This window comes from Melopsittacus undulatus, chromosome Z, assembly GCF_012275295.1.
Source record: "Melopsittacus undulatus isolate bMelUnd1 chromosome Z, bMelUnd1.mat.Z, whole genome shotgun sequence".
In the NCBI taxonomy this organism is placed as follows: Eukaryota; Metazoa; Chordata; class Aves; order Psittaciformes; family Psittaculidae; genus Melopsittacus; species Melopsittacus undulatus.
In genome coordinates this window covers 10413115-10535010 of record NC_047557.1, presented here as the reverse complement: position 1 = coordinate 10535010, position 121896 = coordinate 10413115, and the positions used below count along the sequence as shown (strand labels likewise).

Here is a 121896-nt window from a genome sequence, read left to right as displayed (position 1 = left end):
TCCCTGTGATACCTGCATGGGGCTGCACATCTCCCCTGCAGAAACTCTTCTTGTTGAGCATCCTCAGCCTGCCAGGCTGCAACCAGCAGCCCTCACCCCTCATTGCATTGACTGCCAGCAGCTCCAGGATGGAGCTCTTGAGTGCTGCCCACAGCCAAGCCTCACATGCATCTCAGAAACAAAGGAGCCATGAAATGTGGTGGATACAGCACTGGATTAAAGACTTGCATCCAGCCGCACAGCCTGCACAGTCCCTTTGCTCCTTGGAACCTAAGTCCCTCCATGTCCCATGGAGGTCATGCCACCACCCTCCTCTGCAAGAAGCTGGGAGATGGGAAGGAGGCAACACTGGAGCTCTGAGGATTGTGTGGGGAAGAGTGGAGGAAAAGAGCAGTCAGCCTGACCCTACCACCACTCATTAAAGCAGGATCAGATCCATTGTTCCTCGGCAGCGCTGTCACCAATCCCTATCAGCACTTTGAATCCCAGCAGATGCCGCCAGTCTAGGACAAAGCATCAGTGGGCACCAGGGCTCAGCTGGATCATCACAGTGACTTCAGCTGCGTTGTGATCCCAAGACATGCAGGATTCCTGCAGTGCCAGAAGGGAACGCCACCCGTTCCCCACAGCCCTTCTGCGGAGGGCTCCTCCAGCAGGAAACTCTACCAGTGTGATTCATATCTCCAGGTTTACAGCCGTTTCGGTCAAACAGGTAAACCGAGCACCTTGTGGAAACAGGTTCCAGTGGGGGAAAGGTGCTGCAGCACCAGCTCACGCTCCCTCGGGTGTATCGCCTGCCTCCAGCGCAGCACCATGGAACACCGGGATGCATCCCCTCCTTGCCACTGCCACGGGGAAAGAGAAGCAGGTTTTGGCCTGTCTCTCCTCTCCTTGGTAAACAGGAGGAGGACGGAAGCATGAAACCCCCAGAGGCAGCACTGCAGGAGCCTCTGCAGGCTGCGAGAGACAGATAAAACAGCCTTTCTGCAGCAGCCTGATGAAGAGATGCCTGCACCGCACGCTATTAAGAGGGGAAGTGACACCCAACGCTCCTCTCGCACACCTGCCCCTTGGGCTTTCTCCACCTCCTTTGCCAGATGAGGCTATGAGTCACTGCAGGGTGCCCGGTTCAGCCCTGCTGCTGATCCACACCTCACAAGCCTGGCACAGCTCACCAGGGACCCCCCATCAATCTGACAGCCAATTCCCACCAGCTTCCTCCAAGGGCCTTTCAAAATCCCCTGCAATCTTTCCCTGGCAGGGCTCCAGATCTTCCCAGCCTTGCTTCTGCACACAGATCCTTTATTGCTTTACCTACACGGACTTGGATTGGGCGTGCATAGCGTGGGCCAGCCTGCTGGTGCAGGCAGCATGCGGGTGATGCATGCTTGGCATCACCCTTATGGAGGCACATCTTGCCCCATCATCTCTGGGAGATGATGCGTGTGCTTTTTGAGGGCGCTTGTGCTATTGCAAAACCCACCCACACCAACAAAAGGCGCGTGGGGACGTCACCCTTCCGTGATGAAAGCTACTGGATTCAATTAAAACTGCAGCAGGAACCTTGCTGGTGTCAGCTCCTCAGCCTCCTGGAGCTCTCCATTGGGAGCAGCCAAGCTGGCAAACAGGCCAAGCAGGGATGGAGCTAACCCAGCGATGAACTCACCGGCACCCAGTCACCTCAGCAGTGCACCCTTCAAAGGGAAGCCCGGCAGGCAGCAGAGCTCATCATGGAAGGACGTCATTCCACCACCCGGGACACCTCATCTTCCTGGGAAAACACCCTGCTCCCAAGCGCTCCAGGCGGGACAGCCTCTGGAAGGTGTCCAGCCGTGGTGCAGAGCCCTGTTTAACGTGGTTAAACCCATGTGTTTGCCTCCACCAACACTTGTGGAGTCTTTCGTATGACTCCATCATGTGCAGGGAGTGGATGAAGCCCACTCCTTGCAAGCCCTATGTGGGCTGTCCCTCTGTATGGCTTCAGCAGTAACTTTCCCCCCATCCCCTCCAAGCCTCAGGAGGTTTTCCAGGTACTCTCTAACCCACCACCATCTTCCACCTCCATCACTGTTCCCTATCAAATTGCCATGCTTGAGGTTCTGCACCCTCACCCTACCCAGACTGTTAAAAGGAGCTTTTACATCCTGCTCCTTAATCCTGTTTCTGGAACGAGAATGTGTTTTAAAAACCAAGGGGAGGTTGCTAAGGGACAGTGAGCTCAGCAGGGACATCACTCGCAAACCCGCGGTGCTCAAAAGCGGGAGGTAAATAACTTGGGATATTATTAATCCTTCGCTGCCCACACAATAAACAGAAATTTATTGTTCTTGTCGAGGACAAAGGAGCCCATATTTCCCTTTAGCCGAGGAGCTGAACCAGCAAATCTTTTGGATTCAGCCCCACAGCGGGTTCAGCTGCGACTGAAGTTGTTCCAGTTCAATTCCCGTTCAGGCCAATAATGGTTCATTAACTGTTTGTTAACCCTGAGCTCATTTAAGACAGCTTAACCTGGAAAACGCAGCCCGCAGAAGCAGCCATGCGATGGGGACTGAGCCGTTTTCATCCCATCTGTGGTTTCCAGGGCCTCTGCTCCCATCCCGGTTGGACATCAGAGCCTCTCACAAGCTTGGCAGAGCTGACACATGGGGCCAAAGGGCAGAAAAGCTCAATATTGGCCTGGGAGCACATACTGTGCTGTGAGGGAGGAGCTGGGTCACTGGCAAACTGACCTGCTGGGTCTCTTCCCCCCTGAAACCAGCACCTGCATACGTGGGGTCAAGGCATCAGCTCCTAAACCACCAAGTTCACTGACAGATTACACGTTCCCATCATCACACTTAGAAATCAAAACACTTCATGCATTAAATACCCTTTAATGGCCCAAACCCTGAATCTGGGGACAACCAGTGGCTATTTAGCAAGGAATCTCCCCCAGCAACAGGCTGAGGTCCTGGAAGGCAGCAAGGTCCTGTGTCAGCACCCCCTGCATGGCCACATAGCAGCACCATTTACTCCCTGCAGAAAGGCCCGTGTACGGCTGGGGTGTCGAGGGACTGGATGCCCCAGCCTGGATATCCCCCTGCTATTCCCAGAGAGCATCCAGTGCGGCTTTACCCATGATGGTGCCTCCAGAAACAACCCCCCCCAGGACGGCAGCAGGGCGAGAGGGGCTCAGCCTGTTCGCACGCGGCTCGCCGCACGCCAGCACACATCTCGGTTTATATTTATCACCCGGCGGTCCCGGCTATATTTAGAGCGCTGCTGCAGCTGCGGTGAGTCAGCCGGGGGGAGCTTCACCCCGAAATACCCAACTCAGGGTGACCCGAGCGGCCCGGGGAGCCCCGCGGTGCTGCCCTCGGGGCGCTGGCACAGCCCCGAGCCCCGTTGCTGATGGGGGTATCTCAGCACCCATTGGTGTACCCACACCGGCACCGGGGGTGCCGTGTCCGGGGGTTCCGTGCCCGAGGGGCCGTGCCCAGGCCCAGCACCCCCAGTTCAACCGGACTGGGGTCAGGGCGATGTCACCCCACCCTGCCCCTGCGCTGAGCCACGCCACGCCCCCTCCACCGGCGGCCAATGAGGAGCCGCTTATCTTGGCCACGCCCCCTTCCTCGCTGTCATCACACACCCGCACGTGGAGGGGGCGGAGAGAAGGTGCTCGGCGTCACCGCCTCTTCGCCCGCCCATTGGCTGCGCGGCCCCACTTTCGCCCCGCCCCGCGCCCTGCCCCGCCCAGAACACCAATCAGCGCGGGGCAGGCGGGCACAGGGGGCGTGTCCACGCCGGCACCCGGAAGGAGCGGACGGAGCCGCGCAGCAGTCGGGGCCGCGGCGGCGGCGGCAGCGGCAGCGGAGGGGGCGCTGGTGGGTCCGGTGGGGCCGCGACGGGCAGGGCCGGGGGACACGGAGCGGGGCCGGGCAGCGGCGGGGCCGGGCCCCCTGTGGGGAGCGGGGTGCGCCCCGTCCGCGCTAACTGCCCCCAGGGTACTGGAGCTTGGGGGGGGCCGTGGTCGGTGGCGATCGTCACCGCGTAGTACCGGGGACGTCGTGATGGGCTGGGAGGATGTGAGCTGGGGAGGGGGGGGGGCGGTCCGGGACCAGCATGGGAGCCTGTGAGCTTGTGGGGGCAGTGACAGGGATGTGGGGCCGTGAGCGGGGGGGTCCGTGACAGGGACTGGGGGGCTTTGAGTTGGGGGGAGGCAATGACGGGAATGGGGGTTGTGAGCCTGGGGGGGGGACGGTGGCCGAGATGGTGTCTGTGATGTGGGGGGGCACGGGGGGGCTGTGCCCGGCAGTGCGATGTACCGAGCAGCGGAGGGGGTGTACCCGGGGGGGCACGGAGCGCGTTTGGGCAGTGGGGGGGTGTGGGGAGTCGTGCCCCCCCCATCCCATTCCCGTCTGGGGTCGGTGCTGGAGAGGGGGGGTTGTATCGGGACAGAGGCAGAGGGCTGGGGGAACCGGGGGGTGCTGCACTGCGGAGGGTGTCTGTGTCTGTGCCCCCCCCCGATCCTGGCTCCCAGCCGCCACCGAGCTCCCCGGCCACGTCCCCTCCGCAGTGCCACGGTCTGCCTGCGGGATGGGGCCTCCCTCCGCCCTGCTCCTCCTCCGCGGCTGGGACTCGGTGGCTGCTTTGGTCCGCCGGGACCATTCGGGGCCGGGGGGGGTCCGTGTCGGTGGGGCCATGCCGGAGACCAGGGGGGATGCGGGGAGCGGGCGGCGCGGCTCCCCCCGCGCTGCGGGGCCGGCACCTGCCCACCCGGTGGGTGAACCGCAGGCTCGGAGCGGGGCTGCGAAAACAGCGTTGGAGCGGATGTGAGCGGCGGAGAGGGCTGCTGCCCTCTGGTGACAGCCGCCACGGGCGGAAGGGACCGGGGGGGGGCATTCACCCACCCGACATCTGCAGTTACAGACCCGGGGGGGGGGTTGAAGCTCTCCGCTGCGGGCGAGGCAGCCGGTTTGTACCTGAACCAGGCCGTGTGCGCTGGGCAGTGCCAATGTTGTGTGATGGGAGATGGGGGTGGGGGGCTGCATTACAGCCCACCTAGGAACGGGGTCCGGCAGGTGATGGGGGGGGGGGGGGACAGAGTTATCACTGGGTTTGCAGGCTCCCTTATTATCTGATGGAAGGAGTGTGCTGTGGAGCTGCTGTGTAAAAGCCTATGGCAGAAGAATGCTGTGCTGTTGTCTTCGGGTATTTTAAAAGTCACTTTCCCCTCGGTGCTGCTTTAAAAAGCATCAGACAAAGCAAGGATCTGGTGACGGACGTGTCCTCTGCCTGGATTGTGTCTGTGAGCCTTAGCAAAGAGGAATCTGGGACTTTGTGGAGAGCTCAGCGGACTTGAACCTGACACAAAGGAGAGCTTGGGCAAACTTGGTCACACACGCAGGAGGTGAACAGGGTCTGGCAGGTGAAACAGGGGAAAACTCCCAGCGTCATAGCACTGGAGTCACTTTTGCCTGGGCTGTTCTTTAGCCAGAGGCTGAGGATGAGGAGGATTCAGTCATCCTGTAACAGCCTTGTCACCGCCTTGTTGCACAGCAGCGATTCCCGATCCCCATCCTGCGGGTCTCGGCGTGAGCGAGCGGTGGGGCCCTGGCAGGGACTACACGTCCCGGCATGCAGCTCCTGCACAGGCAGACAGCAGGCTGGGAGCTGCAGCCTCCTGGCAGCTCCGCATGTGCTGAGGGCAGCAGGGCTCCTGCAGGGTTTGGGTTGGAAAGGGATGAATGCAGAGGAGACAGCACCTGCCTTCGCCTCCTCTGTTCCCATAGGGTTCTGATAGGCTCCTGCTGACGCTCGTGGGGTCCAAACGCATCCCTCCCCATGGACCCTGGGGTGGGCAGGGTGTGTGGGGACAGCAGAGCCCTCCTTGGGGAGCTTGTGGACTGAGGTCTGGCCTGCAAGAGGGGCAGGGCTGGGGCTGTGCCAGCTCTGCCGTTCACCACCTTGTTTGTGCTCCCTGTATGGGAGGTTTCTTACTCACTGCCAGAAGGAAAGCTGGGGATGGTTCTGCACTGACGTTAGGAACCCTGCCTGTTGCAGCACTCAGTGCTCTGCTCTTCACATCTGCCCTCTCCAGGAATGGATAACAAATCATTTTAGCTTTACTGATAGTGTTGTTCTTTCACTCCTCATTGCTTCCTCCAAGGCAGGTTGAGCCCCCCCGTCCATACATCCTGTCCTGTGGTGCTGAGCTTTCCCAGCCTCTGTTCCTCCTGCAGTTTTGGGTCTTCTGAGCAGTCAGAGCAGGAGGAAAAGAAGCTGCTTCCCTGTGTTCAAGGGACTTCTAGAGCAGAGAAGCACATCTGAATCCCTGGTCTTCTTACCAGCTGCTTGCCTTGGTGTGTTTCTGTATGGCCATGCTGAGTAGCAGAGGCCAGAGATACCCAAACCTTCCTCACTGCTTCTGAGTCTGAGGGTGGTTCAAGGGGATACTTATTGATCTGACTCTTTCAAGTCAATGGCTCTCCCCTCCTCCCAAGTCCTTTACCTGCCCTTCTTACTGCTCTGGGTCTGCCCACACTTGTCCCCTGATAGATTTGGTAGGCTCCATAAGTGTTCTGTGTGGAAATACACTGTGTTCAGGGGCCAGGTCGTTTCTTGGATGCAGAACAAGAAAACTGTTGGTTTTAGGTATGTGAAAGGGACAAGTGCAGCCATTTGTGTCCTCAGCACACGGTCAATGGAGCTGTCATCAATTTTCAGAGGCTTCCATGGCTGGAGGAGTTAATGAGTCAGGTTTGAAGCAGGACAAGGCAAGGTGGGAGAAATCACAAAGGGACACATTTGTGTGTTAACAGTGGCTTGTGGAGGGTGTAGTTGCATGTTCCTTGGCAGTGAGTAGTGAGTTTCTATAGGAGGGTTTTTGCCTTATCCCTCCCCACCTCGCATCACTTCCAGGGACCGCTTCCTCTATGGAGTTGTGTGGTCCCTGCATCCTGCTAGCACCATTGCATGTCCCTGATGCTTCCTTCAGTCTGCAGTGCCGTCTGTCTCCCGACCACCTCTCTTCCTTTGTTTTCCCATTCTGCTTTCTCTTGTGAGCAAGTGACCCAGGTAAAGGTACCCTATAGAGAGCTTCGTCCCACAGAGTTTGAGGTTTGCTTTAAAAATAGGTTTCTGTGGCTTTTTCTTTCTTTGTGCTTTGCAGACCTTTATTCTCCCTTTGGCTTTGCTCCTCTCTTCCACAGTCTCCCTTGCTTGGCCTCCTGAGTTCCCAGCTGCCAATTAACATGTTTTCCCCCTGTTTGTCCCAGTGTCTCCAGCTGGTTGTGAATCCTGGATGAAGGGCAGCTGAGCTCCCATGCTCTGCATGGCAGAGAGCTTCTTCAGGACTGGCCAGCAGTTTGCAGTCACACTCACCTGTGCTGTGGCCTGCACACCCCCCAGCTAAGCAGCATGGTGGTAGAACGATACTTGGATGGGAAGCCTTCAGAGGAGTCCTGTGTGAGCCAGTGATTCAGCTGGAAGGGCTTTCTACTAATGAATCCATGTCCCAGGCCAGGACTGATGTCAACCTTGTGATCCTTCCCTTTGGAAGTGGACAAAGATGCAAAGCCCTTTATGCAAGAGTCTAGGTGATAGTCCAGATCCCCTGGCCTCAGTCCATCTGGGGTAATTGCATTCTTCCTGCATAGTGTTTTCAACCCATTCCTGTTGGATACATGGCTGTTGTGTCCTGAGATGCAGCAGCGTGTGTGTGGCAGTACTTCAGCCATGTCCACAGCAATTCTTGTCACTGTTCAGCCTTTTGAGCCTTCTCTGGAAGATACTGCAGTAGAGCAGGGAAGTGGTGGAAGGTTTTATGTGTCTATGTTTACACATACACATGCAACACTTAATGTTTAGGCTCTCCAAAAACATATCCCTGGTGACTAGCTGGTACAGATCGCAGGTGGGATCTCTCATGGACACTGGTGCAGGTTGACCTGCTAGCTGTGTAGGTGCAGGTGACATGGAGCACAGACTTCCTGGGTGTCTCTGTGACTGTTAAGGGCTGGTGCACCAGTAACCTGTTGTCGCAGTGCTTCTCTGCATTCATCGTGTAGATGCTGTGCTCTGCTCACTGGTGCTGTGGCTCTGGTCAGAGCTGGGTGTTGTGGTATAAACCCAGCTGGTAACTCAGAACCATCCTTACTTCTCCCTCTCTTCTTCCCCCTGGCTCCTGGTGGGATGGGGAGGAGAATGGAAAGAATGTAAATCCCATGGGTTGAGATAAGAGCAGTCCAGTAACTAAGGTACAACACAAACCCACTACTATTAACTACTAATAATAATGATAAGGGAAATAACAAGGCGAGAGAATATGGAACCAAAAAGGGAAGGAAAATAAACAAGCAATAAACAGCAGTGATTCAGAATACAATTGCTCACCACCCACTGACCAGTACCCAGAACAACCCTAGCAGATCTGGCCCTTCCGGGTGACTCCCCCCAATTTCTTTACTGGGCATGATGTGCTGTGGTATGGAATACCCCTTTGGATAGTTGGGATCAGGTGTCCTGTCTTCTTGCCACCATCCAAGCCCCTCCTCTCTGGCAGAGCATCAGAGACTGAAAAGTCCTTCATCAGGGTAAACATCACTGAGCAGCAACTCAAAACATCCATGTGTTACCAGCATTGTTGTCAGACTAAAGGCATAAACACAGCCCTGCACTAGACACTAGGAGGAAGAAACAGCTGTTACAGCTGGGGTATGCTGCCGGTGGTACCATGGGGTGGTTGCCCCTACAGGAGGGCAGGCTGGGGAGCCAGGTCTGCCCCTAAGCAGCTTTATCTCATCGTGCCTGCAGCCAGGGGAACATCGGACCTGGTTTGGGGAGGCTGATCCCATCTTGGTTTTCAGGACCTCCTGGGCACGAGGACCTAACCCCACAGTGCAGTCTGCAGTAGTCTGTAATTACAGCATTGTGAGCCTGTGGAGGAGGCTGAAACACCATCTTTGTGACGGTGTTGGCAGGCCCCTCGGAGATTTCTATTAAGCAGTTGTCGTTTTCCCCCTGTTGTTGTAGCCTGGGAAACGCTGCAGTGCTGGATTTGGCTTGGTCTGTTTCGGCTGTTGGGAATGGGGTCTTTCCAGCAGTGATGCTGGCCCTCCCTGCCCTGGCTCTGTGTCTCTGTGAGGTGGTTTAATGGGTGGCTTGTGAGGACCACAGCTTGGTTTTGGTACCCACTCGAGTACCAGCAAAGCCTGTGTGGTGGAGTAATGTACAGTGGGTGGAGAATAAAGCAAACATGGAAAGGCCTCTGCTTCCCATTGGAATCTGGGGAAGGGAGATGGTTTACATGACCATAACACCCCTCCCTGGATGCCAACCCAGCATCCACACAGGGTCACACAGGGAACTGGGATGATGACTGGGACCCTGGGAAGGAGTCAGGGCTGCAGCTGGATGGGTGGCCTCAGCACTGGTAGAAGATGTAGTGGGACATTAAAGGTGCTGCTGTGCTCAGGGTCTGTCTCTTCTGTGTGCAGGCCTCTAACTCATGCAGTTGGATGAGCAGTTACTGCCCACCTGGTGTTTGGAAAGCCTTAATTGTGCAGACAGGGCATTCCCAGCCAAGATGAATGTGTATCCCTGCACTTGTCTTTCCAGGTGACTCAAGCAGCCAGAGCAAGCAACCCCAACACCACGCTGCAGGTGCTGACATCTGAGAGCTGCCTTCCCCTCTGCTCCAGCCCTACACCAAGGTTAGCACCCGTTCCATCATCCCTGGTTTCTCTTCCTCCACCAGAGCTGTATGAAGGAGCAGGGGAGCCCCATGTTCTCCTCTCTGTGGCCCATAGGGAAAGCTCTGCAGGGTACATGTCACCCAGGTGAGCCCAGTGGGTGCTGCTGCCTCCCACCTGGCTGGCAGTGTGTGAAGGGAGCCAGGATGTGTGCAGTCAGTGTGAACCCTCCACACAGCTGTTGGGAGCTCAAGAACAGTGAGTTTGAGCCCCTGGGAACTTGCAGACTGTACTGGTTTGCTGCACTCATGCTTCTGTGTACTGACTGTGTGGAATGGGAGCGTATCCCAGCTGTTGGTCTCTGCTGGTTGCTGTCCTTCACCTGGGCAAACAGAGCTAAGGCTTCACCCAGAGCTCTCAGCAGACATGATCTTGCTCTTCATCACAGAGTCATAAAATGGTTTGGGTATGAAGGGACCTTAAAGCTCATCCAGTTCCAACCCCTGCCATGAACAGGGACCCCTTCCACTGGCCCAGGTTGCTCCAAGCCCCTGTGTCCAACCTGGCCTTGAACACTGCCAGGGATGGGGCAGCCACAGCTTCTCTGGGCACCCTGTGCCAGCGCCTCAGCACCCTCACAGGGAAGAGCTTCTGCCTAAGAGCTCATCTCAGTCTCCCCTCTGTCAGGTTAAAGCCATTCCCCTTGTCCTGTCCCTACAGGCCCTTGTCCCAAGCCCCTCTCCAGGTTTCCTGCAGCCCCTTTAGGCACTGGAGCTGCTCTCAGGTCTCCTCTTCAGGAGCCTTCTCTTCTCCAGACTGACCCATCCCAGCTCTCTCAGCCTGCACTCTCTCAGTCTCCATAGCAGAGCTGCTCCAGCCCCTGCATCATCTCTGTGGCCTCCTCTGGGCTCACTCCAACAGGTCCACATCCCTCTTGTGCTGGGGTCCCCAGTGCTGAACACAGTATTCCAGGTGAGGTCTCACTAATCACCAGTACCTGCTCAGTGGTCTCTTAGGGATGGTAAAGAGACATGTTATGTTGCTACGAACAGATAAAAGGATTGCTTTCTATTCTGATGGAGCTGCTTGCAGATCCCAGTCCACCAAGCTCACAGCACCCACTTAGGGCTCCACTGCCTCTTGACAAGAGGCATTTTAGAATCATGGGATCATAGAACAGTTAGGGTTGGAAAGGACCTTGAAATAATCCAGTTCCAACCCCCCGTCCGTGGGCAGGGACACCTCACCCTAAACCATATCACTCAAGGCTCTGTCCAACCTGGCCTTGAACACAAGGCTCACCATGTTGGATCCACTTTCCTTCCCCCACCCTGCCCTGCTGAGCAAACAGCTTGGTATTGGACAACAGATCTCCTATATATGTGTAATGCAGCAGCTTCTCTCATTACTTGTTCTTGGCATGGACCTCTTCTCTGGTTTGGATATCGTCTAACCCAGGTGGTATTAGTGAACTTGTATTTGCACTGAATTGATGATGTTAGTTCAGTTTAGTGCAGCTGGCAGTAGTTTGGAAGCTGGTACAACTTGCACACCCTTGGACAGACCTGCAGTGCCTGTCTGGAATAGGATGGAATACTTCACTGGCAGACTCAAAGACTGGGCACAGTGGAGGTTGTATCTCCAATAGAAAATGGTCAACCTAACATCCTTCAGCCTGTGTGGGCTGTGTGGGCTTCCATCACTCCTTGGTCCAACCAGCTCATCTAAGACTAAGTCTATTTCCCATTGGAAACCCCAAGAAAATGCTGCCCTCCCCTTCAGAGATGGGCTCCTCTGTCCCCTGTGAGTATTGGCACTGGAATTATGTGAGGAATCCCCTCTGTGCCCTACCATCTCTGCTGCAAGTAGGTCGGGCATTCGAAGACCCTGTTCATGGGAGTGTTGGGACAGCTGGATCCTTGTTCGGTTCTCGCTGCTCCCAAGAATGGAGCAGAGGATCATCTGCTGAGGCTAATTTTAGGTCTTCGAACATTGCCGGTGTCCCTCTGAGCTCCTATTTGTGTGTGATCCCACAGCTCCCTGCTAACAGCTATATGAGAATCCCATACCCTTGCGTGTGAAGGTTCTGCTGGAGCATAGTGTCCCAGGGGTTAGGAAGAACTTTGGATTCCTCACTTACCTAAAGAGTCTAAGCCATATCAGATGTATGTGTGACCCCTTTTTTCAGCCTTAGCACCGTGCACACTGTGGACCTTGCTTTGTGGGTGCCCACACAGTGTGGTGGGAAGCAGGCTGCAGCTTTCCAGCCTTTTACTGCTAAAGACGCAGCATTCAGTTCCTGTTGTCTCACACGGGTGCAGTGGAACCTCTGGGCATGGAAATACCCCAAAGCCCACAGCCAGGAGTGATGGGAGCCCAACTCCAGCCCTCTCTGTACTGCTGAGTGCCTGCTGCACATCTGCCACCTCTATCCCCCATCCCAGCACAGGGTGAATGAAGCCTCTTGGCCTCTATCTTGTTTGTAGACCCAAGACTTTTGGCCTCTGCACTTTCTGTGTTCCACTCACTCAAGTGGAGCTCTATTAAGCGCTGAGGTTTGCTGAGTTTTACGTCAAGCCAAGATGTGGCTCTGCAGTTTTGGCCTGTCTTTATTTTTAGCCCACATAAGACATGGTTGATGATATCAGAAAGAAGTTGCACAGTCTCCTGAGCTCTGTGACTCATGCTGGATCAAGACCGAGGCTTCGGTAGCCTCTGCTATAGACCTCAAGTGATGTAACTGGATGTGATGGGCCCTGTTAGATCTGGGGAAGCACAGAAGGGAGAGGGAAGCAGAGCTTTAGAAGGTTTGGGGTTTTTAAGCCATTCTGTTAAGTCATTGGATTAATTAATTGAAAGATATCATGTATCATACATGAGTGTGGTTCAGGAGGGTTCTTTTTCCTCTCCTTGTATCTTGTACCCGTATGGGAGAGGTGAAAGGGAGAGGAACTCTGCTTACGTGCCAGGTTAGGTAACTGTTTATCAGCACATAGCAACGGTAGACAGCAGCTTTTAGGGCAGGAAGCAGAGCAGGATCCTGTCCCTGGTTCAAGCCACAGAGAGGTCTGGTGCAGCAGAACAGACCAGCCTGAAGTGGGGATGGGCTGGGACTGGAGAGCAGGCACTCATGAGATGCCTGCCAGGCTGCAGCAACAAGAGTCTGGGACCCCCATTTCCATCAAAACCTGGTGCTGAGACAAGGTGGGAAGAGCTCCCGACCTGCAGGCAGATGTGTTGTGCTGGGCTGAGCAGGGGCTGTGAGTCACCACCATGGAGAAGGCAGCATGGGACAGTCAATGATGCTCAAGCATCCCTGCCTGCCATAGCACAATGGGGGTTGCAGCTAGAAAGGCCTCTACACCTCAAGCCTGGCTGCTGTGTCCTGTGTTAGGACCAGACACTGTGGGGTGTGAGGCACCAGGTACAGAGTAGGCACCTTACCCAAGGAGCATGTGGGGATGATGGCTTGGGGAGTGTGCTTCCACCTCAGCTCCCTTCCTTCCTCAGGGTGATGAACAGCATTTGGATGAGGCATTTCATGTTGTGCAGCAGGTTTTACATGCAGGGGAGCGGGGAGGGGACAGCAAGGTTGGGGGAGCAGAGACAAAGGAGGGAGGCAGGAGCATGCTTGGGGGGATTGCTATGGCAACTTGCCACTGCCAGCATCGCTGCTCTGTGCTTTCTGCAGTGCACCGTGAAGGAGCAGCCAGGGCAGATCTACAACCTGCCACAGCCCTTGGTGCAGCCCCATCCTGGCCACACCATGGGCTCAGCACCCCTGGGTGTCTAGCATCCAGAGCCATTCTCCTCCATCAGCAGTGTTTTGTCCACCTCCTCCCCTCTTTCACCCCTCACTGGGGAAGGGTCAGGCAGCTCCTGTTTGCAGACCTGTTGTGTTTGAAGGCTTGAGTTGCAGAGCAGGCTAAACCAGAAAGGAAACCAGTCTCCTGAGCCCTCTCACTGCACCACCGAGGAAAGCAAGTCATTCTGCTGCCCTTGCTTATCCTCAGTTAATCAATGTAAGTGGCTCCAGTCATGCATGTGTCTTCCCAGGATGCCTGGCCCTCTACAGAACCATCCACCTCTCACAGCCAGTTTGCCTTGCTCTGGGGTATCTGTACTGTGAGGGAGAGCAGAAGCCCTTGTGAGCCCTCTGATATGGCCTGAGACCATCCTCTGGGGCAGGTAAAGGAGAGGTTAGGCGTTTCTGAAGCTGCCTTTGGGCAGACCCATTGCCACGTGCTGGTGGAAAGCTGGCTCCTGTTGCTGAAGGAAGCAGGGAACATCATGATACCTGCTGTGCAGAGGGAATAGGTCAGGAACCAGCTGCAGCCTGGCCATGTTGTGTGACTGTGACCTGACCTGGTGTCCACGATGTGCCTAAAGCCCTGCATGTGGGCCAGGGGAAGGGACAGGCTGGCAGCAAGCACAGTTTGCCCATCTTAGTGTGGATGACGTGTGATCTGCAAAGCTCTCTCATTACACCTCCCAAAGGTCGTGCTCACAGAGCTGCACCCAGCACAGAGGGGAAGGAGCCTGCCCCACCACTTACACCTTTGGAGGATGCTCTGAGCTCACGTGTGTGGGGTTGCCATGGGTTGCTGCTGTGTGTCTGTGATCAGTTTGTCTGGGGCTGGGATGTGCAGGCAGAACTGGGGAGGAAAGGATGCCTGTGGTGCTCACAGGTGTCACAGCCTGAGCTGTTACTTCTCCATCCAGCCCTGAACAAGGGGCAAAGCCTCAGAAACTCCCCTGAAAACTATTTCACCATTCCCAATCTGCCATCGTGTCCCTCTCCTATTTAGGGTCATTATAAGATCTGTACAGACTGTGCAATGCTGCAGTTCCAGATCACCCATTCGGTACTTAAAAGGGACCTATAAGAAAGATGGGGGAAGACTTTTCAGCAGGGTCTGTTGCAATAGGAGGAGTGATGGTTTTAAACTAAAAGAGGGAGATGGATGTGAGGAAGGAATTCTTTACAAAGAAGGTGTAAAACACTGGCACAGGTTGCCCAAAGGGGTGTTTGATGCCCCATCCCAGGAGACATTCAGGGCCAGGATGGATGGCTCTGGGCAACCTGATCTCATTGAAGACCTGCTCATTGCAGGGGAATGGACTAAATGAGCTTTGTGGGTCCCTTCCAACCTAAACCGTTCTGTGATTAGAACTCCTGAACGGGCTGGATGTGTTTGTAAAGTGTCCCCTGGCCTCCGGACGGTGGTGTTCACAAGTGAGAACACCTCCTTATTGAGGAGGTGGAAGCTGGAACATGGAGCCTCTGGGAAGACTGTCTGCAGCAGAGAGCAGTGTGCTTCCTCCCTCCCTCCCACTTCCTGCAGGTTCCTTCCCTTTTCAGAAGGGAACAGCTTGATTCCCATGGAGGATGCTGGGATGCTGGTACCTGACCCTGAAGGCAATTCCAGGGCAGCAGCTTGAGCACTGCTCTTCATGTATGTGACCATCAGCACCTGGTATGAGAATTGGTGTTTATAATATAATGATGGGTGTGGATGATGGTGGAGAGTGGTCAGAATCCAAACTGTACTTCCCTCTTACCCCTCTTACACAGCCTGTTGTTTCTGATCTGCCCTGCAGACCATGGCCTCAAGATGTGCTATGAACCATACCATGAAGTGGATGCAGAGCCCATCAGAGAGGGCTCTGGGTTATGGATGTGTGCTGGGGTGTGAATGTCGGTTTCTAGGGCAGATGATGCTCTCTCCCTTCCCGTTTCTACACCACCCTGCCTGAGCCTCAACCCCTGGGTGCTGTGACCTGATGGGGTATAACTGTGTCATCTCTGAAGTGCTGTTCCCTTTTACTGCCTTGCCTGTTCATGCTGCAAGCACAAAGCATCAGAAGAGCCCGAAGGTGGTGGGGTCACATACTCTTCTCCCAGTCTGGGGAGTATTTAAGACAGGCAGTGCTGGAATAAGCATTTAGGGAGAGGCAGCCAAGAGAGATTTCCTCCTGGCTGAGCTGTGGTGTTGAAGTTTGGAAGGTCCTATGTGGGTTACGTGCTGCTGCACTTCACTGCTGCCATTGCCTTAGGCAAGTTGTGGACGTGCAAACCTGCTAATAGTCACTGGGGACACCGTGCTGAGCAAATGGCCAGTGTCCTTTTGGGCATCGGGAGCAATCTGAATGGTGCTGCTGTGGAAAGAGAGCTGGGGATTACAGCAGAGAGATGATGGATCATTGGAGCCAAGAGGAAGCTGTGACTCGGTGGATGTTTCTATCTGTGTTCCCTATAGCCTGTGAGATGATAGCTAAGCCCAGCAGTGCTGTATGGATTGCCCTGTCCAGAAGATGCATAACAAATAGCTTGCAAGAGCCAACTCTTTGCTCAGCTTGGAAGTGGAGAAGATGCCTGGACTCTGTGCAATGGGGGTTTCTTGCTGGCAGTCAGCAGAGCTGTAGCGGTGCAGAGAGCACAGCACAGGCAGGTTAGCACTCAGTCCTTTCTACACCAGTGTTTGCCCTGCTGGTGAGGTTAACATAGCTGGGCCGGTGGTGTAGGGAAGGTAAGCTCAAAGTCCTCACTGTGTGGTGTCTGGCAAAACAAAGCCACTGTGGCATCAGGTCTGGGCTTTGCTTTCAATTCATCTTCTGGGAGCAGCAGCAGCTGAAAGTAAAGCAGTTTTTGAGGAACTAGAATGTTCTCAGGCTTTTTGTCTGTGTCTGCTCTGCTGACATCCTCCCTGCACTGACAGGCTGAGATCTTAAGGTGTTTGCAATGGTCTGGCCTGGTCCTGTGGTGAATCTGGACAGAGAGGACACAGAAACCAGCGGCATCAACCTGGCCCCCTGAAGGTGATGCTGCTGCTGCTGCGCCTGTTCCTTGTAACCGAAGGGCTGTTTCATGGCTGAGGAGACAGAGCTCTTGTCTCTCTCCTGTGCAGTGATCTCCCTGGCAGCTCAGGGGGAATGGTTTATTATAGATCACAGCTCTGTTTAATTCTGTTTCCCTTCAATATCATAGTGTTAGAGCAGCGGAGCAAAAGGCACTAGTGCTTCCGGAGGAAGGCTGCTATCAGAGGCCACCTCTGTAGCAAAGGCTGGAAGCAAGGAGGAACAGTTTGCCAGGAAATGCCTGTATTCATGTGCTGGTCGCTTTTGGGAAGGAAAAGGCATCTCCCACTTGAAAGCTTCCTCAATACACAACCCCAGGCCTTGGTGGTGGAGCTGCACCAGTGTGAGCAGCACGGAGGACACTCAGTTCTGCCCTCCAGAGCCTGGCAAAGGTCTGACCGAAGCTGTGGTCTGAAAGAAAAGTCAAATTCTGTCCTTAATCAAACCTTAAAGTGGGAGTTTTGGAGTGGTTTTTGGTTTGGGTTTGGTTTTGGTTGTTGTTGTTTTTTATGGTGGTGTTTTGATTTGGTTTGGACTTTTCTTTAACCACCAAAAAGACATTACTTGCACAAATCCTTGTAAGGAAAGAGCAGGGAATTTCCTTTGGAATGAGCCTGCCTGACACTCGATACGTCTCAGATGTGTGTTAACAGAGAAATGAAAAGATTGCGCCATAAAGTGATAGGGGATAATGAGTTTAATCTCTGTTTTGCTGTCCTGGGAGACAGAGCTGGGGCAAGGGTATTGGCACTAGCGTTATGGTTGTATGGCAACCACAGAACATACCACCTTAACGTGTTTCTCTGGGGAAGGGACTGTTTTCAGGGTCACCAGGAAGGTGGAATAAAGGAACCAAAAGACCTGAGCCTGGGTAAAGAAAGATGCCAGGAGATTTTCAGATGAGAAGTGTATAATACTTGTGTATTTTCTGCAGCTTGATCTCTGCTTTCCCATTCAGTGGCCCAGAAGGGCTCTTAACCTCACTGTGATCTTGAGAAATGCAGTAAAAAACCCCTTAACTTTAATAACGTTAGTGACACGTCTAACCCAGAGCCTGAATGAGCAAATCTTTAGCTTCTCTGCTGACAAGGCGGATAAATGGGTGGTGATTTGCTACTGCACCAGACATAGGGATTTTAAAGGATGCTGGAGTGGGTGAGCACTCTTGTGGAAACCTTAACTGGGAAGCAGACCCTCAGAAGGGTTTCTGGACGTGTGGGATGGAAGCAGAGAGGCTGACATCAGTACCTGGAAACTCATCAGCTCTAGAGCTGGACCAGAATATCCAAGAGGTCACTCAAACACATTAATCTTTTCAAGTCAAGAATGCAACCATTTGCTGTCAAGGAGCATCCAGTCCCCTACCAGCCTTTTGGGATCCAGGACACTCTTCTGGTTTACAATGCTCTATTTGGGTCTTTCATTTGTTTGGGGCTTTTTGTTCCTATATGCCATACCTTGCTCTTCTGGGCTATGCTAAGTTACACACGGTGGTGCAGAGCCCTGCATGTCCCCATTCTCTCTGGTGCCAGGGAGTATGTGGGTCAGTCCATGGACCAGCTGTAGCCCAGTAGAGCTGGGTGCAGTCTGAATGGCCAGCAGCAGAGTGGGGCCAACTTCTGCTTCAAGAGAGGTGGGGACAGAGGAGGCTTGTAATTCAGATAGCTGATTAATGTGAGGCATGTGGGTATCCTTATCTCTCCCCATCACTGGGGTTTTCAGAGGTGTCAGTACCATCCTTGCCCTACTCCCCATGCTGTGCTGGGTGCTGCCTCCCTGCTCTCTGTCCTTTCACTGTGACTCAGTTTCCCTGTAGCCTGGGGTGGAGCAGGACCGGAAAGGGGCATAGGGGAAGTTACAGCAGCTGGTAGGAGATGGCATTTTGGGGTGCTGCAAAGCAGCCCTACCCATCCTGTCTGCAGAGGTGGTGTTTTGGGGTGCAGCAGTGCGAGCCTGCTCTCTGTGCTGTGGAGCTGTGTTTCGGGGTGCTGCAGGGCAGCTCTGTTCCATCATTTTGGGGTGCCACAGAACAGTCTTTGCTGCATGCTGCCTTCTGTGCCAGGGATCATGCTAGGGGAAGGAGGGCTGGCTGCACCTTCCATCCCCTCCGCATTCCCATGTGCAGGGCATATGATCATGATAGTCCATGGCAATGCTTCCTCCCTCTTGTGATTTATGGGCTGCTGCTCAGGATATGGGCCTGGGCTTGTCTCAGACAAAGCAAGAATCCAGATTGCTGTCACCACACTTACCTATGTGCAGGCTGTGGAGGTAGCAGCATGGCATCCCTCGCTGTCCCTGCTTTGGGCATGAAGCAATGGCTGTAACTGGGGGCAGGAGCAGAGGAGTTTCTGATCCTATCTGCTTCTTTCCTCAATCCCATTCCCTCCTTGCAGCCCCAAATCTGCCTGCATGGAGCCTGTTTTGCAATAAACCTGCTGAACTGAAGGCAGGCAGAGTAAAACCAGGAGGCTATAAAACATTGTGAGCTCAACCCATGTGTCTGCAGCAGTGTGGGGCACACGGTCCCCACGTGCACATGTTGGTACTAGTTTGTACTGATGATGAGTGTCGTGGTTTAAACCAAGTCCACACACAGCTCGTTCACTCACTCCCCCCCCTTGCTCCCCCAACTCCCAGAGAGTTAGGAAGGAGAATCCAAAGAATGTAGCCTCCACGGGTTGAGATAAGCACAGTTTAATAGCTAAGGTATAACACAAATCACTGCTGCTACTACTACAAATAATAATGATAAAGCCAATAACAAGTGAAGAGAATACAACACCTCACCAGCCACCGACCCATAACTCACCCCACGCTGCCCGACCGAGCACCGACCGATACCTCCTCCATCCCCCCAGAGCTCCAGCCCTTCTGAGTAACTCCTGATTACATCCTGGGTATGACGTGCTATGGTATGGAATAGCTCTTTGGCTAGCCTGGGTCAGGTGTCCTGTCTCTCCTTCCTCCTGGCCTCCCCTCCTCCCCGGCAGAGCATGAGCTCAGAAAAGGCCTTGGACAAACCAAACACCCGAGCAGTAACTACAAACATAGGTGCTGTCAGCGACCGTTCTCAGCTCGAAAGTCAAAACACAGCACTGCACCAGCTACCAAGGAGAGAAATGACTGCTACTGCTCAAACCAGGACAATGAGGATGGTCAGAGCATCACCCCGTGCTGCCCACTGTGTGTATCCGGTGTGTCCTGCAAGCCACCAGCAGACTGTCAGCACAGCTCTTTTGTAGGTCCAGCTTCCCGTGGAGGCTGCAACCCGCCTTGCTTCTGTGAAGCAGTCTTTATCTGAGGCAGTGCCCTAAGGGTTAAGCCACAGTTGTGGGGTAGGGTTTGTAGCAGGAACAAAGAGGGCTTTTAAGGTCTGTGTTGGGCTGGGAATAGAGGGAATGGATTGAGCCTTTCCCAGTGTGTTGAATTACAAAGGTCATGGAGACCCTTTTGCTGAGAGGCAGCAGTGGTTGAGGTCGCTGCTGGAAGAGAGAGAAAAGAGATTGTGAAACTCAGTGAGAACAACTTCATGGGGAGCTTTAAGAGCAGAGTGAAAACTGGAATTGTATCCTGAGATGAATGAGTGGTGAGCACAAGGCTGGGAGGCAGGAGGCCAGGACTGCAGGCTTTGTGCAGGCCTTCTGCCCTGGGATGCTGGGGTGGGTTGGTTTTTTTCTCCCCCTCCATATAGCATTTGCAGCTGCCCTCACGCATGGCATGTGAATTCACAGCATCACTCCTGTAGCCAGCTCCTGTGCCTCTCCAACCGGCTCTGAACCGGAGGCTGCAGAGGGTAAAAGGCAATGCCTGGAAGGGAGGCAGACAGAGGAGACAGCTCTGGGTGCCTGCAGGCACATTTTGCCTGGACAGAAGAGGGAAGTTGACTTTTCAATGCCTGCCCAAGCTAAAACTGGATTTCTCACAAGTACTCAAGGAGTAAAGTCCAATTATAGCCCCTGTGCTTCATGTCATCTATTCAGGGTGCCGTGCGAGGGCCCAGCAATAGAAGCCAGGGAAGGGATGGATGGCAGAAACATCTGTTTCCTTTCCCACAGCAAGGTGGGAAGAGGACATGGCCCATTTCCATCTCCAGCTTCAGATGGCATGAGCCAGCCGGCCGGCCCACCCAGGATGTGTATGGAGGGCTGCAGGATGTGCTGAGTCAACAAGAGCATCCCCTTGTTGAGGGTGGGGAGCTGATCAGATCTGTGGAACAATAAGGGCTTCCAGCCTGCAGGAAGGATGAGTGCCAGCTGGGAAGCACACGGTGGGCTTTCCAGTTTTAGCCAACTTGGATTTGTGCTACCAACCAGAAAAGGCAGTTTAGTCCTTGAAACTTGGCACTTGGCCTTTCAGCTCCATTCCCTGGCACAGGATGATGGAGCTGCCCCATTTCAAGTAAAGAAATTCCACATCTGGTCTTTATGTTGGATCAAATGACCTTGGATGTGAGTTTTCGAGCAAAAGGCTGATGCTTCAGTGGGCTCTGTCTAGGAGGTTAGAGCTGATCCCAGGGAATACTCCATGAGGGCCACTGCATCCACCACCTGACTTAGCAGCCTGCTCTGCTTTCCAAGCACCAAGGGGAGCTGTAGGAGCACAGAGCTGTTGTGAGGAGAACCCAGAAATGGAAGGCTTCAGGGCTCTCAGAGACCATAACATCTCCTGCTCACCTCAGTAGATGGCCTGTTCTCAGATGTGTCCTCTATGTGCCTGTTTTTGTAACCAGGAACCATTTCAGCACAAGTGTTGACTTTGTGTACTTCTTGCTGCTTAGCATTGACATTGAGAAAGCCTGAACTTCTCCATCTGCTGTTGCCCAAAATCCTCTCTTTCAACCCCATTTTCTGGCATCACCTGTGCTGCAGAAGCATGCCCCTAATGTGCAGGTGGGTGAGTAAACGCCTCTCTGCTGACAGGTCCCAGCTTGCTGACCCGAAACCTGCTGTTTGAAGGCAGCAAGGTCTTGTCACTGTACTTTGGAGGGATGCTCTGCCACTCCTTAGCCCCCTGGGCTGCAGAAGGGGAACCAAAGGCGGATATGAGGTATTCCCTAAGTGTGAGAGAGGTGTCAGAGGCAAGAGCAGCTTGACTGTCTCTTCTCTGCTCTTCTGGGTGTTGCAGAATTGGTGTTACCTCTGTGTTAGTCACAAATGGGGGGCTGGAAGGAAATCATTATGGTCTGCCTCAAATTGGTCTGTCTCATAAGGTAAGCACTATGGAACCCCCATTCTCCAACCTCCTTAGAAGGACCCCAGGGACCGAGGTATCCCAAGAGAGGAGGGGTGGTGTGCAGGGGAACTGTTGTTTTCTTTGCCCCAGGAAGGGAGAAGGGCTCTGTTTGTACATGGTTGGGGTCAGGAATGTAAAAATCCATTGAGAATCAGCAGTTCTGACATATAGTCCTCAGCTATGGCAGAAAATTGGGGTTTGTCCCTTTTAATGCATGATAGCCCAGCCCAAAACATTGTTCCTTCTCCCTGGCTAAAGGACAGTGTAGTCTGGCTTTAATTCCTGGATGTCAGGGCCTCCTGTGACCCTGCTGGAGATGGGATGGTTGAGTGACTTGTCCTATTGCAGCACCAGCAAGCTTTGTGTGAGCAGTTCCATGTGTAGGCAAAAGGCTGCAGCTGGTCAAGTGCTCCCGGTTGGAAGGGATTGGAAGGGACCATAACCACCCTTTGTCAGCGTGACTCTGACACACGGGATGTGGAGAGGAAAGGGTGAGAAAAGAGCCAGTGTTTGATCCCAGTGATTTCCTCCTGTAGTCAATGGGAAACGGATCCTCCAGCTACAACAGGCAGAGGCACAGGTCCGTGACTGGTGTCTTCTGTGTGCGCCAGTGCTCTCGTGTGTTCCATGACACAGATGGATGTGCTGTGGTCCACAGAGCTGCTCGCCGGCTGGGAGGTGTGTGCTGCAGCTCCCAATGGGCTCCAGCATGGCTGCACTGTGCTGTCTGCCTCTAGTCACCTCTGCTGATGGGGTCCTGTGATGCTGGGGGAGAGGTGAAGGGAAAGGATGTGGGATGAAGCCTGTCTGGGCTTCAGCTCCTAGAATTAGGGGCACTGCTATCAGGAAGCAGCCTGCAGAGGATGTGTGTACATGGCATCGTGTGTGTGGCTTGTACAAGCCAGATCCAGCAACTGGACTGTAGAAGCCTGTGGGCCCTTGTCATGGCTTAAGCCCAGCTGGTAACCTAGAACCATGCAGACACTCACTTATCCTCCCTTCTTCTCCCCCTGATCCAGGTGGGATGGGGAGGAGCATGGAAAGAATGTAAATCCTATGGGTTGTGATAAGAACAGTCCAGTAACTGAGGTGTAATGTAAAACTTCTACTGGTAATAATAATAAGGGAAATCACAAGTGGAGAAAATAGGAAACTAAAAAGGGAAGGATAAAAAAGCAATAAACAGCAGTGATTCACAATACAATTACTCACCACACACTGACCAGTACCCAGCCAGATCCGAGCAGTGATCTGGCCCTTTTGGATGACTCTCCCCCGTTTCTATACTGGACATGATGTGCTGTGGTATGGAATATCCCTTTGGCTACTTTGGGTCAGGGGTCCTGTCTCTGCTCCCTCCCAGCTTCTTGTGTCACTGGCAGAGCATCAGAGCCTGAAAAGTCCTTGTTCAGAGTGAATATCACTGAGCAACAACTGAAACATCTGTGTGTTATCAGTGTTGTTCCCAGGCTGAAACCAAAACACAGCCCTGCACCAGATACTGGAAGGAGAATAATAGCAGTTACAGCTGAACACAAGACAGCCCTGTATGTGCAGGGGCACCAGCTGATACCCACCATAGCCATGCTTAGAGGAGACCCCTTCCTGTCCTCCAAGAAGCTGTCAGTCAAACTGGGAAGCAGCACAGCCCCATGGGTCATGTTTGGCTGTACCCAAAGGCAGGTTAGTGGTGTGGATCCAGGCTGTGACAGCACCAGTAGCCCTCCCACAGCCGGCAGTGCAGGGCTGATAAAGCACACGGGCTTGCCTGGAAGTCAGCCTCGGAGGAAGCCCTCTCCAGCATCACTCCTTATCTGGGCAGCGCTGGCACAGGGCAGTGCTCCCAGCCTAACCCGGCTCCCGCAGCAGACCTGAGCCAGCATGGCTCTATGTGTGTGTGTGATGCAGGAGGCACTGAGCCTCTGGCACGGGCTCCCTGCTCTGTTTGCTGCCCTGCAGAGCATATGGCACAGCCAGAGAGCTGTGTATGGCCTGGCACACGTGTGTGCACAGAGCTGTGGCAGCGAGGGGTGAGTCTGGAGGGTGTGAACCATGAGTCAGCTGGAAGCAGAAGGTACATACTCACACAGGGATGGGCTGCAAGGGAGCCCAAGGGGGCTGGAAGAGCACTGGGTGTGCAAGGGATGGGGTAAGGGATGGAGGAGAGCTGGGGGAGCCAGAGGATGCAGTGTATTGAAGTAGCCATATCCCATGGCTTGGGAATGGGCTGGGGTCTGACTCAGCCGTGTGCCAAACATGTGCCTTGCCCACCTGGAATCAACCAGGTTGGAAAAGACTGTCAAGATCATTGAGTCCAACTCTTTCCCTGGGACTGCTAAGACTAAACCATGTCACTGAGGGCCTCATCTACACCATTTGTGAGCACCTCCAGGGATGGTGACTCCACCACTGCCCTGGGCAGCCTGTTCCAATGCCTGAGCACCCTCTTGGTGAAGAAGTCGTTCCTAATATCCCATTTAAACCTCTCCTGGCTCAGCTTTAGGCCATTACATTTTGTCCTATCACCTATTACATGGGAGAAGAGACATCTCCAGCCATGGGTACATTGCTGTCCCAGGGTGGGCTGGAGCATCCTCAATGCTGAGGCCTTCGCAGGAGGGACCAAAGATGAGCACAAGGGAGCAGTGCAGTGACCAGGTATCCCAGCCACCGATGCATGGGGAGGATCTTTGTCCTAGGGCTGTTCAGTTTCTATTTAGCTCAGTTGGCCTCTTCAGAGTTGCTGCTTATCACTCCTGAGGACAGGTCATTCGTGGGCATGATGGAGATACCACAGCACTGAAGCCAAAGCTCTCTGTATTTAGGACCCAACTTCTCAAAGCAGGTATTTGGGATATCCCAGCTCAGGATAACCTATGTTTGTTGCAGGTTTGGTATTGCTAATAACCAGGGTCATATACTAGAAAACCAGCCCCCACTGCTCTCAGTGTTGAGGTGAGTCTTTATATCCAACATCCCCAAGGTGTGCAGTGTCTGCTGCATGCAGGTACCTCCTGTTTGCCCTGCTGGCACCCTTGGCTGGGCAGGATGGAGACTTACAGGCTCCAGCAGCCCCCAGAGATGCTCTGCCATGGGGCTGCAGTGGGCAGAGCCTGAGAGCAGTGGGTTCAAGCAGCCTGGGAAAGGGAAGGCAGCGAAGGGGACTCACTGCTGCCAGAGGCTGTGGGTTTGGAGAGAAGCCGGAGCTGGGCTCTCCTGGGAATGGCCCAGGCACAGGAAGAGCATTAACGGCACAGAAGGGAAATTGCAATTAGGTATTAGGACAAACATTTCCCCAAAGGGCAGCTGGGCTCTGGAGCAGAGCCCAGAGAAAGGAGGCAGCGTCCACACTTGGAGACAGCCCTTGGCAGAGGCAGATCCTAAGCAACCTGCTTGAGCTTGGCCCTGGGACCAAACCCCCAATGTCCCTTCCCACCATTGTTATTCCCAAGTTCTGCAGTTGTTGGGGTGCTTGGTGATATAACTTCTTGTGCTGGGCTCACCAATCCCTTCTCCTCACTTGGTTCATCTCATCCATGTGCTATTAGCAGTGCTGGGAGATGAAGGCACTGACTTAACAGCACTGCACAGCTCTTTGATTGAGAGAGAAAGTTTAGATGTCCTATGAGCCTATTCAGGCAAGCATCGAGTAGGATGGAAATCAAATATCACCTGAAAGAAGGCAAGCTTTATGTTAAATTGCTAAATAAAATCTGCACAATGAAAGCAAGGAATGAGAAATGTTCCAGTTATATAAAGCACAGGTAGGGCTCCTCTTCTAGGGACCAGAGCCTCTGGATCCCTTTGTAGTAGATGCCCCTTTTCTTTGACTCTTCCTTTAGTTAAACTAATAAGCTCCCAAATCAAAGAGAGCTGCAGCACCCATCTCTCCATCATTCCCACCCTGTGTGAGCACAAAGAGCCAGTTGGCAGTGAAGCTCGGGGTGTAAACCACTTGTCCTGCTCTGCTGGCAGTGCAGAGCTGTGATCAGTACCGGGATGCTGGTGCTGTTGGGATGCTGGGGAGGGCTCTGGTCCAGGTTTATCTTCCCCTTGTCTGTCCCAGAGACAGTGGTGATTGCAGGGGCAGTCACTAGTAGCCCTTATAAAGGCTCCAGCTGCCTGACCATCCTGAGCACATGGAGGTTGAGATGCGCCCAAAAAGCTGTCTGGAAAGAGTTATTTGCTCACAGTATTTTCTGTTTCTTTGCCAGCCTTTTATTCTCATGGCTGCTCTTTTCCTGATCCCGTCCTGCAAGGCTGGCTGCTGGCAGCCTTATTGGCCTTGTCTTCAGGAAAGATCTCTGGTCAGCAGTTTATTGTGTCTCCGAGCTTTGACCCTGCTGCCTGATGTTGCAGAAGCCTGTGTCTGGTGTGTGAGTGCTCAAAAGGGGTTTAGTGTTCGCCCCATCCCGTGTGTGAGAGTAATAAACCAGAGCACAAGGGGCTGTGTGTAGCCATGGTGCCTGGGTAGAGCTGACCTGCAGCAGTAGCTACGCCTGTCTCCCCATCTGTCAGAGGCTGGGACAATGTCCAGGCTCCCCAGATGCTTTTATGTGGGTTTTCAAGGTCTAGGACATTCCCATGGGCCTGTGTTAGTCTCCAGATCCCTTCCAGAGTTGTTCCTCTCAGCCTTTCCTTTGGTTTTCATTGGTGCTGGGCTGCTGTCTCACTCCAAGTCCTATGTGTTCTCCCTTCCTCGACAGTCCAGTCATCACCCCATGATGCGCTTGGCAGTCTTGTGTCACTTGGGTATCCCTCTTGCCTCTTGCAGGGACCAACATGGGGACTCATGTCCAGTGCATGGGGGTTGTCTGGGGATGCATCTGCCTCTGGATCCTGTCCCTGTCCACTATGGCTTCTGTGAAGACCCAGGATGCTGATATGTCAGTGCCCTGGTGCTGTGTATTCCCTCTAGGCTGCACACACCAGATAGCCCTGAGAACACGTCCTCTCCAGCCTTCTCTTGACTTGAGCCTTCGCTTCATCTGTATCCATGAAGCATACAGGTGCCAAGCAGGTTCCCCCTTCCCTCTGGAGGACATCTCTAGCTGTGTGCATTGCTCATTGGCAGCCCTGATGGATGCACAGGGCTCTGCTGTTGGTGGGAACACTGCAGGTGGTTCAGGGTGTGTGGACCGGGAGTTTTGCCAGTTTCATGGGATGAAATAGGAGCCAAACTATGTCTCATAGTGCCCTGTGTATGGATATGCTTACAGTCAGACATGACAGTCCCTTCTACCCCCTTGTTTCCTTTCAGAGGGGCTTGTGTGCTTGTATATTTGCCTCCATTATGGGTAACAGTATGCTTAGATGACAGCTGTGACATTCTTTTGCTAATACCAGTAGGATGTTCCTCTCTCACCTTCAGTCCCATGGAAAGGAGAGACTTCCCATTTCCAAGACAAGGCACAGGGACTGAATTCATGGTGGAAATCCCCCTTCCCAGCAGCATCCCACAGCTCTGCACACTCAAAGATGGACAAAGCCTCATCCTTATGGCCCGAATCCCTGCCCAGCCCATGTCACCATTCTGGCCTGTGCTTGAGCCTCTCTAAACTGCTGCTGGGCAAGGAAGAGTTGTGTGGGTGAGCATGGCTCTGTGTGTGTGTGTGTGGTATCTCCTCCCTCTGTGACACACAGATGTCTACCACGGGGAGTGGAAAAGATGCTGAATGTCCCCACAGCTGCAGCCTTATCTGCAGGCTGCAGCTTGGTGACACCAAGCCCGAGGCCTGATGCCTGTGGCCAAGCACCTCCCTCGGAGGGCTTTTATGGTAAAGGGAAGCATATCGCAAGAGGGGTTGTGGTGGGGACAGGCAGTTCCCACGGGGCAGATGCTGCAAGCACAATCCTTGCTGCCCTCCCTACTGCAGGCACTTCACCTGATCCTTCTTCCCATCCATGGCTTTGGAGGCTGTGCCCGGAGGTGACTGGGGAATGAAGCATCCTTGGGACCTTCTCCACTGCTCTGCAGTGCCCTGGTGACCATTTTTGGGAGGTATAGAAAGGTGACACTGCTGTGGGCTCTTCCAGATTGGCACCAGGGACTTATTAGTGTGGTGTGTGCAAGGAGGATTGGGCTGGCAGAGCTGTGCGAGGATAGGATGGGAACAAATAGGACCATGCAAAGCCCAGCTGTCCTGTGAAGGATGTACGGAAGGTGAAGTGTTGTGCATGTGGGATTGGGCAGTGTGGATAGCTACAGGGTCAGGGTACAGAAATAGTTGTCTTGGTAAGGAGGAAAGCTGGGGCTGTGGATGGCTGTGGTTGTATGTGGTGGTGACTGGAGAGGAGACAGCAGAGGTGGGAGCAAAAGGTGTCCCATCACTTGCTGATTGCTGTGCTGTCTTCTCTCGGCCTGCACAGCATCACCTTGCTGCTGGAGTTCCCTGTCAGAGGCTGGTGGGTCTGTAACTGGCTCATAATGATGGAGCTGTTCACACTTCCCATATAGTACAGCCTGGCACAGGGAGCTGATGGGATGGGAGTTACCAGCAGGTGATTGCCTCTCCATTGGTGTTCAGTTAAACCAGTTGGGGTAGGGTTCAGACACCAACCCCAGGGCATCACTCCTCTGGGACATCAGATAAAAGGGACTGTTAACCCTACATCACTCAGTGTGGTGGGGGTCCAGTCCTACTGAGACCTGGAGCATGGCTCCCTCAGACAGATGTCCATATTGAACTCAGAAGATGAGGTGTGTGGGTGCTGTGGTTGTGGCCAGAGACCCAGGCATTGTGCAGGCACAGAGCAGAAGTGGTCCCTGCCCCTCTGCCAGGACCTGTTTGCCTTCTCATGGCCACCCTGTGACTGACTGCACAGGCACACGGCTGTAATCACCAGTGGTGGAAAACTTTCCATGGGTGCCAGTTGCCACCAAGGTCTGGAGCAGAGCAGCCGGTCTGTGCCCTCACTCAGTGCCCAAGGTCCGTGTCCTTCAGGACACTGCCCCTGGGGAGGGACTGGAGGATGGGAATGGAGCTGTCTGACACATCCCTGTCCTTGGGTGGCTGGGAGCTTATTTCACTCTGTGTATGTTCTTTGTTGCTCTGGGGTGATGCTGAGGCCACAGAACCACTGCAAGGACCACGCCACTGGTGTCCATAGCTTTCCCTGATGGAAAAGCCTTGCGGGCTCAGTGCTCCTTCCCCTGGGAGCAGTGGTGTCAGCAGCAGATACCCCGAGGTGCAAACACACAGCCTTCCATGAAGCAGAGCCAGCCTGGAGGAATGTGTGGCCAGCTGTTGTCCTGGGCCTGGCTTGTGTCCTCCAGCACTTCCCACCCGGCTCTACCCAGGGGAGGGAAGCGGGGCTGGCCCATCCTCCGGGCGCAGGGCAAGCGGGTACCACGTCGGGCTGTACCGGCACAGAGGAGCCCAGCATCATCCTGCTGCCTCCGCAGGGATCCTCTTGGGCAGCGGAGCTTTCCCCACCCCCAGCTCTGCCGCTGCCTCTTTGTTTTCTGGCAGAAGCCTCTGTGCCTTTTCATTGCCGTGGAGGCGGCAGCAGGAGCCTCTCCATGCGCCGGGAGCGTGGTGCGGGCTGGCAGTCCTGCCGGGACCGGGGTCTGCCTCGCAGGGCTCAGAGCCCACTCGGCACCTTCAGGGTCTCCTTTCCAGGGGCTGTTCCTGCGGTCGAGGTCACCGGTTTGCTCCTCACAACCCCTCTTGCGCTGGCAGCGCCTCTGCACCTTGCCACAAGTGGAGTAAGTTGGGTGGGAAGGGGCCGGTGCCCAGCTCGGCTCTGCTGCGGTCCTTGCTCCCTGCTGAGGAGGTACCTGAGAGCAGAGGCAGGGGCTGCGGAGCCGGCGGTGGCTGAGGATTGCTGTGCTGCGCCTGCCTCTCGGTGTATTTGATCTCTCGACTTCCAGCGGGGACTGAATTCCTGTGCTGGATTCTGGGCTCGGCTCTTGTGAAAGGATCCAATTATTTCAGGGCTTTGAGCATCTCCATTTGTTGCCCATATTTGCGGCGCCCGGGTCTGTGCTGGCTGGAATTCCAAGTGATTAACGTGGGCTGTGACATCCCTCCTAGGGGTGTTATCTTTGCTCGCTGTCCCCCACCGCCCCTCTCTTCCTCCTCCAGCAGCCAGCGAGCGAGACAGGCAGGCAGAGACAAAGGTCTGTCCTCAACCTGGGCTATCCTCTCCGTGAGCGGCTGCTGAATGGGATTTCCCTGCCCTGCCTGCTGCAGGTTTCCTGGGCTCGAAGGCTGGAGCTGGGCAGCCGAGGGCTGTATCGCTTGAGGTTTGATCCTGCTCTGGTGCTGGGTGGGCAGGGGGATGCTGCCTGCTTTGGAGAGCTGCCCGATTGTCATGCTGGATTTTAAGCTGTTTTTCGTTCTTTGATTGTGCTTTCCTGGGAAGAGGGGCAGCGGTGCATGGAGGGGGAGCTCGGCTGGTGCGGAGGGTGGGTTGGACGTGGGGGAAAGCCATACACAGGTGGCTGTTGCGTAGCAGGATCTGCCTGCAGACCCTGCGAGCCCCCGTTCCCAGCAACGGGCTATTGTCAGCATCGCCACCGGCACGTGGGGCACCGGGGCAAGGTGTGCGGAGCTGATCCATGCCGAGACGTGAGGCATCCGATGGGAGCTGCGCTCCTGCTCCCCGGGCTCCCGGTTTCATTGTGTTATCCTGGCTCAGCCAAGCGGAAGGGCTCAGTCCCTGCGGCACCTGAGCGTGGGGCTGGGAGGCATCAGCATTGCTGGGCAGAGCTCAGCCCCTCAGGAGCCTGCGGCAGCCTGGAGACCCACCGAGGTACCCTGCGGAGAGGACCCCCAGGGGCTTCTGCACCCCATGGGTGTCCCCTCCCATGGGATGGGAGGACGGGCAGAAGCAGCACCTAGCGATATGGACATGGGTGCGAAAGGGCAGAGGGAGGTGTTGGGTCTGTCTCTGGTGGTTTATAGGAGCTCGCACTCCTGACATGGGCACTGCTCTTGCCCCATCTCGCTCTTCCTCTCCATTGTCAGCACAGGGGCCAGCATGAGCGAGGTTTTGTGGCTGCATAAATCTGGCACTGCAGGGGGCCTCGTGAGGACCCCAAAGAGCAGCGTTTGCCCTTGAGTGGGGCAGGGATGCTCCTTCCCTCTTCATCCTCCCTCACTCCCTCCCTCTGTCAATCCCAGCAAGTGTGAGCTTCTTCCTCTCCAACCTGCATCACAGACGTTGCCAGAGCCACGTCCATGTGGGTCACCTTTCCCTTCAGGCACAGTTTGCTCCTCGAGCATCTCTCTAACCAGCTTCTCTGCAGGATTACCACCTCTTCTAGGCATGGTGCTGGAGGTAGTCCCCAGTCTCTTGTCTCTCCTCATGTTGGTATACCTGGTCTCTCATGCTGTGGTGAAACCCTTCTCTGGTGGCAGCATTGCTGCTAGTGCTGCCGTGCTTCAAGGTTGTGATGGAAACTTTCTGCCTGCTGGCTCTTCTCAAGCTCTGCTCTTAGGCTGTGCCAGGGACCTTCTGGGTTTGCACTTGCACTGGTTAGATTTCCTTCCTTCTCCTTGGGTTCACATAGAACCAACAGAGATGCAATTTATCCTCTAGGCAGTCTGTTTCCAGCAGCTTCTATTGCCTCTTCTCTTGCCTTGTGCTCTGCTTGCACCAAGGGTGATTATTTGCCCTCTTGTAATGACTGCCCCTCTCCTTCTCAGCTGTGTGGTTCCTGCTGGGCTGGCATGGTATGGTGCAGCCCCTTGTGCTAGGTGAGCACACTGCTGCCTAGTGCTAGCATCACCTGGTAATAGGTGTTGAGGTCTCAGCTGGGATGGATTTATAGTGCCCCAGCTCCTCCTCATGGACCCATGCTCCTGAAAGGCAGCTGCTGCTCGGGAGCAAAGGTCTGTGGTTGCAGAGGGACATGGGAGGGACAAAGAAAGAACGTAGGTGAAACTGCTTACTTGTCCCAGCACAGACACGCACAGGAAGGATGTGGCTTTGTCCTGCTGCACTCTGCTGACTCTTGGTGCTGATGTTGCTTCCCAGTGGTTGACTGTGCCATGCAAGTGCAGTACTGGTCTGCCCCAGGGATAGAAGAGGGAAGCAGGAGCCTTCCAGGCAGGCAGAGCACAGGCTGTTACTACCTTGGTGTCTGCCCATTGAGGCACTCAATTGCTTTTCTACCTGCCTTGGTGCAGGCCCCATGTAGGGTGCCACAAGGAGCTGACCTTTCACAAAGGGTTTTTGCTGAGGGCTTGGACCAGAGGTTTACGGTGTTGGTTTCCCCTGCTGCAAGTGCTCCTCAGGAGCTGTGTATTGTGTTTCTGTTGTGGCTGGTCACCAGCAGTGCTTTCCCATCTGTCCTGTGTTCAGCTGTAACTGCTGTTATTCTCCTTCCAGTATCTGGTGCAGGGCTGTGTTTTGGTTTCAGCCTGGGAACAACACTGATAACACACAGATGTTTCAGTTGTTGCTCAGTAATGTTCACTCTGAACAAGGACTTTTCAGCCTCTGATGCTCTGCCAGGGAGGAGGGGAAGCTGGGAGGGAGCAGAGACAGGACACCTGACCCAAGCTAACCAAAGGGGAATTCCATACCATAGCACATCATGCCCAGTATAGAAACAGGGGGGAGTCACCTGGAAGGCCCAGATCACTGCTCGGCTTGGGCTGAGTATCTGTCAGTGGATGGTGAGCAATTGTATTGAGCATCACTGCTGTTCAGTGGGTTTTATCCTTTTCCCATTTAGTTTTATATTGTCTCCCCTTGTTATTTCCCTTATCGTTATTAGTATTAGTCATTTTACATTATACTTTAGTTACTGGACTGTTCTTATCTCAACCCTTTGGATTTACATTCTTTCAATTCTCCTCACCATCCTACCCAAAGTGGGAGGGAGGAAAGAGGAGGATGCATAGTTCTGAGTTACCAGCTGTGTTTAAACCACAACACCAGCAGTGTTGGTGATACCTTTTGGGCTGGCTGACTTTGAGCATGCCTGTCTGATAATTACAAATCCTATTGGAAATGTAATGAAAGAACAGCCCATTTCCTGGGGCAGGTGAGGTCAGGCAGTGAGCACCTTACTGAAGCTGTCTTCACACCTGCAGGATGATGGGATGCAGAACTGGAGCATGGTACCAGAAAGGGGCTGCACTTGGGTGATCGGTGCCTTTGAGCATCCCTTCAGGGTTTTTGATCATCTTCCTGGCCCTGCTGCTTCCAGCTTTGAGCAGTGCTTGGTGCTGGGGTGGGATGCTCAGTGGGACAGATGGTGGCTTGGCTCTGGATGGCTGCTACAGTGAGCCCCACACTGACAATGCATGGGAAAGGAGGGCACAGTCCCCAGGATGGGCAGCATTTCCTCTTTCACATGGAGGTTATTGGGCCATTAAAGCTCATGGGGTGCCCCTGCCACAGAGGGCCTGAGGGCTCCTGCCCACCCTGAGGGTGCTGCAGCACAACCTGCTGCCCCAGCTGACTCTCCTCCTTGCCTTCTTCCAGGCATCAAAGCTGCGGTGCTGTGGGATTATGACTGCAGGGGGGCTGTGTTGAATCTGCAAACCTCTGTTGTGCATCAAGGACACATGTGAGCAGGTGAGTGCTGTGCACATGAAAGGACTTCTGTCGTTGTGCTGGGGGAAGCCGGTGGGGGGCCGTCGTGGCTCAGGGCTGTCAGGCTCCTGCTTTCTGCCTTCCCTACCAGGCATCTCAAACTGGAAGAAAACATTTGCAAAGCTCTTCTTGTTTGTAGGGCCAGAAAGTGCCCTTTGATGTTGTGGGTGCAAGAGGCAGGAGGTGGACATGAGACTAGCTGCAGGCCCAGAGGTTGCTGGTGATATGCAGTGTCTTGGGAAGCAAGGCATGAAGTGGTTGCTGGAGCAGGGATCTGTTCATATGCACAGTGTTTCATATAGGAAGGCATGCAAAAGGGATGTAAAACATGAGCCAGGTATGAGAGTTCACAGCTTAGCTCAAAGTATTTGTGGTTTAAATAGAAATCAAGGTGTTAGCACTGCCTGAGATGGCCAAGATGTATGTGGCCTTTGGGTTTGGGATGTTGGGAGAGACTGAGCCTCAATGCTGCCTTCTTTGTGTGACCCTGCAAACAGGCATCACCTCCTGCCCTTCAGAAAGCATCTGAACCCCCAGCCCTGCATCTCCTGCTTTCCTTCCCTCTGAGCCGCTGTGGAAGCCGAAGAGCTGGAGAGGACAGTGTGGCAGTTGAGAGGCACACCGTGATGGTGGGAGCCATTCCACGGCAGCCACGCCGCTTCTGGGGGGTGCCCGGCTGGCTGGTGTCTTCAGCTAACTGTGCCAACAGCCACCCCCTGCGGGACAGGGACGTTCATCCGGAACAACCTGGGGTTCTGCTGCAGAGAGGTGAGTGTGGGGCAGCCAGGACAGGCTGCACTGTGGGGTGCCATGGAGGGGATATCTGGAGGTGATCTGGTCCAAGATCTTGCTTAAGCAAGCCCACTCAGAGCCATTGCCCAGGACCATGTCCAGACAGCTTTTGAATGTCTCATAGAATCACAGACTGGTTTGTGTGGGAAGGGACCTTAAAGCTCATCCAGCTCCAACCCCTGCCGTGGGCAGGGACACCTTCCACTGGAACAGCTGCTCCAAGCCCCTGTGTCCAACCTGGCCTTGAACACTGCCAGGGATGGGGCAGCCACAGCTTCTCTGGGCACCCTGTGCCAGCGCCTCAGCACCCTCACAGGGAAGAGCTTCTGCCTAAGAGCTCATCTCAGTCTCCCCTCTGTCAGGTTCAAGCCATTCCCCCTGTCCTGTCCCTACAGGCCCTTGTCCCAAGCCCCTCTCCATGTTTCCTGCAGCTCCTTTAGGCACTGGAGCTGCTCTGAGGTCTCCCCTTCAGGAGCCTTCTCTTGTCCAGGCTGCCCCAGCCCAGCTCTCAGCCTGGCTCCAGAGCAGAGCTGCTCCAGCCCTCACAGCAGCTCCGTGACCACCTCTGGACTCACTCCAACAGCTCCACATCCCTCTTGTGTTGTGAACCTAGAGCTGGAGTCTCCCAGGATGAAGATTCCACAGTCTCTCTAGGTAGCCTGTGGAGTGTTTGGTCACCATCACAATAAAAAGAATGTTTCCTGACGTTCAGACAGAACCTCTGTGTTCCAGTGCCTTCTGCCTCTGGTCCCATCACTGGGCATGACTAGAAAAAAACTGGCTCCATCTTTGCACCCTCCCTTAAAGTATTTATCTGCAGCCTGGCCTGCTACTGTCCCGTCCCATCGAGGTGGAGCCAAAATACCATTCACAGCCTGAACCAGATAGCCTTGACCCACTCAGAGAGCTGATTTCCCTGTTGCTCACCTGCCCCTAAGCCTTTGCTCCGCCAGAGCAAGCGAAGCTGAGTGGACAAAGGGCAGAGCTGCCACGGGCAGTTTGTCAGGCTCTGGAGCTCCTTGGTCTGCAGTGACTTGTGCTGCATCTCCTCAGCTCCTGCAGCCATTTCAGTACTTATCATGTCAGAAAAACTCGTGGTCAGGATCCTCACAGCTCCCAAACTGGGCTGAAAATCAGAAGTGAGGGGCTATGCCTGAGATGGGGAGGTCAGGTTCTGCAGCCCCAGATGCTGACTGAGGTGGTGGAGGTCCCTGCTCCAAGGTGGCAGAGATAACTGTGATGTTATGCCAGGTTCCTGCCCTCTGTGTAGGGGGTACAGCCCTGCCTAGTTTAGCTCATGTGGCCAGGACGGGTCTTCTTGGCGAGCACAGGGAGATCTTGTTGCTGTTGCCCAAGGGGGTGATTAGAGGCCGGAGCCCCTGGGACTGGTCTGACTTGCCTGACTCCTGCTCTCTGGAACACTGCAAGCACGTCCCTGGCAGAAGGCAAGCTTCCTTCTCCCCACTTGTCCAGGCTTGTCCCCCATAGTCTCCAGCCTCCTGTGTGCCCAGGCTGGGGAGGAAGTGCTGATCCTGCAGATGGGTGATGCTGCAGGGCTCCCTGCAGAGCCACAGCAGCTTCCTCTTCCCTTCCTGGGACAGGGAGGTCTGAGTGGGGCTGTATAAGGACCTGTCTGTGCCACAGGAGGTCCCTCATGACCAAAAGCCCAGATGAGCACAATATCCAAGGCTGACTCCCATCCTCCTGCTCTCTTTCCAGATGCTGTGCTGCAGTGTATCCCATCGTAGAGGGCTCACCCAGGCATCCTGAGTGAGGGGAGGTCCAGCTCCCACCGCCTGTCCTCACACCCTGACCTGTGGCACTTTACAGTCTCCCTTCTGCTACTGCATGGGCTGTTGTGACTCCGGCTCCGCTCGGAGTCCAGGCAAGTGAGGCTCCATGCGGCACATCCACACGGAGACGTCCCTGCCCCCGGAGCGCAGCGCAGACCCCAGCCTGTCCCAGCCCAGTGGAGAGGCACCCTTGGAGGCTTCCTCGCAGCACTGCACCCACCGCAGCATCCTCATGGGCTACAACGAGACAGAGATCAAGCGCCAGAAGGTTTATCAGGTCTCCATCTTCTCGCACCTCTCCAGCTCCTCGGGAAGCGCAGAGCAGCGGGCAGGCAGCCGGACGGCTGTCAAAAGGGGATATCCCGAGCAGCGAACTACAGAGGGAGGGCGAGACCCCAAGCGAACTCAATGGGGTGTCGGAGGGGTGGATGGCAAATGTGACATGGACCCTGGGCAGGCTTCCCTGGATGATGATGATACCTTTGAGGATGGTCTGCTGGTGGAGGAGCTCTCCCTGTGCGGCTCTGCACAGCACTTCTCCCACAGCGGGCTGCGGGTAGTGGAGCACCGGTGTGAGAGCAGCCCTATCCACAGCCCCAAGGCCAGCAGAGAGGACAAGCTGCAGGATGTCTCCTCTTCCTCCTGGCCACAGCACATTGCCTGCAGTACTTTGCACAAGAGAGATGGTTGCCCTGTCTCTTCTGGGGATCAGCCCATAGACTATGGGCAGAATGGAGAGCGGGCAAGTGGCCACAGCTTGCTTCACCTTGATTTGCACAATATTGCACACACAGCCCAGCTGGACTCTGGTGGGAAGGAAGAGGGGCTGGGGAGCAGCCTGGCACACAGCAGCAAGGCTAGTGGAGAAGAGGGATGGTCAGCAGTGCCCAATGGGTGCAAGGAGCCCGCAGCTCCACAGACAGCACTCAGCCCTGAGCCCAGCAACCTGGGCTCCCTGGACAAGACACCCTGTGGGAGCAGCCAGTTCAGTGCCAGCAGCTGCCCAGCCAAGAGGAAGCTGCTGCCTGCTGGTGAGGTTGTGGCTGACTCCTGCTCCGAGGATGAGAGCCTGTCCCCACCAGTGAGGAAGAAGAGGGTCCTGCCGTGCCATCCTGTGCCCACAGCCTGCCGCAGCACTGATGCCAAGGGGGCTCCTTTCTGGAATCACCTGCTGCCCACAGCCAAGGTGAGCACTGCTCATGGGTGGGATGCAGGGAATGACCTGAGGACACTCAGAGCTTAGTGCACATGGCAGTGTGGGACACTGTGGCACCATGGCCTGTCTGTCCCAGTGCTGCAGCATTGGTGTGAGCAGGGCAGCTCACTCATAGTCTGTAGGTTATCATCACCTTCTGATGCCTTGGAGTTGCTGCATCCTCTGCTTGCAACCAGCTCTTGAGGCAAGAGCCTTGCTCGGATAGGACATGGACCCCCTGTGACACATGGACACATGGCATGGGGCCACACAGTATTGACAGCTGTGTGTTAAGCTAGGCTTACCAGAAGGCTTGGGAAGAGTGGCTGGCTGAGGCTGCAGCAGGCTTACACCAGAGCTGGCACGATCCTCTTTCCCTGGGGCATCCCACAGTGCTGGCAACCCCTGGAGGGCCCAACAGCAGAGCTTCCCTGGCTTGGAGCTGGGATACACGATCCATGGGACACAGCTCCATCCCTGCCCATGTGCCCTTTGTGGTGCCCGTCCCCCAGACCTGCTGCCCTCCAGCAGCTTCCCTCGGTATTCCCGCCTGGTCATGCCAGCCAGCGCCATCATCCCTTTGTGTTCTGCTGCCCTTTGTATGGCTTCCAGAAGGGAAAACTCCTGAAAAGGGGATGTCTTTAAAAGGAGGCTGCAGTGTGGCTCTGGCTTTAACCCCTAAAGCCTAAAGCTGTAGGAGTCTGGGGTGGGCAGCACGACCCTCTGCCTGGTGGGACTACTTTGCATGAATCTCCAGGGGACAGGACTGTTCCTGGGCTGGTCACGGAGCTTCATTGTATGTATGGTACAAGGGGTGTCACTGCATGGCTCTTATGGGGGTGTCTGTCGCTGGGGCTGGTACCAAGATCTGCTTTGTGAGGTGGGAATTGTGTGATGCGCTCTCAGCTTGGGTACCAACACGTTCATCCCCAGCAGAGCCACTCTGGGGTTTGGGCAGCCCCATGTCCCCCCCAGACACCCCACTCCTGCAGAGGCCAGTGACAGCTCCCCATGGATGACAGCCTGTCCCATCCTCCTGGAGCTGTGAGGCAAGGCAAGGGTTGATGGAACCTCCCAGGGTCAGGCCCTGGTTGCTGCCCTAACATGGTTCTCACTTCTGTGCCCCCTCCAGAGCTCTGTGGACTGTACTGCAGTGGGGAGGAGGCTGAAGAGCGAGCTGCGCCTCAAATCGTGAGTGTCCTGGCAACCCTGTGGGGTGCACACAGGGGCTCGGGATGCCCGGACACCCCAGCACCCTGCAGCCCCATGGGAGGTTCAGGCTATGGGGTGGTGGGGAGTTTCCTCTGCCCCGAGGGGTAGGAAGGTGCGTTCAACCTCCACCAAAGAAAGGGACTAGGGATGTGGAGAAGGATCCCCAGGGATGTGGGCAGCTCTCCAGTCCAACACAAATGTTCTCTCCTGTTTCAAAGGCGACATCTCCGGAGCAGCCTCCGGAGGGGCACCAGGTCCTCCTCAGCACCCTGGGCCACCACCACCATCAGCCATGCTCTGCTTGGCAACTTTGAGGTAACAGCACCCACCCAGGGGCTCCAGGCTGGGCTGGTGATGGGCATGAGAGGCTGAACCTGACCAGAGCCCAGGTGTGGGGCTGGGCTGTATCCCCAAAGCCTTGTTGTGTTTTAAGCCCCATGGCAACTGAGCACAATGCAGCTGCTTGCTCACTTCTCACCCCCCTCTCCCTCGCAGGGTGGGATGGGGAGGAGGATCATAGGAAGGTAAAACCTCTGAGTTCAGATAAGAACAGTCTGATAGTTGAAATAAAGCAAAATAAAGGGTACATGGACCCTGCTGAGATAGCTGCTGCTCTTCCTGCTTCTCTGTGTGAGATGGATGGCTTTGTGTCAGAGCGAGCAGCCAGGGCCCTTTGCGAGTAGTGTGTGGACACGAGAGCAAGCAGAGTTGTGGATGCAGCAGGGATGTGGGTTATCTCACCTGCAGCTTTGAGGCGAGGGGCAGGGCTGGTGTTTGAAGGTCCCTAACACCCCTTCCTCTCTCAGGAGTCCATCCTGAAAGGGCGCTTTGCACCGTCGGGGAGGATCGAGGGGTTCACAGCAGAGATCGGTGCCAGCGGCTCCTACTGCCCCCAGCACGTCACGCTGCCCGTTGATGTCACCTACTTCGATGTCTCTGAACACAGCGCACCCTCACCTTTCCTGGTATGCAGAGGAGGGAGGGCTGGGACCATGGGGGAGGTGAGTGAGGGCTGTACCCAGGCACCCTGCATCCTGAGGATGTGCCTCTCTGCATAGCATGGATCAAGCAACCGCCTGCCTGAGAAGACCACTGCTGTGCTGGGAGCACAGAGGGAAAGAAGAGGGAACCCTCTGCAGTGTCGTGGTTTAAACACAGATGGTAACTCAGAGCCATGCAGCCACTCACTTGCTCCCCCTTCTTCCGTCCCACCTATAGGTGGAATGGGGAGGGGAATTGAAAGAATGTAAACCCCACGGGTTGAGATAAGAACAGTCCAGTAACTAAGGTATAATGTAAAACTACTGGTACTACTGATGATGATGATGATGATAATAATGATAACAATAATAATAATAATAGAAGAAAATAACTAAGGGAGAGAATATAAAACTAAAAGGAGAAAGGAAAACTATAAAACCAAGTGATGCCAATACAATTGCTCACCATCCACTGAACGATACCCAGCCCAACCCGAGCAGCGATCTGCCCTTTGGGTGACTCCCCCCAGTTTCTATACTGGGCATGACAAGCTGTGGTATGGAACATCCCTTTGTCTACTTTGGGTGAGGTGTCTGTCTCTGCTCCCTCCTGGCTGCTTACTGGCAGTGCATGAGAGACTGAAAAGTCCCCAACCAGAATAAACTGTACTTGGCAACAACCAAAACATCCGTGTGTTATCAGTGTTGCTGTTCTCAGACTGAAGCCAAAACACAGCCCTGCACCAGGCACTGGAAGGATAAAACCCTGTTACAGCTAAAACCAGGACATGCAGGCACAGTAACAGGCAGGCTGCTGCCCAGCTGTGTCATAGCTGTTGCTTCTCCATAACCTCTGTATTGCTGCTTGTTCATCCCCTGGTTTGAAGAGGGGCTGAGATGGGTGTCCTTGCTGCCTTGTGCCAGGCGTTCCCAGCAAGGGGAGCTCCTAGCCCCATGCTGGGCTCCCAGTGAGGTTTCTCCCTCTCTCACACACTGTTTGTTTTGCCCCAGGGAGTGATTGACTTGGAGGCCTTGGGAAAGAAGGGTTACAGTGTCCCCAAAGCTGGAACCATCCAAGTGGTGAGTCCTTCCCTGGCCTCCTCCATCCCCTCTCCTTTCTTCTCTCTCCTCTCTCTTGTCCCCTCTCCCCTCCCCTCTCCCTTCCCCTCTCTTCTTTCCTCTTCTCTCTCCTCTCTCCCCTCTCCTCTCCTCTCCGTGGCAGTGTGGAGAGTGATGGTCGGGCTCTGCTTGTCCCCCCAGGTGGATATACTCCATCACATTGTTTGGCAGGGCAGCAGTCAGAAAGCTTGTGCAGAGGTGGTAATCTGCCTACAGGAAATCTGGAGAGGGACGTTTTAGAGAGGAATGTTCTAGTAATAGCACAAGGAGGAATGGCTTTAAACTGACACAGGAGATTTAGGTGGGATATAAGGAAGAAGCTGTTCCCTGTGAGGATGCTGAGGCACTGGGTGCCCAGAGGAGCTGTGGCTGCCCCATCCCTGGCAGTGTTCAAGGCCAAGTTGGACACAGGGGCTTGGAGCAGCTGCTCCAGTGGAAGGTGTCCCTGCCCATGGCAGGGGTTGGAACTGGATGAGCTTTAAGACCCTTCCAATCTGAACCATTCTGTGATTCTATGATATGTGGTCACCTAGACAGTACAACAGAGGTGAGCATGGGGTCCCTGGGGTGCTGGCAGGGAGACAAGGTGATGGGAGATGCAGGAAAGGGGGAGGATGGTGAGGAGGGACAGGATCTTGTGCAGTGGGGATGAAATGTGATGGGATCACAGGAGTGGAGGTGGGTGGAAAGGACTGGCCTGTGGCTTCAGGCTATGCCCTCTGGGGCTGGTGCGGGGCTTTCTGGACCTTTGGTGCTGGCTCCAGATACCCCAGCCCTGCCCTATGGATCCAACCCTATATCCTTCCCCATCTCACTCCCTACCCTTTGCCCCCAGACCTTATTTAACCCCAACAAGACTGTGGTGAAGATGTTCTTGGTGACATACGACTTCCAGGACATGCCTGCCAACCACATGACCTTCCTTCGCCACCGCATCTTCCTGGTGCCCGTGGGGGAGGAAGAAGGGGCCAGCACGGCCCACAGGGACCCATCAGGCCCCAGCCCACCACGCAGGGTCCTGTGCTACCTGATGCACCTAAGGTAGGTGCACAGAGGGATGTGTGCCTGCCCCACGCTCACCCCATGGCTCCTCACCTGCATGGGGATGGCAGCTGAGACCTGCCCCATGGTCTCTGTCCCTCTGAACACAACTGGAGCATGGTCACCTTGACCTCCCACCGAAGCTCTCCTGCTTGGTGTCCCCACATCCCTGTTCTTGTCTCCATGCAGGTTTCACAGCTCCAAGTCGGGGAAGATCTACCTTCACAATGACATCCGGCTGCTCTTCTCCCGCAAGTCCATCGAGGTTGACTCGGGCATCCCCTATGAACTGAAATCCTTCACGGAGATGCCGAGGAATCCCTGCTACTCACCCCGGGCCTGACCTGCACCCTCCAGGAGCCTCCAGCGCGGCAGGGATGAGTGAAGGGCCAGCATCGAGCACTGCCTTGAAGCATCACCTGCCCCAAGTGCTTCCAAGCAGTGTGGACACTGTGCCCTGCAGCATTCCAGGGACATGTCCTTATGGCAGCGCTGGACACTTGGCTATGGCTGTGGGGGGGGGAGTGAAGGGTTGTGCTGGGGGCTGCGGGTGAGGCTGCCCTCGCTGTTCCCGGGATTGGGAGCAGGAAGTGTGGAAGAGTTTGTATTTATTAGTATTTATTGTTGCTGGGAGCTCAGAGCAGGCTTGTGCTGAGGCTCGGAGGTGCTGTGCTGCTCTGCTCCCCCTCCTGTCGGTGATGGATGAGGCCCCGGCAGCGCAGGGATCATGAGGATCATGGGGACGGGGAGGGTGAATGGGGATGTGGATGCTGTGGAAGAGAGGGTGACCGGGCAGCAGCCGGGAGCAGCTCCTGCACTGGAGCTGTGTTAAACCCCTCCGAGAGGATGAGATCTGCTGGGCACGGGGGGCCGGAGCCCAGAGGGGCTGTGGCTGACAGGGATGTGCCCATTGCCATGGTCCTTGGGAAAGAGACATGGATGGGGTCTGGGATGAGGTGATTGCCAAGGATCCTCTGCCTGACGCGTGGAAGGGACGTGGAGCGGCGCTGAGGGCGGTCAGGAGCCCTGCGGAGAGGGGGCATCAGCCATGGCCGTACCTGAGGGGTTCTGGGGATACACGGAGCACGGGGAGCTCCCGAGGTCGGGTCTAACTTAATAAACACCACTTGGAACCGCAATCCGCTCCCGGCTCTTCCCGACCGCGGCCTGCACGGAAGGGGAGGTGGCTCCGGAGGCCTTCCGGGGCAGCGGGGCGGAGGGGAAGGAGGGCGGGCGGCCGGAGCCATGCTGGCGAGGGCCGCGGGCCGGGCCGGGGCAGGCCTCGGGCTGCTGCAGGTGAGGGGAGCGGTGGGATGGGATGGGACGGGATGGGGTGGGATGGGATAAGGGGTTAAATGGGGAGAGCTGAGGGAGCGCCCGGGGGAAGCGGGTCCTGGAGGAGGGCGGGAGGTGGGCAGGGACAGGGGAAGTGGGGTGGGAAGATGGGTCTGAGCTGGGCATGGCAGCCCTCGGGTGTCTGAGGGGGCTCTTGGTCAGGGACTGGCAGTGAGAGGACAAGGGGTGGTGGGTTCGAACGGGAGGTTTAGGTTGGATATAAGGAAGAAGCCTTTTAGAAGACTTCAGAGAGGAATGTTCTAGTAATAGTGCAAGGAGGAATGGCTTTAAACTGACACAGGAGGTTTAGGTTAGATAAAAGGTACAAGCTCTTCCCTGTGAGGGTGCTGAGGCGCTGGCACAGGGTGCCCAGAGAAGCTGTGGCTGCCCCATCCCTGGCAGTGCTCAAGGCCAGGTTGGACACAGGGGCTTGGAGCAGCTGCTCCAGTGGAAGGTGTCCCTGCCTGTGACAGGGTTTAGAACTGGATGAGCTTTAAGTTCCCTTCAACCCAAACCATTCTGGGATTCTAAGGTGTAGGGCTGAGTGGGGCAGAAGAGACCCACACACACCCTGGCTGTGTCAGGGAGGCGTTATTCCTCCTCCAGAGTGGGGATGTGAGGCAAGGGGGGACATGGAGATACGGGACATGGAGACATGGGACATGGAGAAAGCTCCATGCCCCCAGGGATACTCACACTGTCTCTGGGTCCCACATCTGAACCCTATGGGGGCAGCCTGTGTCCCTCACACAGCACAGGCAGGCTTGCTGGGGACATCAGAGCTACCCTGGTGTATTAGGGCTATAAGCAGTGATCCCTGATGGGAAAGCAGGGTTGGTGCAGGGCTCTGAGGTGCAGCCGGTCTCAATCCCATCCTTTCTCCTTCCTGCAGCGCTCCCATCAGCTGAAGCGTGCAGCATGGCTGGCCCCAGCTCCGCACCGCTGGAACTCCAGCCTGCCTATGAATATTGGGGTTCTGTTTGTGCCGCAGCAAGAGGCTTGGGTGGTGGAGAGGATGGGCAAGTTCCACCGAATCCTCGAGCCTGTAAGGAGACGCTTTTCTCCTCTTCTGGATTCTGCAGGTTCCTAAAGCTGTGCGAGGATTTGGGGGTTCCAAGCTTATTCTTCCGGATCTATCTGTAGCCTAATTTCCCTCGGTGGGATATTGAAAGCACTGAGAAACCTGAGTTTTCCCCATGTGTAAAGCATGTTTTGCCTGCAGTATCTGCAGCTTGTAGCGTACTTCCTTTGCACAGCTTTATTTGGGGGGAAAGAGAACAGATTGGAGGTCTCAGCCATCTAATCCCACCCTTTTCCCAGGGTTTGAACTTCCTCATCCCTCTGCTGGATCGGATTCGTTATGTGCAGAGCCTCAAAGAAATCGTCATTAACGTCCCAGAGCAGTCAGCTGTCACCCTGGGTAAGGAACAGCTTCTGTGTCCTGCCCCTTTCCTGCTGCTGCGTCTGGGGCAGGCAGAGGACTTTTTAGGGACAAGTGGAAATGGCCCAGGCTCCTGCACTCAGCCCTGTCCCTGGGTTCTCTATGCTGCTGGTGCTGAGCAGTATAGACAGCTGCAGTATAGCAGGACCCATCAGGTCCTGACTGTCCTCTTGGGGCTGCAGCTGCCTCTTTGTGCTGGGTTGAATGTACTAAGGTAGCAAGCTGGTTTTTAGATGTTTTCCTGTTGTGCACCACAAAAACCCCTCTCTGTTTCTGATAAAAAGATTTCAAGTTAATGGGCAGCTCTGTTAAATTCTAGTGTTATGGTTTTGTTGTGTCTTGGTTTTTTTCTGTTTCTATCTTTATGAAGGTAACAAGGGCATGAAACGTTTTGCTCTGGAAACCTGAGACTTCTTGTTTATTAGTGCAGTCAATATACAGTGCTTTCTGAGGCACGTCCTTTTATAAAGCCTCTTAGACAAGAAGATCTGTTTTCAGCCTGTCCCTCTTCCGTGCCTTGCTCCTTACACCAGGAAGGAAAGGGATGACCCTGCTCAGCTCTGCTGATTCTGTTGAGGGAGAGGGACTTGCCATGTCTGTCTTTGCTGCTGCAGTAAACAGGATGTGTTTTTCTCTCCTGCCAGATAACGTCACCCTCCAGATCGATGGTGTTCTCTATTTGCGGGTTATGGACCCCTACAAGGTATTGCCAAACTTGCAGCCTCTGAGCTATGCCCCACATGGTTTGTGTGTGATGTGCTGCTCAACTGGCTCCCTTCTTCCCTCAGCACATGCCTCACCCTCTGCCTGGCTTGATGTGCCCTGTGAGGCGGGTGGGCTGAGCACCCAAATCCCTCCCGTGGCTCCAGACTCTGCTTCTCTTTGGCAGGAGTGTCTGTGGCAGGTTTCTTGTTTTCCTATCCTGCCTTGTTCAGGGGGTTCCTTCTCAGCACTGCCATTTGACTCTGTTGTTTGCTCCTGCTTTCCAGGCCAGCTATGGGGTGGAAGATCCTGAGTACGCAGTGACCCAGCTGGCCCAGACCACCATGAGATCTGAACTTGGCAAACTCTCCCTCGACAGAGTCTTCAGGGTGAGCTGGGGAGGTAGATCATGAAGCAGCCTCTCCCTCAGCCACAGGGAAGGCTGATGGCCTTAACAGCAAAATGTCCTTTGCTTAGAGGGATTCTGGCTTCTGTTTCCAGTTGACCTGTTAGTGAATCCTTTGAGATGGGTCCTGTTTCGGTTATTTTTTCTAACAGGAGCTATTTTTTACCCTGCCCTGGGTTAGTTGGAAAGGCTGATGGGGTGGCATGTGCCCAGACCCAGCTGGTCCAGCTGCGTTTCTCTTGAGGCAGTGACACTTTGCTCAAGCCCAGAATTAATGACCTGACTGACTTGGGTCATGGGGGCTGCAACCCTCATGCTGTGTTTGCTGAGCAGGAACAGGAGCTGTTGGCATTCCTGCAGTGTTTGTATCCAGATGTACACCAGGTGTTTGTATCCCAGCAATTTCAGTCTGGGACACTGCCATCCTTAGGAAATGGAGACCTCTTCAAGAGATACGGGAAGCATGTGACACTGCTTTATGCCTGTGGAGATGGGTTTTTCTGGCTGGCTGTGGCCTGTGAGAGATGGTGTCTATTTCCACCTTGATCACTGTTTCATCCTAAGTACCTCTTCTTTGCTTTCTGCCATTCCCTTTGTGCCTCGCAGGAGCGTGAGTCCCTCAATGCCAACATTGTGGATGCCATCAACCAGGCTTCAGACTGCTGGGGCATCCGTTGCCTGCGCTACGAGATCAAGGACATCCATGTACCCCCACGTGTGAAAGAATCTATGCAGATGCAGGTTTGACTCCCTAGGAGGGTGGTCTGGAACAAGAGGGAAAAGTTTCTTGTCTTGCCCCATGGGTGGGATTTCTCCAGCATGGCCGTGGTGTCCAACCTGTGTTTGCAGGTGGAGGCAGAGCGACGGAAGCGGGCGACAGTGCTGGAGTCGGAGGGGACGAGGGAATCGGCTATCAACGTGGCTGAGGGGCAGAAGCAGGCCCAGATCCTGGCATCAGAAGCTGAGAAAGCTGAACAGATCAACAAAGCTGCTGGTAGTGCACCTAGGCTAGGATTTGGGGGTCCACAGCCCTCTGCACTGAGGGATGATGCCCCTGGGAAGAGATCACATCACTCTTTGTGTGCCAGGCTTCCTCAGCCACGCTGATCCTTCCCTCCTGGGGCCTTCAAGCTGTGTGTGTGGCTGTCCCACAGCCTGGGGCAGCAGGAGGTGTGTGGCAGGAACACAGCCACGCTGCTGTTGGGGAAGAGGAGGTTTTGCATGCATGAAATTGCCTTGATTTTCTCCTTGCAAGTACTTTGTGGCAGTTCTGATGTGTGTTCTGCTGTGGTTCATTGCAGGAGAAGCCAATGCCATGCTGGTCAAGGCCAGGGCAAAAGCAGAGGCTATTCAACTACTGGCAGCTGCTCTGGCACAGCAGGTGAGTGATGGCTCCTTGGGACAGCAACTGCTTTGGTGCTGGACAGGTAGAACCACGGCTGGTACCTGGCTCTCTCTTGGGCACTTCAAAAGCAGCAAGTGAGGGGTTTGCTGTCCTGGGGACCATGACGAGCCAGGGGTGGGGCTCTGGGTGATGCCTTGGTGGTACATGACCCAGTCCTGAACCCTGTCCCTCTGTCCACAGCATGGCAGTGCTGCCGCCTCTCTCTCAGTGGCAGAGCAATATGTGAATGCCTTCTCCAATCTTGCAAAAGACTCCAACACCCTCCTGCTGCCCTCCAACACTGGCGATGTCACCAACATGGTTGCACAGGTTAGTGTGATTGGAGGGACCCTGTTTCTTACCTGATGAGGTGTGAAAGGGGCAGCCCATTGGGATCAGGTCCCCTCCTCTGTTCATCTCCTCCATGGTGCTCTCACTCCCTCCAGGCCCTGGCCATCTACACCACGTTGACCAAGCAACAGACTGTGAAGACCCAGGATGAGGCACCTCCAGCCTGTGAAGAACCCCAGCCTCCCACCACTGAGGTGCTCAAGGCAGAGCAGGCTGGCTCCAGCTAGCAGGGCCAGCAGCATCGCTCATCCTCGCTCGGGACCTGCTGGGATACGGCAGTCCTCTTCGGCTGTCTTCCCTGGTCAGGTGTTCTCTTTCCCTCAGTCCTTATTTTGTATTTGGATTTCAATCATGGAATAAATGGTACCAGTGCTGCTGCAGTGGGTCCCTGGGAGCCTGACCCCACTATCTGCCATTGAAGAGGGGCTGTCGCTCCTAAACAGGCTCCTAACAGGAGTTTGCACAGACACGATGATATACAGGAGGAGCTGGGCAGCCCTTTCCCAAGGCAGAGAGGCCTGATCCAGAATGGGCTGGATTGGAAAGGACCTTAAAGCTCATCCAGCTCCAACCCCTGCCATGGGCAGGGACACCTTCCACTGGACCAGGTTACTCCAAGCCCCTGTGTCCAACCTGGCCTTGAGCACTGCCAGGGATGGGGCAGCTACAGCTTCTCTGGGCACCCTGTGCCAGCGCCTCAGCACCCTCACAGGGAAGAGCTTCTGCCTAAGAGCTCATCTCAGTCTCCCCTGTCAGGTTAAAGCCATTCCCCTTGTCCTGTCCCTACAGGCCCTTGTCCCAAGCCCCTCTCCAGCTTTCCTGCAGCCCCTTTAGGCACTGGAGCTGCTCTCAGGTCTCCCCTTCAGGAGCCTTCTCTTGTCCAGGCTGCCCCAGCCCAGCTCTCTCAGCCTGGCTCCAGAGCAGAGCTGCTCCAGTTCCCCCTGGTGATCCTCATTGTCCCCTTCTTCTCCCGTTAGCTGCCCTGCCAGACCGCGGCTCCTCCATAGAGTGCAAGGAGGGGGACACCCCTCGCAATCAATCAACTAATTAACTAATGAAGAGGGACACCGCTGTGGAGCTGGGAGAGCTCGGGGATGCCGTAACCCTGGGGGCGCTCAGCGGCTCCAACCCGCCAGGGGGCGCTGCCGTTCCCACAGCCGCCGCTCTAGGGCAGCCGGTGCTCCACGCGGGGCTTCCGGGGGGAGGCGGCGGGGCCGAGGCGGCCGCAGGTGGGACGGGATGGGACGGAGACGGGAAGGGTTCGGAGGGCCCTGAGGGGAGGTTGGGGTTTGGGGTGCAGGGGCTTGGCTGTGAGGTGATGTCCCGATAACTCGGGGTGCACCGGGGCCTGTGGTGTGAGGTGAAGCCGGGGTGTCGGGTTGGGAAGTGTCGGGGTGGTGCCAGGCCCAAGCCTGCCCGTCTGTTCCCTCAGGATGCAGCGGTGGCCGGTGCTGCTGTTCCTGGCCTGGGTCTGCCTGCTTTTCTTTGCTGGCATCGGGCTCTTCATGAGCGGCTTCCTGCTCACCCGCATCGAGCTCGCCAGCAGCAGCTCCTGCTCGGACCCGCTCCTGCCGCCACCCTGGCAGGGACAGAGCCTCCCGCCGGGTTCCTGCTGGGCACCCCAGCGCTTCTCCAAGGCCGTGCTTGTCATCATTGACGCCCTCCGCTTCGAGTTCGCCCGCTTCAACCCAGCCAAAGCCAGCCCGCTGCCCTACGAGAACAAGCTGAGTTTCCTGCACCACCTCACCACCTCCCAGCCCCGCCATGCCCGTCTCTACCGCTTCCGAGCTGATCCCCCCACTGCCACCATGCAGCGCATCAAGGGCCTCACCACCGGCTCACTTCCCACGTTCATCGATGTGGGAAGCAACTTTGCCACCTATGCAATCCAGGAGGACAATCTGCTGGCACAGCTGGTGCAGAACGGTAGGTGGGCAGGAGCAAATCACTGGCCAGTGCTCACACAAGACCTTTATTCCCCTCTCCTTTGAAGGGAGCTGCTTGCAACACCTCCACCCTATCAGCTAACTCTCTAGCCCTGCTCAGATGACAGTTGTCATGTAGTCAGGGTTTCCCCATCCTGTACTGGGAGTAGGAAGGAGCTAAGACCATGGCTTCATCATCTTCAAAGATTACAAGAAACCAGGTGAAAGTGGTTGTGGTGATGGCGACTGCCACAAGGTCACCTCCAGGAATGGCTGCACTAAGCCAAGGGCAGTCGGTCATGTCATGTTTGCATTCAGGTGAGCTGTGCTACGAGGGAGGAGCTGGTGCCTACTAGGAGGAGTGTGCTGTATGGCATTCGTTCAGGCACAAGCCTGCCTGGCTGGCTGCAGCTGTTGGGCAGCAACCTCATTGCACTTTCTATGGTGTTTGGTGCTTAGTGGAGCTGTGAAAGGCTTGTTAAGTTAGGACAATGGAATAGAGAGAAGGGAATGGGACACAGTCAGTATTATCCACAGAGATTTCCTTCCAGGGCTCAGAGTGACGCAAATACTAGTGCTTGGGATGAAGTAACATGGCTGGGTTGTCCTTGTATGCAAGCAAGGAGGCCAAACTGAACAAATCATTCAAGGCAAAAAACAGAGATAGACCTTATAGTGCAAGAGCAGTGACCTTGCAGGAAATAGTTCTGCTCCCAGGCCAGAGAGTCTGTGTGGAAATGTGTAGGGTTTGGTGGTGGCAGGCAGAGCAAGCAGAGCGAGGTCAGTGGGAAGGACCAGTGCTTTTACCTTCTCTTTTTCTGTGTAGGAAAACACACCATAGTAGTATTACAAACTGGAGGCAGGGCTCATGGCTACAGCGATTATCTACTGTCCTGTATTGTACACAGGGGCCTTGAGCAAGGGTCTGTGTGCTTCATGCTGAACCTTCCTAAGTGCTGTGTTAGTGTAAGCAGGTACTGTACTAACAGGCCCGCTTCCTGATCTGTTCAACCCACTGGTCTTTCTGCTGGGGTGCTGTGTCATAGGTGGGTTTGGTGCAAGTGGACATGATGTGGAGGGCCCTTGTAGGCTCAGAAACAGGGTTGGTTGCTGCCTGTATTCAAACTCATTTATCATCAGCCAGATGGTCATTTTAATTTTAGGTCACTTCTGAGTGTGGGTTGAAGAGGAGCCAGTGCTCCAGGCCCTGACCTGGATCTGCCCAGGCTCTCTGTGCTAGGTTGGATAACAGCATGACTTGGGTAAGCTCCCTGGTCTCATTAATTCCTTTCTTACTAACTCAGGCAGAAGAGTGGTCTTCATGGGTGATGACACTTGGGAAGGACTCTTCCCAAAGAAGTTTTTCCGCTCGTATTTCTTCCCTTCTTTTAACGTGAAGGATCTTCACACTGTGGACGATGGGATCCTGCAGCATCTGTATCCAACTGGTAAGCAGCTCTTTCCCCAAGTCCTGGTTAAGTGCTGTACCTGGGTCAGGGCAATCCCAAGCACAAATACAGGCTGGGTGGAGACTGGGTTGAGAGCAGCCCTGAGGAGAAGCACTTAGGGTGTTGGTTAACAAGAAGCTCACTATGGCCTGGCAATGTGTGCTGCTAAGACAATCACAGGCCTGGAGCACCTCTTCCATGAATAAAGGCTGAGAGTGTTGGGGTTGCTCATTCCGGAGAAGAGAAGGCTTCAGGGAGACCTTGTGACAGTCTTCTAGTATCTAAAAGAGGGTGACAAGAAATCTGGAGAGGGGCTTTTGACAAGGGCACGTAGTAACAAGACAAGGGGAAATGGCTTTAGCCTGACAGAGGGGAGATTGAGGTGAAGTGTTAGGGAGAAGTTCTTACCTGTGAGGGTGGTGATGCCCTGGCACAGTGTCTTGGGTTAATTTCTCTCTTTCTTAGTAGCTGGTGCAGTGCTGTGGTTTTGACTTTCAGGCTGGAAACAGCGCTGATACCGATGTTTTTACTTGCTGCCCAGTAGTGTTTACTCTGATCAAGGACTTTTCAGTCTCTCAAGCTCTGCCAGGGAAGAGGGCCACTGGAAGCTGGGGGGGAGCAGAGACAGGACCGCTGATCCAGACTAGCTGAAGGGGTATTCCATACCACAGCATGTCATGCCCAGTATAGAAACTGGGGGCAGTTACCCGGAAGGACCAGATCACTGCTTGGGTCTGGCTGGGTATTGGTCAGTGTGTGGTGAGCGGTTGTATTCTCTCTCCTTGTTATTTCCCTTATCATTATTATTACTGGTGACAGCAGCAGTGGTTTTGTGTTATACCTTAGTTACTGGACTGCTCTTAACCTGTGGGAGTTACGTCCTTTTGATTCTCCTCCCCATCCCTCCAGGAGCAGGGGGAGGAAGAAGGGAAGGGGTGAGCGAACAGCTGCATGGTCCTGAGTTACCAGCTGGGCTTAAACCACGACACACAGGTTACCCAGAGAAACTGTGGCTGCCCCATCCCTGGCCCTTTTCAAGGCCAGGTTGGACAGGGCTTGGAGCAGTCTGGTCCAGTGAAAGATATCCCTGCTCATGGCAGGGGGTGGAACTGGATGAGCTTTAATGTGCCTTCCAACCCAAATCATTTTATGGTAATTTTTTAATTTATATGGGGGTCCTGCTGCAAGTTTGGGGTAGGGCTGATGAGTTTTTCCTATTGCAAAGTGGCACCAGACAGTCACACACTGCTGCCTGGGGATTATAGTGCTGTAGCTGATAAGCCAGCTTTTGGGGCCTGTAAACTGATCCTGTAAATACCTTTCTTCCATTTGGGAGAGGATGCAGCTTGATGGGATGAGGTTAGGCATCTGCATCTGTCCTAGATACACACTGCCAAGATGGAGCAGGAGGAGCAGCTTAGCTTGACATGTGGCTGCCCAGGCAGGTGCACAGTGCTCTGGGACATGCAGCCGGGATGCTAGGGCACAGCACTGCTGTGAGCGCAGTGTGGATAGTGCTGAGTCCTGGGAGAAAGGTGACATGTGAGATTGGTTTGTGAATTTTAGGTGATTTCAGACTCCTCTCTGAGATTCTGGGACCAAGGGGAATGCTCTTTGCCTTCTCTGTGTATGAATCTAAGTGAATCAAGGGTGCAGTGGCCTTTCACAGAGGTGTCCTTGTGCCTGTGGTTCTGCAGTTTATTGTTTAACTCCAGATATGTTGGTTTTCATGTGTCACAGCCCTGAAGCAAGGGGGAGAGGCTGGAGTAACTTTCTAGCTATGAAGGGCATTGATTGGTATTCTGCATCCATATCCTGACTGGGATGCAGAGGCGCGTGTTGATGAGTCCAACTTGAAATATCTCCAGGGGAGGACTGGTGTTCTGGGTTCTCCTTTTTCTGAACATCCCTTTGGTTTAGCACAGTTTGTGGCTGTTCTTGTTAAGGGTGTTTCAATGTGACTTGGGCCATTCTGCTACTGCAGGATGGTGAATAAAACCCATGGATACTGGGGCAGTGCTGGGCATTGAACTCCCTGTGATATTGCTTGGCATCTGCAGACCAAGAGCTTGCCTCTTAAAACCTGCATCCATCTGCTTGACAGCTGGGAGTGACAATGGCAGGGGGGGAAGAAACAGCAGTTTCCAGAGGCAACCGGAAAGCTCTGGTGGGAGGATCCATGCATAGAGCCTGTCCTGAACCCAAGGCTAGCATGTGATAAGGGTGCTCTTGTTCTGCAGTGGACAGTGGTGAATGGGACATGCTGATTGCTCACTTCCTTGGTGTGGACCACTGTGGACATAAACATGGGCCTGACCATCCTGAAATGGCAAAGAAGCTCACCCAGATGAACGAGATGCTCAGGTGATTGGTGCAGGGTTGCAAGCTGGCCTCTTCCTTCAGGCAAGCTGGTGGGGTCTTCCCCGGGTATTTATGGATGCAGAGGACAACAGGGAATGCTTACTGTGCCTCTTACAAGGAGAATGGCTTTGGCCAGTGGCAGCTGAAACCCCAGCTGTGGTGCAGTCATCGTTGTGTAGACACGTGTTCATAAGAGGTTTGGTTTCAGAGGTAAGGCTGTCTTCAGGCCTTGGAGGTTTGGTTCCCAACTAAACCATCAGGTGCTGGTGCAGCTGCAGTATGGCTGAGCCTCACTCCTTCGATCTCTGAAATGGAGACTTTCACATTGGGGTTGGCTAGTGTTTGAGAGTCAGCTGGAGAACCCTGGCTAGGGAATGCTGCATTTACTGCACAGGCCCATGATCTGCACCTCTGTGGTCAGAGGTCAGAAATCCTGATCATACAGCCATGCCTCAGCTCAAAATGCTGCAGCTTTCAAGTCTCAGGACTGCTTTACTTGTTGTTGTTACAAGGAGCAGGTAACTTGCCCTGCTGCACCTGAGAGTGCATACTTACAGCATACCTGGGGGACAAATCCCCCCTTTTTCCTTAAGAGATTGCTCACACAACATGAAGCGATATATAGGACCCAAATAGAAGCAGACTAAAATTCATTCCTATTGGGAATCCTTCTTTTGAATTGTGTTTTGTCAGAATCCCTGAAGGCACTGAGGAACCAGCCGCCATTCACTGGGGCCAATGCAAGATCAGTCCATGTTGGCTCAGGGCTCTGCATTTCCAGTTTGGTTTTAAAGTATCCATTGCCCTTGCACCTGGCTCAGTTACAGCTCTGCATCAGCAGCTGGTTTTGCCCATATCTTTTTGTGGACTTCACCTCTGTGGTGCAGCCAGATTTGGTGGGCTTATGTCCTCTCTTACTTGGGCTCTTTGGGCCTGTGCCCAGGTAGGAGCTGACCTTCCTTATACTGATGACAGGTCCTTGGTGGATCACCTGGGGAATGACACCCTTCTTCTGGTGGCTGGGGACCACGGCATGACAGAGACTGGAGACCATGGTGGCGAGAGCGAGAAGGAAGTGAATGCAGCGCTGTTTGTGTACAGCAGAACACCCCTATTTGGCACTGGTCCTCCAGAGGTGAGAAGAATCTATCCTTAGCTGTCACTGCCTGAGGTGGCATCTGGGGTGAATGCTGCATCCTGGGGGTACAGAGCGTAATGGTTCTAGTGGGATTGTTTAGGCTGAGGGGAGTCTGTCACCTTACCTAGGAGAACAGTGAAAAAGCTAACAAAGGATGCAGGTGGGTGAAGGGTTTGGGACCTGTGTTCAGACTCTGAGGGGTTTTGAGGTGAGGTCAGGTAAGGTGTTAGCCAGGGCCATAGCTGGGGACCTCCCCTCCACAGGACCTTTGGGAATTGCAGAACTTCTGCCTGTCTCTGTGTTTTCCCACTCCTGGCTTCCCCAGATTCCTCTCTGAAGAGGGGATTATCTTCCCTATCACCCTCCAGCCCAAGTAAAAAGCTGTGTTGCTGTGTGCTTCCTGAATTTCTGATTCCTCCCCTGTCTCTCCAGGAGCCCGAGGCCATTCCCCAGGTGAACTTGGTGCCCACTGTGGCCCTGCTGCTGGGTGTGCCCATCCCCTACAGTAACATAGGGGAGGTGATGGCTGAGCTGTTCTCCGGGGACAGCGACACCGTGTCTGCAGCCTTGCAGCAGCTCTCAGTCTATCACATCAACGCCAAGCAGGTACACCCTACAGTAGGCCTCCCATTGAGCCAGAGAGGAGAAGGAATGGTTGTTTAAGGACAAACCTCTTCTATTTGGTGGGGGTGGGGCAGTGACATGGTGTTACCTTTGTGGAGAACTTATTTTGAAGAGTTACCTTTTTGCAGTGTTTGCTTCAGTAACAGGTGGCACCATTTTCCAAACAGAGAAATGAGATACCTGTTTAGTACACCTGTTGAGATACACCCTTTTAGTGCTTGGTGTTGAGTTCAGTGGTGTGGAAAATACTGCCAGGGAAAGTGGCATTCACTTCAGGATGAGGGTTGGTCTCCAGTGGTCAGAGGTGGATTTGGTAACTGGGGAGGCTGGTGAAGAGGCTGGTTCCTCAAGACTGAAGATGACTAGGGGCAAGTCTCATTAATGGGGATTCAGGAGCATAAATGGGTGTTTTGATGCTGCTTCAGTTCTGGAGGAGAAATGGGGTTAGCTATTCTAGATCAGTGGCAAAAGAACAGTAATGAAGGACTAAATAAACACCATGTAACACGTGACAGTAAAGCAGGATAGGGAAAGAACAGTTAACACCAAGCACAACAAAATACAGCCCCAAAAGCTGAATGACAAAAACTGGGAGTGACTATACCAGGTGTAAAAGAAGTCCAGGCAATGAAGCAGGCCACGTGCCAGGGAAAGCCAGAGCCTCCATGGAGGACGTGAGGGCTGTCTTGTGGCTTTCAGCATGCCTCAGAACCAGATTTGTTGCAGGGCATGTGTCACCAAAGTGCCAGTGTGGCTTTGAAGGACTCCTGGATTGCAAGGAGCACAAGAATAACTCCTCCAGCCAGCTCCTCAGTGTGCCAGGTGTACACCACTGGTGCAAGTCAGTGAGGAGAGGATATGGCTGTTGATGGGAAGAAAGAAATGTTCAGCCTCTCTTCTGTGTATTTATAGATCAGCACAGTGCTTTGTCATTTGGAGGTGATAGTTTATGTTACTGAGGATATTTATTATCATCAGCTAGAAATTGTTACCCAGTCTGCCTGCTTAAATACTTGCACTCATTTGAGAAGGTTTCTGGCTCAATCGTGTTGAAGATTTTGCATACCAGGGAGGTTGTGCAGGCCTGCAAGAGAGCTGGTGCATACATTTGCCATTCATGGACAGGAGCAGACTGATTGTGTCCGTGCTCGGAGGCAGCTGTAAGGCATGTGAAGTCCTGGGTGTGTTTTTGGGCTTGAGCAGATCTACTGTTGAGCAGCTGGATGTTTGTAAGGGCATCCTGCCCTGGTAATGCCTTTGTGAGACTTTTTTTATGACTTTGGGGTCATAGTTGCCTCTACTGCTGTTTTATTGAAAGGAGAAGAAAACAGAACAAACTCTCCTTAGACTATAGTACAGTGTGTTAATGTGGCTATATTGAAGAAGGGGGAACAGTTTGATTTGATCCACTATAAGCTCTTTAATTTAATATCTGTCCTCAGGAAACAAAGTAAGAACAACACTGAGTGCAGATTAATAGCTTGTAACAACTCAAAGTTTTGCAGGACCTATACAAAGACTGTGTAAAAGCCCTTAGTGATGCACAAGGAGCCAGTTTGGCTGTCGGTGTGGATACTTCACTTGAGAGGGATGTCACTTTGGCAAAGGGATTGTGCTCCTGTCAGTCACATCCTGGATATGGGTGACCACCCCTGGGTGATGCCGCTGGAGCTAGGTTTGTTCTTGCAGGGGTAGCATACTGGGCCTGTTTCCATTCTGAAGGGACCTGTGTAAGGCAGTGAATCTCATTCCCAGTGTTCTGTCTAAACCTGTGTCCTCTCCCACAGGTGGACCGCTTCCTGCAGTCCTACTCGCTGGTGGCTCAGGACCTGCCAGCAGAGCAGCTCCAGCGCCTGCAGGAGCTCTTCTCCGGCGCTGTGGAGGAGCACACTCAGCTCTTGGACCAGGTGCAGGGGGCAACATTGGTGCCTCCGGAGCTGGAGTCCAGGCTGGGAAGTCTCATCAGTCGCTTCCAGGTCTACCTGCGGGAGGCACGGGCTGTGTGCACCCAGTCCTGGGCCCGCTTCAACTCCCTGCGTATGGTGGGGGGCTGCACCCTTATTGCTGCTTCCTGCTTGCTCTGCTACATGGCTGCAGAGCTGGCTGCATCGTCAGACTCCTTCTACCGCAGCTGCCTCCTGTACCCACTGCTCTGGGGCCTTGTGGTGGCTGTTCTGCTTGGGCTGGCCCATGTGTTCACCCAGGAGGGGCTGGATCTCCTCCTGGTGTCCTCATGCACAGCCGCTGCTTCTCAGCTGGGATTTTTCTGGCACTGGTGGGGCCGGTATCCCAAGCGAGCCCTTTTGGTGGGCAGTCAGCCACCTTTGGCCAGCACTGGTCTAAGGCAGAGACTGCGAGCCTGGCTGGGGCTGGCATTCCCCATGGGCATTCTGCTCTTCCGCTGTGGAGCCATGTTCTCCGATAGCTTTGTTGTGGCCGAGGCCCGGGTGGCCCCATTCCTGCTGGCCTCGCTGGTGATGCTGCTAGTGGGGAAGCTCCACTGGGATGGCCGCCTGACTGTACCAGAAGGCCCCAAGCAGCAGGTCCTTGGCTTTAGTTCTTACCGGAGAGAGATGTGGTACCTGCTGTGCCTTGTGGCCACGCTCCTGGTCTGCGTGCGCCTCTCTGGTTTCTTCCACCAGTGCCGTGAAGAAATTCCTCAGTGCCGGCCTTCTCTTTTCCTCTCCCCGCTTGCCAGCCTGAGAAATACACGGGCCAAGAACCTCTTCTACCTCCTGTGCGTGGCCTTGCTGGCCGGGCTGGTCTATGCAGTGCGGAGCTGGCTGCGACACTATGGCAACCTCAACAGCTCAGACCCCCTCGTGCTCTTTGTGCGCTGGGGTTTCCCACTGCTGGTCCTCTGCATCGCCTGCTACTGGGCAGTTGTCTCCAGCGCTGATGACTCTCTAGGTAAGCTGCAGGAGCTGGTGCAAGTGGCAATTGTTGCCTTTCCGTGGGCTGTCTATGGACTAGCATCCATGGGGCTGCTGCTCCTGTTGTGCAACCCGCTGACAGTGTTTGCAAAGGACACGTGGGAGTCGGCAGGATCCATCGTCACTCCATACCTGGGGGCTCCTAGCTCTGAAGTGGACTTCCTCCACGTCATCCCTCAGATCTACAAGAGGATGCAGGAGTCTCAGAAGAACCGCCTGGAGCGGGGCAGCTGCAGGGCCACTATTGCAGCATATGGGTTGGGCAGTGTGTATTCAGCAGCCCTGGTCATAGCACTCACCCTACTGGGCTTCCTCTTGATGCTTCTGCACAGTGAGCGGCTGAGTCTTGCCTTCCTGCTCCTCTTCCTGGAGGCCTTTGTGCTGCTGCACATCCACACGCGTGCCAGAGGCCTTGCTGGAGATGCTGGTGAGTCAGGGCTCAGTAGAGCATCCTCTGGGTGTGAGAGCCGGGGCCTTATCTGCTGTGACTGTCTTATTTCCAGCAGGAGCAGCAGGATCCTGTCTGCTCTCGGGGGGTGGTGTTACACTGATCCTCAGGGATCCTCCTAGCTGTATTGGAGCTGCTTCAATCCTCTAGTAGAGATACATGCAGCAGGGACATAATGCAGGAAGAGGAGTTGTCCCTTGTGTCAGGGAAGGGGGTTCTATACCTATCCCTTCTCCCCAGAGTGCAAGCAGGCATCAAACCCCGCTGTTGCTGACTGGGTCCAGCAGAGGGAAGCAGAGGCATGCCTGGCTCTTCGCTGTATCTGTGGTGGGAGCCTTACTGGTTTCTATCTTCAAAGCAGACAGCATGGAAAAGGAATCTAGAAGAAAAGTCAATAGCTGTTTTTTGCTATGGATCTGTCTTGTTCCTCAGTGTTGATCTTTCTTCCCCTTCCCTTTTTATTTTTTTGTGTCTCTCAGAGCCTTTTTCTGTGCCCTGGTATGCAGTCATCTCCTGGCTCCTTGCTGCTTCCCAGTTCTTCTATTCCACAGGCCACCAGCCCATCTTCCCAGCCATCCATTGGAATGCAGCTTTTGTGGGCTTCCACCTTGACCACAGCACCAACCTCCTGCCTGCTGTCCTGGTGGGCGCCAACACCTTTGCCTCCCATATCCTCTTTGCAGGTAAATCACTTTCTTCCTGGGCTGTTGAGCCTGAGCAGACACGGTTCACTGCTTTGCCTTGTCTGGAGGCCTGCAGGCTGAGCACGAGGCGATGAAGGCTCCAGCACCAGCTGAACAGCAGCATCTTCACTGTCCCCTTCTGGGGCCACAGAGATGCCCGTGGCCTGCAGCCTCCATGCAGTTATGCCTGAACAGCAAACTGGAGCTGGGGTACACGCTTCCTGCACATCCAGGCATGATGGCAGAGCCTAGACTGCTCTTCACCTCCTGGGCTTGAGTAACTTCATGTGCCTTTGTCCTTGAGGTAGTTGGCTGCCCTCTGCTCCTGCTTTGGCCCTTTCTGTGTGAGATGCCCAGCTCGCAGAAGAAGAAGCCCAAGAAGGAACCCCGAGAGGAACTGCAGGAGGTGGAGGAGCACATGATGGAGATGAGGCTGCGGGAGTCCCCAGAGAAGTTCTCCACTGCTTTGCTGCAGCTGGGGCTGAAGTACCTCTTTGTCCTTGGGGCACAGGTATGGACAGAGGTGGGAAGGCTGCCGAGAAGGCTGTCTAACAGGAAATTGGTGTGCTCTGGGAATCATGGGGCACTCTGATGAGGGAAAGGGGTCAGGCAGGGCACAGACAGGCCTATGGGTGACATGTCTGGTGGAAGGGCAGCTGCACAAGTCCTCTTTTCAACCGTGCCATTTGCTCTGTGCTTTGAGAAGGGCTCCAGCACAGAAGCCACAGTGCAGATTAAGCTGCTTTTCAACCATGCCATTTGCTCTGTGCTTTGAGAAGGGCTCCAGCACAGAAGCCGCAGTGCAGATTAAGCTGCTTTTCATACCTGTCTGCTCAGAGGGGGAATGTCTGTTCAGAAACTGCAGGGTTGTAATCCTACTCCCCCTCTTCCCCACCATGCCTATCTATTTTGTACCAGCTCTGGTTTTCATCTGATCCTGTGCTGTGGTGATATGGGGAGCTAAACACCAGAAATTTAATCCCATGAAAGAAGCCAATAGCTTTCTGGGATTTAGCTCTTCAAATCATTTTCCTGTGTGTCCACACCAGACACAGTGCAAGGGAGGGCTCAGGCCCTGTAGCAGAGAGCAGGAGTGTTCCTCTCAGTGAAATACCAGGTCAGGTTAGCCACAGTGTGAGTCCTCCTCTGTACTGTCCCAGTCTGGCCTCAGGAGGGCCTGCGTGTGCCTCAAACTGCTTCTGTTTCCTGATCTGAGGACACAGTGGAAGGGAATTCTCTTTGGGATGCTTATTTCTGGTGTGCACAGCTTAGTAGAACCTTCAGATGTGAACACAGTGCCCAGGAGTTCTCTCCAGGGTAATCTGTAACCTGTTTTTCATGATCTCCCCTGCAGCTTCTGGCCTGTGTTTGTGCAGCTATGATTCTCAGGAGGCATCTCATGGTCTGGAAGGTCTTTGCCCCCAAGTAAGTCCCAGGAGTTGCTCTAATGCTGGGTTAGGGCTCCTGTCCCTGATGTCTTGACTAGAGTTCATAGACAGTAATGCTGGAAGAGACCCTGTGATCGATCTTCTGACTCTTCCTGCCTAGCAGAGGCTACAGGACTGTCCTTAACTAATTCCTGCTTTAAATTCAGAAGCTGGACTTGAACTAGAGCCTGGAAATTTCTCACCTTATCTTGATTTCCAAAGACATACAGAACCCACCTGGAAGCTAAGAATATTCAGGGCAGAGAGCCAAAGGCAGGGATACCAGACCAAAAATGGTAAACCCAGAAATGCTAAACTAGCAAACCTAATAGATTTGTGTTGGTTGGCCTTAACTTCTGAGGGATTAAGAAGCCCACCTGGGTGTTGTCCTCAATGGCCTCTAAACTAGAGGCATGCTTGGTTTATAGCTTGCAAGCAGCAATTGCTGGGGAGTGAATGTAACTCGTGTTCTAGGGTCTGGGATTCTACCAGCCTCTCAGGATAACCAGCCTGCTGGGGGTGAGGGTAGCAGCCTGTCTTTGCAGGCACATCAGCTGCCATACCCTTACTGCATCTGTTGTTACCTGCAGGTTCCTCTTTGAGTCACTGGGCTTTGTGGTGAGCAGCATCTGCCTCTTGCTGGGGATCTCCCTGGTGATGCGTGTGGACTGTGCTGTCAGCACCTGGTTCAGGCAGCTTCAGCTCAGGTAGCACTGGAGATGTGGGGAACCCAACCTGCTCATCGGCCGAGGCTGTGGTTGTCTCCTTTCCTCGCTGGGGCTGGGAAGGATCCATGAGCCAGCAGCTACGAGTGCCTGCCGACAGCAGACAGGGTTTATCCCCAGCTCCTGCCTCAGCACCGCACAAAAGGACTGGAGCCAACTGTTGCCCGCTCGTCGTGATGGTGTTTCTCAGCAGTGGAGGTCAGAGCTCTCTATGGGTGTTCGTTGACAGCAGGAGGACTCTGCTGCAGGAGCCCAAGAAGTGCTCCTCTGGAGAAACACCAGCAGGGTGGGGGGTGGTTCTTGCTGCTACTTTCCTGACAACTGTACCCATTGTGCAACTTCAGTGGTCAGCAGGGTGTCACCATGCCTGTGCAGACATTCATGGGAAAGGGGCCTGCTGACAAGGGGAGAGGAGGTTGGGAGGAGAAGGAAGGTTCTGCAGCCACCACTTCTCTTCACATGCTCAGTTTTCATGCTGGAAGTGAAGCACACATGGTTACACATGCACATAGTTCCTGGGGTCTCACTGGCAGCTGCTACTCTTTAAAGTGAGTTGGTTGCTCTGTAGTGAGGCCCCTCCTGCCCTACACTCACTCCCATTTTCCTTCCTCAGCCACAGGGAGGACACTAGGGAGTGCTCTGGGCTACCTCATACAGCCTGAAGCAGGCTCAGCTTGTTAGGGAGTGGTAGCAGGGAGAACTCTGTCCATGACCAAGGAGCTCTGCACCTGTGGTCTCGGCATGTTGGTGTCCCCATGGGCTAGGCTGTAGCAGCCAGGGCTTCTGATGTGTTTCTGAGCTTGTGCTGCTGAATGGCAGTTGCTGATTGTGAACAATTAAGATGCAGTGACAGAACATTGGCTCATCTCATATTGGATCTGATCAGAAGGAAAGGGGAGTCTGGAGTAGTTGTCCCAATGGCAGGAGTGGCCTTGGCATGAGCTCCAGTGTCTGGTGCTTATCTCGCTCTTGACCTCAGTGTTCTACATGGGACTCCATGCCACAAGTGAGCTACCCCAAACCCACCCTTACCTGATCAGTGTATTGCTTTCTTCATGAGCAAAGGCTGAGGACAGTGACCATGGTTTTTGGACACATCCCAACCAAGTTCTCCCTGCAGCTTTGATGGGGGCTGGAAATCCTTACTGCCCTGAACCACTGTGTGACATCAATTGGTGCTATGAAACCTTTGGTCTCTTTTTCCTCTGGAAAGAGTTGAGAATGGCTTGCCTGGGATTCCTGTGCTGACTTTTGTTCCGATCCCATTTGGTTTTTAACTCTTGCACAGTCACTGCCCCTGTCTGAGTTCCTCACTGCAGACTGATAGCACAACTCCAGGCTCTTCCTGGAGTTACAGATTCCTACATTGTCCTGGGGAAGGTGTCTCAGCACCTCTCTCATCATTTCAGCTCTTGCTGTTACACCCAGGTGCTCAGTCACTGCAGAAAATGGCTTTTGAGGACAGACAGCCCTTGTATTTTAACCCCTGCAAGATGCTTGCTCAGGCTTTAGGGTGACATTCCAGGGAGGCTTAAACTGTTCTAACTTTGGGCTTCCATTTCCACTGCCTGGTCTCCTGATCGGCTGTGCTGTTGCACCTCAGCCTCACATCTCCCCTTCATCATTTCACCCAACACAACCAGGGACTGTCTTGTAGCTGGCATGACTACCTGGGCTTACACAGTGGGGAAGCTGGAGAGGACAGGAACAAATCAGCCACAAACAACAGAGGCTTAGAGTCCCACCCTTAAAACTAGGTGGTTTGCTGTATACTGTGACTTCTTGGTGCCTGTATGGTTCTTGGTGCTGAGGGGCCATGCTGGTGGGTGAGGGGTGCATTGGTGTGGAGAGGACGAAGGGGATGGAGCTAGTGGCTACCCAGTTTTAGATTTCCATCTAGTGTGAGGTTAGCCTAGATAATACACATTGCTAAACCAAAAGGCTGGATCCCAAATAGGTCTTGTAATGTCATAACCTGGTCATGAGCTTGCTGCCTTGGATGCATTTGTGCTGGCAGAAAACCTTATGGTCATTAATGCTGTAGAATTGGCCTCTGATGTCCCCACAGCTGTTACCAAGGCCCCTGGGCTTTCCTTTGGGACATTTCTGGGACCAGTTCCTCTTCCAGTGGTCAGCATAATGGTGCTGAGCCGTCCCATCCTCATTGTTTGTGGTCACAGCACTCAGCAGGTGCTTGGGAATCCTCTCCTTATCTCTCCATAATTCTCCTCTCCCTCCCTGTGGGGATATATGGCCATGGGATGGAACAGTGGGGACAACAGAAAACACGCACATTCATCTCAACAGAGAGTCCAAGCAAAGCAGCCCAGAAAGCAACCGTATCCTGAGCTGCATCCAAAGGAGTGTGACCAGCAGGTCAGAGGAGGTGATCCTGCCCCTCTACTCTGCTCTCGGGAGACCTCACTTGGAGTATTATGTGCAGTTCTGGTGTCCTCAACATAAAAAGGACATGGAACTGTTGGAACAAGTCCAGAGGAGGCCACGAGGATGATCAGGGACTGAAGCACCTCCTGTATGAAGACAGGCTGAGAAAGTTGGGTCTGTTCAGCCTGGAGAAGAGAAGGCTGCATGGAGACCTCATAGCAGCCTTCCAGTATCTGAAGGGGGCCTACAGGGATGCTGGTGAGGGACTATTCATTAGGGACTGTAGAGACAGGACAAGGGGTAATGGGTTAAAACTTAAACAGAGGAAGTTTAGATTGGGTATAAGGAAGAAATTCTTTACTGTTAGGGTGGTGAGGCACTGGAATGGGTTGCCCAGGGAAGTTGTGAATGCTCCATCCCTGGCAGTGTTCAAGGCCAGGTTGGACGAAGCCTTGGGTGATATGGTTTAGTGTGAGGTGTCCCTGCCCATGGCAGGGGGTTGGAACTGGATGATCTTAAGGTCCTTTCCAACCCAAACCCTTCTATCTTTCTATGAGTCTACATTGTCACTGCAGAGAAGCCAAGGAGTGCTGGCTGCTTGTCCAGGGCAGACTGGCTACAACACCAAAGAATTCAGATTCAAGACAAGTTTTCCAAGGGCTGGAGATGCTCTTACTTTCTTTCATTGACTGTTCTAGTCACTGAACCCTGCTGGGTCTCTCCTGGAGCAGCTCTTCCAAATGGTTTGTTCTGGTCCCTGTGTCCCTTGCCTGGGTGTGCAGGGTATGTGTCATCCTCATGCTCAGCAGCAGTGTTTCCATTGTACACTCCACAAACCTGCTGCACTTTGGGATTTTGCAGGTGTTGTGTGTGTGCTCCTTTGCCGGACAGGGAGAGCTCCATTGGGATGGTGTGTCCCATTGTCTTGGCATGGGGCTGGGATCAGTTGTGTCTCATTTATGCCACATGGAAAATGGCAACCAAAAGCTATGCAAAAAGGTTGTGGCTGTTGGGAGCATCTCCTGCTCCAATCCATAGGGATGCTTTGGGGAAGTCAGGGCTTCATGGATCTCCATTCCCACACCTGTTTCTCCATCCCATCTCTCTGTTATTCCCTCAGCGCTTCAGGCTGTTTACTGATGCCAAGGCATGATCTAGACATGCATGTTTCCCTTTCCCTCGGGAAGCAGCAGTGCCTGCATGCAGGAGCAGGACTGGGAATGCTGCCTTCCCTTGAGGTCTGACTGGACTCACACATGGTTTGGAGCAAGATGGTTGTTTTCATTATTTTTCATTATTAACCTCTCTGTGCCTCAGTACCCTACTTGGGAAAATACTTAAGGGGATAGACCCAGGTTTGGGAAGCAATTTGGGAGCTCTGCATGCAGCGCAGTGCTACATTTTCCTGGGGATCTTTGCATATATTTGGCTGTTAGCGCTTTTATTTCCATTCAGCAGCTACACCTGGATGGTGGAAGGGAATTCTGGACTCTCTGCTGGGAAGCAGAGCCTTTTTTCCTTCAAAACAACCCTAAAACAGGCAAGTTGGCAGCGCTCATTCACCGACAGCTTCACCTCCAGGCTGGGCCGTGGCGGCTGGTGCCCCGCTGGCTCCCACTTGCCAGGCTGGGTGACCACTGACCTACCTCGCCGTGCAGGAGGCTGTGGGGAGCAGGCGCTTTGTTATTAAACGACTAATTAATTACTTAATCGGGTGGTGTGGGGAAGATCTGCTGCAAAGCTGATGTCTGTGAATAAAGCCGTGAGATCCAAGCGGGCCGTGCTCGTCTCCTCCTTCAAGCCCGTCTATAGCAGGGTGAAGGATGCTCCACGTGTGAGCCGAACGGCGGCTTCGCTCATCACCGAGGTTTGTCCCTCCGCGGCCACCGTGGCGACCGCCGCCTCCGCCGTACCCCGCTGTCCAATCGGGAGCAGCGCGGGCGCCATGAAGCGGCGGCGAGGGCCGGCCGCGGAGCTGGGCTGTCTGCAGGCCTGGGCCGCCGAGAACCGGGCCCTGGCCGAGCGCTGCCGGCTGCGGTCCGACCCTGCGGGCCGCGGGGGCTGCCCCAGGCCGGGTGAGACACGGAGAGACCTCCCGGGGGCGGTGAAGGGGCGGCAGCTGCGGGGCGGCTTCGGGGAGCTGCTGCTGAGAATGCGCGGTGAGTGCTGGACACGGGCGGAGCCTTCGGTTGTCCTTCCCGCTGTCACCGAGCGCCGGGAATGAGCGGTTGAACCGGAGTGGGTTGGGTTGGAAGAGACCTGAAGATCATCCAGTTCCAACCCCTGCCATGGGCAGGGACACCTCACACTAAACCATATCACCCAAGGCTTCATCCAACCTGGCCTTGAACACTGTCAGGGATGGAGCATTCACAAACTCCCTGGGCAACCCATTCCAGTACCTCACCACCCTAACAGTAAAGAACTTCCTCCTTATATCCAATCTAAACTTCCCCTGTTTTAAGTTTTAACCCGTTACCCCTTGTCCTATCACTACAGTCCCTAATGAAGAGTCCCTCCCCAGCATGCTTGTAGGCCCCCTTCAGATACTGGAAGGCTGCTATGAGGTCTCCACGCAGCCTTCTCTTCTCCAGGCTGAACAGCCCCAGCTTTCTCAGCCTGTCTTCATACGGGAGGTGCTCCAGTCCCTGATCATCCTCGTGGCCCTCCTTTGGACTTGCTCAAACAGTTCCATGTCCTTCTTATGCTGGAGAAGGCTGAGGTTCTCAATGCAAGTTCTCTGCCACACCACTCAAGTCTTAGAAGGCAAATGCAGGGACCATGAGAAAAAAGACCTTAGGCCTGCTGCATGAGAGGATCAGGCTTGAGACCATCTTAAGAACCTGAACGTACACAAGTCCATGGGCCCAGGTGGAATCCATCCACGGGTCCTGAAGGAGCTGGCGAATGAACTTACAAAGCCACTGGCCATCATATTTGAAAAATCATGGCAGTCAGGTGAAGTTCCCGACGACTGGAAAATGGGGAATATAACCTCCATTTTGAAGAAGGGGAAAATGGATGACCTGGGGAATTACAGACCAGTCAGTCTCACCTCTGTGCCTGGCAAAATCTGGGAGCAGATTCTCCTGGAAGGCATGCTGGGGCACATGAAAAACAACAAGGTGCTTGGTGACAGCCAGCAGGGCTGCATTATGGTACTGGGTGCATAGAGGTTTGCTCTGCTTACCACACACATCAAGAAGAGACAGATTGAGCTTATATGCCTTTATTTTAGACATACTCTTCATAATTCTGTGAAATGCCCACCCAATTCCTGGTACTTGTTCCATATGGTAATTAGGCAAGGCTGTGGCGCAGGCACTGTGGATTTGAGGAGCATTGTCTGGGGGTCGTGGTGGTCGTTTGGGGCTGTCATAGGATCACAGAATCAACCAGGTTGGAAAAGACTATAAAGATCACCAAGTCCAACCATTACCCCAGGACTGCCAAGTTCACCACTAACCCATGTCACTGAGGGCCTCATCTGCATTGTCTGTGAACACTTCCAGGTATGGTGACTCCACCACTGCCCTGGGCAGCCTGTTCCAATGTCTGAGCACCCTTCTGGGGAAAGAATTCTTCCTAATCTTTAATCTACACCTCCCCTGGTGCAACTTGAAGCTGTTACCTCCTGTCATAGATAGCCCCACTCATTTTACCCTTTTACGGCAATCCGTTGGTGAAGGACACTGGAATGCATGTTTAGTCTCACAGTTAACTGCATGTTCTTGTTTGGGTTAATTTATGACCCTAAGAGGCTCACTGAGCTGTTTTCTTTGCAGTTATTTAGCTGTTTCTTAGGCACTATCTAAAGGAGGACTGAACACATTGATTGGAGGGAATGCATCTGCTCCTCTTGTTGCAGCCTTCCTTTTCTTGAGACTCCTTTTCTTGCGACTCCCTTGTCCATGTCTAAATCTCTACACACAAATGAAATATTTATTTAAGTAAGCATCACAGAATCAGTTAGGTTGGAAAAGTTGCTGCCCTCCCAGACCAATGGGTATGTGCCAGGCTGCAGTTCCTGGTATCCTGGTGCTAAAGGGAGAGGAAAGAAACATTCCCTGCTGCCCTAACCTGAACTTGACCTGTGTTCCTAACCTTGCTGGGGGGATCTGGGGAGAGCTTTGGGGTTTCTGGAAATAAATGAAGCAAACTTTGTCCTGGGAAGCTGGGGAAAGGGGCCCATGACATAACCGTGGTACAGAGGAAGCCTGCAAGAGGGAGAGAGACACTGTGGAAAACTGTTCAAAAGGGTGTATTTGCTCTGGAAGAAGATAGACTATTGATGCTCTTCTGGGAGAGATGAAAGGTCTCAGTCTTTGAGGGCTGCAGTTCCTGGATAGCTGGGAATGGTGTTGGCACCTGGAGAGGTGATGCCTGATGCATCTCTAGCTACTGCAGTTCCCAAGCTGTTAAATCTCACCAGCACAACAGCAACAAACAAGAAAGGATGGTTCTGTTGCCCCACCAGCGCTGGGTGATGATACCTTAGCATGGATGGATGTTTGGTTGTTTCCTAGCCAGCTCATTTGGTTGTTGGGTTATCTGTGATCACAGGGCTGCCGGCCACCCTCCCCACCCTGCCTCTGGAGCTTACTGTCCTTTACAACTCCCTGCTTTTTAGAATGGGAGCATCTGACTCTGCCATGGAAGGACAAGAAGGAATACGCCAGGGGCTCCTCAGGGGTAAGGAGGTCGTCCTCTGCACAGGGTGAGGTGGTATTCTCTGTGCTTTGGAGATGTGTGGTGACTGACTGGAGGGTGTCAGCAGGGAAGCTTTGCTCTGTTGGGAAGGGTGGGAAGTGGTGTGGTTTGCAGCCAGGGGTGTTGTACAGCTGTCTGTCTGCCTGCTGCTGCCTGCAGGGGTGGGCCAGAGGGTTTAAAGACAATGGGTGTTTTTAAGGTGTAAGGTGCCAAGTCTCTAGCAAAGTTCTAATGACAGTAGTAAATGAGTGCTTTCTTTAATTATGGTGTGCCAGCTTCAAAGAAAACTTGCTGAAATAGGCTGCAGGTCAAAGGGGGATCTTCAGTGTTGCCACAGGTTTGCCTGATGGCAGGTGTCCTCAGCCAGAACCCAGCAGAGCTGGAGCTGTAGCTTTGTTGCTTCCTAAGCATTCTGCTCTTAGCTCCACTGTCAGAAAGCTTGGTTTTCATGCTGCTGAGGCCAGGTCAGCCCTGTCACAGAGTCACAGAATGGTTTGTGTTGGAAAGGACCTTAACCTCATCCAATTCCACCCCCCTGCCATGGGCAGGGACACCTCACACTAAATCTTGTCGCTCAAGGCTCTGTCCAACCTGGCATTGAACACTGCCAGGAATGGAGCATTTACCACTTCTTTGCGCAGCCTATTCCAGGGCCTCACAACCCTCATAATAATCCTTACATCCAATCTAAACCTCCCTTGTTTAAGTTTGAACCTGTCACCCCTTGTCCTGTCACTACAGCCTCTAATGAAGAGGCCCTGTCCAGATAGAATCATTCCCTCACTATGAGGTGCCTGTGCTTGTTTGAGGCCTCCTCTCCCTCTTGGGAAGGTCTCTATTACAGGGCACCAAACTGTTGTCTCACGGCTGTTTTTGTGTTTGTTTTTAGTTCTGGAAGCCTGTGGGGCTTGCGGACAGGATCTTAGCAGTGAGGAGCTGTGGCAGAAGGTGCTGCAGGAGGTAACTGTGGCAGAGCTGCAGGCACCTCTGCACCGACTGGGAGCCCTGCAAGCAGCATGGTGGCTGTCCACTGACCGCCTGGGAAGCATCACTGGCCTCCTCAGGCTTCTGAGCAATGCTGAGGTAACTGGGAATGGGCAGGTGCTGCACAGCTCCCAGTTAACTGCACCAGTGTATCTGCACTGGTTAAATACCCACATGTTTGCTAAGGAGGCAGAGCTCTCATAAATACTCTTTGTCACACACATTGCAAAATGTTGCTGTGGCATTTGGAGACCCGAACCCATCAGCCTGCCCAATCAGCATGTGTAATCCTCTCTCCAGTATCCCAGCGTAGTCTAATGGTCCTGAGTGTGTTATTGAGTCCCATAATACCTTCTGCCTCTCAGGGTCCTGGACCTTAAGGTGCCAGACAGGAGGCTTGGGCAGGCTGGAAGGGGGCTGCAGGTGGGCTTGTAGGGAGCAAGCTGTGAGCAGTGGGATGCAGAGGAGCCTTCTCTGCTGGTTGTGGGGCTGCTGAGCGGTCCCACCTTTATGAATGCCCTCCAACAGCATTTGGATCTGCTTGTCCAGGAGCCCCTTGAGGTGCAGCTCCCTCTAAGGTGGGGAGGTGCTGCCTTGGGCCAGGCAGGAATCACTGCAGCAGGAGGGTTGTAGTTCAAATAACCTGTGGTCCCCAGCACAGAAAGAGCTGTCGAAGGGTTTGGTGGGACTTCGGTTTCCCTGTGCCCTGGGATCAGTGTTTCCTGCTTCCCTTCAATATTCCCAGGCCTCTCATCTCTTTGTATTCACAGGACCTGGGAAAAGCTCACTGGACCAAGGTGGAGAATGAACTCCTCTCGCTGCTCAAGGCATGGCGAGTGCCTGCTGAGGAGGACTCCCTGTGCCTTGTACAGAGCACCAGGGACTTGAAAGAGATCCTCTACACTTCAGCAGCCTTCCTGCAAGGTTTGTGTGGAGGAGGTAACCACGCCAGCACAGCCTCCCATTGCACTCCTGTCCCAGGAGCCCTCTCCCTGCCCTTATCCTGGGTTGTCTTGCCAAGCTAATGAGCCCTTGGGGATTTCTGTGCTGCTCCTTTGGATGAGTGCCTGGGCTGAGCCTCTGGGTCTCTGTGTTACCATTCAGTATTCAAATAGCTTCTCTGCTTTTTCCCCAGCTAAGCCTTTCTCTGCACTGTCACAGGGTTCCTCTGCCTGTCTGTGGTTTTAGGTAGGTGTCCGGGCCACGCAGCGGTCTTGTATAAAGCAGAAGGCTCACAGGGAACTTAAAAGGATTTTACTTTCTTCTGTCTTCTGGTACCTGCTTTGTTGCAAGCACTTTGTTCCTATCAGATTACCATGTTGCAAGAGCCACGCAAAGCTGTTGTGCAGCTCTGTAGCCTGGTGTCACAGCCTTTGACTGCTGTGTTCTGTCCCTCACTGACTGTCATGACAACCCCAGCAGCTCCGGGGACAGCTGGGCAGCTTGGCAACAGCACTTCCAGGCACCTGAAAGGGAAGCTTGAAAGGGGGATTGAAAGAAAAGCAAATGCCATTCACACCAAATATTAATGAATTAATATCCCAAATCATCCTGCTTGGAAATGGCCCAAAATAATCTCTCTGAGACTCTATGTATGTTTCCCCAGCTGCCCAGAACCTACCTCTGTCCTTGTTCTGGGCTAAGGCAGGCATCTTGCTATCTGGGCTTAGAAGCTGCTATTATTTCTGCTGGGCATTACCATCAAGTGGCTTCTTCTCTTGCAACTGCATCAAAACAAAGAAGGCAGCTTGGCACCATACTTCTGTGCACTGCTGGGATCAGGCAGACACCTATGGCTAGACTTGCCCACTGGGAAGAAACGGATATGTGTGCCTGTCTGGGGGCCATGTGGGGCAGAAAGGGGAGCTGCAGAGCTGAGATGTTGGGTCTGTCCTAGGGCTGCAGGAGTTCGAGGCTGGGAACTTCCCCACCGCCCGCTCCCTCCTTCAGGAGGCTGCAGGAGGATTCTGCTCCAAGAAGGTTCTAGCCCAGATCTACACCTGCCTCGGCTGCTGTGCTCAGCGAATGGTAACAGCCGGGGGGAGAGGGGAAATGCAGCCTGGAGCGGGATGGGGAGGCTCGAGCTGACTTCCACACTGCCTCTGTGTGGTCCTAGGCTGCTGTATAAAAGTGAGGTGTTATGCTTTTATGGGCCCTTGTGGTCCCAGTTGTTTACAAAGACAGTTGCAGAACCCAAGCAGGGATTTTGGCTGAGCATAAAGGGTTGCTGCAGAGAGAAGCTCAAAAAATAGCTTGAGGTGTGCTGCTTTTGACTACAGTGCAGCCTTTACTGGGGATCACTGGGGAAGCAGAGCAAGATCTGGATTACACTCAGCAGTAAAAATCTGAGCAGGATGTCCTTGCAACATGCACCTCTTCCTGTCTAACTAGGGCAAGCCTCAGACAGCTCTTCAGTACCTGAAGCAGGCCCTCCAGGTAGACTTCCAGTGCCTTCCTGCCCTGTCCCATGTGGCAGCAGTGTACCATGACCTGGGGAAGACAGACGCGGAGCTGCAGGCCCTGGCTCTGCTCTATGAGGTTTGTGTGTTTCCTGTAGTTCTGGGTTGATGTTTGCCCAGTGGAGCTTGCACAGAGCTTCAAGCAGGCTCCTGCCTTCTGTATTTGAGCCTGGAGGAGTCTCCCAAAGCAGCCATGTTTTTTGGGAGCCTGGAGGAGTCTCCCAAAGCATCAGTGTTCCAGCCATGATGCTGCTTTCAGCAGTGGCCAGGACAGAGCCCAGCATGATCTGCAATTCCTGCTTGGCACTTTGCAGTTCACGTTCTTGGCAGCTTGGGAGAAGAGGTTACACTCATGTTGTTAAGCCTCAATCTCTTAATAAAGTACCTAATAAGAGGCTAAAGAGGCCTTTAAAAGGTAGATTGTGGCTGTGGGGGCTGGGGTGGTGGTGTTATTAGCCATAGCAACCTTGGACTGCCTTGAGAGATTTGCTGCCTTGACTCTGTTGAATTGATAGTGCTTCACACCAAGTTAGCAATTCAGCTGTTTATGATCCGTAAGTGTCGTGGTTTAAACCAGTCTGCACAGCTCGTGCACTCACTCCCCTCCCTCGCTCCCCCAATTCCCAGAGAGTTAGGAAGGAGAATCCAAAGAATGTAGCCCCCACAGGTTGAGATAAGCACAGTTAATAGCTAAGGTATAACACAAATCACTACTGCTACTACTACTACAAATAATAATGATAAAGCCAATAACAAGTGAAGAGAATACATCTCACCAGCCACCGACCCATAACTCACCCCATGCTGCCTGACCGAGCACTGACCGATACCTCCTCCATCCCCCCAGAGCTCCAGCCCTTCCGGGTCTCTCCCGGTTACATCCTGGGCATGATGTGCTATGGTATGGAATACCTCTTTGGCTAGCCTGGGTCGGGTGTCCTGTCTCTCCTTCCTCCCGGCCTCCCTCCTCCCTGGCAGAGCATGAGGCTCAGAGCATTTTGTTGACCATATTTCCTGTTCCTGTTTCACAGGCTCTGGAAAAAAAACCCTCCAGCAGCTGCTTCCTCTAGTCCGTATTTCCTAATCCGAACAGAGCTGCTTGTCCACGCACCAGTACTGGCTTCTCTCCTTCACCATCATCACCCCTCTGAAGTGAAGTACCTCCTGGCACAGCGGTGTCTCCAGAATGGGAGGTAAAGGCACCTCTGGTCTACTTACAACATGCTGCTTGTTTGGGCTTTGTGGTTTTCTTTGTGCTCTTGGGAATCATCCAGTTCAGTACTGCTGCTGTAGCTCTGTTCAAAGCATGGATATCATGACCAGAGTGAATGTGGTGCAGGGGGAACCTGTGGGCTGGAGATTCAAGTTTTGCCTGGATGCTGCCACTTGTTGGGGTCCCTCTGCTCTTTCCACCACATGTTTTGTCCCTGTTGCAGAGTGGCTGATGCAGTGGAACATTACCTGGATTTTCTGGCTCTGCTTCAGGAGGGGCTGCAGCAGCAGGTAGGTGTCCTGCTGAGGTGACTTGGTGGATGAGGTTTAGATCCTCACCCCAAGGCCTGGACTCCAGGGTTCAGTGTCCAATTTGAGATAGAAAGGAGATGAGGTCGGGACTGGTACCTCTGACCTGTGGCCTGTCTACTCGGGATTCACACCACAGACCATTTGCCATGGTTGTCTGGAGAAACAGCTTCCCCTTCCCTTTGGGGAGCAGCTGACAGGCCCAGTTTAGGATGTCCTTCACTTGAGGAACAGGGATTTGCTGCCTTATTGTGCTGAACTGATAGTGCTTCACAGCTCCTGCCTTGTCTGATGGGCTCTGCAGTTCTGTGTCAGCACTGCCACCACTTTTGCTCCCCAGGTGCCCCTAAATGATAGCTCAGCCATTCCCAGGATCCCTGAGGTGTTCCTGGAAGCAGCATCTGCCTTGGAGCAGGCTGAGAGGTACCAAGATGCCATAACTGTGAGTGAGGAGGTCATCAGCCGCACGACTGGCCTGATCCCACGGGTGTTACTATTGGAGGAGAGGCCAGAGCAGCCAGAATGCCGATCACCACAGGCAGGGCTGGCCAGTGGACTCCTGGCTCAGAAGAAGGAGAGCTTGTCCTGCCTTGCCTGGAGAGCAGCTGGATACCTGCACCAGGGGTGGGTGTTGGGAAAGCTGGGTGAAGTGAAGGAGGCTGTAACACAGTTCAGCAGGTAAGAAGGGGCTCCCCAGCAGGCAGCAGTGGCTGCTGGGGCCAGAGCAGGGCTGGATGACAGCTTACAGCTCCTCTGTCCTCACACCTGCAGATGCCTCGAAGAGCTCCTGCGAGTCCAGCTTTATGGGCCTGGTGCTGAACCAACAGGTAGGACACTGCAGTGCTGGGACTGGCTGGGTTGGGATCTGTGTGCTTGGCAGCAGGGGGCACTGAAGGAACTGGCTGGAGCAGGGTTTGGCCTCTGCTGTGTGTCCTGCCCCATAGTCTAGGTGACAGTTAAATAGGCTGTGAAGCAGAAAGCTTCTCCAATCTAGATTTCAGGAAAGAGATCCCTACTGGTTGTGCAGATGGGCAGCCAAAGGCCAGGTTGCTGCTGAGGTCACTGTTCACCATAGCCATGTAATGCACCAAGCTCTTGGTGTTCTTCCCTCTTACCCTCTGCCACTGTGGCCTCCTCCACCCTGGCTGAGAGGCTGGTTTCACCAAGGTTTCAGGGAGGTGGAAGATGAGCAACCCAAGTAAACACCTGGCCTGTCCTGACTGCAAACCTGGCTCTGCCTGCTGGGACAAGGGAGGGAATGTCTGGAGGATGCTATCTTCAGGTACGTGCATGTCTTCCTGTGCCAGAGAATCTCCTGCCAGAAGTGGAGGTGCTCCAGAAGATCAGGTTGCTCGCTCTCATTGGGAGAGGTGTGCAGTTCCTGGAGCTGGGGAGGCACAAGAAAGCCTTGCTGGATTTCCAGCATGGTTTGCAGGTTTCGCCAGGTAAGAGGCTCATTTTGGTGAGGGACAGAGAGGAATTCCACAAATCTGTTCTGGGCTGTTTTGCTCTCTTCAGAAAAGCTTTATAATACAAATAATTATGCTTTAGACCATACTTATGTGGACGTCAAGGACTACAGTAGTGCTACAAGCAATTTTACATAGTTGAGATGCTTCTCTGGAGTCTGGTCAGCTCACTGCCCTGGAGCAGCAGACCAGAACTATTGTTAGAGGAGGATATCGGAACCCTTCCCACAGCCTGTGCTTTGAGACAGCTTGGAAATATTCCTTCTTCCTGCCCAAACCCCGACATGGTCCTCAGCCTTTTCCCAGACAGAGGAGCTGGAGCCTTGCTTCGTGCTGGGAAGCAGCATGTCCATGCCTGGCAGCCCAGAGGCTGAGAACAGAGGCCTATCAGGGAAGAGGGGAGTGGAGCAGGAAGCTGTACCTCTGAGCACAGCTGAAGTGTGTCCAGTGCTGCTTCTGGAGGTGACCCCCTGTGTTCAGCTGTGCTCACACACTGCACAGTGTGAGCTTCAAGAGAATGTGCCAAACCTGCTGCTCCTGGTCCTGACAAAGCTCCCTCCATTTGGAGGTGCAGACTTGCCTGCAAGAAGCCCAACCTGTGTGGAAACAGAGGTGTGTCTGGCTGTGCCTTGATGCAGTCTGCCTTGATTGCCAGCCCCAGCCTTAATTAGAGCCTATGATGCAGCCAGAGCCGTCTCCTCCCCATTACACCACCTCTCCTCACACTCTCCCCCTTGTCTGGCTTCTGACCTTCCTTTGCAACACCCTGCAACACACAGACAGCAACAGGGACCTGCTCCTCCCCTGCTGAAGGCTGAATCCCATTTTGTGTCTTGCAGGTGACCCAGCTGCTGCCTCCTACCTGGTGCAGGCCTTGTGGAACCTGGATCGAAAGCAGGAGGCAGCTGCTCAGTGGCAGAAGCTCTCGCAGAGGCCCTCTAAGGAGGATGGGCAGCAGGAAGGACAGGGGAGGTGTGTAGAGGGATGTGTGGAATCTCAGGTAGCTGCATGAGAGCTTCAGCAGGACAGCCCATGTTTCCAGCTGTGTGGACAGGAGCTCAGCTCCTGCCAGCCTGAGTGCACAGCTCAGCTGTGTCTGAGGGGCTTCCCCCCTTGTCTGCTCTGAGACCATGGGCTCTGCAGGGAATCCCCAGGACACAGAATGGGAGGGTGGAGGCTGAGGGTGAACTTCTTAGGGAGAATGTGTCCAGGGAATGCCACAGTCCTTGCTCATGCAATGCTACCTTCTCTTTCAGGCCTGTCCCTTTGTACCTGGTTTCATGTCTGAAGCAGGCAATGTTCCCACACAGTGATGACCTTGCCAAGAGAATACAGAATTACCTCGGGAGCACAACACAGGACCACCCAAGCTAACCCAGTCAATCTTGCTGCACGGGGCTAGCACGAAGCCTTTCAGGACTCCTCCAAGACTCAGCGTTACTCTTGAATAAAGCTGGATTCCCAAAGGACTGGAACAGAACTGATCTTTTGTAGTAAAAGTGCAGATTTTTGCTATGAGAGCCCTTGGCTTTCAAACTCATGAGCTGTAAAATCCCTCTGTTTAGTGTAATGACACTGGATCCACAGAGCCCACACCAGGTAATGCTCCGTGTCAAGCCATAAGCCTTTAAAATTGGAGTGAGAGTGCTGGGGCTGATAATGCAGAAGCAGAATAAAGGCAGTGATGGTTGATATAAGGCAGAAGTTCTTCACTGTGAGGGTGGTGAGGCCCTGGAATGGGTTGCCCAGGGAAGCTGTGAATGCTCCATCCCTGGCAGTGTTCAAGGCCAGGCTGGACAGAGCCTTGGGTGACATGGTTTAGTGTGAGGTGTCCTTGCCCGTGGCAGGGGGGTTGGAACTGGATGATCTTAAGGTCCTTTCCAACCCAAACCATTCTATGACTCTATGAAAAGCCTCCTCCCTATGTACTTTAAGGGCAGGTTTTGTGCTCTTTCCAGCACGCACCTTTTTCAATACTGACTCCAAAGTCGAGACCCAGAGGCTCAGCCCAGACCCTCGGAAACAGCGCAGGATCCCTAACGGCTGTTTCCCTTGGGAATTAACCCCGGGATAACGGCAGCACCATAAGAACCTAGTGCTGCCACGAGCATCCCCCCCCCCGAGCCCTGGACCACGCTCAGCATCCCCCTCCTCCCGCTCTCTCTGATTGGCTGCTCCTGTGCCGCCACTCTCCTTTTCCTTGGCTGCTAGCCAATCGCCAGGCGCGACTCATCCCGGACAGCCGCGGAGGCGGGACTTTCCCCCAGTCCGTATTTTCCCATTGGTTGATTTTTGCCATTGGCTGCCAGGCCCGTGTTGCTAGGTAGAACGGCCACAGCGGGGCCGGGGCTGTGATTGGCTGACGGGTGTGACGGTGAGAAAACGGGAGGGGCAGGGTGCAGGAGGGAGAGCGCTCTTTCCTCCCCCCCCCCATCTCTGCCTCGCCGTTTCGGTGTCTCCCATTGGCTGAGGCGCCGGCCGGGCGGAGTTTCCGATTGGCCAGCGCACGCTGTTGCTAGGCAGACGAGGCGGCGCGGGGCTGCGGGGGGCGGTGCTCCCCATTCCGATGAGTCGGCTCTGAGGTTCAGTCAGCGCCGAGGCCGGAGCCGCCGCCGCCGCCAGCCCGACCGCCGCCACCCGTCCTGACGAGCAGCCGCCGCCCGCCTCCCCTCGCCCCTTCCCCCCCAGCACCATGGCCTCCGGTTCCGAGTAAGTGCGGGTTGTCCGCCCGCCCACCGGCAGGCCGCGGCCTAGGCCTCTCCGCCGCGGCGGCTGGGCCCGGCCCGGCCCGGCCTAGGCCGCGTTACCTCGGTTCTGAGCTGCGCGGCCCGGGCCCGCTCCGTCCCACGGCCACGCTGTGTCATGCAGGCCCCGACCGGGCGGAGGCGGTGCCGGGAGGGGGATGGGCCGCTCCCGGCTGGGCCTCCCCGGGAAGTGTCGAGTCATTGGGCTGGGGTGGGGGCGAGGCGAAGCCTGGGCGGGCAGGCCTGGCCTCCCGTTGGGCCTGGGACCTGTCCCTTCCACGGGGCCGCCGGCCTCCTGTGCGCCGGCAGGGCCCGGGCCGTCCCACCGGCGCTAGGCCTTAGCCAGGGAGGGCTTTGTCTTCATGGCTTGGAGCGGCTGTCGGGGCAGTGAGGAGGGGAAAGGCATGTCCCGGCCTCCACCCTGCAGCGGGCCGGGGCTAACGAGTGACTTGGCAAGAGCAGAGGCAGACATGTTGTGGCCGCTGTGGCAGCTGAGGCCATCGGCTCTATTTTCATCTCCGGTGTCTTACCTCGCTCTGTTTTCAGTTCCAGGCTGAGGATCATATTTCGTGCTCCTCAAAAAGCATTTGAGTAACAGTGGTCTCTTGGATCCCAGCCCATGTGGGTGAGCCACTTCACTGCCCCGTGAGAGGAGTGGAAATAGAGCCTAAAGTTGAATTTCCCAGATCCAGGAATACTTGGGAGTGACTTTTTGGCCGGGCCAGAGGCACTTTAGGTCTCTTTAGTGTCCTTTGTTTATGTTCTCCTTTTTGTTTGCAACTCCTGAAATCTAGACCTGCTTCATCCTGCTGAGTTCCACCAAGATGTGCCAAGAATTCAGTGTCTTTGGTAAAACTTGTGATGGAAGTGATGGTCTCAGGGGTGTATTTTGCAGTGAATGAGGGGAACAGTGTCATTAAAAATTAATTTCTGCTCGAGCAAACTTAGGACTACACAGGAACCAATGAAAGTTTCCCCAACTGGAAACCAGTTACTTTTAATTGCCATTTTGGGGGTCATTGCTGCTGGCAGCCATCTTGCTCTACTGGGGCCCAACATGGCGAGTAGCATTGCAAGAGCTAAGAGAATGTGGTTTCCAAAGGGATTCTTGTTTTCGTGTGCCTGCCTGCCTGAAACAGCTTTTGAGAACTTGGCATCCCAAGCAGGGGTATGAACTCACCGCTTGGTTGTCATGTGCTGTCCCAGTAAGCAGCTGCAATCATGGATACCTCATTCATTTGCTTCCATAGATAAATTGTTTCATGTGTATTTTGAGGGGATTTAATTCCTACCTGGGGAAAGCAGATCTGCCTGTAAAACGGATGTTCAGGGGTGTGAGAAGCCTCAGACTGGTTTTATCTCAGAAGCAAGTTGATGAGGACATTGATAAAAGGGCACAACAGTGTGCAGAAGGCATGACTCTTTTCACTTTAGTTATTGCAGCTGGAATCACTTTGGTTCAGTGACTTTTTGCTATATTTTTAGCACAGACTTGCAGACACAACTTGTTTCCTCAGTTTAAGTGAAGCTTTGGAGGTTGGTTGTTGTTTTGAGAAGAATCACTAACTGATAATTACCTTCTGCTCTTTCTCTTCATGCCACCTACCATAATGCGAAGCTGCTGGGCATTATCGCATGCTGAGCAAGGGGAGCTGTGACATAGATAAAAGCTATGAATTGATACTAAGTTCTAACAAGTTCCCTCACCCTTTGTCAAATGGGGCTGTTGTGACTGCTGTGAGAGAGAAAAGAGGAATGAGGATGCGAATGGGCAGCCCATCGAGTTTGCTTCAGTTTTATCGATGCCTTATTCTTCATATGCAAGTTTGGCCATTAGCTGTGCCATTATGGCACAGGGGCAGGCTTGATACAGGCTTTGAATTTCCTTTTAATTCCAAAGAGCTCTAAAACTATGTTTTGTGTTTGGTTTATCTCTTTGTTGAGTCAAAGAAAGAAAGGAGCAAGAATGAAAGTGTGTGAGGGAGCTGACCTACAGGGTGAGTAAGGGAGATGATCTAGAGGATTTACACCACTCTCTCTGACAGGAAGCTTATTGAGGAGCTGTAAAAACTACCTGGGTTAGCCATCTGTCCTGCCACTTGATGAAGTTTACTAGCACACATGAGAAAGTTGGCAGGAGGGAGCCCCAGCCCATGCCTTGGGCTTTCCGGCTTCGTGTTCCAGTTCATGCTGTCCTTTCCTGATGATGGGTGTCAGGGATTCTCTGAGCATGGTTGAGGTGCACAGGTATATTTTGCTCTGTCATTTCAGTTACACACTGGAATGTGTAACTCTTTGTGAAAGCATAAGGAACACCCAGGAGAGATGCAATAAGTGCAAATAGTGATAATAGTAATACTCTGAATTGCTTCTGGAACATAGGCAGCGTGTGTCTCTCAAAGTCTGTCGGAGAAATAGGATCACTCTGCTACGTAGCTGACATGAAATGTCATAACACCTTTGTTTCTTTGTCTGCAGTACTCTCAGGTCAGAAAATTGAAGCTGACCTTGCACATGTAAATGCCTACATCTGAGACCTGTGTTCCATTTTTAATGCGTCCAAGCTTTTCGATTGCTTTAAGTGCAGTGATGTACTGACAACATTGATCCAGCCCTTGCTTCTTACTTCAGAAACTGTAGATTTAAGTGCTTCGGTACTAAAACTTTTCTTCTCCTGTTTAGCAGAACCATGTTGACCTCTTGCTGTGCTCTTCAGCAGTGCTGCATATCTGAAGGTGTCTGAACTTTCTTTCCAGATTCATGCAGCTTTTTGTTTATGGACAGTTTTGGTTCAAAAACTTCCATTTGCTGCCCAGTTCTTTTTTTCTTTTATGTTTATCTGTCCCACACTGTTTTTCAGACAGCCTGGAAGTGACTGCATCCCATGGGACAGACACTCAGTTTCAAAAACAGTTTATGTAGCCAAACTCTGGCAGTAGTTTTCTTATCAACAGCCCTTTGGATCCACATCTTGTGTGCAGAGGGGTATGAGTTACATGCACACTTTCAACAGGCTAAACAGGAGTATTGTTTCTTTCTGGTGTTGCTTAGGTGAAGTTCTAAAATCTTTGTCCTAAATTAATTTCCAGTGGCTATGAACTAACATTGAGGCAAGGTCCTTACTAGTAGGTTGTTTGGCTTAAGCACTGTTGGAACCACAAGATCCTCTCTTGGCTTGACAATGTATTGGTTCAGTTTTCTTACTGCTTGCTCAGTTTTCCTGGAAATCTCAGACTTTTTAGGACTCTACAAATACCACATGATAGGTTGAAGATGAAGTTCATGAGCTCCTTCCAGGGTGTATCCAGCAGCCTGCTTTGTGTCTTCTTGGGTTTGGAGAATGGATCTGTAACATCTTACATTGAAGGGGATGGATGCTGATGGCTTAAATCTTGCACCCTTTCAATAAAAAGAGGAAAAAGGTGACTTTCCCAGTGCTGGCAGTCCATGAAAGACCTGTTTTGCAGCTACTCCTTTTGTTAACTTAAAATGACATTGTCTGTCATTTGCCACGTTTCCCATGCTATCAGGGCTTATATGAAGCTTGAAAACCTCTTGGAAGCAAGCTGTCTGCCTTCCAAGGCTTGCTTGGTGGTGTTCCCCCTTTTACATGTTAGAGAAAGAACCCAATAGCACATAGCCTGTCTTGGAAAAACCTCTTCCCTGAGGGGTGGGGAGGGCCTGGGGTAATATTACAGGGTACGTATGTCACCCCTCTAACAGACTTCTAAAAATGCTTCTGCCTTGTATCTAATCTGAACTACCCTGTTTAAGTCTCAACCTGTCACCCCATGTCCTGTCACTACAGTCCCTAATGAAGAATCCCTCCCCAGCATCCCTGTAGGCCCCCTTCAGATACTGGAAGGCTGCTATGAGGTCTCCACGCAGCCTTCTCCTCTCCAGGCTGAACAGCCCCAACTTTCTCAGCCTGTCTTCATACAGGAGGTGCTCCAGTCCCTGATCATCCTCGTGGCCTCCTCTGGACTTGTTCCAACAGTTCCATGTCCTTTTTATGTTGAGGACACCAGAACTGCACACAATGCTCCAAGTGAGGTCTCAGAGAGCAGAGTAGAGGGGCAGGATCACCTCCTTCGACCTGCTGGTCACACTCCTTTTGATGCAGCCAAAGTGCCAGCAGCATTGTCCACAAAGCTTCCTACTCCTTGCTGGTGCTTTTTGCTTGCTCAGGACAAAGCCAGACTTAATTTTTTTGTCAGAATCAAACCAAACTCTGCAGAGTTTTCTGGTCTGACCCTAGGCACTGGCACATCTGGAATACTTGGAGAAAGCAGCCAGGCATGCACCAAGGGAAGTTACTACAGTCCACCACTGTTGTGGCTGGCTGAAGTGCAGATTCAAGGGAATCAGTTGTTTCAAATTCATATTTATTTCATAGAGGCAATGATTTGCTGTATTAGATTTTGAAGGAAAATACTTAATTTGCCTTTCTTCTGTTTCCTTGCTCTGTTTTGTTAAGGGGGACTAGTTGTATTTCTTGTGGCATACTGGGCTGGAGATTGCAGTGACTTTGGTGAAGGTATCATGGGAAGGTGCTTATCTTCTGTAAAATAAAGAAACCCCCATTTTGAATGTTTCTACTGGCTTGCTAGGTTTAACTAATAAGCCTCGACAGTGTAAACTCTTACAGCTCTTCCTGTTAGGGAAGCTGCAGCATTGTCCTTTAATTCCCCTATTTATCTGGGATTTGACACCAAATAGACTTCAACTTTTGTCTTGGTAGCAGTGGTTACATGTGATTTCAGATGAGCCTGACTAATTCTTTTAAGCAAAACATCTTGCAGTCAGCAGTATTTCACTGACCACTTCTGTTCAGAGATAGTTTCGTAGCTATTTCCATTGGAGGCTACTGAAGTAGTTACATTTACTGACAGAAAATATTGTGCTTTGAACTCCTTTAGCAGGTGCCTGGGAAAATATTCTCCTTTGTCTAAAAGTGTAGTTTACAAAAGTCAAGGTAGCAAAGAAGCCTGTAGAGAATGGATATTAAAACAGGCAGAGGGTGGAAAGGGGACAGCATTTATCACTCAGACTCATAACTTCTGTTTTCTTTACCAGTTCTAAAGCAGATGACTTATCGACCGCAATTCTGAAGCAGAAGAACAGGCCGAATCGGTTAATTGTTGATGAAGCCATCAATGAAGACAACAGTGTTGTGTCACTGTCCCAGGTGTGTCATCTGTAAAAGCAAAGCATTTAATCTGGTAATTTATAAGCTGTTGGTGTGTATTGGCTTGAAAGGTAACTTTGCAACCTGAGTCTGAGTATTGTGTCAGCAGCTGCAGCTGTGGGAAGTACGGGGTGGGGGTTATCTTGTTTCCTAATGCTCTTCTATGTTAAAAGTATATATTGATCTCAGATTGTGAGATTCAGTAGAACTTGCTTCCATAGTCTGACTTCAGGATTGACTCTTGACCACCTGAGAGGGAGTCGGTTCTTGTGGACTCAGTATATTGTTCCCAAGACGTTATTTTCCAAAATCAACTGTCATTTAAATGCTTGCATTCTTGTTTTGTCAAAAGCTTGTGCTAATTCTGTCACTATTTACAGGCGAAAATGGATGAATTGCAGCTGTTCAGAGGAGACACTGTTCTGCTAAAAGGAAAGAAGAGGAGAGAAGCAGTCTGCATTGTTCTGTCAGATGATACCTGCTCAGATGAGAAGATTCGTATGAACAGGGTTGTTCGCAACAACCTGAGAGTGCGCCTGGGTGATGTGATCAGGTAAGGATTTGCTTGCTAATCCTTGCCTGTCCTGGGTTGCCTGAATGATCTGTGTGGTGGTTCTGAACTGACTGAGTCTGCAATAGAGTCAGGGTCTGCAGGAAGTTCTCTTACATCTTGCAGAGGAGATCACAGAAATGCTTGCAAGATCATAGAATCATAGAACAGTTAGGGTTGGAAAGGACCTGAAGATCATTTAGTTCCAACCCCCCTGCCATGGGCAGGGCCACCTCACACTAAACCATGTTACCCAAGGCTCTGTCCAACCTGGCCTTGAACGCTGCCAGGGATGGAGCATTCACAGCCTCCCTGGGCAACCCATTCCAGTGCCTCACCACCCTCACAGTAAAGAATTTCTTCCTTATATCTAAATTTTCCCTGTTTAAGTTTGAACCTGTTAGCCCTTGTCCTGTCACTACAGTCCCTAATGAATAGTCCCTCCCCAGCATCCCTGTAGGCCCCCTTCAGATACTGGAAGGCTGCTATGAGGTCTCCACGCAGCCTTCTCCTCTCCAGGCTGAACAGCCCCAACTTTCTCAGCCTGTCTTCACATGGGAGGTGCTCCAGTCCCTGATCATCCTCGTGGCCTCCTCTGGACTTGTTCCAACAGTTCCATGTCCTTTCTATGTTGAGGACACCAGAACTGCACACAATACTCCAAGTGAGGTCTCACGAGAGCAGAGTAGAGGGGCAGGATCAACTCCTTTGACCTGCTGGTCACGTTTCTTTTGATGCAGCCCAGGATACAGTTGGTTTCTGGGCTGCAAGCACACACTGAAGCTGGCTCATGTTCTTTTTCTCATCAACCAACACCCCCAAGTCCTTCTCTGCAGGGCTGCTCTGAATCTCTTCTCTGCCCAACCTGTAGCTGTGCCTGGGATTGCTCCCACCCAGGTGTAGGACCTTGCACTTGGCATGGTTAAACTTCATGAGGTTGGCATCAGCCCACCTCACAAGCGTGTCAAGGTCCCTCTGGATGGCATTCCTTCCCTCCAGCATATCAGCAGAACCACACAGCTTGGTGTCATCAGCAAACTTGCTGAGGGTGCACTGAATCCCATTGTCCATGTCACCAACAAAGATGTTGAACAAGACTGGTCCCAACACCGATCCCTGAGGGACACCACTCGTTACTGGTCTCCAGCTGGACATTGAACCGTTGACCACAACTCTTTGAGTGCGACCATCCAGCCAGTTCTTTATCCACCGAGTGGTCCTCCTATCAAATTGATGTCTCCAGTTTAGAGACAGGGATGTTGTGTGGGACAGTGTTGAACGCTTTGCACAAGTCCAGGTAGATGACATCAACTGCTCCACCCCTCTCCATCAGTTCCATAGCCCCATTATAGAAGGCCACCATATTGAATCAAGGATCTCTCTTTATTTTTTAGTGTTTCTGCTGTATGCGTATTCAGATTAATGTTATTAAATTATTCTGAAGTTTCTTGAAGTCTCTTCAGGACCTTCAGAAGCCCAGGCCCTGTTACTAAACTGAGTGGTTCATTTATCCCACTGCTGTCACATCCCAAATTCACATTGTCAGATGAACTTGCAAATGTTTCTTGTCTACCTTTTTTGTGTCCTCAGTGTTAACTGTGCGAAGGCATTAAGCAACACTGTAGTTTATCTTGTAGTATCTGTGGCAAACAGAAGTTAAAACGCGTGCTAGAAATGAGTGACAAAAACGTGAACCAGTCAAATAGCCAGGTTAAAAACCTTTGAAGGATGTTTATATACCAGTTTTCCATGGAAGATGTTTGTATTCCAATTCCATGAGAATGTCTCGTGTGTTCTGGGAGAATTGAAGCCTGGTTTCTGACAGTACGCTTTCTGAGGCAGTCTCTGGAATAACCTTAAAATGCAAGATGTGTTTCAAGTAAACTTTGTAGAGGAAAAAAATGAGGCTGTTCTCCCCATCCCACCACTAGAAAACACAAGTTTTAAGCACTGCTGTAGCTGGAACAGAACAGTGCTTTGTGCCAGTCTGGATTTAAAATGAAGGTGATTCTTTACTTAACCTCATGTGAGTAACTTGTTGGAGTAACTTCTGTCAGTTCAGCCTGTGTTCTCCCCTCCTCTGCTGGGAGTGTGCCTGTGTACTTCTCAGCCTCCCAAATCTGTTACCAATTGTCTTAAATTCATTGCGGGGGTGAGAAAATTTTAACACTTCTTGACCTTGAAGTTTTTCTTGCTGGTCTCTGACTGCTTTATTGTGCTAGTTTCTGTGGTTTGTTTTTTGCCAAAATCCAGACTCATGCACTAATAACTTCCAGCTTGTGGTCTGTCTTTGCCTTTACCCTTCTGCTGTGTCCTCTCTATAAAGCATGTGGTAGAAGAATCCAGTCAGGGTCTTTAACAAGGCTCGCATATGAAGAGATGCATTCTCAGCTGAAGTTCCACATAGGCTCTTACTAGCTGGCAAAGCCAGTTTGAGCTCTCTGCCAGAGCCTGATACTCTGTCTTAGGCTGCAAAGTAATAATTGCAGTGTTTATTTAAGAAGAAGGAAGGGGCCTTCAGACTTTAAGCTAAATGTCAGCCTCTCTAAGATGTGACTGACGGACACCTGGCTGCCCCTGGCTAGTACTGCAGGAGCCCTTGCTCCAAGTCAGAGTTGTTGGCCATAGGGACTCTGCTGTCTGTTGGAAATTGGAGAGAGGCAGGAGGAAAGAGCTGCTTCCAGCTCCCTTTTCCCTTGCAACTCGTTCAGGAGTAGCTCGTTGTTGAAAAAAAAGTTAGCTTGTGACTCTTAGAGTTCTTTAGGGTGCATTAGTAACTTGTGAATGTGCTATGGAGATAGCGATGGGGGCTACAGAAGAGCAGAAGGGTCAGAAGAAAGCATGAAATTCCCCAGTGTTGGCTAAGAGCAGTGAAGGAAAGCGTGTTGTGAAAGCTGGCTCTTGATTGGTATGGTTTTTGCATAGTTAGCATTGAAATGTTGTTATGCAGGTGGAAATCCCATCAGGGCTTTGGAGAGTTCTTTCTGTTTTTTGTACTGGCCTGGGAAGGGGCATCATTGACGTTTCCAGACTCGAGTTAAGTCCAGCATGACGTGGCTAACTGGAGTTTCCTTCTGTTGCAGCATCCAGCCTTGCCCAGATGTGAAATATGGCAAACGTATCCATGTGCTGCCAATTGATGACACAGTGGAAGGGATCACAGGAAACCTGTTTGAAGTCTATCTCAAGCCATACTTCCTGGAAGCGTACAGACCCATCAGGAAAGGTAATAGTGCCTGTTACTCAAGTCCTGGTGGTGGTGAGTGTGAGCTAGTCTTGAGACTTCAATATACAGAATTTCTAGCTCATACAGATCTCTGTGAAGCATTAGACTGACGTCTGTAAAGTGAGATTTTGCTGGTGCTGATTTAATTTTCCTAGTCTTCAGAAGAAATGGTGATTGCTGCTGCTGTGTGGCTGAGTAACTTGATAGTTTGGGGTGGGAGTTGTGCTACATGAGATTGGAGAACATGAGAAAAGCCTCAGGTAGAACTCGGGAGAAAATCTCATTAAACTAAGTGGCTACCACGTGATGGAACTGGAGAGTTGCTGCCATAGAATTGGGGATTTGTTTGGATGTACCAGTTGGCACCCTGATTAAATTCATTTCTTCAGAGTAATTTAATCATTAATTGGGAGACCATGTAGAAATCCAAATACTCTTTTGGAGCTGTGCTAGCAGCACTTCTGCTGGTACAAAGGGTCCTAATACACTGTTGCACAAGTTGAAGTTAATCCAGTTTCTATACCCCAGCTTAGCGAGGAGTAGTAGTGCAGTATTATATATCAGTCTAGTTTTGGAGATAACCAGCTGTAACTAGTAAAAACTAATTATGCAACTTCAAAATGTTGAGTATTAAGTTAAGACTCTTTGTTTCAGAAATACTAAATTGAAACTGATTGAAAAAGAAATGTGATTCCTTGCCTTTGTACTGTGTATTTAGGCAGCATCCTATTCTATTGTTTGCTTGTTTTGTTTGTTACTAGAGGAAATTTGAGAACTTAACTGCTGTGGATCTAAACTGTGCCTGGATCATCACAGTACATGCAGCTCTGGAGTTCAGAATGCAGAGCATGCCAGCAGCCTATGCCTATAACCCCTTTCCCTGTCCTCTGGCACTACTGCTAGTACAAGGGTAGACTTTTTGCAGATGTCTGTTGCAGCAGGCTACTGAAGTATGGGTTTTTACAGGTGACATCTTCCTGGTACGTGGAGGGATGCGTGCAGTGGAGTTCAAAGTGGTGGAGACAGACCCAAGTCCGTACTGCATAGTGGCTCCAGACACAGTGATCCATTGTGAAGGAGAGCCTATCAAGCGAGAGGTGAGCAGAATCCTGCCACGCAGTTCTACTGAATCCCCTCTGGCCAGAATCTGTGACAGTGCTTGAGAGCAGCAGTGTTTGCATTTCCTGTTTTGGCATACATTAAAAACTCTGGTTTCAAGAGATGTGCTGCTGCGGAAGGTAGTCAGAGAAATGTATTTTCAGTGTCCTCCTTCATATGCTGAGATAACATCACTGTGTAGGTTTGCTGAAGAGATGCTATACTTTGGCAGCAGCTGGTTTTGCATCTACTTCCAGATATCTCATGCTGGAGTTGAATCTTTGAATTCCAGACTTCCCTTGATGCATAGCAGGGAGAGCTGCTGTTAAATTTCATGTGAAAAGAAAGCAATTAGTGCTTTTTCAGTGATAAATTTGAAATCCCCATGTGATTGACTTTAGGGGTCTGGGATTTAATACTTTTTAAAGTGTCTAGCCTTGAGTGTACCAAGCTTGAGACAGCCTCAGTATCTTGTCTGTCAGGTCTTAGCCACCTTGCTGTTGCACAGTAGAAAATATCAGAGAAATGAGCTAAGGTGGTTGTATACTTCATAAAAGTAAGTGCCTTTTTACCATCTGCACATCAGGGTGAGGGCTGGTTTGTAGTTAGGTGCCTTAATGAAAAAATTTACCTCTGTGTGACACTTGGAGCCTGCATCTGGACCCCCCCATGAGTTGAATTAGAGTTCTTCATGACACAGCAGAGACACTTAGAAGAAAGTTCAGCCAAGGCCATCAAGATGATAAGAAGCTGGAGGCCAGAATGAATGAGGAGAAGCTGGGAGAGTGGGATGATGCAGCCTGGAGAAGGGAAGACAAAGGGATAACTGCCTGATGGGAAATGTAGATGACCCGGCTGTTGTGAGAATTGTGCCCAGGCAGTGGGTCAAGAGAAATTCCCAGTAGTTAACTGGAAAAACATTTCCCCCAGCCCTGGAGCAGGGCCCAGGATGGGCAGGGATCTCCAAACCTGGACACCTTTGGTGTTAGGGAAAGCAGGACATTGAGTGACCTGTCTGAGGCAGTAATTCCCATCTGTATGTCTTTGTCATGGTTTAAAACCAAACTGCACAGCTCGTGTACTCACTCCCCCTCCTTGCTCCCTCAACTCCCAGAGAGTTAGGAAGGAGAATCCAAAGAATGTAGCCCCCATGGGTTGAGATAAGCACAGTTTAATAGCTAAGGTATAACACAAATCACTGCTGCTACTACTACTACAAATAATAATGATGAAGCCAATAACAAGTGAAGAGAATACAACACCTCACCAGCCACTGACCCATAACTCACCCCACCCTGCCCGACCGAGCACTGACCGATACCTCCTCCATCCCCCCAGAGCTCCAGCCCTTCCCGGGTTTCTCCCAGTTACATCCTGGGTATGACGTGCTATGGTATGGAATAGCTCTTTGGCTAGCCTGGGTCAGGTGTCCTGTCTCTGCTTCCTCCCGGCCTCCCCTCCTCCCTGGCAGAGCATGAGGCTCAAGAAAAGGCCTTGGACAAACCAAACATTTGAGCAGTAACTACAAACATAGGTGCTGTCAGCACCGTTCCCAGCCCGAAAGTCAAACCACAGCACTGCACCAGCTACCAAGAAGGAATAAAAATGACTGCTGCTGCTCAAACCAGGACATTCTTGGACTGAGCCTCTCTGAGATTCCAGGCTGTCTTATTTTATTTTTAGTGTGGCCTAATGTTACAGATATATGTGGCCAGCAGATATCTGGACAGCCAAATGAGTGGATGCTGTAGAGCTATACTGGAAGAGTTGGTTACATTTGATCTTATCCAAATGTCTGGATCATAACATTCTCTGTTAATTTGAGTCAATCCTAAAAGACAATACTACATCTGAGAATTGTATGGCGGCTTGAGTGTGTCAAGTAATTAGAGGTGTCACAGCTTAAGGAACATGTCTATTTTATACTGAGCTTCACGGTCTTTATTAGTGACATCAGAGGGTCACAGAGCTTGTTTTGTGCTGCAGTCTGTAAGGAACCTGGCAGTAGAGTCTGTTATTCAAGGTACATGCAGGCAGTACCCTCTGTATGTCTGGGAAAGCAGAGCTAAAATACAATTGTAGAAAACACCAGGAAGATTTGAAAGTCTTCCTGGATCTCGAGGATCTCAAGACAGCACAGAAACACCTACAAGCAAAACCCCATATTCCTGGCTTCTGTGGCCTGGGAGGGGTTGTTGAACTATTGTTTTCACTCAGATATACTTCCTTCCTGGTAGGATGAAGAGGAGTCACTGAATGAAGTGGGCTATGATGACATTGGTGGCTGCCGGAAGCAGCTGGCTCAAATCAAAGAGATGGTGGAGCTTCCCCTCCGACACCCTGCGCTCTTCAAGGCCATAGGGGTGAAGGTACGTTCCTCTTGATGTCAGAAGCTTGTGAGGCATTGGTGTGGATATAAGTAATGGGTGAGGACTTTTTTGTTTTAATGCTAGTGTTAGCAAATTATTTCCTTACATGTTCTGGACACATATACTGGCAGCTTTTAAAGTGGAGTGATGCTTTGAATCAGTGCTGTCAGTTACTGGCAAGATTTTTGTTTGTGTGTCATGCAAAGTAGAAAGGGTGTTGATGAGCAATGCTGGGATGGCAGCTGTTGCATGAGTTTGCATCACAATTTTGGACTGGCTTTATTAAATGCTTACAATTGCACTGTGAAGCTACTTGCACGTTGAAGTACTAGCTCACCACTGAAGTCCTTTGCCTTTGTCCTCAGCCTCCACGTGGGATCCTGCTGTATGGTCCTCCTGGCACTGGTAAAACACTGATTGCCCGAGCTGTGGCCAATGAAACAGGAGCTTTCTTCTTCCTGATCAACGGTAAATTTTGTGTCTGATTTGGCCCCAGATCTGCTGTGTGCTCATTCATTTGTCTTGTGGTAATGAATGGTCTCAATAGGGCTCACAGAGCCACGTTGTCTCTCTGACAGCCTTCCTTACCTCTTCCAAGCGTTTGGAAACATCTGTAGTGGCACTTCCCTTAAGCTTGACTGTGTTGTGTCAAGGTGTTTGGAACTTAGCTTTGGACTTGGAGTCTTATCTGTCTGGGTGTTCATTTATGTTGATGAGGACAGAGCTGGGAATGAAGCGCTGAGGTTATTCTGAGTGTATGGGGTGCAGGACACTCAGATCTGTTGCTGCCACCACATTCATTCAGAAAAGAAGCTGGTCTGTTGTGGATTACTTTTATCTCAGGTAAAGCACAAGATCTGTTTTGTTTCATGTAACATTAATTGGAGGGAGCTTCCCTGGAAGCTATAATGAGTATGGTAGGACTTAGCTACAAGCGACAGCCTCCTGTCAATAGCTCTCACCTAAACCAGCTGGGATGGTTGCTGATTATGTCCAGTAAGGACTGAATTCCTCACTGCTTTTACAGTCAGTGCTGGAATAACTGAACATTTTAAGGTGTACTGCTTTGCTTTTCTGATTTCAGTCACACAGACCCATGAAGGTGATAGCAAAGGAGTGTGTAGCACAGCATGGAAGTAAGGAAGTGACTTCCTTTGTATCTTGAGACAGCAGATGTAAATGGGCTGGTTTTAACCATATGTCGCCCTTGTCATATACTTCCTGAAGTGTGGAAGCTGTCACTGAATACTAATGAGCCAGCCGTTTCCTTAGGCACTTGTACTCCTGTTGCATAATAAAAATAGCATTGTTGGAGTTAGTGGTGGGTTCTGTCTGCTGGTCCCGAGCCTGGAGCTGTTGTAGACAGAGCTGGTATAAGCTGGTGAGTTACCTGTAGTGGTACTCTGAGTACTGGTGGCTTTGCCAGGCTTCAGTGAGCTAGCAGCTTTGTGCTCCTGAGGGTCAGGTTTCTTTCTCTTGGGTCTTTTAGAAACATACTTTCATGACACTCTTAACATCATGGTGGAAAAATCCGTAAAAACAGAATGAATCTGTAAGCCTGCACTGTTGTTCAGTGGTTGTAGGAGATCTCAGGGGAATATGTCCTTCCTTGGGGGTTGATGTGCTCACACATTCTGAGGGGTTTATTTTTTATTTATCCTTTGAGAGGAGATGGGTTTATTGTTTGGGTTGTGTTTTTTTTTTTGGTTGGTTTTGTTGGTTTTTTTTTTAAATCATTTATAGGATCTTACAGAGGTAAATATATATCTGTGTGATATAAGCTAAAAGCAGCTTCAGTATCTTAGAGCTTTTTCCTTCCCTACTGTGACAGTTTATCACCATATAATTTGATTGCTTCTCTTGCAAGCTAGGACTGGCATTAACAGTGTGCGGTGGCTCACTGCAGAGAAGCTCACCAAGTGTGAAAATAGGGTAAGGAAAGAGGCAGTTAAAGGTAGCTCATTGACTAGCGCTGCATTCTGCTAGAGTAAACTGAAAGCATCAGAATAATTATAGAAGGTAATTCTGCACGCTGTTTTTGCCTGTTCAGCTGCAAATTTAGTGAATTCCGTTGTTAGTATTTGCTTTGGCTTGAAATATAGATTGTCCCATGTGAAAGTTGTACTAAGAAAGACTGAGCTGTGTGTCTTGGGGCTGGCTGCCTTTCTTCTGGGTGCCACAGTGCTGCTGTTTTTCAGGTCCTGAGATCATGAGCAAGCTGGCTGGTGAGTCTGAGAGCAACCTGAGGAAAGCCTTTGAAGAAGCAGAGAAGAATGCTCCTGCTATCATCTTCATTGATGAGCTGGATGCCATTGCTCCTAAGAGAGAGAAGGTAAAGAAAACCTGAAGGAGGTAAAGTAGTACCTCCGTTTTGGTAGTAGCTGTCATGAATCCCTGCATTTGAGTGCAGGGTAAAGCAGTTTTTAACTTAACACATTATTTCAGTTGGACATGAGAAGAATCGGGTATACTTCTGTAACAGCTCATGGCTGTCATATCTGTCCACTCTAGTGACATACTAGCTCCTGGCTGTGTTGTAGAGCTTTTGATCTAAGCTCTGCTTTCTCTCTCCATAGACACATGGAGAGGTGGAACGTCGCATAGTGTCTCAGCTGCTGACTCTTATGGATGGACTGAAGCAGAGAGCACATGTGATTGTCATGGCAGCTACCAACAGACCGAACAGCATCGACCCAGCACTCAGGCGATTTGGTAACCACAGCTACAGTGTTTTTCCTGTACATTATACACTTTGTTACAGGCTGTGCTTCAAGGGCTTTGGAAGGATTAAGCAGAAATTAATGCTAAACATCTTCTGTATGTTACATAAACTATTGACTTGTCTCCAGCTGCTTGCTTGAAATCCAATTCTAGGCTTCCAGCCTTTGGTATCATTTTTCATGCCATATTAGGGTAGAAATCTGTAGGAAAAAATCCCACTTTGAAAAGTATGTTAGCCTCTATACAGTGAACCTGTTTGAGGACATACTGAAGGAGTAAATGCTTAAGAGGATGTTCATGCCTTTGGTTGCAGAAGGTTCTGAATTGTCTGATTCTCTTACTGATAAGAAGTCCATTTCTGAGGTCCAAGTTTTTAGAACTTTGCATTGTGAATTAGTCTGGTATCAGAGCAGTTGGTACGGCCTGTAATGGCAACAAATCAAGTGTGCAGGGGGAAGTGGCCTCTTAAATATGTAGTGAGCCATTTGAATGCATAGCTATGGCTAGAGGACAATGATAGTGGAGGTATCTTGAGTTAATATTGCAGTAATACCTGGGTTTCCCAGCTCTCCAGACCCTGGGCCTACTTGTACTTCTATGAAAGCTCTGAAAAAAATAGAATTTCTCAGTATTTGCCTATTTTTGTGATGAGGACACAAAGGTAGTAATAAACACAAATGTGTCATTGTGCATTGGTTGAGGGCGGCATATTTTCCTAAAAATGGGGCTTAGAAAAAGTTACTAAGCCAGCAATCCTCAGTGTTACATAATCTTGAACTGCAGTTGATAAGTAGTCTCACTTCCCCTGCATGGCCAAAGCCTTTCCTCCTTCTCTGATCTGACTCTGCTGTCTACTGTGCTGACGGATGCTGCAGAGAAACCCAAAAGTGTGGCATTTTCTGAAATTGTATATTTGTGGCTTGCCATCGTGTTATTCAGTCAGAGGAAGGCAGCAGCTGCAGCTCCTCTGGTTTGCAGAATCAGCAGCTCAACATCATGTTTTGTATTCCCCAGGTCGTTTTGACAGAGAGGTAGATATTGGTATACCAGATGCCACTGGGCGCCTGGAGATCCTGCAGATCCACACAAAAAATATGAAGCTGGCTGATGATGTGGATCTGGAGCAGGTGAGTAGTGAGCTATTGGGAAAGCTTGTCTCTGCAGACAGATGTTCCTGGTGCTCTCTTATATAGTCGAATGGTTGTTAAGGTTTGATCACACAACTGGAGTTGCTCACTTAGGACAGTATGACGCTCTGTGAGTGTGTGATCTCTGGGCTTCCTTCTAACCAGTTTACCAGTGATCAGAAATCATCACTCACTATTATGGCTAAGTGAAACTGATGTGTATCAGTTCACTGTGGACATGCCTTACCACTGTCCTCCTGGGTCTTTTTCCTGACACATTCCCTTTTAAAGTAAAACAAGCCTAAAACAGCTCACACAGAGCTGGGTGAGCATTGTGGTGGCATTGGATAACACATGTAAACTGGGTGGTTCCTGCCATCTCTGTCCTGAATGAAGAACTGCAGTCCTCTGGGTTATCTTTCTGCAAGCCACCTGAATTCCAGTTGCAGCTTTGATCTCAAGCAGGAGGTGGAGCAGGAGTATCTTTGCCTGTTGAATATGTGGTAGCATTTGTCTTGAATCTGCAGCAAAGTACTGATGTTGCTGTCCTACAGAGCTTTGTTGCACTTCCCGGTGGGTGACCAGAGCATGCATTGCCCTTGCAGTGCAATTGCTTGTATCCCTGTGAGTCATAGTCAGTGCTCTGTTTTCAGGTGGCAAACGAGACCCATGGCCATGTTGGTGCTGACTTGGCTGCTCTTTGCTCAGAAGCTGCTCTTCAGGCTATCAGAAAGAAGATGGATCTCATAGACCTTGAGGATGAAACAATCGATGCTGAAGTGATGAATTCACTGGCTGTGACCATGGATGACTTCAGGGTAACGCAGGAGTGCCCTTTTCTTTGGGGTGCAATGTCTTAATTGCTTATCTGAAGCGAGTGTGAACTATTAGCATTCATATAATGCTGTTTCTTCTAACAGTGGGCTCTGAGCCAGAGCAATCCTTCAGCTCTTCGGGAGACTGTGGTGGAGGTGCCACAAGTTACCTGGGAAGATATTGGTGGTCTAGAAGATGTAAAGAGAGAACTCCAGGAGCTTGTACAGGTAAGGGTTTCCAGCAGATTTTTGCTTAACGTTCTTGAAAGATAATTAGAATAACAAGATCCAGTTCTTCAGATTCCCATTTGGGCTGTGAAGAGGGTAAGTGCAGAGGTTTTTATGGTATTTGGACTAAAAATATCATGCTGTCCATCTTGTTGAACTTGGAGAGGAAGACACTGGGAAACAGCATCAGGCTTTCCTTATCTGAGTCTCCTGTGTCACCTTGGGTGTGTGTTGTGTTACATGCAGAAACAGCAGCAGTTCTGCTTCTCTTTAAGTGGAGACCAGCAGTGTGACCACTGCTGAGAATTCACTCAAGGACTGGCTTTACATGCCAGAAAATGGATGAAGATATTTGTACAGAGAGCCTCTGAAGGGCTTCTCATCGGCATTACCACAGGTACAGGTGAGAAGTAATTCTGAAGCCTTCTATGAAGGGGAAGACTGGGACAGAAAGCAATGAATGATCTGTAGAAATTCCTGGGGGCTGTATTGGGGTGGTATGGGTTTGATACATTCCTGCTTTCATTTGGCACTGTAGGAACATCCTGTCTGTGAATAAAAGAATCTTAATTTTCAGCCTAATTTTCTGATGTTGAAATCGTCACCTGCCTCTGACCTTGTTGCTGAGGATAAATGCTCACATAATACACCTTGCCTGTCTCTGGAGAGCAGAGTGAATAGGTTAGATAATGAGCTGTTCCCTTTTGCGTCTAGGGGGCAGAGTGAAGTTGGGATTAAGTTGGAAAACTACCTGGACTGGTATTTAGTTCCTAGGAGGTGAATAGGTTGTTTAAGGTAGCTTTCTAATTTAGCTGTGGTGCTTTGCAAACCAGCTTCAGTTTAAAAACTCCAGCAGACAGGATCTTGTATTGAACCCACCAGAAATCTCAGGTAGTATTTCTGGTAGGAGGAGAAACAAAACTGACCTAGAGAAATATGCCCCTGCCCATGTCAGAGGCATTGGACTAGATGACCTTTGAAAGTCCCTTCCTGCCAAAACCATTCTGTGGTTCTAAAATACAGGTCTGTTATGCTTCATGAGAAGTTTTTGTTTGTTTTGATCTCCTTCAGTATCCTGTGGAGCATCCAGACAAGTTCCTCAAATTTGGCATGACCCCATCGAAAGGTGTTCTGTTCTATGGGCCACCAGGTTGTGGTAAGACACTGCTGGCCAAAGCCATTGCCAATGAGTGCCAGGCAAACTTCATCTCCATCAAGGGGCCGGAATTGCTCACCATGTGGTTTGGTGAGTCTGAAGCCAACGTGCGTGAGATCTTTGACAAGGTGAGTGCTGCTTCTGCTCGCTGTGCTGTGTTTGTGCCCAAGTACCCCCATAACTTTGCTGCATTTGTCACTCTGGCCTGGTGGTTGTTTGTGTCTTTTGTGTTTTCCCCACTTGCACTGAGAGTAGGAGCTGCTTTCCTGCAGTTAGGGAATTAATCCTCTTCAGCAACGTAGCTATTTACACTTGTTCTCTGGTTGCAGTTTGCATCTGTTGTTACAGGACGATAGATGCTCCAGTGCCCTACCAGTGAGGCTAGTGTTAGGATGGCACAGGATACCCTCTGTATCCCTGACAATTTACCTTAACAACTCATTAGCTGTCACCACCTAAAGATTTGCAAAATATCCTGTGTGTTCTTGTCCTGCAGTATACATGGCTTAGGAAGGAGCTCCATAAATAGAGTAAATAGAGTCACCTCCTGTCCCAGAAGGTATCAGCATGGAATATCTTGAGAATCTTCACCCTTGTAGCAAGGGAAGGTGCTGCCAGGACAAAGTAGCACTGAGAGTGAAAGCTTTAGGGAACCTCACAGGTGATCTAGTCCAGCTGTTCGTCCAGAGATAACTTGGGAATTTGATGGGTTGCTCAGGGCCTCATGTTTTGAGCACGGATGGAGAATCCCTGATGTCTCTGGGCCTGCATGCTAGTGTTTGAGCTGTCAGTGTGAAGAATTTCCTTATGTCTAGCTGGAATTTCCTTTGCAGCAGTTTGTGCTGGTGGGCTTCCATCTTTTCACTGCACACCTTGAAGAGAAATCTGGGTTTTCCCTATAACTACCCATGAGGTAGCTGAAGACAGTGATTGGGTTTCCCCCTTCCATCGGATATAACTCACCTACCCATACTTGAGTGCGTGAAGTGCCAATTGACATCCCCAGGTCTTACAGGGACAATTTGGTCCAGGCAGATTGTCTCCAGCTTTCCCTCTGGGCATCAGAGTTATCACACTTCAGCTTGTGTTTCAGGAGAGTCTGACTAAGGGTTTGTGTGGCAGGAGACCAACCTCTTCTTGCTGCAGCAGTGCTCTTATATTCCTTTTAAATGGTAGGGTAGGCATAGTCTGAAGTCATTGTGCTCCTTGCTGGGTGTTATTAACATGGACTAATTGTTCTGTTTTGTTTTTTGCAGGCCCGCCAAGCAGCCCCTTGTGTGCTCTTCTTTGATGAGCTGGACTCCATCGCAAAGGCTCGAGGTGGGAACATCGGCGATGGTGGCGGTGCCGCAGACCGTGTCATCAACCAGATCCTGACAGAGATGGATGGCATGTCCACCAAGAAGAACGTCTTCATCATCGGTGCCACCAACCGGCCGGACATCATTGACCCAGCCATCCTGCGCCCTGGCCGTCTGGATCAGCTCATCTACATCCCTCTGCCTGATGAGAAGTCCCGGGTGGCTATTCTTAAAGCTAACCTGAGGAAATCACCAGTTGCTAAGGTAGGACCTGCACCCTGAACATGTGTGGCTTGGGTTTGCTGTGTGCTGCACACATCTCTCACAAGCTGAGGGCAGAGCAGAGGGCTGGGGGCCACTCCAAGTGGTACTTGGTACAAGTGGGAAACCTCCAGTTCCTGAAGGATGGAAATGAAGAGGTAAAGGGAGGCTTGAGTTCTGAAGTGTCAGCAGGCCTTTGTCACAAAGTGGAGGTCTGCCCACAGTGCAGGAATAGGAAGGCCTGTACAACAAGACAGAAGAGATTCCTGCAGTCTGGAAGGAAAGTAAATGTAGAACATTTACTGTGGATGGGAAATGGAAATTGGAGAGGAAGCACTGCAGTTGATTATTGCTGAACTCAATCATAGGCAAGAGCTGTGTCCCTTGCCTGGGGCAGAGGCAATAATGTAGCTGATAGTTAATCATAGAACAGCAAATGTCCAGTGAGAGCTCAAGTTTTTTTATGTGAAGCTTACCTTTCGTGGCTCTGTTGAGAAGAGCTTCAAAGGAGATTGCTGTACTACCCCTTCAATTGAGAGGAAGGAGGAGGAGGTCCCTTCATGGAATAGTCAGGGTTGGAAAAGACCTCAAGATCATCTAGTTCCAACCCCCTGCCATGGGCATGGGTGCCTCACACCATTGTCTTGGAAATCCCCTTTGATTTCCAGTCCAGCAGTGTTCATTTGACTCCTAATTCTGAGACCTAATAGCCTGAATCCACAAGTGCAGAGGCATTTATGTAGGTGTTGTGAATTCTTGGTGGGTGGGTGCCTGCCTTTGTGTGCCATTAACTGCTCCCCAAACCAAGAAACTGAACAGCTGATCTTTCCAGAATTGCTCAGAGTTAAGGCAGCACCTTGATACCATGGACCTGAAGACACCTCTCTATCTGTAAGGTGCTGAGGAGGGACATCCTGTTTTTTCTCTAGGATGTCGACCTGGATTTCCTCGCTAAGATGACAAACGGCTTTTCGGGAGCTGACCTGACAGAGATTTGCCAGCGTGCCTGCAAACTGGCCATCCGTGAGTCCATCGAGAGTGAGATCAGGAGGGAACGTGAGAGGCAGATCAACCCCTCTGCCATGGTGAGTGGGGCCCTGAGCAATCCCTGCTCACCTGGGTGAGGTGTGGAGGGTTCCCCCCTCATGCTTGTGCTCAGAGGGTGGACCTGCAGCACCTTGTTCTTGTCTGGTGGGAGGTTGAGGCTCTCCTGGGCTGCTTCATGGTCAGGGTTCGTGGTCAGAGGCCCTCTCCAGGCCCTGCCCTGGTGGGTGTTGTGGCCTCCTGGCCCAGAGGGAGGCAGTCCATGGACCCTGTGTCCTGCTGCAGGAAGTGGAGGAGGATGACCCTGTTCCTGAGATCCGCCGGGATCACTTTGAGGAAGCCATGCGCTTCGCCCGCCGCTCCGTCAGTGACAACGACATCAGGAAATACGAGATGTTTGCACAGACTCTACAGCAGAGCCGTGGCTTTGGCAGCTTCAGGTAACCATGGGGGAGAGCCCCAGAGCAGAGCAGGGAGGCAGCTGCTGCTGGGCTCTGGGCAGCAAACCTCTCTTCTGCCACGCTTCTCCATTCTGCCCAGCATGCACAGCAGACAGCACGCTGTGGCTGTGCTGGAGGTCTGTTGTAGCTGCTCTGTTAGTCCTCCTGAAGCCCATTAACCTGTTTTGATAGAATCCTAGAATGGTTTGGGTTGGAAGGGACCTTAAAGCTCATCCAGTTCCAACCCCCTGCTATGGGCAGGGACACCTTCCACTGGAGCAGCTTGCTCCAAGCCCCTGTGTCCAACCTGGCCTTGAACACTGCAAGCAGTGCCCTGTGCCAACACCTCAGCACCCTCACAGGGAAGAGCTTCTGCCTAAGAGCTCATCTCAATCTCCTCTCTATCAGGTTAAACCCATTCCCTTTGTCCTGTTCCTACCTCCCCTTGTCAAAAGCCCCTCTCCAGATTTCTAACAGGCTCCTTCAGGTACTGGAAGACTGTGATTAGCAGAGGTGCTCCAGCCCTCTGATCGTCTTCCTGGCCTCCTTTGAACTCGCTCAAGCATGTCCATATCCCACTTGTGTTGATGGCCTCAGGGCTGAATGCAGGACTCCAGGTGGGGTCTCACACGAGCAGAGGGTCAGAATCAGCTCCCTTGAACACAAGCAGCAGCCAGCAGCTCTGTGAGCCTTTCGCATGACCTGCCCTAAGGCTCCATCCCATTTCCATTTGGGGTGTCCTACATGATGTGGGGTATTGGTGTGGAGGGAGGGATGTTGCTGAGCTGTGAGGAGGCTTCTGAACAGCATCTCTTCTCTCCCCTTTGCACCACTGCACACAGGTTCCCATCTGGTAACCAGGGTGGTGCTGGTCCCAGCCAAGGCACAGGAGGCGGCAGCGGGGGCAACGTGTACAGCGAAGACAATGATGATGATCTCTATGGTTAACTCGCTGTCCTCGGTGGACCAAACTCCAAATCAGGCCACGTTGTACAGGGGAATACAATGTTCAATGGACTTTTGGCTTCTTCATTCCTCAGTCAGAACAGTGTAGCTGCACGTCAGACTTTGTACAGGGGATGTTTTCTGCAGACACAGATCCAAACCATTGTTCAGCTGGGAGGCAGACAGTTCATTAACAAGGAGGGGAGCTGACTTAATTTCTGAGAAATTCCTGTTCTAGTTTATGTGGCAGAATCAGCAGCTTTAGCAAAGGGTACAACGCTAGCCTGTATAAAAAATATCACAAAAAAGCACCATAAAAATAATAAAAAAATAATAAAACCCCCACAAAACTCCACTCAGGCCCCAGCCCTTCCTTTGTGTGGTGCTGGGGCTGCCTGCAAACCCACCCCTGTCTCTGCTGTGGTGGAGCCCATCTGTGTGTGCATCCACTCCCTGCTGCCCCCGGGGTTGCTCTTCCTTTTAACACCCATTAGCTCACATTAGCAGAAGGAATCGCTTTGGAAGCAGCATCTGTGCTCTGGCAGCAGGTCCCTGGTGTGTCCTCTGCAGCAAAGGGCTCCAGCAGGTCCCATCTTGTCCACCCTGGCTGAGGGCAGCACGAGGGGCACTGAGGCTCTCATAGGATCACAGAATCAGCTGGGGAAGAGCTTAAAGGTACAACTGTTCCCCAGCACTGCCAAGGCCACCACTAACCCATGGCACTGAGGACCCCATCTGCACACTGTGTGAGCACTTCCAGGGATGTTGATTCTGCTGCTGCCCTGGGCAGCCTGTTCTGATGTCAGCACCCTCTGGGGGAAGGAGTTGTTGCTGATGTCCCATCTAAACCTCCCCTGATGCAGCTTGAGGCCATTTCCTCTTGTCCCATCACTTGTTTCTAGGGAGAAGAGACCAGCCCCACCTCACTACATTCCCTATGGGGCAGCTGTAGAGAGCGGTAAGGTCTCCCTGAGCCTTCTCTTATCCAGACTAAACCCCCCCAGGTTCCTCAGCCCTTCCCCATCACATTTGTGCTCCAGACCCTTCACCAGCTCCTTTGCCCTTCTCTGGGCCCCCTCCAACCCCTCAATGCCTCTCTTGTAGTGAGGGGCCCAGCACTGAACCCAGGATTCAAGGTGCATCCTCACCAGTGCCCAGTGCAGGGGGATGCTCACTGCCCTGGCCCTGCTGCCACACTATTGCTGGTACAGGCCAGGATGCTGTTGGCTTCTTGCCTGCCTGGGCACAAGCTGCTCATGTGACACTGCTGGAGTTAGGGTCGAGGGGAGCTCCCGCACATCCCCTGCATCCCCTTGTGTTTCTGGGGCCAGCCAGTCTCATGTGCCCCCAGCTCAGGATCTGGGCTCTGCCCATGGCTCTTCCCCCCCAGTGCATTGCTCCATGGCTCATTTCCCTTCTCTGACCTGAACGTGCCACTGCCATCCTTGTGTTTCATGGGAGACAACTGCCTCCATGCACAGCAGCAGGGCCAGCCCTGAGCCTCTGGGACGCACAGAGCAGCCGCAGTGCTCTTGGCTTTTAGGGGTGCCCTGAGGGTGTCTGCAAAGGGATGGGGTGGCAGAAGGTGACCCCAAGCCTTGGGGTGAGCCAGGAGGGAGCAGACCCAGGCAGCAGAAGCTCCTGTCCCATCTCGGAGGGCTCCATCCAACCAGCTCTGTTTAAGGGCAGTGTCCGGATGGAGCTGCCCACGAGAGGGGCTTGTGCATAGCAGTGGGCAGGAAAAGAGCTGGAATCGGGAGCACTGTGTTTAAATAGGGCCTCTGTGCCAGGGCAGCCCCTGGGGGGTGCACTGCCCTACTTGGGAGCTCTGCTGTCCTCACACCACCTCTGCCTGAGCAGAGCCTGCTGCTCGCTGTGGGGGGCTGCAGACATCGGCTGTGGGGCAGTGGGGATGGGGATGGGGGGGCTGGTGCCACCCTGCCCCACACCACCCTTGTGGGGCTGATGGGACGCTCGCACCTCAGGGATGCTTCCTGCTCCCACCAGATGCTGCCGCTGCTCCACCAGCAGAGGCAGCTCCAGTTGGATGAGCTGGGATCCAGGCGGGATGGGGAAGCTGCTGCTCTGCTCCCTGCAGGAGCTCCTCAGGACTCCCCAGAGCGGCTTCTTGTCCCTGCCCTTGGGGCTGTCATCCCGTGGACAGATCCATCCCATTCATCCCATGGACAGATCCATCCCATCCACCCCGTGGACAGATCCATCCCATTCATCTCGTGGACAGATCCATCCCATTCATCCCGTGGACAGATCCATCCCATTCATCCCGTGGACAGATCCATCCCATCCATCCCATCCATGAGGAGGTCAGGAGGAGCAGGCTCTGTGATTCCATTCGGGATGTGTGTCCCAGCTCCCCCAGCCCTGCTGCCTCCCTGACTGCAGCTGCCCCCCCACAGCAGAAGGGCTGCAAACCCTCCTTCCTTGACACCCATGGGACACGGTAGTGACAGCACCTACAGGAGCTCCAGGACAGCAACTGTCACCACGGGTCCCTGCAGGGGCAGGATCCTTCCATGTGCCCTCCTCTCCTGCCCAGTGCCTTACTGGAGGGACTGGGGAGCCCCCACAGGCACTGGGGAGAAAGGAAGGGGCTCTCGGCTGGATGGGGTCAGGGTGTGGGGCTCAGAGGGTCCTGCAGCCCCCAAACCCTCCTGTCTCCTGCTGGCAGAGGGCAGGCAGTGGCCAGGCTGCTCCAGAGCAGGCAGGATGCTCCAAGGACACCCCCTTGGCTATCCCTGCCACAAGGGCACCCCATCTCCATGGACATCCCAGCTTCATGGATGTGTGCTCCCTATGGACATCCCATTGGCTATCCCTGCCACAAGGGCACCCCATCTCCATGGACATCCCAGCTTCATGGATGTGTGCTCCCTATGGACATCCCATTGGCTATCCCTGCCACAAGGGCACCCCATCTCCATGGACATCCCAGCTTCATGGATGTGTGCTCCCTATGGACATCCCATTGGCTATCCCTGACACAAGGGCACCCCTTCTCCATGCACATCCCAGCTTCATGAATGTGCACTCCCTATTGACATCCCCTACCCCATGGGCATCCCATCCCCACCTGCATCCCTGCTCCAAGGGTTTCCCCTCCGCACGTCCCTCCTGTGCTCCATGGGCATCCCTGGGGCTGATCCAGGAGAGGCTGCCCCAGCTCTGCCCACAGCCGCTGCTCCTGCTCCCACTGTGTGTGCCCCAGGGTTGGGATTTGCTGGGGGCTTGGAGCAGCTGCTCCAGTGGAAGGTGTCCCTGCCCATGGCAGGGGTTGGAGCTGGTTGAGCTTTGAGGTCCCTTCCAACCCAACCCATTTTATGGCCCTACAATCCACACATACACATGCAAAGGAAGTGTATTTTTTAAAATACTTTATTTCTCTTTATTTCTCTCAATACTGACATTACAAAAAAAAAGGAGGAAAAAAAAACAAAAAAAAGAAGAAAATTACAAAAAGAAAGAAGCACTATAAAACATTCAGGTCTCATTGAAACCGAGAAAACCAAAGCAGCGCAGGCGCTGTCCTGTCTTCTCGCTCATGGTGTCCACCAGGCTTCTCTACCTCGAACTCCATAGGGACCAGCGGCAGTGAATGAAGGGGTGTCCTCAACCCGGCCCCATACGCACTTATGGGGCTGTGCCCAGCCCCACACTCACCCCCTGCCCCACAGGACCCTGCTTGAAGTCATCGGGTTCAACCCTGTCAATACAAAACCCGTGCTCCCTGGGGGTGAGGGGGATGCTTTGCTGGGGGGTTTCTCATGGTGGTACAAGGGGAGCACCCCACATTGAACGCGCCTCCCACTCCATGGGAGCCTGGTTTGTATCCTGGGAGGAGGGGGAAATAAGGGTGGAAAAAGGATGGACGCGAGGCAGAGCGTGGGAATACAAAAAACTTCTCCCGGTGAAAATCCAAAGTTTTGGGTTTTTTTTGTTTTTGCGTTTGTTCTAAAAAAATACAGTATTTGAAGTGAAGCCACCGAACGGGCTCTGCCTCTGGCGCCTCCCATCCCGGCCTCCCGATGATCCGTCCCTGTAGAAAAAGGATATATACACACGCACCTCTCTATGACTAAAATCCCCATGTTTGACCTTAAAACGCTAGCGAACCCTGCGGCTCTGCTCACGCGCGGCTCCGGTTTGGCACCCAGACTTGTGCTACACACACACACATCCCCTTTGAGAGCGGGGGGGGCACGTGTGGTTTGGCTGAACCATCGTCCCCCCCCCCGCCTTGGAAAGAATAGGAAAGGAAAAAGAAAGGAAGTCAGGGTGCACCACGTTGGGAGCCATGGAGTGGGCAGAGAACCGCTGTGAATCTATGGAGCAAGCTCTATATATATGTACTTAGAAGAGGAGGAAAAGCAGCAATGCAAACTCAACACATCTGAACAAGAAAGCTCCACGCTGGGATTCCCCCCTCCTCATCCTCATCCTGATGCCCATCTGGGGGACAGAGGATGGATGGATGGATGGATGGGACCGTCCCCACGTCACTTGGCACAGCCGAGGCTCGGTTGTAGGCTTGGCACAGGAGTGGACCACAGTTGGACTCAGCACTGTGGTCTTGAGTGAGAAACAGTCCAGCTACGGGGCAGGAGGCCACCCATGATGAGTACAGTGGGACCCCCAACAGCAGCAAGTATCAAAGAGGGGAGGAAGAAACCAACAGTGGGCATGGCTGACCCTGCAGAGTCCTATGTACAGTGTGCCAGGCCCCGACCAGTCCAGCCTCTGGGGGGGACAAGTGGCCTGGAAAAGCAGGTGACATTAACAACCCAACATAGGATGAACCCCCCTGTGCCGTTGGCTTGTGCGAGGTGAGAAAGCTGGAGCTTGGGGTGGGAATAGAAAAGCTTTGGCAGCTGGGATAGGGCAGGAGCTTCCCTGCTGCTGGAGTAGAAAACAGGGCAGGAGGGGTGGGTGAGAGGATGGATGGGTGGATGGATGGGTGGGTGGATGGATGGATGATGGGTGGATGGATGGGGTGGGTTTGGGGGTGGGTTTTGGGGTGTAAAGGGAAGTGTTGTAAGGGTTGGTTTTTCTGTTGTTCTCTTTTTGCATTTGAAAGTGCTGTGGCACCTCTGCTCCGGTGCTGCACGAGCCACAGGAGTATTGCTGCTTGGGAGAGGAGTCCTCAGGCTTTAGGAGCACGGGAGGTGCTGCTTGAGGATCTGTCTCGTCTGAGGAGCTATTCTGTCCGGGAAGCGGATTTTGAACTCCACGATCAAGTCTCCTCTCTGGCTGGGGGCCTTGGGGAAGGGCAGCCCCTCCCCGCGCAGTCTCTTCACTGTCCCTGGCTTGATGATATCGTTGCAGGGCAGTGGGATCACCCTCCCGTCGATGGTGGGAATGTTCACGGTGCAGCCGCACAAGGCCTGGGGGACAAGAGCAGACAATGTCATCAGATGGGGTGGGCACCCCAAAGCATCCCAAGGCATCCCAAAGCATCCCAAGACATCCCAAAGCATCCCATGGCATCCCAAAGCATCCCAAAGCATCCCAAAGCATCCCTGCGGTCCCAGCACCAGCAGATCCCATCCCCTTTGGGTGATGCTCAAGGGCACCAAGAGTAAACCTGGGTCTCTTCTGATGCTCCCCAACATGGATGGGGCTGCAGGGGATGAAGCACACTCCATCCCCACCTCCTGTGCTCCCAGGAACCACCAGTGAGCGCCCCACAACTCACAGCAACAGGACAGGCTAAATATAGCCCCTTTCCCAGCGGAAAATCCAGCTGAGATCATCAGATGCCGCCGCAGTCCATCAGCTGTCACCCTGCAGAGCAGCCCTGTGCTGGGTTATCTATAGCACAGCCTGTGCGGCCTGTTCTCCCCCCAACAACAGCCCCAAAAGGTTACACCGGAGCGGGGCAGCTCTCCTAGAAGCCAGAGGGGATGGTCCCTGTCACCAGTCCCTTGTGGTTTCATTGAATCATGGAATGGTTTGGGTTGGAGGGGACCTTAAAGCTCATCCAGTTCCATCCTCCTGTCATGGGCAGGGACACCTCACACTGGAGCAGGTTTGGTGGGCACCCCTGTTGTACCCCACAGCATCCAGCCTGCATCAGGGACACACGTGATGCAGGAATGCAGCAAGAAAACCCTCATGTCCTTAAATAACTCAGACAGCTCTGGCATACACGTAGGCAGGATCGTCTCCAGGCTCTCAGCAAGGACTGAGGGAGAGATGCTTCTGGAACAGGAAAGAAGGGGGATACCAGAGTACATCCTTGAGATTCCAGGTGGGGGGCTGGCCCTGGGGGTCCCAGCCCTCCCAGAACACCCTGCAAAGGGAGGGCAGGAGGATGCTGTGGCTATTCCTGGGGTAGATGGGGAATGCTCCACATTCCCCTTGCCAGGAAAAGCCTCCAGTGGCAAAGCAGCAACAGGCACCAGGACAAACATTTCTTCCCATGCTGGCCATGGGCTTGGGGATGACGGATGTGTGCTCTGCAGCTGAGCCAGGGATCTGTAGCAGCTATCACAGAGGGATCCATGCCAGAGCCTGCATGGCAAGCAGAGAGCAGGAGAGATGAGGCTGCCTCCTTGCACAGCTCAGCTGCATTTGGTCTCCTCCTGGGATGTGTCCTGCAGGAATGAGCTTTCCTGGCTGTGGGAGGACGGCTGTTTCCAGCTCCATGCAAGCAGTGGCAGCTTGGCTAATCTCCAGCAGGAGGGGAGGAAAGGATGCTCTGCTCCATCCATGCATCACACAGGGATGCTGGAGCCCTCCTGCTCCCTGGTGCACACCACCACCCACCGCGGAGGGCTGCATGTGTCTGTGTGTGCCAGGGAAAGGACATCTCCAGCCACAAAGTGGGAAGGAGAACAGGAACTCGCTCCCTGTGGGAGCACGTGGATGGGGCAAAGAGAGGGATGTGAGCAGGAGCGGGCGGTAACAGCGCAGGCAGACAGGATCTTAATGTTTCCTTCCTAGAGCCAAGATGCAAGAATCCGAGGCAATCACTCCCCCACCGTATGTCCCTGTTTTCAGCTCCTTCTTGCTCAACTCCTCTGGCATTTGGGAAACCGGTTGCTGAAGTAACCGCGGGAGCTGCCCTGCATCCTAGAAAGAGGCCGGGTTTATCCCTGGGGATGAAATCACCCTGGGTTTGGTAGCTGTGAGAGCAGAGCTTTATCTAGGTCAGCGTTGGGTCCTCCTCCGCTCCCAGCGGAGCTACTGGGGGGAACGTCAGCACTGGTTGTGCCCCAGCCATCCGGATGCTCTGAGGAAGGTGACGCCAGGTAAAGGATGAAGGCGTTAGGCAGCAAAGCCCCTGAGGTCTGCCTGCCAGGAGCAGTGTGATTCCTGCCTCCCCCGGCTTCCCGCTGCGACACAAGCCTGGAGTTTTAGGAAGAGACACGTCCTTGCAGTCTGTCATACATCTCTGGTAACCAGCCTGCACTGTCGCAGTGCAATGGGGCCAGGCTTGGGGGGTGGGAGGGCACTGCACCCCTGGGTCACTCTGCAGAGGGTTCTGAAGATGGAGGAGATGAGGATGAAGATGAGGATGAGGAAGATGCTCTCCTGAGTGCCTAAGCACCAGGTAGTTTGCTCCATGTGGCAGCAGGGTGCTGGTGAAGGGTCTCCAGCACGGCCATGAGTGGGGTCAGAGCATGCACCTTCTGCAGGCTGGCACTGTGCTGTGCTCCTCTTGAGGCAGTGGAAGAGGCTTACAAGAAGGAAGGATGCAAGGAGAGCAGCCAAGGCTATGGCTTGGTGATGAACAGGGTGCACTCCATCACATGCTGAGGTGGTGGCATACGGAGCTGGGAAGCTCCTGGCACCTGCTTGTGCTCCAAAGTACTTAAAGTCCTTCTCCTTATGGAAGATAAAAGCAGCAGAGTTACCACCCTACCCTGGCAAGCACAGGATGGGGACAGCAGCCAGGCTGGCAGCTCCCTGAGGACGTTGGGTTTGCGGTGGAGGAGGACAGAGACCACAAGTTCTAGCTCAAAGAGGTGAGGAATTTGTCCAGACCAGCAATTTTCCACATGTAACTGCATTGTGCAAACCAAAGGCCAGCACAACACACCCTGTGATGAGCACCATGGCTCCTGGTGCAGCAGCACGTGGAGCCAGAGCAGGTTTCTCCACTTGCTGCTCAAGGGACAACTCCAGGCAAGAGTCCCTCCAGCCTCAGCAGTGCTAACTGGGCTAACATCAGTGTAACCAGGCTAACATCAGCACAACCAGCTTGGGGTTAATCCTACAGATAGATAGGGGAATGCACAGAAGGAAACATCTGAGATATGGCATGCTGGCTCCATAAATAAGGCAATCTCTCCCGAGTATTTCTGGAGCAGCCAGGGAAGCCAGCCACCACAGGAATAAACCTCTGCACTTTGCACTGTGAAGGGCAGTTAGCTCCTGAGTCAAGATTAAACTTAAGCTTGAGTTTTCTGCAGGAGCACCCAGCTCTGCTTGACCTGCATGGCTGCTCCTTTCCCCCAGAGCACCAGGTCACAGCCCCAGCAGGGACACAGAGCCATAACAAAGCTCCTCTGACTCACTGGCAATGTTTCACAAGCTCACGTTTCCCTACCTCAGGTCTGGCTCATTGAGCTTATTCCTATGAAATGCATTTGAGAACATAAATCTGTCTCTGGGAAGAAAAGAAATCAGCTCATTAAGAAGACAGACAGCGTCTACAGTCTGAAAGGAACAGCAAATGGCAGCTGCACAGAACGTCAGTGTTAAGTGCAGCTGCCAGCTGGGATTTATTGAAAGGTAGTTATAAAGCAGCAGTGGTGAATGGCACGTCTTGTGCTGGGTTAACCTGCCCTTCCTCTCCCACCTCACAGCAGTTTGCAGGATCTGATGGATCCAGTTCCACCGTGACCTGCAGGACTGATATGTGCTGAGTTTTGCTAATTGCCTAAGGCTTTGTGTTCATTTGGTTCTTTATATAGAGGATGCAGAACCAAGAAAAACAGCTCAAGGATTGCTCAGGGAGGGCAAGGTAACCTTCTCCACATGAGAACAGCTCCTGCTCTCTTGTCCATGGGGAGAGAGTGCTATCCTGGACAGTAGCTAAGCCACAAGCAGGCTCAGCTGCGAGAACAAGCAGGGACCAGACTCATGCCAACCCAGGTTTTCCCTTGTTCCTACAGAGGATCTGGGCTCTCTTCCACATGTGAACACCCTCTGCTAAAATAGAAAGACAAGGCATATGGGGAAGGGAAACAACAAATGCCACTTTGTACAGGTTCAAGGTGTGCTCAGCAGGGGCACAGCACCTGTGTCCTGCACCCAGCTCCTCTCTCCAGATGTCTTTGCTTGTGTCTTTCCCAACCTACCTGTCCCTTCCTCATCGCTGCAGGAGAAGAACCAATTCCTGTCTCAGTACCAAGTGCCATGACCCAGAACCACCTCCCACCCCTTGGGATTCCCCACTCATACCCACCTCTTTAAGACTGATGTTTGCCGTGTAGACCACGTTCGTCCCATCCCTCTTGAAGTGCGAGTGAGGCTTGTCCTTGAGGATGAAGACGATGTCAGCAGGGATGTTGTCTGGGGTGGCATCCCCTTCTTTGGGGAATGTGATTTTGGTTCCCTCCTTCCAACCCCGTTTGATGACAATGTTTAGGATCTTGTCCTCAGTCCGCATGGTCCGGCCATCAGCATTGAGCCTTCTGCGTGTGATCTTCATCCTCTTGGTGGAGCCATGGTAGATCTCTTCCAAGGACACCTTGAGCTCATGGATGACAGGTGGGTCTTGGACCTTCCTGCGTGTGTGCAGGGACTCCTGGTGCCGCCGGTGAACCCCATTGATGCCGTTGAAGCCAAACCGGCCAAAGGCACTGAAAGGGTCATCGTCTTCATCGATGTCCATGTCTTCCTGGTCGAAGCCATTGAATATTCGGGAGCGGCTGCTGGCGAAGAAGATGTCGAAAGGGTTGGAGCCTCCGAAGAAGGAGGCAAAGGTGGCATGGGGGTCTCCATGGAAGGTGTAGTGGAAAGTGTTCCCTGAGCCACCTGAAGAGCCACCTCCAGTTTTGAGACCTGGAAGAGAAAGGGGAAGACAAGACATGAACACTCTCTGACAGCTGATGCCATGCCAGGACTGCACTTTCCAGGCAGGATCATGGTCTCTGCTGGCTCTAGGCAGACTTTCCAGTGTCTCCTAATGGTGCAGGTCACCCACTTCAGCCAGCCACCTGCAAAGAACATGGGGCAGGAAGGTACCAGCTTAATCCATGACAAATAAGCACAAAACAAGCTCACCAAGCTCAAAATCTGACCAGGTTTTGTCCGTGCTATCTCTACTGAAGTTCTTCTTTGGTCATCTCCACTCAATTCATGCCCTTTAAGCATTTCCTGACTATCCCATCTCCATTTTTCCCCATGGGCAGGTTCCCTTCTGCCCAAGTTGTCCTGTCCTTTGGGCTGCACCGACTGGGAGCATCACATCCTGTAGCTGAGAACAGGCTTTGAGCTCATGAGTGCCCATGCAGATGGAGGTCAGCAGACCTCCAGGTCAGCACACAGCTGCCCGAGTACAGACTGTACAAAACAACAGGTAAACTCAAGGTTTGGATCCTTTTGCAACCATTCCCATGGGAAATTCCCCTGCCAGGTCCCAGGCTAAGCCTTACGTCACTGCAACTATCCCAAGGTCCCAGGCAGCCAAGGCACATGATAAGTGCCCCTCCAAAGAGGTCACACACGCTCTGCAAGGCTATTTTTGACCAGGAGGGTTGGGAAGGGTTAAGCCAGACCTAGCTCTAGGACTATTTTCAGGGCACAACAGTGACAGTGATGGACTATTTCTGACAGGCTGTTCCTCGTGCCAGACCCCCCCCATCACTGAATGGGGCAACTCTGGGGGTCTGATTGATGAAGTTAATATAGTGGGTGGGTTAGGGGGGGCTTTCACTTCACCTTGCCCACCACATGTGGACCCAGAAGCCCTTCAAAATGCTGATCCCCAAGACACGTTGCTCCAAAGAATGTCACCTGATGGGAAACGGAAAGGTTTCCATGGGCCATGAGACTGATGGAGCAAGAAGGGGCTGCTCTTGCCTCCCTCCTTAACTCATTCCTTATTTTAGGTGTCTTCAGGTGATGGGGATTTCGCCGAATCCCCCAGGAGCCCCTGTCCCCTAACAGACTGTACAGCCAGGAGGTTTCACCTTTAATCCCATGACGCCAGCCTGAGCTGGGTCCGGTTTCCTCGGCATTGCCTCTGGGGAAAGGCTGGTTTCCCACTTGAGGCAGCCTCTTCTCATTTTACAGGGTGGCAGATCACTGTGCCCGGTGCATCCATCACAGCCCTGACATAACTGACGGGTCAAAATTAACCCACTGCTGGTTAATTCTGCTGGTAGCTCATTAAGAGGATGCACCTGCCCGTTGACAGGGCTGCCTCTTCCACCCAGCAGCCTGTTCCTGCCAGACCTCCTGCTCTTTTAAGCACCCAAGTCCTGGGCTGATTAATGCAGATGCTATTCGGTGCTCTCCTCGAATGGGGTTGCGCTCTTCCATCTTCGACTAATAAGGCCGCCTGTGGTTGAGCAGCTCTTCTCCTCCTCCTCCTCCTCTGTGCCAACCACCAGACAACAGCAGCCGCTTGGTTTCAAAACAAGGACCTATTACTTAAATTGGGAAAAGCTTTGAATGCTGTGGGTCAGCCTGTACCAGGGAGGACAGCGGGACCAGTGCCCAAATTGCGGGGATAATGTGGACAAAAGCAATACTTCTCTGCTGGGATATTTAGGTCAATTAAAGGGCTGCTAATGAATTACCCCAGGTACCATCCAGGAGGTCAGGTGAGCTCCTTCCACCTCCCTTGTCTCAGCTGGGTTTTGGGGCAGAAGGCAGGGAGAGCCCTGCCATCCCAGGAGGCAGGGTGGGAAAGGAGGGTGACCCAGAAAGGAATGGGATGAAAGAGGATTGCTGACACCTGTAGAGCCTTCACTGGCCCCAGTTCCAAGCTTCCAGCCCCATTTTGGGTGCAGGCATGAACCCTCTGTGTGAAAAGCCTCCCTTGCATAGAAAACCCAATCTGGACCACCACCCCTGCCTCCAAAGCAAGCAGTGCTTGTCCACTTACCTTCCTCCCCATACTGGTCATAGACAGCTCGCTTCTTGGGGTCACTCAGGACATCATAAGCCTCCGCGATCTCCTTGAACTTCTCCTCGGCGTTGGGGTCTTTATTCTTATCGGGGTGATACTTGAGGGCCATTTTCCGATAGGCTTTCTTGATTTCATCCTCGTTGGCACCGCTCTGGATGCCCAGGATCTTGTAATAGTCCTTCCCCATGACGGCGACGCTGCCGGGAGCCGAGTACTTATTCCTGCAAGCAGAAAGAGAGCCCTGGGTCAGGCGAGCACCACACAGGGCTCGGCTGGGGATGGGACCCACACGCACTTATCGCGGAGCCGGTGCTCCCTGCGTCCCACCGGCCAGCAGCACCACAGCCAGCTCAAGTCCACGCTTCCCAATGGAGGTCAGAGCCCTGGTGCCAAGATGTGTCCCGGCTCCAGCTGTAACCCTCTGAGCCCTAAGGCAGGGACAGGGACACTCATCTCTGAGGCTGAAGGGTGTAGGGAGAGCCTGAAACAGAGCATGGCATTATAAAGGCCACGCCACTGCTCACGTCAGGCCAGGATCATGTCCTCCCCCTGCCCCTGGGTGGGCCCAGAGGGCTGAGCTATGCCTATATGTAGCCAGGAGCCCGTGTGTGTCCCCTCCTCTCCCAGGCAGGGACCTGGGATGGGAGCTGGGGTGGTGACAGCAGAGCTTTGGAGGCTGAAAGCAGCGGCAGAGACCGCGCTGCCGCCTTCACCTTAAAGGAACTCCAAACATTTTGTTCCTGAAAGCAATTGGCATTCAGCTGGAGATAAATGCCTCCGGCTGTCAGAGCTGTAATTTGTGTTTAGCGAAGAGGGAACGGAGCCGTTAGACAGAAACATCTTGTGGTGGTGGGAGGGCTTTTTATATATATATTTATTTTTTTGTTTCAAAAGAAAGAAAAAAGATAATTCCCACCAGTTTCTCTCCTGAGTTGCACTCCCCAGAGCCTCCAACTGCACCTCGCAGTGAGCCAGGAACACAGGGCTCCCTCGCTCCATCACGCGGGGGCCGAGGCTGGGGCCATGCCTATACTAAGGCATGGAAAATCCAGTGGCCGTAATTCATTCCCCAGTCACGCTGCTGGAGTCGCACAGACCCAGCGAGCAGAGGGGAGGGCAGAGGCTGAGCGAGCCCCATGCTCCTACAAGGACAATTCCTGCTGCTTCTCAACCTTGGGTTATGTGACCAAACTCTGGACACCCTGAGCATGGCCTGATCCCCCCTCACAGCTCAGTGATTGCTGTGTGCCCTGCTCCTGTCCCATCACACCTCCTGCCCTCTGTTAAAGCCTTCCTGCTCACACTTAGCTCCTTGCTACCACCCCAGTTTCACTCCATCCTTGCTCCAAACACCCCTGGGCAGCCTCAACCCATCACAACCAGCCCCAGCAGACAGGTCTCTGCATGGAGCATGAGCCTTGATCCTGTCCTTCACCACCACACAAGCTGCCAGATGTTCTCCCCCATCCTTAAGCATCCATGGAGGTCACAGAAGGATCCTGCAATCACAGCAGCTCAGATGTGGGTGGCCAGGGCCACCATAGCACTGCATTGAGCCCCTGGCATTCACCCACCGGTGGCCTTGGGGTCATAGCATGGGCAATGACCCCTTTACAGATGGGTGTCTGCAGAGGGGCTGGAAATTGGCCCCACACTTGGCCAAACTACCACCCTCTGGAGCAAGTACCTGCTCCCAGCATGGAGCAGGTGCTTTGCTGCAGATGGGAAGAGAACACAGGGAGGCACAGCACAGCTCTGAAGGACACAGTGAGGTGAGATAAGGGCACCCACGGATTTGTGAGCCACAGAAGAGGTGGGAGAAGGTCCCTGTGGGTGTAAAGAGCATCCGACAGCGTCTCCCACGGCAGCTCCTGCACACAGGCGCCGGCGGCTCCATCCCACGCAGGCGCTGGGAATGCTCTGCCCTCGGTCCACCTCGGCTCTCTCTGCCCTTCCCATAGGAACGGGCTGCACAACACCCAGGGATGAGCAACAGGAGGGGGGCTGAGGGTAACCAACCATTGCTCCCATCAAAGGTCACTCCAATGCAGCCCTTGGTGCTGGGCTGGTCCCCATGACCAGCACCAGGATTTGCCCCTGCCTGGATGATGCACTGAGGACAACCCCATCACACACCGGCTTGAGAGACGCACATTACAGCACCCAGCTCCGGATCCAACCCCACACAGCCCAATGCACCAGCACCCCCCTCACCCAGCCAAAACCCCACGGCGCTTCCCAAGACAACACCTCGTATCCCAGCACAACACCATTGCCCTGTCCGGGATCCCCTGTCCTGCCCACAAGGGGTCTTTGGCCGGGGTGGGGATGCAGCCAAGGATGCTCTCCTGGCCAGGGATCCCTTTGTGTGGCTGTGCTCACGGAGGGTGGGATTTGGTGTCCCGAAACACCCCCCACGCATGTTTTACCGTGCGGAGCCGGCGGCAGGTGACCGGTGGGTTAAGACAACGCTCCGGAGGCGACGCTCACATGTGCGATGATGATGATGATAAAACACGACTCTGTCCCCGCACCGCTTCCCTCCCACCTCCCGGGATCAGCTGCGCCTTGGGCTCCTCTCCCCCTTCTGCTCAGTCATCTGCCTTCCCATTTAACCCCCTCAGGAGCGGGGCTGGTGGTGGTGAAGGAAGGCAGGTACAAAACCCATTCCTGCATCACCCACCCGACAAACCCACACCTGGTTGGAGAACACAGCATCCCCCACCCTGCCATAAGGAACCAGCCTGGCCTTCATCCCCCTCCTTAGCCACACACATGGACCCAACATGAAATAATGAAGTCAGAAACGGCGGCTTTGTTCCATCCCTGCACATGACATCAGCCGAATAGCGATCCCTTGACATAATCCCTGTGCCCGGCGGTCCCCACCGGAGGGATGAGGCTCACCCTGGGCAGCAGCACCGGGAATGGGAGCTGTGCTTTGTGTCCGTTTGTCCGTCCCGGGGAGCAAGGTCACGGCAGGACGTGCAGTGAGGAGGCAGGAACCCACTTACCGGAACTTGACGAACACATTCATGGTCCAAGCCGACCTTTTCAAAGGCTCCAGTTTGATTTTAAACATCGCCCTTGTCCACAGGTGCCCCGGGAGTCACCGGGAATGCCGCACGGAAGGATGCTCCGGTGGCCGGATCCCTCCGGCACAGCAGGAAGGCAGCGGTCGGCACCCGGGATGGCTCCAAAAGGGGTTTAGGTGGTGCTGGGTGAGCGGTGCCGGAGGGATGCTGCCGGGAGCTGCCGTCCTTTGTCACACGCACGGGGACACCCTTCAATGGAGTCGCTCTCCGTAATCTTCCTTTTAATTGGCTTCCTGACGCTCCCTCAGCTCCAGCATCCTCCTCCCCACTGCCTCCCGGCCGCCCCGCTCCTGTCACACACGTCCCCCGGTACCGTCACGTCCCCGTTACCGTCACGTCCCCCACCACGGAGCACACAGGAGCTCCCCCCTCCTCGGTGTCCCCACAGAGGACTCTGCTCCGCACCCCAAAGTAGGACGGCAGCGGCAGGAAGGCGATGGAGGTGTTAGGAAGTCACATTGACCGGGATGCACCTCCCCAGCTTTCCCCCTGTGGGTCCCCAGTGCCCCACAGAAGAGGTCCCACCACCCGGTGCATGGGGCTCCCGGTGCAGCGCGGCACCGGGATGGAGCTGGCTCCGAGCACGGAGCCAAGCACAGCGGCACAGAACCTACTTCTGAGAAGTCACCTTCAGGCACACCAAGGAAATCCAATAGCACCAAATCCCCTGATCACTCACGAGCCACTGAGAGCATCCCCTCCGGATGCCCCACAATGGAATCCGGCAGCTCCTGCATCCCACCCTCGGCGAGCACAAAACCGCATCCCAAAGGATTAGGGGGGGTCTGGCGGTGAGAGCCGGGATGGATGAGCCGGGATGGATGAGCCGGGATGGATGAGCCGGGATGAGTGCATACCTCTCGGCGCGGCTCCAGAAGAGCAGGATGGCCGGCATGGCAGCGTATCCCGGGTTCAGTCAGGGATGCCGGATGGGATGCGGGATGGGATGCAGGACGGGATGCAGGACGGGATGCAGTGTCTGGGGCAGGCAGAGCCACCCGTGCCCGTGCTGGCTGGCAGCCGCAGGCAGCAATGTCATGACTACCCGCAATGAATCATCCCCTCCCCGGGCCCCCACACACAGTGCCCGCCCCCCCCCGCCCCACCACAGCCCCACTGGGGTGCGGGCACCTGCGTGGGGATGGGGTTAACCCTCCCCTCGCTGCCTCTGCTCTGCCTCACAGCCCCATTGGCAGCCCCCAGCGTGGGGAGAACGGGGCAGGACCCCCCCATGATGACCCCATATAGGGTCCCACATTCCTATGCCCACTCCTGCGTGGGGATGGGGACAAGACACACGTGCTGTCCTTCCATACCCCCCCCAAGCATTGTCTCCCATCCGTTCCCAGCCCTACATAGTGCTGGGAGCTGATGGGGTCAAATTCCCCTTTGCTGCTTTCCCATGTGGGACTCCCCCTTTTCAGCCCCCATCGGGATCAAGCACCCTTCAACATCTCTCCATAGAGGATTCCCCCTTTCCAGCCCTATGGTGCTGGGTCCCGTGTGGGGATGGGGTCAAGCCCCCCTCCCCAGTGTGTCCCATGTAGGATCCCAGCCCCTTTGGGGTGCTCACACTGGTGTGGGGATGGGGTTAAGCCCCCCTTAACATCTCTCCATATCCATGTCCCCCATTTCCAGCCCCTCAGTGTCCCCGCTGTGTAGGATCCCAGCCCCACAGTGCTGTGGGGACAAGGTCAAGCCCCACGTGCTGCCTCCCAATATGGGGTGCACCTTTCTAGCCCCACCACAGTATGTGGGGATGGGGTTAAACCCCCTCATTGCTCACTCTGAGCCCCCTGCCCAGCCCCAGTGGGGGGGCTAAGACCTGTGTGTGGATGGGGATAAGCCCCACTACAGCCCCCCAGGCAGTGCCCCATTTAGGGGCATGGTGAAGGGTTGTTACCTATATGGGAAAGGGTTCACCCCTCTGCTGTGCCCCAGCCCCACTGGTTAACCCTTTCCTGCAGCTCTCCTGGGGACACTGTCACCTCCACTGGGGACAGGGGTTAACCCCTTCCTTGCTGACTCTGTCACTGTCACTTGAGGGGCACAGGGGGTGTTTATCCACTTCACCTGCCAGCTCAGCCCCACTGGGACACACTGGTACCCCCTATGTGAGGGGTGGTGGTGTTAACCCCTTCCTGGCCACACCACACAGATCCAACTGGACACATTATCCCCTCCAAAGTGGGATGGGACAGAGGGGTCAGCCCTCACCTCAGGGTCCTCTCTAGCCCCACAGGGCTGTTCTGTAGCCCCATAGAGGGGAGGGATTAACCCCTTTCTGCCACACTTGAATGCTCTGTTAGGGGGCAAAGGGATGAACCCTGGTTCTCACCCACTTCAGACCCATGGAGACATGCTGTCATTAGGTAAGGCTCCATAGTTAATCCTGACCCACAGCCCCATGGGGGCAAAGGCACCAGTCCCTTCCTACCCTGTCTTCAGCCCCACAAGGACACCCTGCTACCCTGTGGGGACAAAAGGGCTAATGGCTAACCTCTGTTCCCCACCCATTAAGGGATATAGGGGCTCACCTTCCCTGCCCGGCCCCACAGCAAAACCCAGGCACCCCATGGGGTAGGATGATGGACCCCCACGGGGTAGGAGGATTGACCCCAGCCTCACCAGTTACTCCGTGGGGCAAAGGGACTGTCCCCCCGACCCCAAAGGGACACAGTGTCACCTTATGGTGCAGAGAGGCTGACCCCCAGCCCCTATAGCAACACCCTGACACTCCACGGGGCAGAAATGGAGTGAGCCCCATAGCAACACTCTTGTCACCCCATGGGGCAAGGGGTCTGACCCCTTAGTGACATCCTGTCACTGTATGGGGCTGAGCTACGGACCCCCAGCCCCATGGCACAGCGAGGCTGACCTCCAGCCCCATAGCAGCACCCTGTTCACCCCAGAGGGCAGGGGTCCTGCCACCACAGTGACATCCAGTCACCCCATGGCGCAGAAGGCCTGACCCCCACCCCATAGAGACACGCTGTCACTCCACGGGGCGGGCGGACTGAGCCCCACACGGCAGGGACACTCACCCCCTGTACTTCCACACCAACACCCTATCACCCCTCGGCGCAGAGACACTGACCCCCGGCCCCACAGCGACATCCTGTCACCCTATGGGGTAAGAGCACTGCCCCCCTTTAACCCCACACGGACTCCCTGTCACCCACCGCGGCGGGGGCACTGACGCCCACACTGTCACCGCAGGGGGCTGAGGGCCCGAGCCGCTGTGTGGGGCGGTGTGGGGCTCTATGGGGCTGGGGGGGCAGCGCTGTGGGGCGGTGTGGGGCTCTGTGGGGCTCTATGGGGCGGCGGTGTGGGGCAGGGCCGCCCCCGGCACTCACCGCTCGCGCTGTCCCGGGGCGCCGTGCGCTCGCTGAGCCCCCCCCCCCCACCTCTCCGCCAATCCCCACCCTCCCCTCCCCGCCCCCGCCCGCCACGTCAGGGGAGTCCCGCCCACGCTCGCCACGCCCCGTTGGGCGGGAGGAGTGTCAGTCACCGAGAAACCGGCCTCTCATTGGCTATCTCCAAGGAGGGGGCGGGGCCAAGAGGGAGGGTTGAAAGCCAAGCCCTAACCCTTTTCACCCCGCCTCTCTAACGCCGGCTCCTATTGGTCCATTCAAGCCGGCACCTCCCCTTTGGCGCTCTCTCATTGGTCAGACGCTCCCGGTTAGGAGCGGCGGGGTCTCTGGGGGAATGTTCTGGAAGGGTGTGACGTCAGCGGGGCGGTGACTCTCACGGGTGAGGGAATGGGATGGGAATGGGACTGGGAATGGGATGGGAATGGGACTGGGAATGGGATCGGGAACAGGAGCAGGGACCGGCATGGGGCAGGGAGGACACAATGGCGGAGGGGCGAGACGAGAGACCCCTCAGCTCCACTCCGCCATGTTGGGTGCCCGGCCCGGGAGCGGACTCCGCTCCCGGGCCGGGCACCCAACATGGCGGAGTGTGGCTGAGGTAATGCGGGCCTAGCGCTGTTCGTCGGCACAAGGATCCCTCTCAGGGCCGTGTGGTTTGGATCTCACCCTCTGAATATCCCTCCTTGATGCTCCCGGTGTCCCGGGAATGGTTCAGCATCGTGATGGAGGAGGTGTGTGGAGACCCCATAAACACAGCACATGAACAAGTCAGTCTGTTGTCCCATGTTGGTGCAGAGCCATGGCCCTTCTGCCTGCAGGCCTGTACCAGTGCCAGGTGCAGTGTGTGCTGCAGCTGGTGGTGAGCAATGGAGGCTGTTGGAGCCACATTTGTCATCATCACAAGGTGCTCCTGTCATCCCCTCACTGGGGAGGTGTTTGGGTGGGCTCTGAGTCACGGACAGGCCTTCTCCGGGGGTTGGTCACAGTGTTGGGCTCGCTGTCGTCCTGTGATGGAGGCACAGCATCATGGAATGGTTTGGGTTGAAAGGACCTTGAGATCACCCTCTTCCAACCCCCCTGCTTATCTCTGTCTGGAGCTACACAGGCTCCTCTTATACCCCCACTGAACTCTGTGGAGACCTTCTGGCTGGGAGGGTTGTGGGTCTCATGGTGTCCCCCCTCACAGCAGCTGAGTCACGCTGACACCAGACTAGCACTCACTGTTACCGTCTGTTTCACTGTCTGTGCCTGGCGTGTGCAGTCATGGCCAATTCCTTGCCTTGCAAATGCTTTTTATTCCAGCCTTTCATCACAGGGTTATGGAGGCCCCGGGGCAGGGGAGCTGGTGCTGTGCTCACAAATGATCTGCTTCGTGTGCAGCTGCCTGGGCACAAATAAGGGCTTTGGGCCAGTGGGTGGATGCAGCCCCAGCACTGGGGCACGGCAGGGTCAGGGCAGACCACAGCCTGCCTTAACCAGAACTGTTCTTCCTTCACAGCCCGTCTGCCCGCCGGCGCTTCCGCACCCTTGTAAAGGCACGCCGGGAAAGTGGCAGGAATAATTAAAGGTACAAAGCTGTTTCCATAGAAGGAACAATTACATAAACGGGCTGTCTTCCGTCTGGGGGAAGAGATGACTGAGGGAGGCATGACAGGGAATGATAAAATGCTGTGTGGCAGGGCGAAAGCGAGCGGGGAATGGTTGCTTCTAGGAACGGGGAGTCTCATGCCAGAAGAGATATGTTGCTCCATCCCTGGCAGTGCTCAAGGCCAGGTTGTATGGGGCTTGGAACAGCCTGGTCTAGTAGGTGTCCTTGCATGTGGCAAGGGGTTGGAACTGGATGAACTTTAAGGTCCCTTCCAGCACAAACTGTTCTGTGATTCTATGATTCTAAGAGGTAGTGGCCCCTCACAGAGAGTGTGTTTTGTGAAGCAGTTGCAGTTGACCCATGGAAGCGGCAGCCTTGTGGGGAGGGATGGAGGGCAGAAGTGAGAAACTTCTGGGCTTTGAAGCTAATTAAGCAGATTGCTGGGAAGAGAAATCCACAGCGGGCTGGGGAGCCCAGGGCTGGTGGTTCTGCTGTGGGCAGTCCCCACGAGTGAGCAACACTGTGTGTTCCCCTGGAGCTTCAGCTCTTCCCGAGGCTCTGGCTGTGGGTCTCTGTCCCAGAGAGGATGCTGGGGTAGGGACCCACATCCTGCGCTGTTCTGTTCAAACATCATTACCCAGTATCTGAAGGTCAAGCAGTGGGTAAGGCCACCAGTTCAGCAACCTCCTACCTGCGCACCAGTGGGTGCTGTGCTGCTGCAAAGGAGACAGCCTTCCTTTTCTCTGTCACTGACACCTTCTCTGAGCTGGATCTGACCTCCCTGCACTGAGCAGATGGGGCAGGAGCTGCCATGCTCCCCCTGTCCCCCTGGCTCGCCTGCCTGTGTGGATGCAGGGAAGTCTCCGGCAGCTCTGGCTGGATGAGCAGGGGAGATGCATCTGAGGACACTGGGCTTGGCAGCAGCAGGGTTTGTACTCTGTTCTCTGCGGCGAGAGCAGCGCCCACACCTTCTCCTTCCTGCCTGTTCCCATCCTTGGAGATGCTGCCCGCCTTTTCTAGCACCCTGAGCTTCAGGATGAGGAAAGGGCTGCGAGAACAAATCCGTGCCTGGCACTCTTTTTTTGTTGTTGGATTAATGCCTTCTTCCCCACCTGCTGCTGTCCTGGCTGTGGTCTTAGGTTGATGCATCTCAAAGGAGATGCTGGTGGGTCAGCTTCCAGGTCAGGCGTTGGTGTTAGCACCTGCTGAAGCTGCTGTCTGTGAAGGCAAGCTCTGTCCTGAGGCCATGGGGACTTCTTTCCTCAGGGCTCATCCAGCCCCTGGTGGGTCCCCCAAGGAAAACACCAAACCTGAGTGGCTCTCACCAGCTCCCAAACAACCCTGGCTTTGTAGACCCAGCATGCTTGTGCTGGGCTTGTGCCCACCTGGCTTTGAGCATGGGATAGTCCAGATGGGAATGGTCCCAGGTCAGTCTCATGCTCCAGGCAGGGTCAGCCACAAGGGCAGAATGAGCAGTTCAGGGCTTTATCCAAGCTGACCTTAAAAAACACAATCAGTACTGGGAGAGCCTGTTTCCAGCAGCATCTCCCGTGTCTTTGTGGTGCTGCGGCTCACCAGAGCCTGCTCCCAGCCCCCAGAGCCGTGCAGTGGGAAGGGGGTGGAAGCTGCTCAGGGCCATAATGATGGTGTTTGGTTTGTCCTCCCCAGCTGAGGCCAAGGACCCACTGCCTCCCCCCGTCAGCGTTGCTGATCCGGCCTCTCCGCTCCCAGCTCTGCACCAGCGGGGGTGGCATAATGAGCCGTGTCCTTGCCTCAACCTGCTGCTTCCTCTCTCTCCCGTCAGCGTCTGTGCTGCCAGCTGGGTTATTTTTTCCTTTTTATTCCTTTTTTTTCCCCTCTCTTCCTGCCTCTATTCTCAAGTGGTTCCCAGGCGGTGCTGGCACACAGCCCTCGCTGGAGACCTCCTCTCAGGGTGACCTTTGCAAACCCCATCGGATGAGCGTGCCGGGGCTCTCCTGCCACCCACACCGGGCATATGGGGGAGATGCAAGTGGCACATGGTGGTGGGCAGCAGTGTGTTGGAAGACTCAGTCCTCTGGTCTCCTGCTGCTTTCGCTCTGCTGGAGTGGCCAAAACCTGAGGGCAGGAATGAGCAGGAGGAAAGGGCAGTGTGGGGGATGCTGCAGTGTCTTTTCCCGGGTGAAATCCTACTTTTGGACACCTTGGTTTGGCCTGACTTACCTCACTGGGTCTT

The 121896-nt window shown here is 53.3% G+C and overlaps 6 protein-coding genes across 12 annotated transcripts; 5 read left to right on the top strand and 1 right to left on the bottom strand.

The window, feature by feature from the left end:
• Positions 1–3834: 3834 nt before the first annotated feature.
• Positions 3835–42220, top strand: ATOSB (atos homolog B). Of its 5 annotated transcripts, none has more exons than XM_034073233.1 (11): positions 3835–3863; positions 9598–9692; positions 33207–33299; positions 33815–34085; positions 35829–37088; positions 38230–38288; positions 38528–38624; positions 39116–39274; positions 40301–40369; positions 41304–41449; positions 41639–42220. In XM_034073233.1, the coding sequence occupies exons 5-11, from the start codon at positions 36009–36011 to the stop codon at positions 41790–41792; spliced, it is 1764 nt and encodes a 587-aa protein (XP_033929124.1). In that variant the 5' UTR covers positions 3835–3863; positions 9598–9692; positions 33207–33299; positions 33815–34085; positions 35829–36008; the 3' UTR covers positions 41793–42220. The 5 variants fall into 5 exon arrangements, with proteins under 5 accessions (XP_033929124.1, XP_033929122.1, XP_033929123.1 ...); XM_034073231.1 differs by having other exon boundaries at positions 41244–41449; XM_034073232.1 differs by lacking the exon at positions 9598–9692 and having other exon boundaries at positions 3846–3863; positions 41244–41449.
• A 465-nt stretch (positions 42221–42685) lies between these two features.
• STOML2 (stomatin like 2) lies at positions 42686–47460 on the top strand. Its single transcript, XM_034072798.1, has 10 exons — positions 42686–42745; positions 43677–43829; positions 44105–44204; positions 44870–44928; positions 45215–45316; positions 45940–46074; positions 46183–46327; positions 46635–46714; positions 46919–47047; positions 47164–47460. The coding sequence occupies exons 1-10, from the start codon at positions 42695–42697 to the stop codon at positions 47293–47295; spliced, it is 1086 nt and encodes a 361-aa protein (XP_033928689.1). The 5' UTR covers positions 42686–42694; the 3' UTR covers positions 47296–47460.
• Positions 47461–48239: 779 nt separating this feature from the next.
• Positions 48240–62688, top strand: PIGO (phosphatidylinositol glycan anchor biosynthesis class O). Its single transcript, XM_034073128.1, has 11 exons — positions 48240–48297; positions 48501–48994; positions 50298–50441; positions 52682–52805; positions 53778–53937; positions 54373–54546; positions 56352–57924; positions 58425–58628; positions 58937–59139; positions 59983–60053; positions 60646–62688. The coding sequence occupies exons 2-11, from the start codon at positions 48502–48504 to the stop codon at positions 60764–60766; spliced, it is 3267 nt and encodes a 1088-aa protein (XP_033929019.1). The 5' UTR covers positions 48240–48297; position 48501; the 3' UTR covers positions 60767–62688.
• Positions 62689–65107: 2419 nt separating this feature from the next.
• Positions 65108–76000, top strand: FANCG (FA complementation group G). Its single transcript, XM_034073298.1, is given in 14 exon segments — positions 65108–65324; positions 67729–67857; positions 68765–68958; positions 69630–69783; positions 70757–70887; positions 71251–71397; positions 72350–72364; positions 72366–72511; positions 72755–72821; positions 73180–73517; positions 73611–73666; positions 74147–74284; positions 75148–75280; positions 75565–76000. Coding segments are annotated over 14 exon segments (1980 nt in total). The 5' UTR covers positions 65108–65110; the 3' UTR covers positions 75683–76000.
• Positions 76001–76861: 861 nt separating this feature from the next.
• Positions 76862–99876, top strand: VCP (valosin containing protein). Its single transcript, XM_034072724.1, has 17 exons — positions 76862–77017; positions 82129–82240; positions 82621–82793; positions 85874–86016; positions 86983–87113; positions 89352–89483; positions 89849–89951; positions 91682–91815; positions 92060–92195; positions 93219–93331; positions 93985–94149; positions 94252–94374; positions 95446–95658; positions 96787–97095; positions 98022–98177; positions 98422–98576; positions 99419–99876. The coding sequence occupies exons 1-17, from the start codon at positions 77001–77003 to the stop codon at positions 99522–99524; spliced, it is 2421 nt and encodes an 806-aa protein (XP_033928615.1). The 5' UTR covers positions 76862–77000; the 3' UTR covers positions 99525–99876.
• A 4721-nt stretch (positions 99877–104597) lies between these two features.
• Positions 104598–118117, bottom strand: DNAJB5 (DnaJ heat shock protein family (Hsp40) member B5). Of its 3 annotated transcripts, none has more exons than XM_034072869.1 (4): positions 118076–118117; positions 111601–111845; positions 108952–109550; positions 104598–104920 (listed from the first exon to the last, which is right to left on the bottom strand). In XM_034072869.1, the coding sequence occupies exons 2-4, from the start codon at positions 111809–111811 to the stop codon at positions 104687–104689; spliced, it is 1044 nt and encodes a 347-aa protein (XP_033928760.1). In that variant the 5' UTR covers positions 111812–111845; positions 118076–118117; the 3' UTR covers positions 104598–104686. The 3 variants fall into 3 exon arrangements, with proteins under 3 accessions (XP_033928760.1, XP_005143513.3, XP_030899918.1); XM_005143456.3 differs by lacking the exon at positions 118076–118117 and adding an exon at positions 114639–114706; XM_031044058.2 differs by lacking the exon at positions 118076–118117 and adding an exon at positions 111920–112078.
• Positions 118118–121896: the final 3779 nt, after the last annotated feature.

Coding starts and splice junctions, on each gene's coding strand:
- ATOSB (XM_034073231.1), top strand. CDS start 36,009: ATGCGGCACATCCACACGGAGACGTCCCTGCCCCCGGAGCGCAGCGCA. Junction 38,289..38,527: donor AGCGAGCTGCGCCTCAAATC/GTGAGTGTCCTG, acceptor CCTGTTTCAAAG/GCGACATCTCCGGAGCAGCC. Junction 39,275..40,300: donor GCGCACCCTCACCTTTCCTG/GTATGCAGAGGA, acceptor GTTTTGCCCCAG/GGAGTGATTGACTTGGAGGC.
- VCP (XM_034072724.1), top strand. Junction 92,196..93,218: donor CCCAGCACTCAGGCGATTTG/GTAACCACAGCT, acceptor TGTATTCCCCAG/GTCGTTTTGACAGAGAGGTA. Junction 94,375..95,445: donor AACTCCAGGAGCTTGTACAG/GTAAGGGTTTCC, acceptor GATCTCCTTCAG/TATCCTGTGGAGCATCCAGA.
- DNAJB5 (XM_005143456.3), bottom strand. CDS start 114,706: ATGTTTAAAATCAAACTGGAGCCTTTGAAAAGGTCGGCTTGGACCATG. Junction 111,846..114,638: donor AATGTGTTCGTCAAGTTCCG/GTAAGTGGGTTC, acceptor TTCTGCTTGCAG/GAATAAGTACTCGGCTCCCG. Junction 104,921..108,951: donor CAAACATCAGTCTTAAAGAG/GTGGGTATGAGT, acceptor CTTGTCCCCCAG/GCCTTGTGCGGCTGCACCGT.
- STOML2 (XM_034072798.1), top strand. CDS start 42,695: ATGCTGGCGAGGGCCGCGGGCCGGGCCGGGGCAGGCCTCGGGCTGCTG. Junction 45,317..45,939: donor CCCTCGACAGAGTCTTCAGG/GTGAGCTGGGGA, acceptor TGTGCCTCGCAG/GAGCGTGAGTCCCTCAATGC. Junction 46,075..46,182: donor AAGAATCTATGCAGATGCAG/GTTTGACTCCCT, acceptor CTGTGTTTGCAG/GTGGAGGCAGAGCGACGGAA.
- PIGO (XM_034073128.1), top strand. CDS start 48,502: ATGCAGCGGTGGCCGGTGCTGCTGTTCCTGGCCTGGGTCTGCCTGCTT. Junction 48,995..50,297: donor GGCACAGCTGGTGCAGAACG/GTAGGTGGGCAG, acceptor TTACTAACTCAG/GCAGAAGAGTGGTCTTCATG. Junction 54,547..56,351: donor ATCACATCAACGCCAAGCAG/GTACACCCTACA, acceptor CCTCTCCCACAG/GTGGACCGCTTCCTGCAGTC.